Source organism: Bos indicus, chromosome 9, assembly GCF_029378745.1.
Source record: "Bos indicus isolate NIAB-ARS_2022 breed Sahiwal x Tharparkar chromosome 9, NIAB-ARS_B.indTharparkar_mat_pri_1.0, whole genome shotgun sequence".
In the NCBI taxonomy this organism is placed as follows: domain Eukaryota; kingdom Metazoa; phylum Chordata; class Mammalia; order Artiodactyla; family Bovidae; genus Bos; species Bos indicus.
The window spans coordinates 75,228,106-75,372,284 of NC_091768.1; the positions used below are offsets into that span (position 1 = coordinate 75,228,106).

Consider the following 144,179-nt stretch of genomic DNA (forward strand, 5'->3'; position numbering starts at 1 on the left):
CTGTGCTGTGAGGTAGATATTGTTATCCCTGTTTTAGCGATAAGGAAACTGAGGCAGAGAGAGATTAAATAACTGTTTAATGCTGTTGACTTGTAAGTGTCTGAGTCATGACTCACACCTAGCATTTTGGATTCCAGACTATGCCTTGTTTTCACTGCACCAAAGCTGACTCTCAATTAATTTTGTATAATCCGTAGGGATCAGTTTACTATAGTCAACCTCAGTATCCATGAAGGGATTGGTCAGGACCCTCCTGGATATCAAAATCATGATGTTTAAGTGACTCCCCTGGAAGTCCAGTGGTTAAGAATCTGGGCTTCCACTGCAGTGGCTCAAGTTTGATCTTTGGTCAGGGAACTAAGATCCTGGATGCCTCAAGGTGTGGCCAAAAATAAACAAACAGATCATGATGCTCAATTCCCTTATATAAAATGGCATGGTATTTACATGTAAGCTATGCACACCTTCTGAATACTTTAAATCATTTCTAGATTACTATGATACCTAATACAATATGCATGCTATGCAAAGTGTTGCCAGTGTGGCAAATTCAAGTATTGCTTTTAGGAATTTCTGGAATTTTTTCCCAAATATTTTTCATCAGCGGTTGGTTGAATTCTGTGGATTTGGAAACTGTGGATAATGAAGGGTCAGTCGTATTGTGAATTTTCCCATTTACTCCCCATCCTATCTCTTTCCTAGTCATCTCTGGTAGTGTGCCCTAGCATCTCAGGGAGGCACGTGTGCTTAAATGCTCTGTCTGACTCTTTGCGACCCTTTGGACTATAGCCTGCCAGGCTCCTCTGTCCATGGGATTTTTCAGGCAAGAATACTGGAGTGGGTTGACATTTTCCCCCTCCAGGGGATCTTCCCAACCCGGGGATGGAACCTTCATCTCCTGTGTTTCATCAGCTGCAGGCAGATACTTTACCGGCTGAGTCATTGGGGAAGCCCCCTTAAGGAGGCAATGGATTATAATCAGAACTTCTTGGTTTGGGCAGTTCAGTTTACCTAATTTCCCATGTTTGCTTTAGATTAAGAAATCTGAACATCATGAAAATACATGCTATCATGGCAACTTACAAATGTTACACAAATCTAAACATCGTAAAAATGCATGCTATCACAGCAACTTATGCATAGTTTTATATATCTAATGTCAGTCCTTAAAAGGAAGAAACTGCTCTGAGGATGCATCTCACAGGTCAGTTCCAGAAGGTCAGGAGGTGCAAATGAGCTGAGCTGTTGATTCAGTTGAGGCAGTTTTGATGAGCACATGCTTGCATGTGGGTCTATAATGTGGTTCATCTCCATAAAATTCCAAGCTTTATGGGTTTGAAAGCATTAACTCATGTCTTAGGAACATCCCACATAGATTATTATAATTCTTGGTGTGTTGCCTGACCATCTGCTTACCTACAGGAATTACAATCAGATGGAATGGCCCCGTTCAAATCTAGCTCAGAAAAGAAATATGAGAAACCTGAGTCCTTTTCTGTTTTGTTGAAGCAGCACTATTTTTTTATACTCTGCCCGGCATAATAATAAAAGTATGTTAATTTGTGATTTTTCTTCCTTCAAATTGATCAGAGCAGGAAAACAGTTGTAGTTTCCCTGCTCTGTGGTTCTGTGAGAATAAACCAGTGATCTCACCCAGCAAGCCTGTAAGTTAATGATACTTTAATGCTTGCTGCCTTGTATCCTGTCAGGATGTCTCCTTAATTTCAGTTTGTAGATTTAGCTAAATCACAGGAAAAATACATTGTATTTCTGCTGGGTCACCTAGTTATGGTTTGAATGAAAGAGGGAAAGTGACCAGATTCCCTTTATTTTTCCTTCTCTCCTGATAATCAAATATTAATTTTTAAATCACCTTGTTAGCTGAATGCTAACTGACAGGAAACACCCAGTGCAGTCCAGTAAAGAGCTTGTATGACCTTAAGAATGTCATGATTATTAAGACCATAATGAGGTTTCTGTAAAAATCATCATGTCAAATATTAATTTCTTAGTTGCCTATGAACAACACAAAAATACCAAATTTCAACATTGCTCATCTCATTTCTCTCTTCATATAACCTCATATGACCAGGTATAAAATCCAGAAGGAGTCCATTGCATATAAGAACTGTATATTTTTCCTTCTCTGAAAATATGAGTGTACAGTTATAAAGACTGATTAGAATACAGTACACACAGAAATAGTGTCACTATATAATGCCTATGTGGGTTTATGATCTCCTAATTATCTTCTGTTTCATGACCACACATTACATCCTAAACCTATGGGGCCACTAGAAGACAAGGCATCCATAGTCACTCTGGGAAAATAGCTGAACCTCAGAAAGATCCCTCCTTCCTTTCTCTCTTTCTTCCTCCCTCTTCTTCTCCCCTCCCTCCCTCCTTGCTTCCTCTCCCAACTTCCACACGTATTTTATTGCTTCATTCTAAGTGCTGGCACTGCCCTGGTCTGAGGACACACAGATGAGCAATAGCCATTGCACTTTCCCTTAGGAAGAGCCCATTCTAGTGAATGAGATAAACATTAAACATAATTTCACCATGAACTTGGGGATTGCTCTCTTGGTAAGTGCTATGTCTAAAAATTCCTGGATACTGTGGGGGAAAATATGGAAGTACAACATTTTATTAGTATTTTTCTTTCTTTTTTTCAATTGAAATACAACTGACATGGAACACTGTAGTTTCAGGTGTGTAATGTAATGATTCGATATGTGTATATATTGCAAAAGGACCACAATAAGTCTAGATAAGAGTCATACCACGCACAGTGTTTTCTGAAATGAGATTATCTCCATTGCTGTTTTGCTGTCAGCAAGAAGCATTTGGCAACTCAACAGGTGAAATCTTTTCTACTCTCCTTTCTGCTTCTTGACCAGTTTCAACAATGGCCTTTTGGTATCTTGAGCAAGTGCAGTTTTACAGGAAAATAGTTATAGTTCTAATGCTTTTGCTTAGTCAAAAACCGTTATATTCCCTGCCACCCAAAATGACATTAAAAAAATTACTTTTTAGGTTTTTATTCTAGTTATCTTAGACATATTCTTATAGTGTCCTGCTTGCTGCTGCTGCTAAGTTGCTTCAGTCGTGTCCGACTCTGTGCGACTCCATAGATGGCAGCCCACCAGGCTCCCCCATCCCTGGGATTCTCCAGGCAAGAACACTGGAGTGGGTTGCCATTTCCCTCTCCAATGCATGAAAGTGAAAAGTGAAAGTGAAGTCGCTCAGTCGTGTCCGACTCTTCACGACCCCATGGACTGCAGCCTACCAGGCTCCTCCATCCATGGGATTTTCCAGGCAAGAGTACTGGAGTGGGGTGCCATTGCCTTCTCCTGTTTAGGTGCATGTAATTTTTCAAGTGCGGCTAACTTCCAACTAAAGACAGAGGACTGATTTTTATGGAAGCCCAAAGAACTTGGAAGAGTTTTGTCCTTAAAACAATGGTGACAGGCGACCAGGGTGGGCTGCAGGGAGAACTGGAGAAGAGAATCATGGTGCTCAGAAAGGGTCTGAAAAAGTGGGGAATGAGTTGAACAAACCTCAGGGCCCAGAGTTGTGTGTGAATCTGTTACTCTATAAAGTTTGGCTTTGAAGTGTAGCTATAGAATTTATTATCAGTTAGTTTATCTTCCGCTTGTTTTATTTATAGAAGTTTTCCCAAAATGTGTCTGTGAATACTTATTCCATGGACTGTTAACAAATGTTACATGGAAAAAAGCCACAAAATACACAAAATTATCCATGGTCAAAAAAGGTTCTTTACTGTCAGACTTCTCAGAAATTTTAAAATCTAAGTCACATTATGAATCACCAAGAGAGGAATCATAAGCAACATATATTCAACATATATTCATATATTGATAATGAACCTCTTTTTTTTTATAGAACATCTTGTAACTATTGCTTGGAATGAAGTTTGGGAAACACAGGCTTAGAAATACTTTCTAAATTAATTTATTCTCTTAAGGATAACAATGGTGAGAAAAATGTTTCATCACATATAAAAAATTAGAGAATAAAATGACTCTGGGATTAAAGTATTCCTATGACAATTCACAAAATGGCTAATTCACATGTGCAAAATAATTGAGAATTGATATTTACTACAATATTATTTAATTTCACAACAGAATAGTGAAAATGAACACCAGTGTAGTTTACATATATATGTGAAATTTGGCAAGAGCAATCTGTTCCTAGGTACTTTGGAGTCAATTATGTAGAGCTTCCCAGGTGGTTCAGTGTGTAAAGAATCTGCCTGCAATGCAGGAGATGCAGGTTTGATCCCTGGGTTGGGAAGATCCCCTGGAAGAGAGCATGGAGAATCTCTTGGACAGCGAAGTCTGGAGGGCTACAGTCCATGGGGTCACAAAGAGTTGGAAATGACTGAAGCAGCTGAGCACACACCCATGTAGAGTCAGAATAATTTTTATTTCATTTCTTTCAGTCTACCAGAGTCCATTTTTCAAGTTTCACCCATCTGATGTAAACATGAATAGTTTGTAGCATTTCCATCCTTCTTTTGCTAGAAATGAATTTTCTGGTTTAGGAAATGACTTCACTGGAGATGAATAAAAGTGAAATCTAACTGAATGCTGCATGATTTCATAACTCTGTAAAAACATATCGACCGCTTTGAATTGGTCTATGAGGATCTCTTCCTGTTTGTTTCAATATCAGTTTTCTCAATTACTCTAGCTCCTGTGTTCAGTGGGACTTTGTGGTGTCTCTTTGGGATTTTAACACATGCTATAGAACTCAACACCCAATTCCATTTCCTGATTTCTTGATAGAAGCAAAAAGTACAGTTGTGCTTTTTGTTCCTGTGGCATCTGAAAAAGAAATTTTCTCTTTTCTGGAGTTAGATTGTTTAATCTATCTTTTTTATTGAAAATCATCCTTTAAGTTATTGGCCATATAGTAAAACACTTTACTTAACAGATAAAGTAGAAACACATTTCAGATGGGTGGAACTGTGTTTATTTGAAATTTAAAAAGGTGGGTGGGAGGTCGAGAACAAGATGGCAGAGGAGTAGGTGGACATGCAGTACATCTCTCTCCATGGATACATCAGGAATACACCTTCAGACACAGAAGTGCATGCAGAACACCAGCTGAGAGTGGACAGGAGTACCTGACCAGAGGAAAAGAAAATGTAGAACCACGCAAAACTTGGTGTGATGAAGGAAGTAGGGGGAAAAACAGGAGTGTTAGTAGCACTGGATCTGCCCTTGGTGGGTGGGGGAACTGAAGCAGGGGTCCGATCCCCACATCAGGACACCTGTCTGAATCAGAGTTGAAACATTTAAGGTTGAAAGTGAAACAGCTGATCTGTGGCAGCCTAAATGGAATGAGACAGTCCTTGCCACAGCCATACATACCCGGGACAGGAACGCTGGTCCCCTGGAAGGCACAATGGTTGGGAGCTGGAGTTTAGGGAGCAATCCCGGGGTGAGGGCTGCTGTTGACTGTGGAGAGACAGATTGAGGGGGTGTGAGGGAGGAGATCATGCTGGGAAATGCCGGTGGAGGAAAGCCAGGCAGCAATGGAAGCAAGGCAATACTGCTGAGTCACATGTAGGGGATGGAGCCATCACCATAGTCTCTCTCCCCACACGCCAGCATCAGCAGCTGAACAATAGAGAGGCTGGCCCATCAAACACATGATGCACTGAACTACAGAGTAGAACCCCACCCGGGGTGTTCCTTCAAGTGACTGATGTGCCAAACTAAGAGTAGGACCCCAACCAGGGGGGCCCCTCTATGTGCCTGCTGCACTGAACAACAGAGAAGGACCCCGGGCCAGGGAGCCTCTAAGTGCCTGAATGTGCAGAGCTACAGAGAAAGACTGGCCAAAGAGGCCTTCTGATTGCCAGCTATAAGAGGCCTGAGAAAAGACTCTGATGGGGCCATAACTCCTGCGGGAGGGAGTCTGTGTCCTGGCACACTTGGCATCACCATGGTCCCTGCAAGCCAAGCAGCTGTGCCACCTTTTGGTTTCCTTTGTCTTCCAGGTCAGTCTCCTGTACTTTATTTTTGTTGGGCTCTTTTGACTTTGCTCATGGGTGTACATATATATGTGTGTGTGTGTGTGTGCGTGTGTGTGTATGTATGCCATTATTTTAATTATTATTTGCCTGATTTTGTAACTGCCATTTGTTTGGGGTTCATCTTTGGTTTCTTGTTTTTGGATATTTGTTTTAGTCTCAATTAATGCCATAACAAATCACTTTTGTGGAATCTTCATTCCTGACCAGAGATCAAGCCCTGAGCCTTTGGAGTGGGAGTTCCGACTCCAAGACCCTAGACTACCACAGAACTAACCCTAGGGAGTATCAAATAGTGAGAATTCACACAAAGGAAGCCGCTTGAATACAAGACCTGGCATCATCCAACCATCAGTAGCACCCTGTGCAAACAAACAAAACAAAAACTCAGCACAAATTTCACCCTATATGAAGCTTACACAAACCACTGGACCAACCTTAGGAGGGCAGAAACCAAAAGGAAGAAAGAATTCAACCTTATTCAAGGAAAGAATTCAACTTTCCTTGAAGCCTGGGAAAAGGAGACCTCAAACACAATACATTAAAAAAATAATGAAAAGGCAGAGAAATACTACACAAATGAAGGAACAAACTCAAAACACAGAAATTCAAATAACTGAAGAGGAAATAGGCAAACTACCTGAAAAATAATTTAGAATAATGATAGTAAAGATGATCAAAAACCTTGAAAACAAAATGGAGAAAATGCAGGAATCAATCAACAAAGACCTAGAAGAATTAAAGAATAAACATAGAGAGACAAACAACACAATTACTGAAATTAAAAATACTCTAGAAGGAATTAATATCAGATTATATGAAGCAGAAGAATGAATCAGTGAGCTGAAAGATAAAATGGTGGAAATAATTTCTGAAGAGCAGAATAAAGTAAAAAGAATGAAAAGAACTGAGGACAGTCTCAGAGACCTCTGGGACAATATCAAATGCACCAACATTTGAATTATAGGGGTCCCAGAAGAAGAGAAAAAGAAAGGGTATGAGAAAAATTTTGAAGAGATTATAGTTGAAAATTTCCCCAACATGGAAAAGGAAATAGTCAATCAAGTTAAAGAGGCGCAAAGAGTCCCATCCAGGATAAACACAAGAAGAAACATGCCAAGACACATACTAATCAAACTAACAAAGACTAAACACAAAGAAAGAATGTTAAAAGCAGCCAAGAGAGGATCAACAAGTAACATTCAAGGGAAACCCCAAACACTTAACAGCTGATTTTCAGCAGAAACTCTGCAGGCCAGAAGGGAATGACAGGATATATTTAAAGTACTGAAAGGGAAAAATCTACAACCAAGATTACTATACCTGGCAAGAATCTCATTCAAAATTGATGGATAAATGAAAACTTTTCAGACAAGCAAAAGTTAAGTGAATTCAGTACCACCAAGCCAGCTTTACAACAAATGTTAAGGGGGCTTATATAGTCAAGAAATACAAGAGCAGAAAAAGGATCTAAAAATTCAACCCCAAACAATTAAGAAAATGGCAATAGAAACATATATATCGATAATTAATGGACTAAATGCTCTAACCAAAGACACAGACTGGTTGAATGAATACAAAAACAAGACACATATATACGCTGTCTACAACAAACCCACTTCAGACCTAAAGACACATGTAGACTGAAAGTGAAAGGATGAAAAAATATATTCCATGCAAATGGGAAGCAAAAGAAAGCTGAAGTAGTGATCCTTATGTCGTTTCTGACTCTGTGCGACCCCATAGACGGCAGCCCACCAGGCACCCCTGTCCCTGAGATTCTCCAGGCAAGAACACTGGAGTGGGTTGCCATTTCCTTCTCCAATGCATGAAAGTGAAAAGTGAAAGGGAAGTCGCTCAGTCATGTCTGACTCTTAGGGACCCCATGGACTGCAGCCCACCAGGCTCCTCCGTCCATGGGATTTTCCAGGCAAGAGTACTGGAGTGGGGTGCCATTGCCTTCTCCGTCAGACAAAATAGACCTTAAAATAAAGAAGATTACAAGAGATAAGGAAGGACACTACATAATGATCAAGGGATCAATCCAAGAGGAAGACATAACAATTGTAACTATCTATGCACCCAACATAAGAGCACCTCAATACATAAGACAAACACTAATAGACATAAAAGGAGAAATTAACAATAACACAAAAATGGTAGGAGACTTCAACACCCCACTCACACCAATGGACAGATCACCAAAACAGAAAATTAATAAGGAAACACAAGTCTTACATGATACATTAGATGAGATGAATCTCATTGATATCTTCAGGACATTCCATCCAAATGCAGAAGAATACACCTTCTTCTGAAGTGGACATGGAATATTCTCCAGGATAGACCACATCTTGGGTCACAAATCAAACCTCAGTAAATTTAAGAAAATTGAAATCATATCAAGCATCTTATCCGACCACAACTCTATGAGACTAGATATCAGGTACAAGAAAAAAACTGTAAAAAACACAAGTACATGGAGATTAAACACCATGTTTCTAAATAACCAACAGGTTACTAAAGAAATCAAAAGGGAAATTAAAAAATTTCTAGAAATAAATGACAATGAAAACATGACAACTCAAAACCTGTGGGATGCAGCAAAAGCAGTAATACTACTTCAAGAAACAAGAAAACATCGAATAGACAGCCTAAGTTTACACCTAAAACAACTGGAAAAAAAAGAAGAAAAAACCCCCAAAATTAGTAGAAGGAAAGAAATCATAAAGATCCAAGCAGAAATAAATGAAAAAGAAATGAAAGAAACAATAGTAAAGATTAATAAAACTAAAAGCTGTTTCTTTGAGAACGCAAACAAAATTGACAAGCCATTAGCCAGATTCATCAAGAAAAAAAGAGAGATAAATCAACTCAACAAAATTAGGAATGAAAAAGGAGCTTTTACAACAGACAATGCAGAAATACAAAGGATTATAAGAGACTATTACAACTACATGGCAATAAAATGGATAACCTGGAAGAAATGGACAGATTCTTAGAAAAGTTCAATCTTCCAAGACTGAACGAGGAAGAAATAGAAATTATGAACAACCCAATTACAAGCACTGAAATTGAAGCTGTGATCAAAAATCTCCACAAAAAATGAAATCTCAGGACCAGATGGCTTCACAGGAGAATTCTATCAAATATTTGGAGAAGAACTAATGCCTGTCTTTCTAAAACTCTTTCAAAAAATTGTAGAGGAAAGAACACTTTAAACTCATTCTACGAGGCCACCATCACCACATTACAAAAACCAGACAAAGACAACACAAAAAAAGAAAGCTACAGGCCAATATCACTGATGAACATAGGTGCAAAAAATCCTCAACGAAATTTTAGCAAACAGAATTCAGCAACACATCAAAAAGCTCATACACCATCATCAAGTTGGGTTTATTCCAGTGATGCAAGGATTCTTCAATATGAGCAAATCAATCAATGTAATATACCATATTAACAAATTAAAAGATAAAAACCATATAATAATCTCAATAGATACAGAAAAATCCTTTGGGAAAATTCAGCACCTATTTATGATTAGAACTCTTCAAAAAATAGGCATAGAAGGAAACTACCTCAATATAGTAAAGGCCATATATGATCAGCCTACAGCAAACATTATTCTCAGTGGTGAAAAACTGAAAGCACTCCTCCTAATATCAGGAACAAGACAAGGTGTCCACTTTCACCACTATTATTCAACATAGTTCTGGAAAGAAGAAAAAGAAATAAAAGCAATCCAGACTAGAAAAGAAGTAAAGCTCTCACTGCTTGTGGATGACTGATATTGTACATGGAAAACCCTAAAGATAGTATCAGAAAATTACTAGAGCTAATCAATGAATTTAGCAAAGTTGCAGGATACAAAATCAATACACAGAAATCACTTGCATGTCTATCTACTAGCAATGAAAAATCAGAGAAATTAAGGAGTCAATCCCATTTACCACTGCAACAAAAAGAATTAAATATCTGGGAATAAACTTACCTAAGGAGACAAAAGAACTGTATACCGAAAATTATGACACTGTTGAAAGAAATCAAAGATGACATAAACAGATGGAGAGATATTCCATGTTCCTGGGTAGGAAGAATCAGTATTGTGAAAATGGCTATACTATCAAACTCAATCTACAGATTCAGTGTGATCCCTATCAAACCACCAATGTCATTTTTCACAGAACTAGAACAAAAAATTTCACAATTCATATGGAAACACAAAAGACCCCAAATAGCCAAAGCAGTCTTGAGAAAGAAGAATGGAACTGGAGGAATCAACCTTCCTGACTTCAGATTATACTACAAAGCTCCAGTCATCAAGACAGTATGGTGCTGGCACAAAAACAGAAATATAAACCAATGGAACAAGATAGAAAGCCCAGAAATAAACCCATGCACCTATGGGTACCTTATTTTTGACAAAGGAGGCAAGAAAATACACTGGGGTAAGGACAGCCTCTTCAATAAATGGTGCTGGGAAAATTGGACAGCAACATGTAAAAGAATGAAATTAGAACACTTCCTAATACCAAACACAAAGATAAACTTAAAATGGATTAAAGGCCTAAATGTAAGACCAGAAACTATAAAACCCTTAGAGGAAAACAGAGGCAGAACACTTGATGACATAAATCAAAGCAAGATCCTCTATGACCCACCTCCTAGAGTAATGGAGATAAAAACAAAAGTAAACAAGTGGAACCTGGTTAAATTTAAAAGCTTTTGCACAGCAAAGGAAACTATAAGCAAGATGAAAAGACAACCCTCAGAAAGGGAGAAAATGATAGCAAATGAAATAACTGACAAAGGATTCATTTCCAAAATAATACAAGCAGCTCATACAACTCAAGACTAGAAAAACAAACAACCCAATCAAAAAGTGGTAAATAGACCTAAACAGACATTTCTCCAAAGAAGACATACAGATGGCTAACAAACACATGAAAAGATGCTCAACATCGCTCATTATTAGAGAAATGCAAATCAGAACTACAGTGGGATATCACCTCACACTAGTCAGAATGGCCGTCATCACAAAATCTACAAACAATAAATGCTGGAGAGGGTGTGGAGAAAAGGGAATGCTCTTGCACTGTTGGTGGGAATCTAAATTGACACAGCCACTATGGAAGACGGTATGGAGATTCCTTAAAAAACTAGGAATGAGATCACCATATGACCCAGCGATCCCATTCCTAGACATATACCCTGAGGAAACCAATATTAAAAGAGACAAATGTAATCCCATTGTTCATTGCAGCACTATTTACAATAGCTAGAACATGGAAGCAACCTGGATGTCCATCAACAGATGAATTGATAAAGAAGTTGTGGTATATATACACAGTGGAATATTACCCAGCCACAAAAAGGAATGCATTTGAGTCTGTTCCAATGAGGTGGATGAACCTACAACCGATTATACACAGAGTGAAGTAAATCATAAAGAGAAAGATAAATATAGTATTCTAATGTATATATCGGAGAAGGCAATGGCAACCCTCTCCAGTACTCTTGCCTGGAAAATCCCATGGACAAAGGAGTCTGGTAGGCTGCAGTCCATGGGGTCCCTAAGAGTCAGACACGACTGAGCGACTTCCCTTTCACTTTTCACTTTCATGCATTGGAGAAGGAAATGGCAACCCACTCCAGTGTTCTTGCCTGGAGAATCCCAGGGACAGGGGAATTTGGTGGGCTGCCGTCTATGGGGTCTCACAGAGTCAGACACGACTGAAGCGACTTAGCAGCAGCAGCAGCAATGCATATATACAGAATCTAGAAAAATGGTACTGAAGAATTCATTTACAGAGCAACAATGGGAAAACGGAGATAGAGAATAGACTTATGGACATGGGGAGAGGGGAGGAAAGGATGAGATGTATGGAAAGAGTAACATGGAAACTTACACTACCATATGTAAAATATGGGAATTTTCTGTATGGCTCAGGAAACTCAAACAGGGGTCTGTATCAACCTAGAGGAGTGGGATGGGGAGGGAGATGGGTGGGAGGTTCAAAAGAGAGGGAATATATGTATACCTATGACTGATTTGTTGAGGTTTGACAGAAAACAGCAAAATTCTGTAAAGCAAGTATCCTTCAATAAAAAATAAGTAAATTAAAAAAAGGCGGGGAGTGTTCCCAGCTCATACTCTAGAGTGAAGGTTGGATATTTCTGAGGTGGTAAAATTGAGGGTAATGGGTTTTGATTTAGATATCTCAATTTAAAATTATACCACATGTGTTCAAATAGAAATCTTTTTTAAAAAATTAAAATGCCCTCCATTGCTGCCCTGCAAATAAATTCATCAGCACCATCTTTCTAGATTCCATATATATGTGTTTGTATACAATATTTATCTTCTTTCTGACTTGCTTCACCCTGTATAATAGGCTCTATATTCATCCAGTTCATTAGAACTGACTCAAACGCACTCTTTTTTATGGCTGAGTAATATTCTATTGTATATATGTGCCACAGCTTCTGTAAAGCTATTATCCTTCAGATAAAAAAAAAATAATTAAAATGCCCTAAAATCCTGGTCATAAAGTGCTCCAGAATAGTAAGTTGTTAAAAAGCATTTGCAACTAATGCAGCATTGTCTCAACATTAAATAACAATGGAAACCAAGTGGATTTTATGACTTTGTTCTAGGATGTCCTTAGATATGATAATCTGATTGTTAATCCACGTTTTCTCCCTGTCCAATTGGATTTCACAGTCAGTTCGAAAGTGGGATTTCATCTTTTAATTTATTTATTTAAAAAATTGTCTATTATTTGTTAACTGAGCTATCCTGATAGCTCAGTTGGTAAAGAATCCACCTGCAATGCAGGAGACCCTGGTTCAATTCCTGGGTTGGGAAGATCCCCTGGAGAAGGGATAGGCTACCCACTCTAGTATTCTTGGGCTTCACTTGTGGCCCAGCTAGTAAAGAATCTGCCTGCAATGCAAGAGACCTGGGTTCAATCCCTGGGTTGGGAAGATCATTTGGAGAAGGGAAAGGTACCCACTCCAATATTCTGGCCTGGAGAATTCCATGGACTGTATAGTCCATGGGGTTGCAAAAAGTCGGACACAACTGAGTGACTTTCACATACACATTATTAGAGTATAATTATGATTATAATATACTGAATTTTAAGATGTAAAGAAAGTCAGGCATTTATTCAACAATGATTGATCATTATACATCTTACATACCATAGTCTATGCATGGATCTTCATGCTGTCCAGAGACTTAGTATAATTCACTGCAAAAAAAAATTTGGAAAAATCAACAATAATCCAAAAACTTGTCAAAATTCTTGTATCAAATTCTTAAAAACAAAACAGTTTGGACTTACTCAAGAGGATAAAGAATCCAAACTTAAAACTGGGCCATACATGGCCTTGGACCTGTAAAGTGTGAGGACCAGCTTGCAAGAGTTGATTGTCCTCATCTCTTTCCAGCTCCTAGTTTAGTAATGTCAACTTGAAATGGGCCATGACAGAAATAATTACACCATACAAACTGGCAAGTTGTACAAATTGGGGCTGTTTGTCCCCAGAAAACTGGTTTTGAGACATTTACATGTACACCACTGAATGTATGTTACTTGCTGTCTGAAGTTATTTATAACCAGATTGTGCTTATTCTAGTAAAAAAAAAAAAAAAAAAAAGAGGATAAAGTCAGAAATCAATAGGAGAAGTAAAAGTGGTAAATTCCAAAAATTGTGGAAATTAAAAAACATGCTCTTAAGCAATGGATTAAAGAAGTAATCACAAAGGAAATTATAAAATACTTCAGTTCAGTCGCTCAGTCATGTCCGACTCTTTGCGACCCCATGAATCGCAGCACGCCAGGCCTCGCTCTCCATCACCATCTCCCGGAGTTCACTTGAACTCACGTCCATTGAGTCAGTGATGCCATCCAGCCATCTCACCCTCTGTCGTCCCCTTCTCCTCCTGCCCCCAATCCCTCCCAGCATCAGAGTCTTTTCCAATGAGTCAACTCTTCGCATGAGGTGGCCAAAGCACTGGAGTTTCAGCTTTAGCATCATTCCTTCCAAAGAACACCCAGGGCTGATCTCCTTTAGAATGGACTGGTTGGAGATGAATAAAAATGAAAATAAAGCATACCAAAACTTATGAAACACAGCAAAAGCAATGAGTGCTAAGGAGAAATCTTATAGCTATAATCTCTGACATTAAAACACAAGAAAGATCTCAATTCAACAACGTAATTTTACAGCTTAAAGAGCTAGAAAAAGAAGGGCAAACTAGAACACACCCCAGTACAATGACAATCACTTTCCCAATGATGACACAGAAGCACAGGATATATGCTACTCAGGCACCTCTCCTGCAGTTGCTGTTTGAGACCTGAAAAGAAATTGGGTTTAACTTGAAGGTGGCACTTTGAAGTATGGCCACAGGAGGTCAGCAGTGTGCTGTGGGTCCACCAAGAAGCAAAAAAAAAAAAAAAAAAAGAAATTGAGCCTTCTCTACTCTCTTTAATCCATAAATTCCTTATTCTAAACTAGGAGTATCTATCCTTTTCATACTTTCAGATAGATTGATTGATTAGCTTTAAGAAATAATGTTTGCAGCTTATAAAATAGCATAGGCACTAATTTCTTCTTAAAGATTCATGTACTGTGATACCAGTGTGTTTGAAGAAATGGTGTTTCATTAAACCTGTGTTTGATTAAGAGTGTTACCACCTATGTCACATTTAGATCACCACTTTTCAAGGAAAATACACGCTGTATTTGTATAACTGAATCACTTTCCTGTACACCTGACACTAACACAACATTGTAAATCAACTATAGCCCAATAAAAAAATACACTCAAACACATGTATTGTTAGAATTAGAGTATGCATAATTTCAGATTTCTCTGATATTTGGGACAGCAGAGACTGAATGAAAATACCTCTGAAATCCATTAATAAGAGGGCAGCAGAAACACTGTGCATACTTGTGCGTAGCAGACGTGCCTCAGTATTAAACCACAGATTCCTGGGCATAAATCACATAAGGATATAGAAAGGCCACTAGCCATTGTACTGGAAGATGTTTGCCCTTCAAATGAAGCTGAGGATCATTTGTTCAGTTTTTGAAGTTAGACATCATGTAGTTTTGAAATTGTCATTGTGATTTGAAGCCAGTAACTAAAAACAAGCCAACAAAACAAAATAAACCCCAAACTACTGCTCTTTATCTCCCCAAACAGTTCTTATTCTCTCACATTACACTCACCAGGACAGTTTTCTTGACAGGAACTTCTGTTTCCTTCCTTCCTTCCTCTCTGTCTTTCTTTCTGTTTTTCTTTCTTGTGACGAATATATGATGTTTACTTTTAAAGCACACTTTAAAGGAGAGAGGTGAAATTTTCTCTCTCTGTCCTTGGCTGCCCACCCTCTCCATGCTTGTCTTGGGAATAAAGAGGTCAGAGAGGATGATCTCATAAATGTCTGATGATTTTAAAATAGGTTTGCTCTCCCTTAAAAGGGGAAGACATTTGTATCACCTGTATTCTAGGTTGATGATAAAACTATCTTGTAAAATTGGTTAATTATGCTGGGTTTCAACTGTTTACTACGCTGGTAACAAGGGTTTGCAGGGAGGTCCAAGGGGAAGAAATTGGTGATGAAGGAGGCCTCGACTTACAGCTTTTACTAGCAGTAAAATCTGAAGCCTGGAAAAACCTCAATAGTGCCCAATTACGTAAAACCAAGTTAATATTTCTTGCACTGTCAATATTTAAAAGCCACTTGGTGGACCATGTTGGCACACCTATATTTTGTAGTTTGTAAGGAAACAACTGTGGTCACATTTACAGTATTCCATTGGATAATGTGCTTCCAAGTCAAGATGTGCTGTTTCTCACTGATCATATTTACAGACGTGTTTGCATCCAGTTCAGTTCAGTTCAGTTCAGTTGCTCAGTTGTGCCTGACTCTCTGCAACCCCATGGACTGCAGTATGCTAGGCTTCCCTGTACATCATCAATTCCTGGAGCTTGCTCAAACTCATGTCCATCGAGATGGTACATCCAGATCAGATCAGATCAGTTGCTCAGTCGTGTCCGACTCTTTGCAACTCCATGAATCGCAGCACGCCAGGCCTCCCTGTCCATCACCAACTCCCGGAGTTCACTGAGACTCACGTCCATCGAGTCAGTGATGCCATCCAGCCATCTCATCCTCTGTCATCCCCTTCTCCTCCTGCCCCCAATCCCTCCCAGCATCAGAGTCTTTTCCAATGAGTCAACTCTTCACATGAGGTGGCCAGGGTACTGGAGTTTCAGCTTTAGCGTCATTCCTTCCAAAGAAATCCCAGGGCTGATCTCCTTCAGAATGGACTGGTTGGATCTCCTTGCAGTCCAAGGGACTCTCAAGAGTTTTCTCCAACACCACAGTTCAAAAGCATCAATTCTTCGGCACTCAGCCTTCTTCACAGTCCAACTCTCACATCCATCCATGACCACAGGAAAAACCATAGCCTTGACTAGATGAACCTTTGTTGGCAAAGTAATGTCTCTGCTTTTCAATATGCTATCTAGGTTGGTCTAACTTTCCTTCCAAGGAGTAAGCGTCTTTTAATTTCATGGCTGCAGTCACCATCTGCAGTGATTTTGAAGCCCCCAAAAATAAAGTCTGACACTGTTTCCACTGTTTCCCCATCTATTTCCCATGAAGTGATGGGACCAGATGCCATGATCCTTGTTTTCTGAATGTTGAGCTTTAAGCCAACTTTTTCACTCTCCACTTTCACTTTCATCAAGAGGCTTTTTAGTTCCTCTTCATTTTCTGCCATAAGGGTGGTGTCATCTGCATATCTGAGGTTGTTGATATTTCTCCCGGCAATCTTGATTCCAGCTTGTGTTTCTTCCAGTCCAGCGTTTCTCATGATGTACTCTGCATATAAGTTAAATAAGCAGGGTGACAATATACAGCCTTGACGTACTCCTTTTCCTATTTGGAACCAGTCTTTTGTTCCATGTCCAGTTCTAACTGTTGCTTCCTGACCTGCATACAAATTTCTCAAGAGGCAGATCAGGTGTTCTGATATTCCCATCTCTTTCAGAATTTTCCACAGAGTGCCCCCTAAAAGTTAAAATGAAATCTTGGAAGAAAGGAGGCAACTCATTTTCCTCACCTCCTTCTCTTTTTAAAAACCTTCTCTTTGAATTTAATGTTTTTACATGATGATTATTTCCCTCTAATACTTAAATATTTTTCAAAATTACTCTGAAGTCTTCAGTGACTCCTTTCTGTATCAGAGACATACTTTGCAGCAGCCCCTTCTCTTATTCATTGTAACGATCCGACCTCCATACTGACATACATCTCAACTATGATCAGAGGGATGCTATCTTTCAAAAATAAACCAAAGAGAAATGCAGTTAGCCAAATCTAATTAAGAGAATCCATTTAACATTGTGATGTAGTAGAAACAAACAAATTTCTTTTCTTGCCTCACTGATATTTACAAGTTACTTGAAGCCATTTTCAGACACCTCTGTTTGCTGCAAGCATAGGTAACAGCTGGGTAACGTTGATAGCATTCCATTCAATAATATACTTCAGAGTCCAGGTTTAGGGTTTCAGATCTGTATTTTATAGGCATATGTGCCTCCAGATATCAGAAGACTTTGAAGTGAGATAAAATCATAAAAAAGAAAGCATATCATTCTACCACAAATTTTTTTTAACTTTTTTTCTTTTGCAAGTCAAGTATTACTATTAGTATGATAGCTCTTTTTTATATTGCTTCAATTTTGTATACTCTTAAGATGTTAAACCATTCTCCTTCCTACGAAAGTCATTCTTAGCAGTTTCTTTCCATACCTACCCCATAGTACAAAAATGCAACCCTGAAAACAATGGAAAACAAATTTTTTTTTGAAAACAACTTTTAATATGAAATACTGTTGAATTTTATGATGAGCCTTATTGAATTCTCCAGTTTTTGAGCAGAATGTGTTGGGAAAAGCATGGTCTGTGGATTCTGACCCACCTTTGTTCAAGCATATTTCAGTTAGATACCCCTGCACTTGACCTCAGTGAGCCTTGCTTTACTCTTTCATAACATGGATAAAACAATCCCAATTTACAGGGTTGTTTCAAGGATTAAATGAGAATGACTGTAATAGCTAATATTCATAAAGGAATTTCTACATGCTAAAAACAGTCAGGGAGGAAAACCTTTTCCTCTGTCCTCTTAGGTTCTGTGTCTTGGTACCTGTGAATGTAACCGAGAAAGACAGATTAACAGGAGAAAAGGAATACACATTTATTAATATTTTACATGCACAGGAATTCACAGGAAAGAAGTGAAACTCAAAGGAGGGGTTAGACTTGGGAGCTTATGTAACATTTTGACACACAAAAGAGGGTTTGGATTTCAAGGGACTGTAAATTGTGGGGAAGTGACTAGGAAATATATGGGGGAACTAGTGGAAGACACAGGTTATTTTAGTAAAGTTTGTTTATGCAGAGTCATCTTGGTTGGTTTTGACTCTCTCTGATAATAAAGGTCACTTTCCTCATTTTGGAATAGGAGTGTGGGGAGAACTTAAGCTACCTTCACAAACGGAAATTTATGCCTGCATGCAGGCAAGTAAGGGGAAGGCAGAGAAGTCTTCCTTTTTCTGTTGAGTCTTAATTTCCTTTAGCTTAAAATAATCTTTATGCCAAATTGGCGTATTTGTGGATGAAACATCCTGATTCCTTTCAGTACTGTGCAGACAGCTTTATGCAGATCAAGTGTCCTTGGAAAAGGTGCAGCATTAATTAGGGCAGAGAAATATGAATGTCCCTTCCTATGTCATTACAGATTTTCCTAAGAGTGACTTTTGATTAGAACATAATAGTCTAAAGGACACGTCCTAGTGTACTTTGGCATTTCCCTATTGTTGAAGAGCATTCAGATGGTTTCCGCTCTTTGTTTTGCTATTAAACACTGCAGTGAATATCACTGTGCCTGAATTTGTATCTGCATTTTGGAATTTTCACCCTTAGTATGAGGCCCCCAAATAAAATTAATGTGTCAAAGGATTCGAACGCTTTGAAGCCAATTTGCTTTCCAGATTGATTGCCCTATTTATTGATCTCATTCCATCCTTGCTATTGTAATTTAGTCTTTTTCTAGTTGATAGGTGCGGAATGTTCTTTGTTTCAACTGAAGTTTTTAACATTACTAATGAATTGAGCAATAAAAATTTACTGAAAACTGTGTTTTCTCTGTTGAGAACTGTTTATTTATGTCTTTTTCCTATGTATCTGTTGCTTTGGTGTTTTCCTCATTAATCCCAGGACTTCTTCATATGTTAAGATTATTAACTCTTTTTTTCATTATCTGTTAACAAAAACAAAAAAATCACACCATGCTGTTTGACTTTTAATTCAGTTTGTGTTAAATTTGATGATTGAGAAAATTTAAAGTTTAATGGAGTAAAATCTATCAATCTGTTTCTATTGTAACTTATTCCCTTGTTTTTATGATCTAAAAGTCTTTACCTTCCAGAGATCAGAAAAAAATTGTTGAAGTGTATTCTTCTAAGTTTATTTTTGGTTTAAGTTTTTCCCATTTAGTTCTTTGGTAATCTAGAATTTGTTTTGATGTATGATGTAAGGGGAAGATCAGAGTATTCTTTGGTCTGTACCATAAGACAGGGCCCACAGAACTTGGGTCCCATTAAAAATAAATGAACAAGACATCTAAAACAAGACGCGCAAAGCCAAGTAATCAATTAATGGATTTTTTTCTTGGAAAAAAATCTGTCTTTACAAAAGAAAGAAACTTAGAAAAATTTTTTTTGTAACCTTAGGTTTAACTTAAGATTTAAAAACACAAGAAAGTCTCTTTTTTTATCTTAATTATTGAAGGCATACAAAACATTGTGTTATGTTGCTTCAGTCGTGTCCGAGTCTTTGCGACCCTATGGACTATAGCCCACCAGGCTCCTCTGTCCATCGGATTCTCCAGGCAAGAATACTGGGGTGGGTTGCTATTTCCTTCTGCAGCAAAACATTACTTTTACCTTATTCTAGAAAATCCACTTGAATAAACTCAGGGAGATAGTGAAGGACAGGGGAGCCTGGCATGCGGCCGCCCATGGGGTCACAAAGAGTCAGCTATGACTTAGCGAATGAACAACAACAAAGAAAATTTGTATCTTGGTATGTAAAAACTCTGAAACTTACATACCTGTATCTATATCTCTTATATCTATATCTAGTCTTTATTATCTACAGACATACATACATTCCTCGTTTGGCCTTCTCAACTTCTAAGGACTTGCTGGGTTAATTCTCTCCTGCCACACTGTAAGTTAAGACCTCAGGAGGGTATCCTGATTGAGATTGAAGCATATACATAAATAAATCCCCAGCCAATGCTTGATTTGAATAGATATATGGGAGTTGGGGATGGAATTGACCAGATGCTGGACCATATGATAAACACAGAGGGTCATGGTGTGGTATAAAAACTGGGCATTTATATGGTACAGCTGGCTGTGCATAATCTTCTACTAATTTATAAGGCAGGAGCATCTGGTCTCTAGCTGCTGCTCTTTCCAATTTTCTAACGGCCTTCTCCTTGAGTCTCTTGTTTAATCGAGCAGCTCCCCCCGCCCAACAAACAAGCTGCGGGAAAGAAGGGGGGTGGTCACACCAGGGAAAAACAACACGGTCCTGAATCTGCCTTTCAGAGAAGAGGGCCATAAATAACTCCAGGAAGATTCTTGGTCTCATTCTGAATAAGACTTCTTTCTTGGCTGGTAGCATTTTGAACACGGTCTTTTACATGGAGCATCTTGGTTGCTATCATTGGGCAGGGTCTTCCTCTATAAGAAGAAGTTTCTCTTTGTCCCTTATCCTATTAGAGGAGAATTTAGGTCAAATGAAAGCCTCATATTGCTTTCAACCAGTATTAGTATTAGTTTCTGTTTAATTTGAATTGACTAGCATTACTGGGGACTCTGCAGGCAAAATTGGGAAGCAGGATCTATGACTCACTCCTCACCTTACCCCTCCCCTCAAAACATACCTTTGAGGGAATCTGCCTCCCTACTCACTGTTCTTTCCTTTGTTATATTTTTTTCTTCCTACCTCCTGCCAGAACGAGGTGGGGTAATGGAGGTGGCATATGCTTTATTACCTACTAGACTAAGATCAGCATTCTACTCCTTATCTACCTAAACCCACTCATGTATTAGGCGATGAAGGTTTAGAATATTTTTATTTTAAAAGAGACTTCTATCATTGATTTCAAAACATTCAAAGAAATGAGCATCTTCATGATGAAATTGTGTTTCCTGAGATGCATGGATCATATAGTTTAAAGAAAAGAAGCTCTTTAACTTCAAATAATGCTATTTGGGAAGAAACCCACTGGTCTAGGCTTTAGAAGAACTTTAGTCCTGATTTTGCCACGCATAGCTTTGTGATGTTGGTCATGTCACTTAGCTTCTCTGAGTCTCTGTTTCCAGAATATTATGGTGGGGGTAATAAGACCACAACTCATTTTACAAGAATATCTTTTAAGATGTAAGACATTAGGCAAATATAAGTGACTATGATTAGATCCATGGACATGTAGAGTATTAGAGCTATACATAATTTATTTAACCGTGTCCCTGACAATTCCTTCTCACCCCCTCCTTCAGCTTTAGCCATTTCTTCTGGGGCTGTGTGCTGTCCTTGATGTCCTTGATGTCCTGTGATCTTCCCACCATGCCCTACTCCAACCTAACACTACCTTCACTGATGGCACCCTGAGTTTTTATGTAGTGAATATTTTTAACTCCTCTGATCTTAAGAATCACTTGGGGTGCTCTCCTGGTGATTCTGAGTCAGAAGGTTTGCAGAGGAGTCTGCTGATCTGTATATTTAACCAAAGTCCCAGGTGATTTTTATGATCACTTGAGTCTGAGATACATGAATTCAATAAACATGAAAGTAGAAAGATGTCCTCAAGATCATTTAAGCCAGCGGTACTCAAAGAATGTCTTTCCAACCAGGAGCATCAGTATCATCAGGGACTTGTTGGAAGTGTCAATTATTGACCCTCTGTTGAGTAGAAACCCTGGAGGGGAACCCACTGACTTGCATTGTAACAAGCCCTCCAGAGATTCTCACATAGGCTAAAGTTCCAGACCACTGGCTTAGACCAGCCCTTTCCTGTTGTCCTCGATTTTACAGATGAGAAATGTTGATACTCTCTTCTCTCATGTTGGGACCTTGAGTGCTGATGGAAGGACAGTACCGCAATCCCTAGATGATTGTGAACAGGGTGAGATGACAGAAGGTAGGGAGCCACTGGGGATGGCGCATCAGTGAGTGTGGTCCTTAACTCTACCTCCAGAGTGAGGTCTTGCCTGTGCAAATAAGGAATCATGTTTACCAAGGAGATTGCTGAAAGACATCTTCTGGAGAGCCACGTCCCTGTGGTAAACCAGAGCCTGGTGTTACCAGTGACTCCCCACCTAAGAAATCCCCTGAGAACCCAGAAACCAAGGAGCCCCAGTTCCCTCCAGAGAAAGACATGCTTCACCCTTGGAGAAGTTTCAGCTCTGCTTTCGGTGGTTAGTCTCTGCTCATTCTCAGGGTGGTTGATGAACGAATTCTAATTAGTGCTGCCTAAGAGTCATCTGAAATTGTAACCTACTGGTGGACACTAATGCGGTTAGATCACACATCTTCTTACATCACAGTGGTGAGGATGAGTGAGTGTTCAGCAGCTAGTTCACACATTCTTGGTAAGTGCAAAACCAGTGTTCTGAACTTTAGTCATTGACTACAATTTTCACAGTGTTTTCAATATTCAAGTACAATATGTTCTATTATTTAATACTTTTTATCTACTGAACTTTAGAAACTCTTTAAAAATAGTTTTGAACTTATAAAAAAATTATGAAGATAGTACAGAGGTTTCCCATATACCTACACCTAATTTCCCTTATTATTATCTGATGTTGGTAATATATACTTGTCATAATGAATGACCCAATCATGATACCTTATTATTAATTAAAGTCCATGCTTTATTCAGAAATCCTTAATTTTAACTTAATGTCCTTTTTTTTTTCTGTTTCTTGATCCCATTTAGGATATCACATTCAATTTAGTTGTCATATTATATCTGGGTTCTAACCCAGACCTATTGAACAGTGAACTGATGCAAAATGATGATACTCTGTGTCATGTTATTGCCAGGAGTGTTAAAGCTCTTTGTCTCTGACCCAGGAGTCTCATATCTGCTGTCAGCATTGAAAAAATATTGACAAGCTAATTTGGTGCTTCTAATTGGAGTAAACTATCAGATCTCTTACAGTTTTTGAAAACTTTGTGTTATACAATTGAGATAGTCAAAAGAATATGGAATATATTAAATTTATAAATATAGAGAATAATTCACTTAAATTGTAAAAGCCCTCTTAAAAGTGATTATTTAAAGATTGCCAGATTTATAAACAGAGTAATAAGGTTTATAAGTTGAACTGAGAAACAAAGAATAATAAGGGATTTGAATTTGTCATTCTCATAAATCAAGTATTAATTGAAAACAATCCAAATATCCTCTGAATAGTTTTTTTTTTCTGGCAAAAAAGCCATTGCTAAGAATGTCATAAAACTCATGTTTTATATCATAAAACTCATGTGTGTGCTTAGTCACTTAGTCATGTCCGACTCTGAGGCCCCATGGACTGTAGCCTGCCAGGCTTCCCTGTCCATGAAATTTTCCAGGCAAGAATACTGGGGTGGATTGCCGTTTTCTACTCTAGGGAATCTTCTGGACCCAGGGATAGAACCAGTGTCTTCTGCATCTCCTGCATTGACAGGCAGATTCTTTACCACTAATGCCACCTGGGAAGCTCCATAGAACTCATACAAATAATCCCAAGCTTGATCTTGGGTTGCTGTCCTATGAGAACCCATCCTAGAAATGAATTTATGCCATGAACTCTTACCTCAACCCTATTTTGAGAACACTCTCTAAAATTCCTCCTCATCAAAGTGGGCATGCCCTTTTCACATTCCCAATGTCTCTCCCTCCATCCTTTTAAAGAAAATCTGGGATGGGACTTCTGGGCTTGACCACTATCCAAGGAGAACAAACAATGCCTACGAAATGACAGTTGAGTTGGAAGAAGAAACAATTACTCTAGGAGAGCTCTCTGCTCAGAGCTGCCCTCAAGCTGTTCTCTGCTTATCTCCATTATTACAACTTTGTCAAGAGTGGCTTGCTCTCTCACACTAACTTATGGAGAAGAATAGGCAGCAGCTTGTACAAAATGATAAGAAAAGCTCCCCCTCCTGTCCTCCTCACCACTTCTCCCATGATCTTAGTGGTTCTACTCTTGTTTCATTAAATTATCTGACAAATATGAATTGAACATCTGCCGTGCATTGGTTCTGTTCTAGAGAATGAAGAGACAGCTGTGGGAACAAAACCAAACCAAACAAAATGAGAGCCCTAGTGGAGGAGGGAAAGATAAACAATTAACAAGACAAATAAGTAAACTACAGTGCATCAAATGGTTTAAGTGCTGTGGGGGAAAATGAGGAGCAGAGAGAATTGTAATGGGTAGTTTGCAACTTTAGACTGAATGATGAGGGAAACCTGAGTGGTAAGGCAACGTTCCAGTAAATACTTGCTAGAGGTGATGGCATGAGCCTATGGCTTTCTAGCACTGCTCTCCATGAAGCAGCTGGTATAGAGGCCTCGGGGCAAGAGCATTTTCATTCTAGGGCCAAGCAGCAGAGTCAGTGTACTGGAGCAGAGTGAGAATAGCTGAAATCAGGAAATGAGGTCTGAGAGATTATGAGCTAAGAAATTAGATCATCCAGGGTCTTGGGGACCATGAGAAGAACTTTGGTTGTTTTTTTAACCTTTATGAGATGGGGAGACACTGGAGGATTAGGAGCAGAAGAGTGACATGATCTAATTTACATTTAGAAGATCACCCGGCTATCCTGCTGAGACCAGACGAGAGTGAGGCAGGAGCAAAGAGGAAGACTAGCCAGGTGGCTCTAGAAATCATCCAGATGAGAAAGGCTGTTGGCCTGGAATAAGGTAGTTGTGAGAAATGTTGTATTTTGGAGTTTAGATCCAAGAGAATTTACTGACAGATTGAATATGGAATGTGACTGAAACAGGGGAAAAAAAGATGGCTCGTTTTTGGCCTGAGAACCTGTAAGTGTGGAATTGCCATTTAATCGTAGGGCCAGATCAGTGATAAACTTCCCTAGTGGCTCAGATGATAAGGAATCTGCCTCCAATTCAGGAGACTGGGATTCAATCCTGGGTTGGAAATATCCCCTGGAGAAGGAAATGGCAACCCACTCCTGGAGAATTCCATGGACAGGGGAGTCTGGTGGGCTACAGTGCATGGGTTCGCAAAGAGTCGGACATGACTGAGCAACTAAGACTTTCACTTTTCTTTTTCAAGATCAATGAATGCCTCAAGTCCTGCTCAACTCTGCTCCGTTCTGGCTGGAACTTAGTGTGGGTCTAGCAAGTCTAATTAAGATTTCGTCTGACAGGCTTCACAAGTCTATCCTTCAAAAACCCAAATAATAGATACTTCAAAATGCAAAGCAAAAAAATTAGAAGATTTATTGAAAGGGATATATATATAGTTGACTCATTTTGCTATAAGTAGAAACTAACACAACTTGGTAAAGTAACTATATTCCAATAAAAATTCATTTAAAAAATAGATTTATTGAGCCCTGAAGTCTACAGGCTCTATAATGGAATTGTTGGCAATCTCTGGGAGGGCTCGTGCCCAGGGGCACCTCCCAGCATTGCTGCTGCTGGTGCTGCTGTCCCCGAGGTGAGTTGCTGCTGACTCATGTCTCCACAGGAGACCCTCCAACATAACAGGGACTGGTTAAGTATGCTGAGCCCACTGATTGCTCCTCCCAGTCAACAGCCAGCAGAGCAGCATCAGGATTCTTCTAGAACCTTGCGTGCTCAATGTAAAGAAGACGTGAGTGTGGAAGAGGACAAGGGAGTGCTGACTCTGTTGTATGACGCGTGTCTGAACTGTTACTTTGATCCCCAGACTGGGAAATGCTATGAGTTAGTGTAATGCCTCCTTCCAGGGCAAAGAATGGCCACTCCAGGTGGAGGAGGATAGCAGTTCTGACTCTGCTAAGTTGGCATCACAATGAGTGTCTTGGGCAGGCCCATGGAATTAAAAGGAGGCTGGCTCAGTGGAAAAGAATCCACCTGCCAGTGCAGAAGACACAAGAGGTGTGGGTTCAGTCCCTGGGTCAGGAAGATCCCCCTGGAGCAGGAAATGGCAACTCACTCCAGTATTCTTGCCTGGAAAATTCCATGGACAGAGGAGCCTGGAGGGCTACAGTCCAGGGGGTCACAAAGAGTCAGACACGATTGAGCAACTGAGCACTGAGCAAAAGAAATGAAGTTAGTTTGTACATAATGTTCAATGTTAAGACTACCTACATTCTTTTTGTGTATGGAGGTGTTTTTTATAACTGTGAAGGAATTAATACAGAGACAAGATTATAAAAAAGTTTATTGATTGAAATAGTGTAACAATATATTCCGAATACAATGAAGAATATGACATATCTTTGTTACAACGTATTTTATAGTTGCTTAAGAATGCCCAAGCCATATGGCTAAGTATGAAAGCAAAAACAAAGTATAGCAAACATGAAACAAAACTTGATTCTAGCTAATAACGTTCATGAGGCAACCATAACTTTTTTAAGCCAGACGTTAGGACTATTGAACTTCAGAAACTTAAATGCTGTTGGCCATGTATAATCCTTACTCCCAACCCATCCCATTGCTGTTAATTGCCCCTGAAAAGGACAGTAAGCCCCCCAGAAAAGCATAATTCAAAAACACAGATTAAAGTAACTTTAGTTTTGAGACGTATGCTCAAATTCGCTTTTTATAACTTTATAGAAAAGCAGTAAGGCTAATTCTCTAGCTCTTTCTCTCTTACTATCTCCCTCCTTGCATTTCTGAATACTTTTTAATGTTTATTATTGTCTAGGTGGCTCAGTGGTAAAGACTCTGCCTGCCAATGTAGGAGACTCAGGAGACATGGGTTCAATCTCTGGGTCAGGAAGATCCCCCGGAGTAGGAAATGGCAACCCAATCCGGTATTCTTGCCTGGAAAATTCCATGGAGGGAGGAGCCTGGTGGGCTACAGTCCAGCAGGGTTGCAAAGAGTCAGACACAACTGAGCAACTGAGCATGCATGCATACATGTAACTGTGTAAAACCAGAAACTCTATGCTTTTGTCACAGTTTGAACAATGTTTATGAGAAATTGTATAAAGGTTCTCCAATTCATATTGTTTCACAAGAAAGACAACCTTAAACACATATGCAAGGCTGAGCCCCAAGTGAGGAAGGCCACTTGAGCCCAAGGTCATAGATCTTTACTCACTGGGGACATGGAGCTGTTAGAAGGTTGTTGGGGGTCTTTAATGGCCCTACAATCTCTATCAGCACCAGCTCCTTTTCCCAATAAACCCACCACCCATGCTATGCTTTCAGCTGCAAGCCAGCCTCTCTACCTGGTCCCCAGCCATCTCCCATGTCCCCAGTCAAACTGTCATTCAAAAGATCCTTGTATGTAGAGATAATGAAGATCCCACTGGCAGGAGACCCTTCACTGGAAGGGCTGGGTAATGAGTGTGGTGTAGTTTAGAGTTAGGCATTAGTTTTTAACTTGTTGCTGAAAATTATTATACCTGATTTTGAGAATAAGGATATAGTCTTCTCAGGCAGTATTAAAAATCAAAACAAAAACAGAAAAAAAATATTAATGTGCTGCTGCTGCTGCTGCTAAGTCACTTCAGTTGTGTCCGACTCCTAGCAACCCCATGGACTGCAGCCTACCAGGCCACTCCATCCATGGGATTTTCCAGGCAAGAGTACTGGATTGGGTTGCCATTGCCTTCTCCGAATATTAATGTGAGTATGTGCTAAATGAGGGAAGTTGTATTGAGTAGGCGTTCTTTGGTGTTTAGATGTTATTGTTGATAAACTATTCAGATACTAATCCAGAGACTGTGAGAAGCTTTTTTAAAATACCATTCTTATTTACATAGGGTAGAACTTAAAATAAAATATTGGTTCATTAAGTAGGAATATTATATAATGGAAAATGAATGTCTTTGGAGTATATTTGTATAAAATAAAAACATATGGGAAAATACTTCTTCACATAAAAATTCCACTTTTGTTAAAGTTGAATTACCTATGTCACATTAACTGTCAATAGAGACTGAAAAAGAATTATATCTGGATCACTTGTTTGTAAAACTATTTTTAAAGATTTATTCAAGAATATTTTTTTAAAAATGCCTACACCTCTTTGGTTCTTTAGTTTTTATTTAGCAGACTTGGAAGAATGGAGATTGTGTTAGAGATGTTAGAAATGTAAACAAAATTCTGTATTTCAGAGAGTCCTTTTTTTCTAACTTTTTAAATTCTGATGATTTTGGGGGTGGGGGAGAGAGGTACTTCTTATTTTTAATTTACAAATAAAATATAAAAGAAGAAAGAACTATTAAATAAAGTCCCTGAAGTATAATGGTGAACACTGTGTTAAGAAAATATAAAAACTAACATTGTAACATTGTAAATCACCTATACTTCAATTTAAAAAAAAAGAAAATATAAGAATGGCTTTCAATAAGATTCTTCAAAACAAATCGTCTCATTCTCAGAGAGCTTTGAATTGCACTCTGCAGAGTACTTCAAGGAGTTTCCATGCATCTCTCTCGGCTTCTCTGACTTTTTCTGTCTAACATGGGCTGGTATAGCTCAGCCACTACACAGTAACCAGTGTGAGGTGAGGTAACTTTAATTTCAACAACTCTGTGAGCTCCTTCATACACCTTTTGCTCCTGCACACAAGGGGGAAAAATGAGATGATAAACAGTTTTCAGTAAGTCATTGGCTTGCTCTATTTTTGATAAAACTAAGTTGTTCATGACCACAGTAGTAGTGGGCTGTAGAGCTACCTCCCAGACACATCCTCCATCTCCCGAGTCCTAGTTCTCAGACTGAGAAAGGGACAGGTCACGTGGCTGTGGAGGAACCACATGACTCCTTCGTGAGTGATGTCCATTGATTGCCCCAGTGGTCAGAGTCTCTTTTTTAAGAATTTGAACTGTGCAGTGAGGAGAATGGAGTAGACTTGGAGACAGCTGTAGATATGTGACTTACTTCTCCAGTTCTCCTTCCCAGTCATTATAAAGCCTGGCCACACTTTATTTCTTGCTTCCAGCTGCCTTAAGATTGATCTTTGCTGCTGCTGCTGCTGCTAAGTCGCTTCAGTTGTGTCTGACTCTGTGCGACCCCATAGATGGCAGCCCACCAGGCTCCCGCATCCCTGGGACTCTCCAAGCAAGAACACTGGAGTGGGTTGCCATTTCCTTCTCCAGTGCATGAAAGTGAAGAGTGAAAGTGAAGTTGCTCAGTTGTGTCTGACTCTTAGCGACCCCATGGACTGCAGACCACCAGGCTCTTCTGTCCATGGGATTTTCCAGGCAAGAGTACTGGAGTGGGGTGCCATTGCCTTCTCCGAAAAATCCTCTCCTTTCCACTTTCCTATTTGAACCAGTTTGAATGGGTTTCTGTTGTTTTTATAGCCAAAAGAACCCTGTCTTAGATGGATATCAAAAAGGGGAACATTTAGTTGACCACCAGACCTAAATAAAGGCACCAATGGGAAATTATAATATCATAGCAAAATTGGCACAAATATGTAATGCTCTGATCCAAAAGCCACTTAAAAGTGTGTAAAGATTCCATAAAAATGAATATTTGTGACCATCAAATGGAACTGAATATTGTTAATATCAATCTTTAGATATACAGGGACGATCAAATGGAAACCAACTGAGAGATTAAAAAGGTGCAAGTGTGCACGCAATTCTGATGGTGATGGTAACCATCAATTGCTTATCAATGAGGGTGAAAGGGAGAAGGAACTAGAAAAAGATAAGGAAAAATGAGAAGGGGTAGAGTAGCAAAAGACAGGACTTGTTTCACGGCTAGAATGTTACTTAAACAGAAGAAAAAATACCAAATTTATCTATCTGAACTTACCTTTTCCAGTGAATTGTTAAATATGAAGACTCGATATACTAGCTCATAGTATTCCATTGACACATTTTCCCCTTCTTGGTCTCTGTATGGTAAGTTGGGAGCATGGAGATTTACTAACAAAGATCCATTAACGTGGGTTATATTCATGACTGGAGGATCTATTTTTGCTGAAAGAATAGGAAATTTTGACAAATCACTCAAAATGTAATATTTCCCATGAACACATAATAACAGATCATTATTAAATTCAGGGATCAGGCAAAAGTCATCAGGGAGGGATACTGGTGACACTCAAAATATAAATATCTGAGAAGTTTCTTTGAAGATGATTTTTTATTTGCAAAGACTGATGTATTCTGAATCAGCTTTAAGAGGACATTTATCAATCACTTCCACAGCCTGCAGTGATTGTTTCAGAAAATGAACTATAAAAAGTTATTTGGGTGAATATTCTTAGCATAAGGCAAATATTTTGTAGGTCCTTAAAGAGGTAGAATTTCAAAGCAGCATTAAAATCATTCGAAGACTTGTTTGCATAACAATATTTCAATGGAACTATGTTATATAGTATGGAGTAGCTGGAGAAGGACTGAGAGAGAATTTTTGTTTCTTGAATTTTGGTGTCAATAATCAGATGATCATTAACTAGGAAAGAAAACCAAATAAACTGTCACTTTAATTTCCCCCAGATTAACTATTTGGGGGCAGGGTTTAAGGTCAGTTTAATTTAATTTAGCAAGTTAAATTCATTTAGTAATTATAAATGAATTAATTCATTAATTGATTTTGTTGTTGTTTTCTTATTTGGCATTCATTATGTGTTTTTAGTTTGTAGATTTCTATCTTTTATAATTCTTGAAAATAAGCCATGATCAATAGATTTATAGATAGATAAATTGATATAGAGATCGGGATACATATGTTTTTATTCTAGAATTTCAGTTCAGTATCTGTCACTATTTCTTATTTGATTTTTCCATGTCTTAATTTCTTTTTTATTTTTCCATCTCTTTTTCTCAGTATTTTGAATGGTTTCTTCAGAGCTGTCTTCTAGTCCATTGATTTAAGAGTTGGAGACTAGTTGGCAACTGAACAACAACAGCATTTCTAAACTGATCTTTGCGTGTGTGCGTGCTAAGTCGCTTCAGTCGTGTCCAACTCTCTGTGACCCCATAGACTGTAGCCCACAAGGCTCCTCTGTCCATGGGATTCTCCAGGCAAGAATACTGGAGTGGGTTGCCATTTCCTTCTCCAAAACTGATCTTTAACTCCTCTTAAAATCGAAGTTTTAATTTAATTGATTATATTTTTTTATTTCTATGAGTTCTATTTGAGTACTTTCCAGTCTATTTGGTCTTAGTAATATTTTGTCCTTTGATTATGTTTTTATTCTCCTCTATTATTTCTTTAAACTTATTTATTTTATTATCTGCTTTCAATAATACAAATCCTTAAAGCGCTGGTCCAGCCAAGTGCTTGTTTCTTACAAACTTGCTCATGTTGATCTGCTTCCTTGTGTTTTTATTGTGAACACATGTTGAAAGTTGGTACTCATTTTTGTTGCTTTGGTTTGAAGTTTTAAACTTTAAATAAACTTTTTAAAAAATCAACCTATAAGATAGATGCAGACAAATAAATCATGACAATATGGCTAAACAAATCTTTACAGATAAACACCCATGTACAGATACCACCCAGACAAGAACAAGGACATTACCAGCACCCCAGAAAACTCCATGTTTTCTCCAATGACTTAACCCCAGAGAATAACCACAATTGTCCTAGCTTTTATTGCCATGTGCATTTGTTTTTGGAATCATGCAATGTACACTTTTTTGTCTGGCTTGTTTCACTCTTTCACTTTTATTTGTATGTATATAATTATGGGCTGAATTATGCCCCACCTCAGACTCATAGGTTGAAGTCCTAACCCTAGCACCTTGGGATATGACTGTATTTGGAGACAGGATCTTAAAAAAAAAACACAGTTAAGATAAAATGAAGTCATATGGGTGATCCCTGATCCAATGACTGGAATCCTTATAAGACTGAATACAGAGGGATGACCATGCAAGGCCACAGTGAGTGAGGTGGTCAAGGAGAATGGCTTCAGAAGAAACCAAACCTCTGGATACCTGATCTTGGATGTCTAGCCTCCACAACTATAGGAAAATAAACTTGTTCGAGCCACCTAGCCTGTAGTACTTGGCTACGGAGGCCCTGGCAGTCGAACGCGTACATATCCATCCATGATGCATGTGTCAAGAATTTGTTTTTTTGATTGCTGTGTGGTATTTAACTGTATGAATAACACAGTTCATCCATTGTGTTATTCACAGACTCTTAGTTTGTTTTTAGTTTTTGGATATTCTGAGTAAAGTTTAATGAACATTCTTTTGTATGTAGTTTGGGAAACAAGCATTTCATTGGGACTATAACTAAGGCTGAAATTTCTGGGTGATAGAGTTTATATATGTTTAACTTTTATAAATACTTACATTTTCCCCACAGTAAATACACCATTTTTACTCCCACCAGCAGTATATGAAAGATTCTGTTTTTCACTTGACATTATTATATTTTAAAAAGTTTAATTTTGGTCATTCTAGTAAGTGTGTAGTACCAGTTAATTGTGTTTTTAAGTTGCATTTCCTGCTGACTAGTGGAATTTCATGTTTATTGGCCATTTGAATGTTCCCTTTTGTGAAAAGACTGTTCAAGTCTTTTGCCCCTTGTTATTGATGTGTAAGAATTCTTTGTACATTCTGGACATAGTCCTTTTTCAAAAACAGGCATTGTGAATATTATATCTCTGTGGCTTGCATTTTCATTATTTTAATGTTATATTTTAATAATCAGAAGTTCATAATTTTAGTGTAGTCCAATTTATCAGTCATTTCCTTCTTCATTAGTACTTTTGGGGGTCTACCTATCTCCAAATCATAAAAATATTCTTCCATGTTATTTTACAGTGTTGGTTTAGTTGCTGAAGTTGTGTCCAACTCTTGCAACCCCATGGACTGTAGCCCACCAGGCTCCTCTGTCCTTGGGATTTCCCTGAGCCATCAGGGATTCCCATGTTATTTTATAGAAATCAGCAAAAGTTCTCTGTAAAGGGCCAGATAATACATATTTAGGCTTTGTGGGCTGTATATGGGGCTTCCCAGCTGTCTCAGTAAGTAAAGAACCTGCCTGCCAGTGCAGTAGACATAAGAGATGTGGGGTCAACCTCTGGATTGGGAAGATCCCCTGGAAGAGGGCTTGGCAACCCACTCCAGTATTCTTGCCTCAAGAAACCTATAGACAGAGGAGTCTGGCAGGCTACATAATCCATAAGGTCCCCAAGAGTCAGACATGACTGAAGTGACTGGGCATGCACACACATACATGAGCCATATATGTCTCGTTGTAACTGCTTGACTTTACCATTGATGACTGAAAGCAGTCACAAACAAAGTGTAAATGAATGGGGGTGACTTTGCTCCAACAAAATGAGATTTTAGAAACAGAAGTAGGTCAAGTTTGGCCCACAGTCTGTAGTTGCCAAGTTTTACTGTTTTCATTTCGCCATACTTGATTTTGAAAATGAGGGATGTAGGGGACCAAGATTTCTTATTTTTCCAATTGATCCAGTCTCCTTCATTAAAAAGACAGTGGGTGCTCTACTGAACGGCACCACGGACACAGATCACATGACCTCATCTCGGTAGTGCTGCTTCTGAACTTGGGTCTGAGCATTTGCTTCTGCAAGGTATCCCATGGCACCATCAGCGTGGTACAGCCTCAAAGTGGTATTTTCTGGAACATGAAGGTTGTATGTATTTGAATCTCAAAATGTTCTGAATTTAGGAAACATTTGATTCCTAACAGTCAAGACTGAAACTGTACACCTTTCTTTGTTTCTCTAAAGGGCTTTTTCCTGCACTTTTATTGAGAGTGTAGCCCTATGTGGGGGCAAGATATTTTGGAAGTACACTCCCCACGCTGTGCTGGCTATGACATTGTCTTCTGTTCAGGGAAGGGCTGTTTCCCCTCCCAGGGTCCAGTTACTGCTAGTTACTAAATTGGGCAAATGTCCTCAGGGCAGTGGAACTTCACTTTGTTTCTTCTCTGGTTTCTAGCTTCTTTGTTTTGGCACCTGGGGATTTCCTTCCTTTTCTTTCCCTTTCGTCTGCAGAGTTAAGAGAATGTGGTATAATATATTCAGAATTTCTAAGCCTCTTAGAAAAGGGGGATTCATTTTAATTTGTAACCAAAAAAAATGTTAATTCACTTTTCAACTATGTTGGAAACTTTGCCCGATTGCTTGAAGAAGGAATTCTTGTTTGTTTACATTTTAATCATGCAAAGTGGTTGATATTTAATTTTGTTTATGGTTTTCATGCTCCGAATTCTGGTGACCATAGACCTCCTGCCTATCACTTGAAAGATGAGAAGCATGAGTCAGTTTTGTAGGCCAGTATGATATGTATAGGGCTTCCTGGTAGCTCAGCTGGTAAGGAATCCGCCTGCAATGCAGGAGACCCCGGTTCAATTCCTAGGTTGGGAAGATCCCCTGGAGAAGGGATAGACTACCCACTCCAGTATTTATGGGCTTCCCTGGTGTTTCAGACTGTAAAGAATCTGCCTGCAGTGTGGGAGATCTGGACTTGATCCCTAGTTTGGGAAGATCCCCTGGAGGAGGGCATGGCAACCCACTCCAGTATTCTTGCCTAGAGAATCCCCATGGCAGAGGAGCCGGGTGGGCTACAGTACATGTGGTCACAAAGAGTCGGACATGACTGAGTGACTAAGCATAGCACAGCACGATATGCATAACTGATTTTCTCCTAGTAATTTTGTTATTTCTGGCCCAAGTTATGACTGTTGAAGAATTTCCCTTTAATCATATGCATACAGACCTCGTCCTTTGAATGTAGTGACTCATTATTTTAGAGTCTGGATGTTTAATGTGTTATTTGATCCTAAATACAGATGAAGCACATAATTTCAAGCATTGGCCTAGGAACACCAGTGAACCTGACTACAGACTTCATAAGGGCTCCTGATCTGTGATCTATGACGGAGGACTTTGTGACTCAGAGACCATTATCAGCCGTTTCACTGGACTGTGATTGTGTTGCAATGGCCAATTTAAGATTACTTGACCTCATAGCACTGTTTTATTCATTGACTTCTCTCTCCTCGAGATATTCACAAATAAAGCAGTCCCCTGATTTCCTCCTACATCTTTGGCTATTTCTTTTCAGTCTCCTTTTAAGATTTATCCTCCCTACTCAGGCATCTTTTGTTGGGGTTCTCTCAACACCTGGTCTTACTCAACACTCAACACTCTGTCTCAGTCCTATCAGGCTTCCCCGATGGCTCAGCAGGTAAAGAATGTGCCTGAGGTGCAGGAGATGCCAGTTCTTTACCTGGGTCAGGAAGGTCCCCTGGAGGAGGAAATGGCAACCCATTCCAGTATTCCTGCCTGGAGAATCCCATGGACAGAGGAGCCTGGCAGGCAATAGTCCAAAGGGTCACAAAGAATCTGACACGATTAAGCGTGCATGTGAGCAAATTGTATCAATACCCTTTGTACCGTAGGCAAATGACTCACAAATGTGTGTCTCTAACAGAGTCCTGGATCTGTACAGATATTATCCTTGGGTGTCTGAAAAGTATCTTAAACTCAATACAATAAAAATTGAACTCAACAATCATAGCTACTTTGAACCCCCATTAAACTGGTCTTTTCCCATCAAATCCCATGAAAAACATCTCAGTGATTCATCTAATTATGCCAACCAGAAACTTAGAAGTCCTCTTTCACATATCCTTCTCCCTTAACATTATATCCAGTCTATCACCAAGCCCTGACAATTTTTCCTACCAAATGTCCCTCCAACAATAAATTTTCTGTAGCCCTTTTCATTACCCTAATTCAAGCCAAATTCTATCTTATATTTCAGGAGTCTACCTCACTTACCCGTATCCTATTTGTTTTTTGTTTTCTGATATGTAACTTTCCAATATACCGAACGTGATCTTTTTAATACCCAAGTCTGATCATGTGACCCCTTGATTTAAATTATATTTTTCTGGAGAAAATGATTACTCCAAAGCAATATCTCATTGATGGCCTACTGCTCCAGCCCTGCCTTATTTTCTGCTCCCTTCTGCCTACTCTTCTTAACCATACGGTTGTCTTTCAGTCTCTTGTATTTGCCATGCTTCTTCCTGCAAAAAGGGCATTTGCCAACCCCTGGGATGCACTACCTTCTTTGCAGTTGGTGTTGTTCAGTAGCTAAGTTGTGTCTGACGCTTTGCGACCCCATGGACTGCAGCACAAGAGGCTCCTCTGTCCTCCACTACCCTTGGAGTTTACTCAAATTCATATGCATCTTCAGCTATCAGCTCAAGTGTCATTTCCTCAGAGATGTTTTTCCTGACATCCCTGATCAGGTCCCTCCTTAACCAGGCTCTCACAGCACTGGGCACCTCTTTGGTAGTTGCTGTTGTTCAGTCGCTCAGTTGTGTCTGAATCTTTGCAACCCCATGGACTGCAGCACACCAGGTTTCCCTGTGCTTCATGATCTCCCAGAGTTTGCTCTAACTCATGTCCACTGAGTCAGTGATGCCATCCAACCATCCCATCTTCTGTTGCTCCATTCTCCTCCCACCCTCAATCTTTCCCAGCCTCAGTTCTTTCCCAATGAGTTGGTTCTTTGCAACAGGTGGCCAAAGTATTGGAGCTTCAGCCTCAGCATTAGTCCTTCCAATGAATATTCAAGACATTTCTTTAGGATTGACTGGTTTGATCTCCTTGCAGTCCGAGGGACTCTCAAGTGTCTTCTTCAACACCACAGTTCAAAAGCATCAATTCTTCAGCACTCAACCTTCTCTATGATCCAACGCTCACATTCATAATGACTACTGTAAAAACCATAGCTTTGACTATATGGATCTTTGTAAGCAAAGTAATGTCTCTGCTTTTTAATATGCTATCTCAGTTGGTCATAGCTTTTCTTCCAAGGAGCTAGTGTCTTTTCATTTCATGGCTGCAAATTGCTATCTGCAGTGATTTTGGAGCCCAAGAAAATAAAGTCTGTCACTATTTCCATTGTTTTCCCATCTATTTGCCATGAAGTGATGGGACTGGGTGCCATGATCTTAGTTTTTCAAATGTTTAAGTTTTAAGCCAGCTTTTTCACTCTCCTCTTTCACCTCCATCAAGGGGCTCTTTAGTTATTCTTTGATTTCTGCCATAGGGTGGTGTCATCTGCATATCTGAGGTTATTGATATTTCTCCAGGCAATCTTGATTCCAGCTTGTGCTTCATCTGGCCCAGCATTTCTCATGATGTACTCTGCATATAAGTTAAATAAGCAGGGTGACAATATACAGCCTTGATGTACTCCTTTCCCAATTTTGAACAAGTCCATTGTTCCATGTCCAGTTCTAGCTGTTGCTTCTCAACCTGCATATATGTTTCACCGGAGGCATGTTAGGTGGTCTGATATTCCCATTTCTTTAAGAATTTTCCACAGTTTGTTTTGATCCACACAGTCAAAGGCTTTAGCATAGTCAATGAAGCAGAAAGAGATGTTTTTCTGGAACTCTTTTGCTTTTTCTGTGATCCAACAGATCATAGAAATACTGGTCCATGATTCTGAGTTGATGGTAATCCTTGGGGACTCAGAATACTACTGTGTGAATACAGAATGGATCAAAGATTTAAATGTAGAGCTAAACAATAAAATTCTTAGAAGAAAACTTAGGATAAATCTTCATAGCCTTAGATTTGGCAAAGGATTCTGAGATATAATGCCAAAATCATGAGCAACCAGAGTAAAAATAAGTAGACTGGACTTTATCAGAGTTAAATACTTGGGGCTTCAAATGACACCATCTAGAAAGCTCAAAGACAAAACACATAATGGGAGAACATACTTGAAAATCACATATCTGATAAGATATTGTTGTCCATAGTACATAAAAAAACTTCAAACTCAGTGATTAAAAACAAAGCATTCAATTTCAAAATGGGCAAAGGGTCTGAATAGACAGTTCTCCAAGGGACATATGCCGAAGTCCAATAAACACATGAAAAGATGCTCTGTATCACTAATCGTCAGGGAAATGCAAATCAAAATCACATGAGAGACCACTTCATATCCACTAGGACTGCTATAATCAAAGAGCAGATAGTGGTGCTGAGGATGTGGAGAAATAGGAACCCTCATACTCTGCTGATTGGAGTGGAAAATGGTGCATCTGCTCTGGAAAACAATGCAGCATTTCCTCAAATGATTAAACAGAGTTATAAGGTGACCAAGTGATTCCACTTCCAGGTATGTACCCAAGAGAATTAAAACATATCAACCCAAAAACTTGTATATGAGTGTTCACAGGTACTCTATTCATAGTAGTGTAAAGGTGGAAATAAACAAACATGCAGCAACTGAGGAAAGTATAAACAAATGCAGTGCATTCAGGTACTGCAATGCTTTTCGGCAGCAAGAAGGAATGAAATACTGATACACATTACAACATTAATGAATCTCGAAAACATTAAATGCTAAATGAAAAAAGCCAATCACAAAAGATCACATATTATGTGATTCTATTCATATGAAATATGACCAATAAATGGTGCTATTTCTTCCATGGACAGAATTCACTGGTCTAAGATACAGGAAGTAAAAGATGGAGGGGCAATTCTCACTTTTAAACACAGCGGATGATTCATCAAATGGTTTGTTTCCCATACACTTGATCCTTTCCTTCTTCTGGGTTATAACAATAGTTTCCAAGAATGGGAAGTTAAGGCTTCTTCATTATGGTTGGGAGATTTTTACGCCATTTAACCAACAAGGAGGAAGAGAGGTCCTTGTGTTGTCTAGGATGACTGGTTCCAATTATCAAAGTGAAATAGAGCTGTTATAAATACATTGGGGTCAAATATGCTAGGCATCCTCAGAGGTGCTTCTTAGAACTCCTGTTTTCAGAGATAAAAATTAATGTAGGCTATGTTAAACTAATAGAGGAAAGATCAAAAGGACACAAACTCCTGAAAAATGAAAGGCTGAGGTGCTGGCTGAAAAGAAAGCAAATGTTGAGTTAATCATGAGAGGAGACGTTATAAATATTAACTATAGATTCATGATTAGTTGCATTGTGAGGACTATAATATCTATATTTTTGTTCTTGTTCTGTTATGCATATCTTTGTACATATACTTTAGACACATTTTTCTCATACATTTTGTCTACTATTTTATATGAAGTCTGTTAGTTTTTTAAATAACTTTCATCATAAGTTATAATACATTATTCTGAGATTATGACTAAATTAGAAGGAGAACAAACATTATTGAGAATTGGATACTAGAGAGTATTTTGGATCTCCTGTTTTGGAGAGGTAACTAAAAACCTTACTTTTCTCAATAGAAAAATTGTCTAAAGTGTATTTTTAAGAACGTAACCCTCATGCTTAGGAAGGGCAATATGAACCCTTTCTGCTATATAAAAATACTTTTTTTTCTAGATGGCAACATCCTGGCAGCAGGATGGAGTGTCAGCTTCGTAATCAGAGGCAGCCCATTTTGAATCCTGACTTGGCTTATACAGGCTGTGAGACCTGGGCTACTTCCAAAGAGTCTGTCCCTTGATTTTCTGGACGGTTAAATGAGAACAGTAAAACCCATCTGCTAGAGTTGTTCTGAGAATGAGATCAAATGAGATGATGGTGTGCACCTCAGCAAAGCCCAGGGCCTGGTAGCTAGCTAGCCAGGCTCTGTGAGGGCTACTGAAGGTCAGGGAAAGCAAATGCAAAGAAATGCCATGGAACTCACTTTCCCACCATGGAATGAACCGCTGTGTCATGGTCCAGCCTGAGTGGATCCCAGCCAGAGCTGTCTTCACTCTCCCATAATAAGGTTCCCATATATCTGATGTTTCATTGGTAAGGTCACAGAAGAACTCTCGAATCCCCCAGCAGGTCTCTTTATTTTTCCACTGTCTCTCTCCATACCTAGAGACAGAAAAAGACAAAATCTGAGTTCCTTTATTCCACTGGAGGAGTCTTCAGTTTTTTTTCAGTCTATTCAGTTTTCAGACTGGTTGGCATTTGTCCTCCAATATCATCAGCACCCCTGTGAAAGTTGACAGTTGTTCTTAAGTCTCTTTAAATGTTTCTTTCTTTTTGTTAATAAAAATGCTATCTTGTTGAAAGGTAAATTCAAGCCTGATAATCTTCTGTATCCCTAGCATAAGGGTTTTTGGATCTTTAGTACTTAGGCAAGTTTTTCTTCTGGTGTCTGAACCAACTTCCATTTTTGACTACGTCCTTCAGGCTCCTGGGGTTTCAGGGCTTTGTGGTTTTCCTCACTTCTCATCAGCCTGCTGTTGAGTAATGCGGCTGGTTCTGAGAAGTTGCTACCACTTTTCATCTCAGGTGATGTTTACCCAACACCTAAGGTCAATCTCTTTTTTTGACAACTGATCAGGGGTGGTAGTGAGGGTTAGCTAAGGAGTTTTGCAATTAGAGGCTGGGAGAGAGGGAGGAGAACCCAAGAAGAGAACATAATGAGTCAAAGAGCCAGATACAGTGATTCAGCCTAACACTCTGGGATGGTGTAACAGCAAAAGGGAAGATTACCAGTCACAGATAAGAGAAAACGCAATAAGGTGATGGTGGAAACAGAGGAGGGATTAGATGCTGGGGAGAAAAGCCCCCAAAGTATTTGCTGAAGGACTTGAAATATAATTCTATAGTCATATAAGGAGGAACATTCATGGTATTTGTTCTCTGCAAACTATATGTTGATAATAGTTTCATTATATCAAAAGATACCATATGGGCAGAACCAATAACATATATTGAACACAATTTAATGTTTTCTAACTGCAGATGGTGATTGCAGCCATGAAATTAAAAGACGGTTACTCCTTGGAAGGAAAGTTATGACCAACCTAGACAGCGTATTAAAAAGCAGAGACATTCCTTTGCCAACAGAGGTCTGTCTAGTCAAGGCTATGGTTTTTCCAGTGGTCATGTATGGATGTGAGAGTTGGACTGTGAAGAAAGCTGAGCACTGAAGAATTGATGCTTTTGAACTGTGGTGTTGGAGAAGACTCTTGAGAGTCCCTTGGACTGCAAGGAGATCCAACCAGTCCATCCTAAAGGAGATCAGTCCCGGGTATTCATTGGAAGGACTGATGCTAAATCTGAAACTCCAATACTTTGGCCACCTCATGTGAAGAGTTGACTCATTGGAAAAGACTCTGATGCTGGGAGGGATTGAGGGCAGGAGGAGAAGGGGATGACAGAGGATGAGATGGCTGGATAGCATCACCGACTCGATGGACATGAGTTTGGGTGAATTCCAGGAGTTGGTGACGGACAGAGAGGCCTGGCGTGCTGCAATTCATGGGGTCACAAAGAGTCGGACACGACTGAGCAACTGAACTGAACTGAACTCTTATTTATTGATGAGACATTGTCTTTGCTAGCTAAATTTAGCTGTAATGACTGGCTTCTTTTTTTGGTGTAATATATCATCTTTTGTCCTATTCCAAAGGGAATATATATCTATGAGTATGAGAGGGTAACAGGCAGGAAGGCCAGGGGTCTCCAAATGGAGGAAATAGCCTGCAAGTGTCAAACATTTTTATCTCTCTTAAGCGGCAGGAGGAAACAAACTAGCAATATTTTTTCCTTCTCTATACAAATTTAAAGGGAGGTTTCTCTTAAAATACTGTGTTGCCATAATGACACCCGGTTTGCCTGAAGTTAGCTATTCTTGAGCCTAGAGATAACCAATGCCTTTTTCTTATGGAAATGTTCGTCTTAAGCTATGCTAATGTACTATGCCTTTACCCCAAACTCTGTCTCCAAGTCGGTTCTGCCTCTTGGCCCAGAACCTACATGACAAACCAGTATGGATATTGTTCCCCTTATCTATGTAAATGAAACTATTTGTATGGTGGTCTGCCCTTCTTAAAGATTCAAGTTAATCATTTTATGGCCCAGGATAAACCATTTGGTGCCAAGATTATCCCAAAATGCATCTTATGGGTGAGGGGCCTGGTGCCATTCTGAATTTTAAGACATTCCTTTCTTTCATTAACAGACTGCTAGTGACTATATAACATCCAGCTGAAGACTACCAGGGGGGTACTCTTTCTGCCCCCTTCTGATGCCTATGTCAGAAGCTTTCTCTATCTCCTTTATACTTTAATAAAACTTCATTACACAAAAGCTCTGAGCGATCAAGCCTCGTCTCTGGCCCCGGATTGAATTCTCCTCCGGGGGCCAAGAATCCCGGTGTATTTGCGTGATTCAACAACAACCTTTCAAGTATATCTATGAGATATCTAACAGTATATCCACGAGAATTGGATAGACCCAAAGCAAAAAATTTCAAAAATATAAATCTGCATCGTGCTACTGAAAATACCACATAGGTAGGAAGGGATCCAGATAGTCTGAACTTTATACAAGTCTGGGAGCTCTATTTAAGAAAAAGAATTAGAACTATGAAATTCTTCCATGGGGCCCTAAAGTCTAATCTTCATTAATTTCATGGTAAAACAACTTCTAATCCACTGTTTATATTGAACCACAAATAGGCTCATTTTGGACATGTTTATACTGCCTAAAGGGGAAGCATAAAAAGATCATCGATCCCCACTTCCTATATGCAAGGAGCATTTCCAAAATAGATGCACAAGTCTATTTTAGAAGTGGAGAAATTTTTATCATAAAGATTCATAAAGTTTATAATTGCTCCACAAAACATGTTGAAAAAACCCACCAAGACTGAGAAACTTTTGGAGATAGTCCTTCTGAAGTTAGAGAGATTGATTAATGGAAAAATTTGACCTTGAATCTATCCCATGCTAGAGAGACAGGAATGAATTTATGGCATAAAAACTGCCATTTTAGTCCATAGCTGCATCTGATCTTCTGAATTTCTAATAGAAAACCATAAAAGCTAAACAGTAATATTGCCTGCCTCATGTTCAACTAGCATCTCAATCTATGAAAGAGAAGAGCCTTAACTCCCACCTTGTACTCCACCGCCCCACCGTGTCCTCCGCCGCCCCACCGTGTCCAGAACAAGATGTGTGAAGGGGAAAATCTGCCATCTGCAAATCTGAAACTTCTGTTCCCAGGCCTTGATCCAGGAAAGGAGTAGATTATATCTGAGTTTTTGCATTGATCCATTAGAATTAGCCTGAAGATCATGAAAGAGGAACATGCCGTGGTGTGTTCCAATTTGCATTCATGCTTTCAAGAGGCATTCAGTTTTAAAAGGACTTTTCTAAATAGCAAACTCACTCTAAACTTAAAAAGACTTTTAATTGAAAATATACTTTACACACTCACTTCCCTGTGTCCCACAACTTCTTTTTCAACTATCAATAGCAGCAGTTTAATTGAGATTGAGTACTTATTATATGCTAAACAAGTCGCTTCTAGCACTCAGTGGACAAATGAATAGTAAGAGTCTATTGTGAAGCTGAAGGCTGAGCCTGTAAGGCCTCAGTGGGGTCTCCTAGGTATGAAGTACCTCCCTCCACAGACTTCACGTCATCATGCATTTTGTGTCACCTTCAGGGGAGACACTCTTCTGCCCCAATCTCTGCTTCTTCTCAACCCTTCTGAAACTGCCAAAGCTCAGATCCTGACACGCCATCGCATTCTAGGACATGGAATCTCAGCAGCCATCTACTAGCTGGAGGACACTCAGATGACTTACATTTTATACTGCACAAAATAGATACTGTTGTTCCCAAGACAAGCTTGTCCAGGCTGCCAGCGCAAAATGTTGTGAAAATTTCGGGATTGAAAATGGACTCGTTGAGGTTTCAGAGACTCGTTGGCTGGCTGAGTTTCTAAAATAATAAGAAGAGAGACAAAACTGAACATTGATACAAGCACCATTGTCATTAGCCATAAGTTTCAGTGTAGTAATATCTCCATTGGGATTCTTTGAAATTGTTCTAAGAGCAGGTGGTAGACATGGAGCCCAGAAATCAACATTTTGGATCTTTGATGTGATGGATTTTGATGCATGCTAAAGTCTCAAAAGAGTTGTGATCCAGACTGTAAAAACATATGTGATAATCTCCCACATCACTTCTAAACTGGAGAGGAAGTAAGAGAGTGAGAAGATACTGTCTTGATCTGTCCCTGGTGGTGATGAAATATAATGACTGAGATGCTCATCTTCCTAGGAGGTCTTGTATTACCACTCCTCAAGGTTTCGCCTGGGATCAGTTCAGCCTCTAGGACCTCACCCTAGCACTCATTCCTCCTTTCTCTGGTTTTTCCTCCATCTCCAGGTCCTGCCTCATTGTCCTCTGCCTGTCTAGTTGACCTGACTTTATTCCATGTACTCAGGAGTAGATCCTCTTACCTGCCTGCATCCTGGCTCCAAGTGCCCGAGCATAATTGTTTAGGTGACTGGTCTAAGCTATGGAGGGAGACTGCCCGTGCCAGGAACTTCCCTGAGAGGAGTCTCATCAGGGGTCATGACAGGAATGGGCATAATTTCACACTGGCACAGTTTGTGATTTCTTGCTCAATTAATGGAATGTGAAAGCTCAGTCTCACCAGCCTTTAGCCCGCTGGAGGTAAAAGATCTTTGACAATTTTTTTTCTGGAGTCTGAAGGAAACCAGTATATATCACCCCCAGAAATGTCTCTTTGACATAAAAATTATTTTGAGCTGAAGGCAATTGAGAAGCAGCAAATGCAGTAAAAACTTTCCTGATCCCCTCCTTTTCTGCCTAAATGCTATGATATGCTGTCGCTCAGTCATGTCCAACTCTTTGTGACCCCTGACTGTAGCCTACCAGGCTCCTTTGTCCATGGAATTCTCCAGGCGAGAATACTGGAGTGGGTTGCCATGCCCTCCTCCAGGGGATCTTCCCAACCCAGGGATTGAACCCAGGTCTCCTGCATTACAGGTGGATTCTTTACCCTCTGAGCCACCAGGGAAGCCGACATATAAATTCTTCTTTTACTGGGGACAGACTCTTACCAGCCCAAAGAAAACACTAGATGAATCTGCAAATGAAACTGACTCCATTAGTTTCCTCATATTTACTTTCCCACAGATTGCCACCTTTGGAAGCCTAGAACTGTTCTCCTTTGTCCTGTCATATTTCCACAGGTATATCATTCTTTGTTGAAGATGCTACAGAAGCTGAGATTTTAAGACGCCATTTTGAGTTCATCTTCATTTAAGTTCCTCACTAGTGATGTGCTATGTATGCATTAATAAACTGTTTTTCTTTTGCTAGAGTCCTAGTTGACTTTTTTACTGGATAAATTTGTCATGTAACATTGTGTAAGCAAATTAAATAAAAAAGAAGAGAGTACCAGATGAAAACGTAAAAGAGGCAGAATTAAAGGTTTGCCTTCCTGACAGGCCCAACGTTTCTGCTGAAGGATAGGAGATAGGCAGAAGCAGGAGTCAGGAAGCATGTCTCCCCTCCCTGTCTCTTCCTCATCTTCTATCACTTGCCCCCTGGCTTCTCCAGAGTGTCCTCCTTTCTCCTGCTCTACCATGCCGGGGGTGGCCCCATCTGAGGTCTCTGTATTGGCCCTTTCCTTTTCCTTAAATACTCTTCTCTGGATTTCCACAAGCCTCATTTCTTCACCCCCTTCAAGTCTTTGCTCAAATATCATTCAAAGGGAAGCGAATATTCTGATGCCTATGATCTCTTCCCTGAACTTTCGAAACTTGTTATTCTCGGGGCTTCCCTGGTGGTCCAGTGGTTAAGAATCCCCCAGCCAATGCACGGGACACAGGTTTGATCCCTGACCTGGGAAGATGCCACATGCTGTGAGGCAGTGCACAACTACTGAACCCGCGTACCCTAGAGCCCGTGCCCCACAACAAAAGAAGCCATCACAGTGAGAAGCCCACGAACTGCAACTAGACTGCGGCCCCTGCTCACCGCAACTAGAGAAAGCCTGCAGGCAGCGAGGCAGACCCAGCACAGCCAAAAGTAAGTAAATAAATAAAACGTGTTATTCTCCAATGAATAAGGCTGTTTCCTTAGGTATTTATTTTTACCAACCAGATTGCTGTTATTTGGTTTCTGTTTATTTTTTACTTTTTTGGACTTCCTTTCGTCCAAAGTACAAGAACATATCACTCGGAAAGAGTCAAATGCCATGATTGGTTTCGCTCAGGCAAGTCACTATCGGATCAATCATATTTAGCACATAAAAACTTTGAAAGTTTTCAGGAGTTGATAGGAAGTGATAGGCACAGTTTCCTAAAGATCCTGCCTACAGTTGATCTGCTATCCTGAAGACAAATGGTCCAGTGTCCTTTATCTCGTCTGTCTTCAGGCTTCTTCTCTCATTTCTGTAACACCGTTGGTAGGCACCATCAAAGAAAACAACAAGCCCTCTGCAAAACACCGCAGGTCTTTTACCTGCAAGAATCCGCCCAGCTCACCTATGAAAAGGATAATATTATGGTCTTTCTCTTACAGACCAAAATCCAAGCCTTGGGGAGGTAAAAGAGCTGGCAAAGTGGCAGACAGTGAGGCTGATTTTATACCAATGCTGTCTGGCTCCAGAGCCTGCCTCTCAGCGGCCACAGCAAACCGAGAGCAAAGCCTGGGGGGACAGGAGCCAATGGAGGAAGCAGAACAGTGAGAAGTCAAAGATATTCCTCCTTTTTGCCCTCTTCCTCCTCTTCCTGGCTGGTGTTCATAAAACATATTTTGAACATTAAACATCTATCAGGCACTGTGCTCAAAACTTCATCTCTTTTTTCATTCTTACAACCACCTAATAAGGTAGGTACTTTCATTAGGACGTTTTACAGATGGGAAAACCAAGGTCTAAAGAAGTTGTGTGATTTGCCTAGGGTTGGTAAGATGTAGCACCAAGGTCATTTTGGTGGCACTTGAATTCCTGTCATATTCTTTTAATTGAATCCTTGGTATGACCAAAGACCAAAGGCATAGTCTTCCCAAATCCACACATTTCTGGGAAATGGAGGCTTGTTGTGTTTAAATTATCAGTCACTGGGCAAGTGTAGAATGCTGGGAAAGTTACTTGAGCCACTTACACTGGAAGGTACACATCTGTTAACTGGGGGCCCTCATGGTTTTGCTCAGAGGTAAGCTGGGGTGACAAGATGCTCTCTGCTCTTGAAGAATTCTCCATGAATGCCAACAGCAAATTCTCACATGTTGTTTATGATCTATTCTATGCTAGGCATGGTGCTAAACACTTGGCATATATTATTAACTCATTTAATCCTTACAGTGACCTACAATCCCCATTCTACAGATGGAGTAATCGGGGCAGAGGAGGTTTAAGCCAATCAGCCCAGTTTTTCTAGATAATAAAGAGACAGAGTTGAAATCCAGATTCAGGCAGTCTGGTTTAGGAGCTCTGCTTGTCCCTTGAAGTTGAAAGAAATGCTAAGGAGACCCAGAAGGGTGTGTATTTGTCCTGTGGAGTTTTTTGGACCCTAGAGTGCCTCCTCTTTAGTAGCTACTCATGAAGTCTGCATGTATTTATCCAGGCTATAGAGGGAAACTGGGCTTCCCAGGAGGTGCCAGTGGCAAAGAACCTGCCTGCCAACGCAGGAGACGCAAGAGACATGGGTTTGCTCCCTGGGTCAGGAAGATCCCCTGGAGGAGGGCATGGCAACCCACTCCAATATTCTTGCTTGGAGAATCCCCATGGACAGAGGAGCCTGGGGGGCTACAGTCCATAGGGTCACAAAGAGTCAGACACGACTGGAGCAACAACACACTGAGAAACTGACCCCATGTCTGTTCTGACCAATATGTGACAGGAGAGAGCTGAAATTTTTCCAAAGCCCAGAAAAGTGCCACTGCTATGTCTAATGGTCCCCTGGAGCAGACTCTGATGACAACACTGTGAGAAATTAAGAAGAAAGGAAGCACTTACCTACCACACCAGGCAGGAGGACACTGAGGAGGAAGCCTAGAAAGCAACATTTCGGCGTCATGGTTGCGAGTGTGACTGGTCGGGTGGCCAGAGTTCACCTTTATGAGACGACAGCGCTGGACAAGAGAGGAAACCAGAATCCTCTCGCTCGAAGATCCCCTTTTGGTTTTAACCATGCTTCTTGAAGTAAATACAATTTCATCCTGTTCGTGTATTATCACTTGAGAGGACTAAGTATTAAGAATCATTTCAAAAATATTGTCAGTTAAGTCACTTTAATGTGGAAGCTTGTTTTTCTTGGGAGCTTTGCTAGCTGAGAAAAGGCAGAACACTGAGGGTTGGTGGGCCGGGGGGCAGGCAGGGTGAGGAATTATGCCAGGTTCTGGCAGGTGAGCGGAGGAGGCCTAAATGGCATCTGGCAGAGGGGGCAGAGGGGCTGCCAGTGACTCTGAGTAACGGGCTTGGCAGTTGCAGTAATCAGGGTCCCTGGCAGTGGTTCAAGCAGGTGGGGTCTCTGGCTAATTTTTCCTCTTCCTCCCTTCATGGGAGCTCCTCGAGTAACCTCCTCGGTGTAGACCTCATCCCCTCCACCTGCCTGGCCTCTCTGCAGGGCTCTCTCCCACCCTCTGCGGCCGTCCCAGTCCATAGCGCCCTGGGCCCCATGCAGCTCTTGCCTCTTCCTTTTCCATCTGCACTCTCCATTTCCAGCAATCTAGCTGATAAAGATTTTGAGCCCAACAAACCAAGTAAATCCTTAAAAGGAGGAAGACCAAGGACAATCATTTTGAACTACGTTAAATCTTCATCATATCTTCTTGGAAATCTAATCAAACTAGGTCATCTGTTCTTTGCCCATGATTCACTACATCAGTTTTCTTACCAAACTTTTTTTTTTATTACATGTTTTTAGCAACACTAAGATTATACATTAAAGCACAAGAAACTCAAAGATTTTCTTTTAAAGAGGCTTTTGGGGTAAAAGAAGAAATACATGCTGGTTTCTTTTTCCTTTGGGGTAGTTGAACTTTCAAGCTCTTGGTGGAATAACCCCTTTAGTCGGCAATAGTGATGGCTGCTGAGCAGTATCCATTAATTAATAATTATTTAAGTAATAAGTAAGTAAATACTTGACTCAATAACATAGTTTCTGCCCTACCATGAGATAGGCATTGTTCTCAGCATCAAGGATGAAGCAGCAAATAACATAGACATTGTCCCTACTTACCTTAAGATGAGTTTTAATGGGGGAAGTAGGCACAGTTCCTAAGCAGGATGGGGGGCTTTGTGGAGACAATGCTGGGTTTTCCAGCACTTTCTGGCAGGGTCAGACTTCTGAATCCAAACTCCTTACCTCCTCCAGGTGAAGTTTCCACTGCTTCTAAGTTGACTTAGGCTTTCAAAGAAGAAACAGCAGCCTATCTCAGGTACCCTTTGTATGAATACTTTCTGAGGGATCTTTGTCCCTTAGCGTTTTCAGCATCATCCTTCATTTCCTTGCTCATAATTCACCACTGAACGCTAGACTTTTTATTCACCTTGGTTTCAAGTGGGGAATAGTGATTTAGGTTTGAACCATTGATGTTCAATATCTTTAATGCCAATAATTCATGTTTTAGAGCAACCAAATTGCTCCAACTTCCAGTTAAGAAAAAAAAAGAAATGAATTCAAGGTTTAATAAGTAGAGAAGCAGAGAAGGAAATTGGGTTTTCCACTGTAATGACTTTTTGTAGGAACAAATAAGGGGAAAATGGGGTGGGGGGAGAAGGTTGGAGGAGAGCAGAGAATATACTAAGAACCAAATTTGCTCAAATATGTGTGAATGTCTGTGCTTTGTTAAATTTCAGAAACGGAACTCATCTTGTCACCCTTAGATGAGCTGTCTGATTGTCTCAGATCACAGTCTGCATAAGAGCCGACACTGCCAACCATGCCTCAAGTTAATGAAAAGATACAATTAAAATACCACCAATTGGAAAGCAGAGGAATTTGTATAGAATTATTTCAAATCAAATGAGATCTGCTTTGGGAAGTAAGAAACTTACAGACAATGGGAGACCCCTGCTTTATTCGGCTTCAGGCATGAAATGCTGGCTGCAAACTTGTTCCTTCCCCTCCCAAATCCCCCACTCCCAGCCACCAGCCCCTTAGCAGGAAGAGACCACCTCGACAGTGACCATGGATGCCTCTACTGTGTTGGATCTGGAGAGAACTTGCCTAAAGCCCTGCCTTGGACAGACCTGATTCTCTTTTCTCCTGTGGCTTCCAGCTGACCAAAAATTCATCAAATTAAGGAATCTTTATTCATTATTTTTAGGAATGATATGGGATTTTAGTTATTATTTTAGAAATACACATTGAAGTATCACAGATGACATGACATAATGTCTGGGATTTGCTTCAAAATAATCCAAGCGGTTGGGGAAGGGGGGTGACCAGCAATGAACTGATAACTATTGAAACTGGGTTCTGGGTACAAGGCAGTTCATTATACTCTGTACTTTTGTGTATGTTTGAAATAATTTGTAACAAAAGAAAAAAATTTTACGTTTATCTACAAGATGTCATCTCTGTGAAATTTCTTATAGTGATTTTAATGCCATTTTAGTGATGATAATAGTATCTAATAACTATGAGGCAGTATGTTGTATCCTTTTTGAACATTACTTTAGTTAATCCTCACAACAAGCCCAGGAGTTTGGTATTATTATCCTGATTTTGCAGATGAGGAAACAGTTGCTGAGAGGCAAGAGAAGCTGACCAGGCTTGGATAGCATGCAGTAACACAGTGGGCAGTGAAGCCAGGTCTGCCTGCCCTCAGGGTCTGAGGGTTATAAAAATTGGAAGTTGCTTTTTTCTTGTAATGTTGATTCCATAAAGGGATTGAATGATGTCAAAGAAGATTCAGCTATTTATTCCTTTGTTTATTCACTCAAACAAATCTTTACTGAGCATGTGCTGTGTGCCAGGCACCCGACTAGGCATGTGGTACTGAGCATACCAGCAGAGTCAGTCCACAGGGAGCCCGTGTCATTGTCTTCAGTGCGTCTTGGTAATGAAGGGCTATATGTTTCTTATTATCTTCAGAAAGGTGTTTAAAAACTGATGTTCTGCACTATTTCAGTGGGTTTATCCAAGGGGGTCGGATGGATTGGGTTTCTGCTTCATGCCCTTTCCCTCATTCTATGACTTGGTAAGCAGCAGGACATCTTTCAAACTTCAATCATGAATTATATCTCGAACACCACTCTTCTCAGCCTACAGAGAACCACATGCCTCTAATACCCTTAACTGGGAAACTATTTGTTCTTTCTTACCCGCTGGACCCTCAATAACTCTGCTGAGTAATAACCATGACCTTTAAGTACTTCTGCATTCTGGAAATAGCTGGCATGAGTTTTAAAATAGTTTATGGGCTTAAATTCAGAAAAAAAGGAGCTGCATTGTTCAAATACAGGCAATAAGCACAATGACCAATTTGATCAAGTTTAATTTTATTTTTGGACTTTGTACACTAATAGATTATTCTCAATCTCCATTCATTGGATTTAGGGCTTTATTAAGATAACTTTTTCTGCTCTTCTCTCATATTGTTTGGATAAAAGATGCTACTGATTTTGCTTCGATTGTTCTTGACTGAGGTCTTCCACTGACCTCAAAAACTCTATTGGGTGTCATCAGTCATGATACTTAAGCACTAGCATATGCCTGTACCTTGTTGCAACTCTGAAAGGATTTTTGGCATAGCCAGGTCACCCCCGTGATTGCAACCACGTAGGTCTCTGCCGCCATCATCTCCTTCCCGGGTTGAGGCTGACTGTCTCCTTGCCATTCTCTCTGCCTCTGTCTCTGTCCTCTGCATCAGGCAGATTGTTTCTCTCAAATGTCAGATCAGAGCCATTGCTCAGAATCCTCCCATGTCTTCCCATGCCTCTCAGAATAAAAATAAAAATTTTGATGGTCACCTCTGAAGCTCTGTATAATCTGGCCTTGCTAGATTCTAAATTCATCTGCTGTAACTCTCCTCCTAACCCCAAGCCCTCCGGCCCTGGTGGCCTTTTCTGCTGTTTGTCAAATACGTCAGGCACATCCTCTACTAGGACTTATTTTTATTAGCTGTCCCTTCTGCCTGAATGCTCTTTCTGAGATGTCCAGGCTCACTCACTCACCTCCCTCATATTTTAACTTGGATATTATCTTATCAGTGAATCCCTCTGTGACCACCCACCATGGCAGCACTTCATCTGCTTCATTTTTCTCCATCACACTTTCATTTAATGCACCGTGTTATGTTATTCTTGCTGTCTGTCTCCTCCACTAGAATACAGACTCCATGAGGTCAGGAACATTGTATGTTTTAATTGCTGCTTCCATTGGGAAGGATGCCTGACATAGAGTAAACACAGAATATATATCTAGTGAATCAGTGAAAGGAAGTGATATAGCAGTTTTCATGAATTTGCAAGATTGAAGTTAAAGGAATAAGATGCTTCTCTGTTTGGGGGGCTTCCCTGGTGGCTCAGACAATAAAGAATCTGCCTGCAATGCAGGAGACCTGGATTCGATCCCTGGGTGGGGAAGTTCCCCTGGAGAAGGGAATGGCAACCTACTCCAGTAATCTTGCCTGAAAAAATCCCGTGGACAGAGAAGCCTGGTGGACTACAGTCCATGGGGTTGCAAAGAGTCAGACACGACTGAGTAATTAACACTTTGCTTTTGCGGTCTGAGTTTTGGAGTCCTGGTGGGAGAGGGCTGAGATTCTCTGCCTGGGGTCACTGTAGTTCAGTCAGACACACAGAAGAAACAATGACCTTCACCGTGTTATGTGGCCATGAAGCTGGACAGATTAATCTATGTGACCTGAGAACTATTTGCTTCTTGAAGGTTGGAGAGATTTCCCTGAGAAATCATCTGGGTGCTTTCCTGGGTGGGACGTCGGGGAACTTGGGGGTAGCATTTCTTTGCCAATTTTATTATAATTCTCGCATAATCATTAGTCTGTTTAGATTTTCTATGTCTCCTAGGTTTAGTTTCTACAAATTGTATTTCTTTAGAACAGTCAGTCTCTACTTCATTCATGCTTTTAAATGTATTTGCAGAGAGTTGAGCCAATTATTCCCTTATGGTGCATGCAATTTTGCCTGTTTCTGCAGCTTCCCTTTTATAATTTCCTATTCTGAGTAGTGATATTTTCTCCCTTGTTTTGTTATTTTTAGTTAGGTAAGCTAGTTATTTATCTTTTCCACTTTTCAAGGAAGCAGACTTTGTGATATATATATTCTGCTTTTTGAAAATTTCATGTCTCATTCATTTCTCCTCTTTTACCTTTTAAAGTTCTTTTCTTCTATATAATTTATTCTTTTAAAGAAAAATTCTCTGTGTCATATGTTTATTGCATTTGCTTTGTTCTTTATTTGATATCAATACAAATATTTACACTAGGAATTTGTTCTGGACTGTATCTCGCAGGCTCTCCCTTTGTTTCTGAAATGTGATTTTTTTCCCCTCTATTATTAACAATTCTGTAACTTGGATTACTTGTTCTGATCCAAGCGTTTTTAAAGAGAATTAAAAACAAACTTTCCAAGTGGGAAAAGTTTTTGATTTCAATTCTCATTGCTGCTTTTTCGTGATTCCCAGGGAAGAAAAAGATGCTGATTTTGGCAACCACTTGCAACTTGGAAACCCCCTTTATTATTGCTTTGCTTTCTGGGAGGAGTTGAAGAGCAGAGAAACAGATCAGTATTAATTTATTATTCACGAACAAAGATAAAACATGGCCAGACAATCCAACAAGGACACTGAGCTTCTTAACAAAATTTAAAAATCCTCACGAACCTCAGAGTAAGCAAAGGAACTTTCCCATTTTAAAATAATGACTTCATGTACTATTTTATGATAGCATTGTGAGTAACTGCCATAAGTAACTTATGCCAGTATATTCCCAGCTTCATCGAAGGCTGTTTCTGGGGGTAGGTGCCAGTTGTCAAAGAATAACACATATTCAAAGACAAGTGGAAGGTTTAGGGTCCCCCCTAGCCCTTTGGTTTTGAATAATAGGAAGCTAGAGATATCAGACCACAACAGAAAAATCCTGGACTTTGGAGACAAGTGACAGTTGAGTTTGAGTCTCTCAACGTGAGTATCTCTGAGCTTCATTCACCAGCGTAGTCCCCAGTCAGGTGCTCAAAGGCCTGGAGGATGCCATTTTTTATCCCCCTCCACCAAATGCCCAGAAAACCCAGAGCACTAATTTTTGATTTCTGGAGTCTCTAGACTTTTAGGCTTCGTAAACTCTCCAAAGTCAGGGTCCCACATCATACTGCAGAGGTGACCTGCCTTCCCCCATCCTGTCCTTTCCTCAGCCTAAGAGGCTCCCGCAGAGGTTCCTGCCCAGGGTCATGCTGGGCTGCTGGCTTCCACATTCCAGGACTTGGCTGACCCCTTCACCTCTGACCTGCAACCCACCCCACTCCCAGCTGCACTGGTCCCAGGCCTGCTGTCCTCCAGGTTTTATTGGCTTCTGAGTGCCTACTGTGCTGTGTTCCCAAGATACACCTTTGTGATTTCTAGTTTACCTAACAACTTTTAGCAACTTCCCTGTGCCCCAGTTTCTTTACTTGGAAGAAACATAGAATACTTTCCACATTAGGTCACTTGGGATCAATAAGAAATTTGCCAGACATCTGCTTAGAGCAGACTTGATAAATATCAGTCCTTCCTGCAGGCTGGGGGAGTCCAGAGAACTGTTGCAGTTTTCCAAACATTCAGGCAGGAGTCAAGGGGGATTCCTGCTGTGTGAAACAAAGGATCCCTACAGATCTAGAGAGTGAGTCATATCTTGTTCCATGTAACCCTGCAAGACACTGGGAATGATGGAAAAGAACAGTTCTATAGACACAACACAGGTGTAATTGTTGAGGTAAAATCAGTTCACTGAGTTTGATTCCCTGTTACAAAACATGGAAATTGGTACTCTTAAAAAATATAAAAGAGGCTTCCCTGGTGGTGCAGTGGATAAGAATCCGACTGCTAATGCAGGGTACATGGGTTCGATCCCTGGTCTGGGAAGATCCCACTTGCTATGGAGTAACAAAGCTGATGCACCACAACTATCGAGCCCAAGCTCTAGAGCTCGAGTGCTGCAACTACTGTGCCTCTATGCCACAAATACTGAGGCCTGCATGCCTAGAGCCCAAGCTCCACAAGAGAAGCCACAGCAATGAGAAGCACTGCAATAGAGTAGCCCCTGCTCGCCTCAACCAGATAAACCCGAGTACAGCAGAAAAGATGCAGCACAGCCAAAAATAAATAAAATTATAAAAAAATTAGAAGTTTTTTTGTAACATGTCTAGCTTATCATCTGACTTTACTCCCACACCTTTATTCCAGATTTTACTTCAGTTCTTGCTTGCAAGAATTTGTGGTTTTTTCAGATTTTTCTGGAAGCACAAAAACAGGACACTTCTCTCTACACACACACACTTCGCTGCAAAAGGAGTAAAACTGACATGGACATAATCGTAAGCCAAATAGAAGTGACTGTATAGACAATTCATTTCCTCAACAAGTATTTACTGAACACTTGCTGTGTTCAGTAACATTTGCCAGGCACTGTCCTAAAGTCTGGAAATATTACAAGGGATTAGAAAAGTTCTTCCTCTCAGAGAGCTGACATACTAGCATCTACATGTTGAGGCAGACACATGACTGCTTTCTCAGGCAAGGATCGGTGCCCTCAAGAAAGACGAAGCAGGGGGCAGGGGGAGAGCTTTTCAGCAAGGTGCTGTTGCCAGTGGAGGTGAACAGAGGCCTGAGTTGGGTGAGGCAGGGAGCCCTCCACGATCTAATCTGTCCTTTTAGGTGAGAAGAAATACGTTTTTTCCATGGCTTGTTAATGTACTCACTTAATTTGCATTTAACATTCTTGAGGGTCAGTTAATTAATTTGAGTCTTAAAATTCCTAGCCTCTTAGTAATTCCCCAAACTTCTGTGTAATATAAACTTTTGGTTTTCCTTGTGTGTGTTCTGCACACTGATTGCTAAATATTAAGACATAGATACAAAAAGACCATTTTTAAAGATTAGGCTATTTTTAGGATGGTTTTAAAGATATGAATAATTAGAAAATGATTCTATAATATTAATGGATAGAAACAAGTGAATGAATAAAAAACATCCCAGTTAACTGAATGGAAACAAAAATGAATTTTAAAGTTACTTTATTAAAAAATATCCCTCATGGTAATTTCTCATAAAAAATACATACATGCTTTCACTTACACGTTCTATTTAATACTACTGATTTCAAGGCAATTTTAAGTGCAGTTTTGAAAAGCATTCAGGATTTCTCCTTAAAGTATATGAAAAAATTATATACATTGCTTGCAGCATTGCGAAGTCGTTTCAATCATGTCCGACTCTGTGCGACCCCAGATGACAGCCCACCAGGCTCCCCCGTCCCTGGGATTCTCCAGACAAGAACACTGGAGTGGGTTGCCATTTCCTTCTCCAATGCATGAAAGTGAAAGGTGAAAGTGAAGTCGCTCAGTTGTGTCCGACTCTTAGCGACCCCATGGACTGCAGCCTACCAGGTTCCTCCGTCCATGGGATTTTCCAGGCAAGAGTATATCATGCTGAGGCACAAAAAGGAAAACAGTCCTTATTAAGCCAAATAGAAATGACTGTATAGACAATTCATTTCCTCAACAAGCATTTACTGAACACTTGCTGTGTTCAGTAACACTCTTAAAGTGGTTAGAAAGGACCCTGGAGTTAACACCTACAGGAAGCAGGGTTATGTTCACCATTAACACGTAGATGCAAAGGTTCACATGTGACAATGGCTTTTTTTTTTTAAAAGAGACTGCAGTTTTCAGACCAAAAGTGACATGGCCAGACAGGCTCTTTACACTTTTATCTAAACCATGACACTCCATCTGATTTCTATCAAGTGACGCCATTTCTGAAATCCTGGATCTGTTCATGGAATAAAAGTGGAAAAGCTCTTCAGGAAAAACAGATCCTTCCCAGTTTGTCACCTTGGTTGATCTCATGAAAACTCTCTGGAGTCTGCTGTAAGTCTGTAACCAATTAAGGACTCTTTACCACCTTCATCCACAAGCAGATCCACTAACACATGCGGTTTATCATAACCAAAGGAGGTGGTGGTGTTTCTCAGCGTTATGAAGTCTTGTCCTTCAGTCTTTACTTCAGTTTTATTACTTGGGGGAAATTCTGAGCTGGAGCAGTTGTCTGACACCGCCAGGCCACTATCAGAGCCATTTCTGGAGTGATACGCATTCAAAGTGATGCTGCAGGATTCAGACTGGTTGCTGCTTGCGTGGATAGAATCCTCTCTCTCTGGGGTCAGAGGACTACATGGGGCCAAGTCAGAAATATTTTCTTCAATGGTCACCACTTCCATTTCACTAGAAAGATCTCCGTGTTCCACTTTTCCTGGATTGTCCTCAGTGTGCAGGCTTGAAATGGTCCCTGGGGACAGCTGCTCATTTTCTACGGCAATTGGCTGGTAGGTGATGGGTGATATAATTTTTGAATCAAATTTTGCCTCTGAAGAGGCATTTTTTACCACAGACAGCTAAGGGAAGAGAAATCAGTGATTAAACAATAAATTATTAAACTTAAGTGCTTATTCTCAAAAAAAAAAAGTTTAAAAGGGTAGAGGGTAACTAAATGTATCACTCATTGGCATATTTAGGATAACAGTGGAATAGAGTCTGATAATTGCCTTTTCTTTCTTTTTAATGGAAACACCATTAAGATTAAAATCAAGTTTTTAGAAAGTCACTATCTCACCAACATATGTTGCTTTTTGTGTTACCTTCAACAAGCATGCACATTATGTTTGTAATAGGAGTATAGTTACTTATTCTAGGTAATGTTTCACCATTTGTCTTTATAGTCTAATTTTCATAGGCTCAATAATTTTATATTGATGATGAAATCATTTATCTAATACTAAGTGTTAAGGTGTTCGAATTTTTACCATTTATAGAACATGCTAAAGTTAATACTTTTATACATCTTTTTATTTATGAAACTATCTTTTTAAGGATTAATTTTTTAGAGTGTGGCATGCTTAGGATGCTGCTACTTTGTACACCCATTGCATACTTATCAACTCCTCAGGGTTAAAATTTCTTTTTTTGCCAGCATACACTACTTTTATTACAAGGTACTAGTGGATATTCAGGTTTATTTTTCCTTCTCGAGTAGGTGTAAAATAGCATACTGCGAGCTTCGTTTGTGCTTAACCACTGCTGCTAAGTCGCTTCAGTTGTGTCCAACTCTGTGCGACCCCATAGACTGCAGCCCACCAGGCTCCCCCGTCCTTGGGATTCTCCAGGCATGAACACTGGAGTGGGCGGCCATTTCCTTCTTTTAACCACTGCTGCTGCTGCTGCTAAGTTGCTTCAGTCGTGTCCGACTCTGTGCGACCCCATAGACGGCGGCAGCCCGCTAGGCTGCCCCATCCCTGGGATTCTCCAGGCACTAGTAGTTAATAATTCATATATGAATTGTCTGCTAACTTTTGACAGTTCTTATCCCCTCGACTTAAAGACAGTGTTTCCATAACAAATTTACATGTGCCCTTTACATATCACAGGTATGATTCCTGTCATATTTGACTTAAATAGTTATCATTCTGACACTTTTAAATGTTCTTTTCATTATACTTTAAAATGTTAGGCACTAAAATGTCAACCTTCTAGTTTAGACTCACTGTTGGTCATCTTTCCTTCTACACTTCAACTACCATGAAGCATTTCTGTATTCGCAGGTTTTCAAAAGCCACACCTTATTGACAGTGGGCCTTAGCACACACTGTCCCTCGGTACCTGGACAAACTCCTCTGCCTCTCAGGACTGTTTAGCTGTCACTGCTCCTGGAGAAGCCATGACTAACCCAACTCTGCAAAGATGGACCAAGTCCTCACCGGCATGTATATAAACCTCGATCTTCAAACCTCAGATTGCACTGGACAACCACTGAGTCCTTATCATTTTTCCACTTGACTTTAAGCTCCTGAGCACTTAGGCCTAACTATGCCTCTGCCCCTCAGATAAAAAGGCACCCGGTGCATAGTAATAAAAAAAAAAAGTGGTTTTGGGTATGTGGCAGATTGAGTGATTTATGATAGGTGACATGCAGCTGAGTATCATTCTACTTTAAAAAAATTTTTGAAGAATTATCAAAAAGGTTTAAATTAACATTTAGTGTCCAGTTCACCCTTGAACAATACAAGGGTTAGGCACACTGGGCCTCTCTTGCAGTCAAAAAATCTACGTATGACTTTTGACTCTCTAAAAACTTAACTACTAAGAGTCTGCTGTTGGCCAGAACTACCAATAACATAAACAGTTGATTGACCTGTATGTACCCTGTGTATTATATTTATACGCATTTTATACATTTACGACATACCTAACTTCACTTAATTTTTTCAATACTTCTAGGCTATATGGTGAGTTTTTTTTCAAACTGTCACAAATCTCCAAAAAAATTTCCAATATATTCACTAAAAAAATACTGAAGTGGCCCTGTGCAGTACAAATCCATGTTGTTCAAGAGCCAACTATAAATAAATAAAGAAAAAAATATCTAAATATATTACCAAGGATTTGGGTAACTTGGTGCCTTCTCGCTTAATTGGATAAAACTTCTTAATGATACAACATACAACTACCAGAGCAAATACAAGAAAGAGAAGTAAAGCAGCAACAATAGGAATCCAAACAGGATCTACGAAAAGGGAAAAAAAACCACAAATTAGAATTGCAGTCAAACAGTGCTAGATCCATCAAACAGTTTTATACAGTCTCAGTGCTATTCTTTAATGGATTTACATATCCAGTAATTAATATGGTCAGAGTTTTAAAGAACACTGACACAGAAGTCAGAAGACATGAGTAAAAAATTAGGTACCTGTCCAAGATATCAACATGCGATTCTTCCCAGCTTTCAGATTCTAAACTTTATGCAACTATACTGTCATATAGTGTGGCTAAAATGACTTTTTCATAATAATTTCCTTACAGCCCCCAATACAGGCTGTTTCTCTCAGTTGAAAAGGCAAAAAAAAAATAATTAAATATATCTCTTTGGAAATAAACTCTGGTAATGTCTGTAACTCTTTTTTTTTTTTTTTTTGTCTGTAACTCTTAAAACAATCTGTATGTCTTTTAGTCCCACTCTTCTGAATTGTTACATTTTGTTATTTAAAGATTACAAAAACTTTATAAAATACACAGATGTACACAAATACACACATACAGGCAAGCTGCACAGGAATAAAGTCCCTTTGAATGTAAATCAGATATAAAGAATACATAAAATAGGGAAGGGAAGGTTTGTTTCAGGGCACAAACATCTATAATCACGACTGTATATTTTTCTCTAATGCTGCTTTTTATTTTCACAGCACAATCTTCAATTTTTTTTTCCAGTCCTCTCTTCAAATTAACAGTGCTCTACATGCTGTGGTGGTGTTTGCCATCCTTCACAGCATTTTATTACCTTTAATTTCTATTCCAAAGTTACTTCTTTGAAATAATAACTCTGACAGCAAGATCTTTTTTGACCCATCTCCTAGAGTAATGAAAATAGAAACAAAAATAAACACATGGGACCTAATGAAACTGAAAAGCTTTTGTATGGCAAAGGAGACCATAAACAAGGCAAAAAGATAGAAAGGGACAAAATATTTGCAAAGCAAAGGAAAGAGGATTAATCTCTAAAATATATAAACAGCTCCTGGAACTCAAAATCTAAAAAAAAAAAAAAAACAACCCCAAAAAACAGCCCAGTTGAAAAATGGGTGGAAGACCTAAACGGACATTTCTCCAAAGAAGACATACAGATGGTCAAGAGCACAAGAAAAGATGCTCAGCATCATAATTATAAGAGAAATGTAAATCAAAACTACAATGAGGTTATCACCTCACACCAGTGAGAATGGCCATCATCAAAAATTTTCAAACAATAAATGCTGGGAGGGTGTGGAGAAAAGGAAATCCTCTTGCACTGTTGGTGGGAATGTAAACTGATACAGTTACTGTGGCAAACAGTCTGCAGGTTCCTTAAAAACAGAACTACCATACAACCCAGCAATTCCGCTACTGGGCAAATACCCTGAAGAACCGTAATTCAGAAGTGAGATGTATGGAGAGAGTAACATGGAAACTTATATTGCCATATGTAAAATAGACAGCCAATGGGTATTTGCTTATGTCTCAGGGAACTCAAACAGGGGCTCTGTATCAACCTAGAGGGGTGGGATGGGAAGGGAGATTGGAGGAAGGTTCAAGAGGGAGGGGACTTGTATATACCTATGGCTGATTCATGTTGAGGTTTGACAGAAAACAACAAAATTCTATAAAGCAATTATCCTTCAATTAAAAAATAAATAAATTTAAAAAAAGGACATGTGTACCCCAATGTTGACTGCAGCACTATTTACAATAGTCAGGACACAGAAACAATCTAAATGTCCATCCACAGAGGAATGGATAAAGAAGATGTGGTAAGCAGTTACAATGGAATATTACTCAGCCATAAAAAGGAATGAAATTGGGTAATTTGTATAGATGTGGATGGACCTAGAATGTGTCATATAGAGCACAGTCAGAAAAACAAGGATTGTACGTTAATACATATATGTGGAATCTAGAAAATGGTACAGATGAAACTATTTCCATAGTAGGAATAGAGATGAAGACATAGAGAACAGACATGTAGACATGGAAGGGAAAGGGTGGGACAGACTTGGAGATTAGCCTGACATACTTAGACCACCATGTGTAAAACAGATAGCCAGTGGGAACCTGCTATAAGGTGCAGGAAGCTCAGCTTGGTGCTTGATGATAACCTAACTGGGTGGGATGGGGGGTTGGTGGGGGTATATACACACACACAGTTGATTCACCATGTTGTACAGCAGAAACTAACATAGCAATCGTACGCCAACAAAAAAACAGAATAACTCTGGAAGTTACTAAAATAAATGCCTGTATCACACCTGTTAGAGGACATGAAAAAAATTTTTACAAAAGGAAAAGATAAAATAACCCCATAAGCAACACAGCACCCTGCTCAAAAGCACTGGAGTGGACAGGCAGAGAATGCTGCCTGCATATGAGCCACAGAAGTACCACTGTGCAGCCACCTGTCAGTCTGGTTTGTAACTCAGGATTTCTCTTTTTTTTTTTTAATAAATCTGGGGTATTTGCATTATTTCAAATTTTATGCATTTTCTTACTCAAAACAGCATAACACAAACGGATATTAAATGCACTGCATCATTTTAAGTTATCTATTTGAAATCCTCATGTAACGGCCTAAAAGTTTTCAGTATTCATTTTAAGTGTTTGGTCTGATTCTTCAGGCTAGATTTTCATTCTTCGAAAAGAAATTAGCAAAATTTTTTGTACATTTTTAACCTAGGAAATATATTCTAAAAACACTTGAACACCGTAACATACACACACACACACACACACACACACACACACACACACACGCACACGCCCAAAGACAGTCAGCAAAGTATGATTTATAAAGACAAATCGACAAGTTAATCCAAAAATTGAGAAACATTAAATATGATCTTTGGGCTTCCCTTGTGGCTCAGCTGGTAAAGAATCCGCCTGCAATGCAGGAGACCTGGGTTCGATTCCTGGGTTGGGAAGATCCCCTGGAGAAGGGAAAGGCTACCCACTCCAGTATTCTGGCCTGGAGAATTCCAGAGACACTATAGTCCATGGGGTCGCAAAGAGTCAGACACAACTAAGCGACTTTCACTTCACTTCAATTCAAATATGATCTTCATAATAAAATATTTTAGAGACATTAAAAATACTATTAATAAAGTATGTAAAATAAAATGAAAAAATATTTATAGCATATACTTAGCATGTGTGCATGTGTTCAGTTATGTCCAACTCTTTGTGACCCCACGGACTATATTATATATAGTCTGCCAAGCTCCTCTGTCCATGGGATTTTCCAGGCAAGAATACTGGAGTGGGTTGCCATTTCCTACTCTAGGAGATCTTCCTGACCCAGGACCAAACCCACATCTCCTGTGTCTTCTGCACTAGCAGACTCTTTACCACTGAGTCACCTGGGAAGCCCCATATACTAAGTTCTATTTGTACTACAGCATGATCATGGCTACAAAGCAAAGAAAAAGTAGGATGGAAAAAACCCCACCAAACTGTGAATAATTGAATATTCATTTGGATGGCAGAACTACAGCTTTTGTTTCCTTCTGGCTTTTTATATTTTAAAAATTATCTATAATGAACTTTTAAATTTCATAACATCAAAAATAAGCCCGAAGTTTTGTTAAGGTACCTGCCAAATGAGAATGCCTGTTTAAGAAAATAATAATAAAATGAAAACATTTAAGAATGTGTTATAAAAATGACCTATAATCTATGATTTAAACCCATCTTTTTTTGTTTTTGGATGTTAATTTCCAGTGCTTGTCTAGTTCTCAGGTAACACAATTTTAGTCAGTGCACTACTGTTTAGTTTATAAACTTACTGTCCCCAGGAAGAATATTTTAATGGATATATAACATTTTGCTATATTAGAGTAAGTAACAAACTGATGTTATGTCCTTACCCATAATCCTGAAATGCAGAAGTTTATGCACACAGCTTTATGTGTTACATTTTTCTTTCCTGGGTCAAAGGTCATCACATGGCTCTCTAAACTGGTTGTTTTGTATCTTTTAAGACTGAAAAATGGCCTTATTTTTAATTTTAAACTTCTCAGGAATGGAACTACTAAATATTTTTTGTAAAGAGCAGAGATGTACTGAAATTAAAAATCAACTCTTTTCACATTACCATTTTAGTGATCACTCCTTATACTGGGTTTCCCTGGAGACTGAATGGTAAAGAATGCACGTGCCAATGCAGGGCATGTGTGTTAGATGCCAGGGTCGGGAACGTCCCCTGGAGAATATCCACTTCAGTGTTCTTGCCTGGGAAATCCCATGGACAGAGGAGCCTGCTGGGCTAGTCCACAGGGCCCCAAAGGAATCAAACACTACTTAGGGACTAAACCACAACCCTACATTTAGGAAAAAATTGTAACAACTTACCTTCTGTGTTGTTATCATCAGAAAAGGTAATACAAAGTTCATCAGACTTTTCAGTTGTAACAGCCCATAATTCTGAGACTCCTTCTGCTGAAACACAGTACTGAGAATTCAGTGAGGACACAGGAATATTTAAGAAGCACTGAGTCTCGTTACAATCCTCTTCCTTCGTGTACATTTTATCCGTAGTCTGGACAGAAGAAGAAAACAAAGAAAATGCATGGCACCTTTTACTTTGGGAAAAAAAAAAATCACCATACTTACCCTGGTCGAACATTTGAAGAAAAACATAGACATGATGAGTGCTGAACATGTCTGAACATAGTGTTGATATTCATACAGTAAGTCAACCTGTTACTTCAACAAAGCATGATGCATGATGCTATAAATCCATTAAAATGTTCTTTATAGAGATTATAAATTTAAAAATTAAAATATAGATTATGAATATAAAAACTCAAATAGCAGGAATGTTCAGTGTTGGCTGTCAAAGCAACAAATGCTCACTGGTCCTATTTCTATAGTGCCTGAAACTGTGCTGATGTGAGAGACGAGCATGTCATAGGAAGAATAACCCAGGCATCCTGCCGGAGCATCTCTTACCAGTAATACGTGGAAGGGACTGAAGCAATCTCTGGGAGCTTATTATTCATTCAACCAGCCACAGTGCACTGATCACTGTGCTAGGGCCTAAGGACACAAAGGTAAGAAGTGGTGCCTGACCTCCAGTAACTTACGATAGAGTGTACAGGAGACACAAGAAGGAAATGCGAGTGAGTGATGAGGACTGTAAGAGAAAGCCCCACTCTATGAAATGAGGAATAACCAGACCACAGAAGAGGAAACAGTCCATGGGGCCAGAAAAGACTTCAAAGGAGAGCTGATTTGCCAGCTGAATACTGAAGAATAAATAGAAATTCTCCAAAGCAGACAAGGTGGAGAAGGGCATTCTGCAAAAGAGCAGGGTACCTGCAGGAAACTAAGAACAGTAAGCAGTTCACCAGAGCACAAACGAAAATGAAGCTGGAAGGCTGGAGACATGTAGCTGGAAAGGATGCAAGAGGCCAAATCATGAAGGCCAAGGGGGCCATGTCACCAAAGATAATTTAGAAATGATTTTGTACTTAATGGGGACTTGTTAAAGGGTTTTAAGCAGTGAAGTAATGTGGTCAGGTACACACTTCAGAAAGACAACTCAGCTGGCAACCAAAGTGATGTTTCACAACCTAAATCAGATGTCCTTCTTCTCGTAACATCTTTCCATGACGCAAAATGACTCAGTGAGAAGAGTCAGATCTCTCCAATGTCTCAAGAGAAGTGGTCCCCAGTGAACTTTCCCATGTCAGCTGCCCCAGTGCTCTGCCCCGCTGTGGTGCTCCCTTCGCGTGCCTGGGTGCCTCTGCCAGGCTCTGCCTGAAACACTCTCCCCACGTACATCCAGGAGCTCACCTCCTAACCTCCCCCAGCCCTGGCTCCAGTAACACTTCCCAGCAAGGCCTGGCCACCCTGCTGGAAATCACTACTGCCCCACCCAGCTGCCCGGCCCTCCTCCCTGCTCTGTGGTTCTCCCACAATACTTATCACTGGAGCTTTGTCTGCACTGCTCACGGCTACTCCTAGGGCCTAAAAGGCACCAGGCATGTGCTTGACAAATGCTGTTAAGTAAAGGAATGGCAGTGCTGTGGACAGTGGATGCAACAGAAAAATTTTAGGCAAAGTGTGGGCTGCACGTCACTGCCAGGGTGCAGTCATGTCCTACAGAAGTATGGGTAGCTGCTTCTTTCAAAGACAGTGATTCCAATTAGAGCTTTGTATTACTTCACGTCACTACCAATGAGAAGAAAGGATTAAAGCTATCCTCATCTTACCAGTGGAGAAATGGAGATACACAGGTTAACAAATGGAGAGACACAGGTTAACAGTCTAGATTAGAACCACACTGTTAAAAGAGGCAAAGAAAAAACTTAAAATGTATTCACGTGGCAAGTATTAAAGATTAACTCCAGTACTGAGTCCCTTCAATATATATTTCTTTTTTCTTACTAAAACTGATGAGCCATGAGTCTTGACTGAATATTCATAAACATTCTTTCATTTTACCACATACAAAACAATTTATGCAAACAGGAAAATTTCAGTGTAGAAAAAGATGAGATAGAACGCATACCTCGCTTCTATTGATGCTCAAAAACACACTGTATGTGAATGTATAACAAGTATTTTCATCATCATACATAGCTTCTGGCTCTTTTCCATTTACAGTAATTAAAGGGTGAAATATATCAACAATGATTTGGTTTTCCTTCTTTCTGATACCCAGTTTAGGTGGTCCAACTTTCCCTGGGGGGTAGGGAACAAAAAAGAATTTGCATCAGCCTTGGAACTGTGATCCACAGCATATTACATAACATTACCAAACTCAATCCATCAACCTACTCTTTTCGTTGCTGTTGTTCTAAAGCAGGACTGCATTTAAATCGTTCCACAAACATCTAGAATATATTTTAACTGTCTTTAATGAATCTTGGTAAAAAGCCTTGACATAAAAGAAGCTCAATGAATTTATCTTTCCTTTATCTTTGATTCTGTAGATTAAAAATCATTAAACAGAACATGGTTTTTAAAATACATTTCAGAAAAGGCATTGTAATTATCTTTGAGTCCTCATCAAAACCCTTCGTATTTCCAGTGCCTATGGACACGGGGCATGAAGACTTCATAAAAGTTTGCAAAATACATTCAATTTTTACTACGAAAATCAGAACTAGCTATTCACTGATTCCATAATATTATTATTATGTCTTTGATGTCTGGAATTTGTAGGTGAACCATTTATCTATTCTTCCCATATTTACTGCACACCTACTATGTGCCTGACAGATCTGTTTTTACTCACCAATATACCCTAGGGCCTAGCATACTTTCTGGCACATAGTATGACCTTGATAAATCTGTGTGGGAAAAATCTGACATAACAGATAGTATAATTATCAGGGGACAGAAGCGTGGGATCTGGGGAATGAAACTACTTCAAGGGCGGGTAGAGGCAGGGCTTTTAGAAGAGACGAAGTAGGCACAAACCAGAAGGAAGGAGCAGACCCGGCCAGTGGCTGAAGTCACGAAGCATGGAAGCTGAACGAGGATTAAAGAGAAGCTATAAGGCAAGGCATTAAGAGCTACAAGACTGGGAAGGAACCATGTGACTACAGACTTCTCTTACCCATGAGTGACGATATGAAAGCTACAAGGTAGGGTGTTAGCCAAAAAAGAAGAATGGGCCCTGAAGAGTCTGGAGCTTGAGGTGACAACGAAGATCAGGCAGATCATGGGAATGGGATGTCGGAAGCGTGAAGAACTGAAAAATCACTGTGATTGAAGAAATTATAGAGCTGTAAAATTTTTAATGTGTTAAATTAAAAATGTTAAATTTAATGTGTTAAATTGCCAGAGGCCTTGAGGGGAAGACTGAGGGCAGTTCTCAGGTCCTGAGAGCAGTTCTCAGGTTTAGAAGGGCAAAGTGACGGGTACCTCTTATCTTGTGGGGCTTGGGCGAAGAGAAGACAGGAACTCCCTATATTTCTCCAAATGTTCCTGAGGACATTGTGATAATTTTTAGCAACTGCTTATATAAGCAAATATATACAGAAGACACGAATGAAATTAAAATTCAGACATGTATACATTCTACTCACCTTCTTTGCATAAAATAAATTCTTTGGACTGTGCATAGACAGATTCTTCTTGTCCAACCCTGACTTTAACTCTACCCCAGACAGAACTTGATGGATCATTAATTACAGAAAAGATATTACAAGAATGATCAGAGGTATTGCAGGCATCAATCCATTTCCCGTCCCTAAAATAAAGAACACAAAGGTAACTTTTACTGTTAATACATGAACCGTCTCTGTCCGTGCTTTGCTGCTCATTCACAGCATGGAGCTGATAGAAAGAGATGAATAAGAACAGGATCAAGAAGCTAGATAAAGTGGGAAACTTTTACTCTTTGGTTAGAAAATCTGTAAAATCATTTACAATGAAGAGGCTCAATTCAGAATAAGACCTATATAAACCACATTCCACATGCAATTTAAAAAAATCTGTTCTTTAAACAAATCCAGAGTCCATTAACAGTCATAACTTATAGAATCCAACATATAACCCCTGACACTTGTCAAAAATTCTGTTGAAATTTTTCTTTCTACTTCATACATATACTATAGGAAGTAAGATGACTTGGCTGTTTTTAACACAGAACTGTAAGCTTTATTCGTCATGCCTTAACATGTCAGAAGTTGGTCATACTCCTCTACCCTAAATCTGACACGAAGAAGAACTAAGAGGCAGGAAATATTCTGAAAAGAACTAATTTGCATCCTTATTACATCTGGATGTTGTTAAGCAGTTCAGGCAGTTCTGCCACATGGGAAGGAATGATGACGGAAGAATCAGTTATGAGATGTGCAAAGGCCTTGGCATAAACAGGATAAAAAGATAAAAGTGACACTCACTCATAGTTCATCACTTGTACGGTAAACATAGGACTCTGTAGTATAACAGGATAGTCCCAAAATATAACCGTGTTCAAGTTGTAGGCTTGTATTGTAACATTGGTTGGTGGTGGCACTACAAGAAATGCAAAAAGTAAGGATCATAGTGAGCAACAAACATTAACATTACAAAACCTTAACGGAAGAAGCCAAATATACACTTGAAGGATTCACCAGGATAGAAAATTTATTTAAATTAAGCGTTTCTAAAAATTAATTTTATTAAAGAATGTACAGAAGCATTCTAATTCATTTCAAATTACTGAAACAACATTGTGATATAAGGGACACATAAATACAGTATGAACAATGGTGGTTCCCAGGGGTGGAGGGAGGGGGAAACGTGGAATTGTGTCCAATGGGTACAAATTAGGCATGCAAGTTAGTAAGTTCTCGGTATCTGCTGTATACCCTTGTGCCTATAATTAACGAAACTGTATTGTTTACTTATAGGAAGACTCTTGACAGTCCTTGGACAGCAGGAAGATCAAACCAGTCCATCCTAAAGGAAATCAGTTCTGAATATTCACTGGAAGGACTGATACTGAAGCTGAAGCTCCAATACTTTGGCCATCTTATGTGAAGAGCTGACTCACTGGAAAAAAGTCTGATGCTGGGAAAGATTGAAGGCAGGAGAAGGGAGTGGCAGAGGATGAGATGGTTGGATGGCATCACCGAGTCGATGGACATGAGTTTGCGCAAACTCCAGAAGATAGTGAAAGACAGCTAAGCCTGGCGCGCTGCATGCAGTCCAGGGGTTGAAAAGTTGTACAGACTTAGTGACTGAACAACAACAACTGCCGTATTTAAAATGTTTTTTATGAGTGTAGATCTCAAGTGTTTGTACCACAATAAAAAATGTGGCATATACATATAATGGAATGTTACACAGCCTTAAAAACGAATACAATGATTCTGACACCTGTTGCAACGTGGATTATCCTTGAAGACATTATGCTAATTGGAATAAGTCAGATACAAAAGGACAAATACTGTATGATTCCACTAATATGAAGCATACAAAATAATCAAATACATTGAGACAGAGACTAGTACGGTGGTTATCAGGGGCGGGTGAGGGGGTAGGAGACAATGGGGAGTTAATGTTTAATGGGTACAGAGTTTCACATGTGATCACGAAAAGTTCCAAAGATGGAGTGCTGGCTGCACAACAATGTTAATATACTCAATGCTACTGGACAGCACATTTATAAGAAGAACAATGGTAAATTTTACATTATATATATTCTACCACAGTAAAACACAATTGACTTAAAAAATACTAATATAGTATAAGCAACACACTGCTAGAATATTTTAGGAGTTTTTATCAATAATCGCACTGCAATTACAATTGCACTGCAATAATAATCTTCAATTCGTTTAATCACTAGAATTTTCTCTATCTGGTACCAAAGATTGTATTCAATGGCTAGAGAAGAACTGGCCATAAGTGGGATGGTCAATTTCAGTCTAAAGTGCTACCTGGGCTCTCAAACCTCCACTCAGCACTGTTACACACCTTTACTGCCTTTTCTCCAGCACAGCAATAGATACTGAACGACTGCCTGACGGAGCCATCAAGCAGTCCAGTTTCGTCAGCAGCTTTTTTCAAAACATACCCTATATTTCCTTCTGCCTTTGCTCTTTTAAACCATTTTAGAAAATGTCTGTTGATAAGATGTACAAGTGTCACACAAGAAAATAGGCAGAAGTCATTTTAACATCTTATATTCAAACTCTACCACAACCATTATCTAGTTACTAAAAGCTGCCATTTCTTCCCCTGCTGGGTGTAAATGGTTATCGTCTACCACCCCACAGAAAACTGAACACACACCTCCCTTCCTCCTTCTCTTTCTCTCCCCCTCTCCTTTCTTGCCCTTCTCTGTGAACAAACATGAAGGTATAGAGTTAGCAATATGACCTGAAATGTAAGACCATTCAATCCTACCTATCTAGAAAACTCCATCAAACATGATCTGCTTGTACAGCTAAAATAAATAAATGAATAGCAATGTGGTTAGGTGCAGTGGCTTCCAAACATAACTTGTCACCCTAAAAACCTCAAAGAGAGCCAAAAGTTTATACTTTTAAAAAATGTATTCCAGATAATAATGATAATCACTTAGATTTATACTGAATTGTTTGTTGTTTATTCACTAAGTTGCGTCTGACTCTTTGTGACCCCACAGACTGCAGTCCGCCAGGCTCTTCTGTCTATGGGATTTTTCAGGCAATACTGGAGTGGGTTGCCATTTCCTCTCCAAGGGGACTGTCCTGACCCAGGGATCAAACCTGCATCTTCTGCACTGCCGGAGGATTCGTTACCACTGAGCCACTAGGGAAGCCCTATACCCAGTAGCCTTATACCTAGTAGACTGTTCTAATAAGAAATATATTCCCTAGGTTAGACCTTAAGAAATCTGGATTCTTTCCTTGCTATATTACTAAAGAGTTGTTTCAGAATCCCTCACCTGTCAAGTGAGGTGTTAATTTCACATACACAGGATATTTGCTTACTGCTGAAGAAAACACCTACTATATTTTTTCCCAAAACAAAAATTCCAATATTTGAAGCCAAACTGGTACACTGTCTTAATTTACAATTATTTAGCAATTGCATTATTGTTTCAAAGCAGAACACAGATCAAGAGTTATTTAGGTAAAAAACACAGTGTGTGCCTGCATGCTTAGTCACGAAGTCATGTCTGGCTTTTTGCAACCACCTGGACTGTAGCCCATCAGGCTGCTCTGTCTATGGGATTTTCCAGGCAAGAATACTGGAGTCGGTTGTCATTTCCTCCTCCAGAGGATCTTCCCGATCCAGGAATCAAACCTATGTCTCCTGTACTGGCAGGCAGATTCTTTACTGCTGAGCCACCTAAGGAAGCCCTCAAGGACAGTGTGATTCTATTGTCATACCCCGACCCCTTTTTTATTTTTCCCTTTATATCAGTGGTTTTCCACAAGAGGTGCTATGTCCCCTAGGGATATACGGCACTGTCTAGAGACAGTACGGTTCTCCTAAGGGTGTGGTGCTGGTGGGGTTCTACTCGCATCTAAGGGACAAAGGCTGGGGATGCTGCTGATATCCTGCAACACACAAGACAGCCCTCCACATTTTGGCAGTCAAAAATGTCATCAGTGCCGAACACTGAGAAACCCTGCCTTATCATAATTTTAGGAATCGTTTTTATTTAAGAAGAAAATTAATTTAAAGAGAGAATGGAATTCAAAATTACCCCACACCTGTCAGAATGGCTATCATCGAAGTCTATAAACAACAAATGTTGGTAAGCATGTGGAGAAAAGGAAACCCTAGTATACACTGTTGGTGGGAATGCCAATCAGTGCAGCCTCTATGGAGAACCGTATGAAGGTTTCTTAAGAAACTAAAAATAGAACTACCATATGATCCAACAATTGCACTCCTGGATATATACATATATCTGAGGAAAATAAAAACACTAACTTGAAAAGATATATGTACTCCAATGTTCACAGCATCATTATTTACAAAAGCCAATATATGGAAGCAACTCAAGTGCCCCAAAATGGAAGATATGGTGTTTGTATGTGTATATATAATATACATATATGCATATATACACACATACACAATGGAATACTACTCAGTCACAAAAAATGATGGCATTTTGCCATTCACAGCAACATGTTTGGACCCAGACTGTATTATGTTTAGTGAAAAAAGTTAAAACACTGTATATCATCACTTACACGTGCAACCTAAAATCAAATGGATGACTGTATCAAAAAGAAACAGGCTCACAAATATAGAGAACAAACCAGTGGTTACCAATGGTGTGGTAGGAGTAAGAGAGGAGTAGGGGATTAAGAGGCACAAACTACTATGTCTAAAATAAATAAGCTACAAGAATACACTGTACAGCACAAGGAATATAGTTGATTAATAAGTTTAAATGGAATACAATTTAAAAATATTGAATCACTGTTATATACCTGAAAGTAATACTGAAAATTAACTACACTTCAATAAAAAATAAAAGACAAACAGAATTTTTTGATAAACTAATACGTTTTACACTTCCTGCTCAGCAAATAGCCTTGGTGTCTCTTGAAATCTCTAATTTCCATATTATTCACCAAAGTAGTAGAACACTTTGTACCTAAAGATCGAAATTATGAAGTTGGAATGATGTCTCATGTTCAAATATTCAATATGCCCTTTAACCTGTAGCCAGTGATCAGACAGCATTTTCCTACTTTTCCTTTCTGGAATAATGTTGATGGCTTTTGGTATCTATCATCGCTGGTTCTCTAAGCAATTTTCTTGCAGGTAGTCAGGAAGCACTGGACTTGCCAGATTTCGCCCTGGTGTTAGTCGAGTTCCCGTGGCCATACACAGCAGGGTGGACTGAGCCCTCCTTAACAGGGCTCCTTCCTCTATGGTGTGTTCACACCTCAGCTTCATGAAGCAACCTGTCTCAAACAGTTTACTTTCTATGGTTGAGAAGGAAATTAAAGGCATCCCCCTCTAGGGTCAATTCAACATTAATATCAAATATCAATCACACATATAAATGTAATTTTGCAATTACATAAGAAACCTAATGTTAAGAAAATTCGTAATAAATCAGAACGTCCCTCAGATGCCATTTCTTAATTTTAGCATCTTTTGCTGCTCTTGTTGTTCAGTCTCAAAGTTGTGTCCAACTTTTTGCGACTCCATGGACTGCAACACTCCAGGCTTTCCTGTCCTTCACTATCTTCCTGAGTTAGCTCAAACTCAGGTCCATTGAGTTGGTGATGCCATCCAACCATCTCATCCTGTCACCTCCTTCTCCTCTGCCTTCAGTCTTTCCCATCATCAGGGTCTTTTCCAATGAGTAAGCTCCTTGCATCGGGTGGCCAAAATATTGGAGCTTCAGCATCAGTCCTTCCAATAAAAATTCAGGGTTGATTTCCTTTAGGATTGACTAGTTTGATCTCCTTTCAGTCCAAGGGACTCTCAAGAGTCTTCTCCAACATCACACTTCAAAAGCATCAATCTTTGGCGCTCAGCCTTCTTTATGGTCCAACTCTCAAATCCATATATGACTGCTAGAAAAACCATAGCTTTAACTATATTGACCTTCGTTGGCAAAGTGATGTCTCTGCTTTTTAATACACTGTTTAGGTTTGTCATAGCTTTTCTTCAAAGGAGCAAATGTCTTTTAATTTCGTGACTGCAGTTAGTAGCTGAGAATTTACAAACCATCAGGTCCTGGTTTCTTTTAACAGTCCTTCCCTTGATTACTCTCTCTAACCTTGTATTTTACAGTAAGAAATAAAAAGACACCACATGGCACCTTCAATCTGCTTGGAAACCTCCTTTGCTAGGTCACTGGGCTCACCAGGCACATATCCTACTTTCCCTGCTATTAAAGGTGATGGTGGTGTTAAGTTTCCTGCCACTATGTAACAAGGATCCTTTCACAGTTTCCAGTAAAGACAAGTCCTTCACTTCCTTTTAAGTACCTTTTAAAAAATTATTCCCAGTAGGAATATGTATGTACCCAATCTGAAATTAGTTTCTGCATTTGAGGGAAAGGCATATAGAAATAAACCTATGTACTAGAATATAAAATAAAGTGCAATTTATATTTAAGAGGTTACTGAATGATACATTATGAAATACAAACAGCAGCAGACTTATGTTGCATTCATCTTTAGAGTGAATCAAATATTTCCCAAAATTTAAGTAAAAGCTTGGCATGATTAGACTAGGACAAGGACTTAAATCACAGCTTTCAAAGCAATCAAGGCAGGTAGTAGGAAAAGAGGTTTCAATGGATTCTAAAACACAGAAATTACTTACTAGATTATAGGAGAGACTTTTGAATATTTACATCAAAGGATGTAACCTGTGGTTTTAATGCTACAGAAGAGAAACCATGTGGTGATCAGACATCTGCTTTTGTCATCCTTGCCAAAATCACATGATAAAGTAGACATGAGCAGTGTTCTCCTTAAGTTTCAGAATTTTGTAACCTAAAGTTTAAATGGTTACATAATCAGCTTAAAATAATTGAGGCTTACAGCTAACTTCTATTCATAATGAATGTACTCTATGTCAATAAAAATATGTGTAGAAATAGCAAGAGAATGGAGTTAAAGGAGTATCTCATGAAGTAGCATCATCTTACAGATGTCCCCATCTCTTAGAAATGCCCAGAAGTTTTCTGTAACACATGTTGTTTTCAGAAATGGGTTTAGAGTCCTTGTAGCATTATATCTGGCATTATACAACCCAGAGTCAAGTTCAGCTCTGTTTTAAGATCTGCTTCCCCAAACTCCTCTAGAGCTAGCAGCTGAAGGTTAAACAAAATCAAACAAAGGAGGGAGGAATCACTTTTCATAACATTCTAATTACAACACAGATAAAAAGGAGAGATCTGGTTACAGCGGATTGTTTCCTGGTGATAAGATATGCAAAAAAGAGCAAGGATATGAAAAAACAGCAAGGGAAAGGACAGAAAAGACAAATGAAGTTCAGCACGTGGTGAAGCCCTGCCGCTAGATGGGGCAACGGAGGTGTCACCGAAGCCCCTAAACCAGTAGCTAGGACAGCTCTATGATCCTCACTGGGAAAGGCAGCAGGGGGGAAGCACATCATTACAGACACCTCCAGATTTCCTTTGCAGGGACGGTGATAGGGGTGCAGGCAGCCTCCTATGCACCATCCCGTAGCCTCTGAAAGCATCTGTGCTTCGACCGAAAGACGGACAGTCACAGTAGTTCGACGATTTTTACATAATAGCATTCAAAGACAAAAAAATTATGTGAGTGCGTGTGAGCATGGTCAATCATATTTGACTCTGCGACCCCATGGACTGTGGCTCACCAGGCTCCTCTGTCCATAGGATTTTCCAGGCAAGAATACTGGAGTGGTTGCCATTTCCTCCTTCAGGGGATCTTTCCAACCCAGGGATCAAACCAGCATCTCCTGCACTGCAGGCAGATTCTTTACCACTGGGTCATCTGGAAAGCCCCAAAAGTTGTGTATATCTAAATGCAAAACAGAACTCTGCACTCCATGGACACCATTCGACTATCTGCTCACAATCTCTCCAGGGGAAGGACAAACAGAAGCATAAAGAGGTTAAGGAGACAGTGGCCAGTAAGTAAGTTGTTTTGGAGGATTCAAAGTCATCTGACACTACAACTCAAAAACAAACTAACTTAAAGCATCTAGACTTTTTTTTTGAGTGAGCAACTCTCAAAATATCTAACAACTTCCTCATGTTAAAGATGTGGGGTTATGGACATTTTCACAAAGGTTTCTTCTTACACAGCAAAATAAGAAATGACATGAGAAATCCAGGCAGAAAAAGGGAAAAACATCAAGACTTCTGCATTCTTTTCAGAATATATTTATGATTATGATCTATCTACTGGTTTTACGATGCTGATAAAATAACTTTTTCTTACGGCTTTCCAACTTCTTCTCTTAGCAAATATTGATAGCACCATCCTCTAAATTTAAGCTGAATAAAGACATTTAAGAATTCTTGCACATGGTGTTTCAAGCATTCATAAAAGTTTAAAAACTGAAACATTTAAATATTGGGGGGCTTTGAAAGGAATCCTATCTATCACTTTGTGAAACAAAAGGAAAAAATGATCCTATTTAAAATTCCTTCTATTATTTCCTTGTACCTTCGTAAAAAGGGTGTTAGAACTAAGGGTTCAAGTGAGTTCATTAAAATATTTCAGGTCTGTTTCACCTTCCAGAGTTCCTTAGCTCTAGTGTCCTTGAAGTTTTCTCTTCCTCCTGTCTGCAGGTTTTATCACTCACTCTCTCTTCCTTAAAATATAAGACCCAGAAGTAATGTAACTGATGTGAATGAAATACTTTTCTGAAGGATGGTTCTATCAAATCGTGGCTTACACTTAATTTGTAATGAACTAAAACTCCCCAGGTCTTTCACAGAAACCACAACCAAATTAGGGCTTATCCAATAAACTTCTTCCCAGACACTTTTCTGATCTGAAATGCAGCACTGTAATATTGTTCCTGTTTATTCAATTTCATCTAGTTGGGTTTGCTTGGCATGCCAATAAAATTCTAATTGAACCAGGTCCACCTAGTCCATGAGAGAACTCATTTCTCAAGACTAATTCTCATTTGGACTGATAAACTCTAAGTTGAGAAATAGTTTAGGAACAGAAAAAATTAAACAGGACTTTTCAATCTTAGGAAGAATGGGAAAACGTTGGAACAAGGAGTTAGTCACGGAGCTTATTTTAAATTTTTCATATTGATCTGGATGAGTTTGTTTTTAAAGCTGACACAATTTCTCATTCATAACGAAAACAATGCAATATTTAAAATATATATTTGTGAAAATGATGCACATAATTGAATGACAGTCACCAACATATATGAAATATTTACTGGACAAGCTGTGAGCTCAACTTTGTTATGCATTATCTCAGTTAAACACCACAACCGTCCTAGAAGGGAGGTAGTATTTACATCTTTTTACCGAAAAGAGAGGGGAAAAAAAAAAAGCTTAGAGAAGTTACTCAAAGACTTGACAGTGTGCAAAGTTTTGTTGGTTTTAATTAATAAAAGCTGTGTAAGCATCATCTTTGTGATAGTTTACTAAAAGTGGGGAAAAAATATAAATAGAAACTGGAGATAATTGTTTTCTGATGACTTCATAAGCATTTGCTTCAAGTAATTTTGCCTAATTTATTACACTATCACAATTACAAGACAGTCACTGAAAATCTGAACAATATACTAAATTATTTATTTAGAATGGACATGATTGAAATGGATATCTAGTATTGGGATAATCTAAAACAAAGACACTCCCTTAATAAGAAAATTACAAGTAACTGATTCCTTTTTGTCAGGAACTCATTTAATTCTGGCTCATCTTTCATTTTGATTCTTTGTCCAATTAAAATGGAGCCATTAATTATCCATTTAGCTCAGTCTTTAAAGGGGTTATTTCTCTCTTGAGTTCTTTAGGTTTTCTTTTATATAGAACCAAAATGTGGATCTTTCAAAAACCCATATAAATCATGGATCACAATAAAATGAAAACAAATTATTAATACCCTCTTCAATAAATATAATTGAAATGCACTGATTTAAGCATTCTGAATCTCTGAAATACATATAGAATCTAAAGTAATGAAAACTCTCAGCACACCCAGAGCATTACCTAAAGTCAGAGAATGAACAGCTAATAATCAAGTGGAGAAGGTGTTAAGAGCCTCACTCCTGTTTTAAAGCAGTCTGCTCTTCAGATAATACCCAGAGTGGAAGAACAAACTGGAAAAAGGTAGCTGACATCTGTGGTTATACAATGCTCAAGTACAGAAGGCCACAGATCTTCCTATGGAGAAAGGCAGGCAATCCTCCTCCCAGGGCTGGTATCAAGAACACAGGAACTGTGTAGTCCCAAGGGGCCCATGGTCAGGAGGCCTCCGGTCTCAGAAGGAAGGGCCTTGTACTTGGTTTACTGCTCTGCCCTAGCCAGGAACCTCAGTCACTCTCTTCCTCTCTTCCCACATCCAGTCATCCCCAAGTTATGCTCTCTATTCTGATTTTTTCTTTTCCATTTAAACTTACCACTGTCTTCTCCCAGACTTAAGTAGCAGCCTCCTATGTGGCATCCCTCCTTTGAATCTATCTCAAAACTATCCTCTAAGATGAATGGTCTTTCTAAATGGCGTATCTGATCCTGCCTAAAATCACTGATCTCCTGAAAATAATCCCATGGCTACCCACTGATTTGAGCAAGAGTGAGCCTGTTATCTTGTTGGCTCAGCACCTGTACTTCTTTCAGGAACATTATGGCTCTCCCTCCCAGGATTCTCCTACTGTTACCACCTGCAACAGTATCCTTCCCATAGCTGGCACCTGATCCAAGCTGGGCAAATCGGAGCCTTCTTCTGGGATTTTTCCAGGGTGGAGGAAGCTGCAAGATGTCAAAATCCAAAAGCCTATCAACATCCATGATTCCTGCCAAGTAGAGAAGGCTGCCAATAGCCAAAGTCAGTAATAAAAAATGGAGGGTCTTGGCACTTTGAGTTTCTGGTTCAGCCGACATCTCTACGTTTCTGTTTTAACTCTGGTTTGGATTCTCTGAGCCAATAAACTCCTCTTTTTGTTGAAGTGAGCTGAAGCTGTGTTTCTGTCCTTTGCTGTTACACATGACAAGGCACTTCATTAACTGGTTCCTACCAACCAACTGGTTCCTAAACAACAATTTTGCTGTTGTTGTTAGTCGCTCAGTTGTGTCTTTTGAGACCCCATGGACTGTAGCCTGCCAGGCAGCCTCTGGCCATGGAATTCTTCAGGCAAGAATACTGGAGTGGGTTGCCAGTCCCTTCTCCAAGGGATCTTCATGACCCAGGGATCGAACCCAAAATGCTTAAATTATTCCACAAATTCAACTTGCTGTTTCAGAGCCCTTCCTCTGCACACATAAGTCTCTTTGCACCTTCAGCTCCAACTCTGGAGTCACCTTCTCAGTGAAATCTTCCCTGATTCCCCTGCTGAGTCAGGCATCCATGTCTTGCTTTCCAGTAAACTATGTGTAAGTTCTGGCTCTTATCACCATGGACTGAAACTGCTCTTATGGGTGACCAACTTGCCCTAGTAATGGCAGAGGACAGAGTTAAGTACTTCGGACTCTGGAACCCAACTGCCAAGCTTCCCAGTGAATAGCAGCAATTTAGTAGATTCCATGCCTCAATTTCTCATCCATAAATAAGAGCTAGAACAGCGTCTACTTTACAGGACGTTTGGGAAATGATGTGATAAGAACTTACAACAGAGCCCAATAACTGTTAGCTATACCATCAGGATCCTTGAAGGCAAAAACTGAAGTTATTTTTGTCTTTCCAACACAAATGGCGCAATGTCTCTTCCAAGGAATGACTTAACTATTTGTTTGCTTGACTTCTAAAGAGCAAGCCAAAGGAGAGCGGGATACGAAGGGATCGCACCTAACAAGTGTCACAGAGGAAGTTATAACACAGGTGCAGACCCGGAGTTCGCCAAGGGTAAAGGAGGCGGGGTCGCCCTGACCCCTTCCAGGCAGCTGCTAATCGCATACACAGAGGAAACGCTCAAGAATGCCCCGCTTTCCGATAATCTAGGTTTGCCCCTTTTGCAGAGTTTACTGATTTCACCGGAGCTCCTAATTATCACTACACTGAGCTTTAGAAAAATATGTTTCCCGGGAAATCTCTTTAAGCAGGCGGAGATAAAGGAGGAACTGAGGTCTGCCAAGAGACCTACTGCCGGACAAACGGACTCGAGAGTACATGCCCTGAACCACTTCCAGACTCGCATGTAAGACGGCCACTTAACTGCCTTTTAATAATTCTCAGCTGGCGAAAGAACGTCTAAGGATTTGGGGCCGACCTTACGAATATTTAAATCATGAGCTGTGGCCACAGTGTGCAACTGCTCACCAGGTAACTCACTTATTTAAAAACGAATGAAGAAAACGCGTTTTGTTTCGGCAACCGCGGAAGAGGGCAGAAAAAGGGAACTCCGCTGCAAACCGCGGAGACTCGGCGTCACCTTCCCAGCGGCCGCCCCCTTAGGACCCGAAGCCGCCGCCGGGCGTCGAGAACCGCCGCGGGCGCGGCCCCGACCCCGGGCGGGGCTTCCTGGCCGGTGGGGCTCCCTCCTTTCCCGTCCCCACCCGCCTGCGGCCCTGCCGCGAGCGACAGTACCCGAAGAAAGTCCTGGATTCGCGGCGCTCATCTCAACCCAGCTTCCGGTCAGCAAGACAGGGACGAGGAAAAAGAGGAGAGCCATGTTGCTCCAGACTAACGCGGGTGCTGCCCAGCACCACGGCGGGTATACACCCGCGCGGACCTCGGGCTTAGGTCTTGCGTCACTTCCTCCGCCGAAAACCATCCCTCCAGCGGAGGCGGGGCGTGGACGGGAAAGTGGGGCGCGGACAGGGAGGCCGAGACCAGGACTGGGCGGCCAGCCTGGCCAGGAGGCGGGGCCAGGGCCGGGAGGCGGGGCCTGGGCGGGGAGGGCGGCCTGCGTGGGGGTAATTAGGGTTCCTCAGGGGAGGCTGAGGTGGCCTAGGAGGTTGAATCCGGTAGGCGAGCTGGAATACAGCGGGAAGTCAAAGAGAGGTCGCCTCTGTGGAAGCTCGGCGTTAAGGGCACGGCAGTCTGTGGTGGAGATCTTGGCTCACCCGTTTGTGAGCACCTTGGGTCCAAAGGTTATGTTCTTTAAGCTTGGCACTACTTGCCGTAATTCATCTTCCTCTTTTTTTGCAGTGTTCTAGGATTGCTGCTGCTGCTGCTTTTAAGTCGCTAGGTAGTGTCCGGACTCTATGCGACCCCAGGGATGGCAGCCCACCAGGCTCCGCCGTCCCTGGTAATCTACAGGCAAGAACACTGGAGTGGGTTGCCAGAAACTCCAATACTTTGGCCACCTGATGCGAAGAACTGACTCATTTGAAAAAACCCTCATGCTGGGAAAGATTGAAGGCGGGAAGAGAAGGGGAAGACAGAGGATAAGACGGTTGGATGGCATCACCGACTCAATGAACATGAGTTTGAGTAAACTCCGAGAGTTGGTGATGGACAGGGAGGCTTGGTGTGCTGCAGTCCATGGGGTCGCAAAGAGTAGGACACGACTGAGCAACTGAACTGAACTGAGGATTGCAGAACTTTGTTCTACGCCACAGATCAGATCAGATCAGTCCCTCAGTCATGTCTGACTCTTTGCGACACCATGAATCGCAGCATGCCTGGCCTCCCTCTCCATCACCAACTCCCAGAGTTCACTCAGACTCACGTCCATCGAGTCAGTGATGCCATCCAGCCATCTCATCCTCTGTTGTCCCCTTCTCCTCTTGCCCCCAATACCTCCCAGCATCAGAGTCTTTTCCAATGAGTCAACTCTTCGCATGAGGTGGCCAAAGTACTGGAGTTTCAGCTTTAGCATCATTCCTTCCAAAGAAAACCCAGGGCTGATCTTCAGAATGGACTGGTTGGATCTCCTTGCAGTTCAAGGGACTCTCAAGAGTCTTCTCCGACACCACAGTTCAAAAGAATCAATTCTTTGGCGCTCAGCCTTCTTCACAGTCCAACTCTCACATCCATACATGACCACAGGAAAGACCATAGCCTTGACTAGACGAACCTTTGTTGGCAAAGTAATGTCTCTGCTTTTGAATATGCTATCTAGGTTGGTCATAACTTTCCTTCCAAGGAGTAAGCGTCTTTTAATTTCATGGCTGCAGTCACCATCTGTAGTGATTCTGGAGCCCAGAAAAATAAAGTCTGACACTGTTTCCGCTGTTTCCCCATCTATTTCCCATGAAGTGATGGGACCGGATGCCACAATCTTATTTTTCTTAATGTTGAGCTTTAAGCCAACTTTTTCACTCTCCTCTTTCACTTTCATCAAGAGGCTCCTTAGTTCCTCTTCACTTTCTGCTATAAGGGTCGTGTCATCTGCATATCTGAGGTTATTGATATTTCTCCCGGCAATCTTGATTCCAGTTTGTGTTTCTTCCAGTCCAGTGTTTCTCATGGTTTACTCTGCATATAAGTTAAATAAACAGGGTGACAATATACAGCCTTGACAAACTCCTTTTCCTATTTGGAACCAGTCTGTTGTTCCATGTCCAGTTCTAACTGTTGCTTCCTGACCTGCATACAAATTTCTCAAGAGGCAGATCAGGTGGTCTGGTATTCCCATCCCTTTCAGAATTTTCCACAGTTTATTGTGATCCACACAGTCAAAGGGTTTGGCATAGTCAATAAAGCAGAAATAGATGTTTTTCTGGAACTCTCTTGCTTTTTCCATGATCCAGCGGATGTTGGCAATTTGATCTCTGGTTCCTCTGCCTTTTCTAAAACCAACTTGAACATCAGGAAGTTCATGGTTCACATATTGCTGAAGCCTGGCTTGGAGAATTTTGAGCATTAGTTTACTAGTGTGTGAGATGAGTGCAATTGTACGATAGTTTGAGCATTCTTTGGCATTGTCTTTCTTTGGGATTAGAATGAAAACTGACCTTTTCCCGTCCTGTGGCCACTGCTGAGTTTTCCAAATTTGCTGGCATATTGAGTGCAGCACTTTCACAGCATCATCTTTCAGGATTTGGAATAGCTCAACTGGAATTCCATCACCTCCATTAGCTTTGTTGGTAGTGATGCTTTCTAAGGCCCATTTGACTTCACATTCCAGGATGTCTGGCTCTAGGTCAGTGATCACACCATCGTGATTATCTGGGTCATGAAGATCTTTTTTGTACAGTTCTTCTGTGTATTCTTACCATCTCTTCTTAATATCTTCTGCTTCTGTTAGGTCCATACCATTTCTGTCCTTTATCCAGCCCATCTTTGCATGAAATATTCCTTTGGTATCTCTGATTTTCTTGAAGAGATCTCTAGTCTTTCCCATTCTGTTGTTTTCCTCTATTTCTTTGCATTGATCGCTGAAGAAGGCTTTCTTATCTCTTCTTGCTATTTTTGGAACTCTGCATTCAGATGTTTATATCTTTCCTTTTCTCCTTTGCTTTTGGCTTCTCTTCTTTTCACAGCTATTTGTAAGGCCTCCCCAGACAGCCATTTTGCTTTTTTGCATTTCTTTTCCATGGGGATGGTCTTGATCCCTGTCTCCTGTACAGTGTCACGAACCTCATTCCATAGTTCATCAAGCACTCTATCTATCAGATCTAGTCCCTTAAATCTATTTCTCACTTCCACTGTATAATCATAAGGGATTTGATTTAGGTCATACCTGAATGGTCTAGTGGTTTTCCCTACTTTCTTCAATTTAAGTCTAAATTTGGCAATAAGGAGTTCATGGTCTGAGCCACAGTCAGCTCCTGGTCTTGTTTTTGCTGACTGTATAGAGCTTCTCCATCTTTGGCTGCAAAGAATATAATCAATCTGATTTCGGTGTTGACCATCTGGTGATGTCCACGTATAGAGTCTTCTCTTGTGTTGTTGGAAGAGGGTGTTTGTTATGACCAGTGCATTTTCTTGGCAAAACTCTATTAGTCTTTGCCCTGCTTCATTCAGTATTCCAAGGCCAAATTTGCCTGTTACTCCAGGTGTTTCTTGACTTCCTACTTTTGCTTTCCAGTCCCCTATGATGAAAAGGACATCTTTTTTGGGTGTTAGTTCTAGAACGTCTTGTAGGTCTTCATAGAACTGTTCAACTTCAGCTTCTTCAGCGTTACTGGTTGGGACATAGACTTGGATTACTGTGATACTGAATGGTTTGCCTTGGAAACGAATAGAGATCATTCTGTCGTTTTTGAGATTGCATCCAAGTACTGCATTTCAGACTCTTTTGTTGACCATGATGGCTACTCCATTTCTTCTGAGGGATTCCTGCCCACAGTAGTAGATATAATGGTCATCTGAGTTAAATTCACCCATTCCAGTCCATTTCAGTTCACTGATTCCTACAAGGTCAACATTCACTCTTGCCATCTCTAGTTTGACCACTTCCAATTTGCCTTGATTCATGGACCTGACATTCCAGGTTCCTATGCAATATTGCTCTTTACAGCATCGGACCTTGCTTCTATAACCAGTCACATCCACAGCTGGGTATTGTTTTTGCTTTGGCTCCATCCCTTCATTCTTTCTGGAGTTATTTCTCCACTGATCTCCAGTAGCATATTGGGCACCTACTGACCTCGGGAGTTTCTCTTTCAGTATCCTATCATTTTGCCTTTTCATACTGTTCATGGGGTTCTCAAGGCAAGAATACTGAAGTGGTTTGCCATTCCCTTCTCCAGTGGACCACATTCTGTCAGATCTCTCCACCATGACCTGCCCATCTTTGGTTGCCCCATGGGCATGGCTTAGTTTCACTGAGTTAGACCAGGCTGTGGTCCTAGTGTGATTAGATTGACTAGTTTTCTGTGAGTATGGTTTCAGTGTATCTGCCCTCTGATGCCCTCTTACAACACCTACCGTCTTACTTGGGTTTCTCTTACCTTGGGCGTGGGGTATCTCTTCACGGCTGCTCCAGCAAAGCACAGCCATTGCTCCTTACCTTGGACGAGGGGTATCTATGCCACAACCTGGCCATAATTCTTCCTTTACCACGTATTAGCTTTTGGCATCAATGCCTCTGGGAATTTGAGAGTTTCAGGCAGAAAGAGCCCTTACATGGCTTCTGTAATCCCTGCATTTGTAGTTGAGGAACCAGAAGGTTTGCCGGGAAATGGTTTGTGCAAACTGTCACAGCCCAAATCTAATTGGCTCGGGCAAGAACTACTTTATTTCTTGGAGGAAAAAGAACTTGCATTACCTTTTCAGCTATTAAATAGCAGCCTCTGATCATAAGATCTGCCCTCTTATCTCTATGACCACATCTCCTATTACTCTGCATCGCCTCACCTATTCTCTTTCAGCCACATTGGCCTCTACCCTTCTTCGAACATTCCAGGATCATGCTTAGATATGCATATGGCTAACTACCTAGCTTGCCTCAAGTGTTTGCTTATGGCTTTCTGCAAAATTTTGGGATTGCAACCCATCTTCCCATCCTCTTTACCTTGCCCTACTGTTTTTTTGGTGTGTGTGTGTGTGTGTGTGCGTGTGTGTGTGTGTGAGGGGCATTTATCACCTTCCCTCATGCTCTACAATATGTATATTGATGTTTATTTTCTCATCTTTGTAGAATGTAAGTGCTGTAGGGTTGAAATCTTTGGGACTCATTTAGTATTTGTTGGATGAAAGAAGGCATGATCACATTAAAATTAAAAAATTTTTTAGAAAAACATTATGAAGACGTACAACATAGAGAGGAAATATTAGCAAGATCACTTTATTTATAATAATAAATCCCTTAGCTCAGTATTTCTGAAAATCAGTATGAACAACCTGGGATCTTGTTAAAATGCAGATTTGGATTCAGTTGGTCAGATTCAGGTTGGGCCTTGAGAGTCTGCATTTGTAACAAAATACACAAAGAATGCCAATGGCCATAGTTCTAAGATCATACTTTGAATAGGAAGGGTTTAACACAAGTAAACTGTTTGGGGTAATATTTTATTTTTTGAGTTTATTGTGTTCAATGTCTGCTTGGGTGGTTATAACAGGATACCACAAACTCAGTAGTTTATAAACCACAAGATTATATTTCTCCTAGTCTTGAGGCTTGGAGAAGGCAGTGGCACCCCACTCCAGTACTCTTGCCTGGAAAATCCCATGGATGGAGGAGCCTGGTAGGCTGCAGTCCATGGGGTCGCTAAGAGTCGGACACGACTGAGCAACTTCGCTTTCACTTTTCACTTTCATGCACTGGAGAAGGAAATGGCAACCCACTCCAGTGTTCTTGCCTGGAGAATCCCAGGGATGGGGGAACCTGATGGGCTGCCGTTTCGGGTCGCACAGAGTCGGACACAACTGAAGCGACTTAGCAGCAGCAGCAGTAGCAGTCTTGAGGCTACAAGTCCAAGATAAGAATGCCAACATGGGCAGATTAGGGCTGCAGTACTCTTCTAAGTTGGGCTTCCTTGGCAGCTCAGATGGTAAAGTGTCTGCCTACAATGCGGGAGACCTGGGTTTGATCCCTGGGTCGGGAATTTCCCCTGGAGAAGGAAATGGCAACCCACTCCAGTACTCTTACCTGGAAAATCCCATGGATGGAGGAGCCTGGTAGGCTACAGTCCACGGGGTCACAAAGAGTTGGACACGACTGAGCCACTTCACTTCACTTCACTCTTCTAGGTGGCAGGCTTCTAACTGTTTACTCACTTGACAGAAGAGGGAGGGATCTCTCTTTTATAAGGTGTTAATTCCATTCCTGAGGGCTCCACCCTCATGACTCCAGCACCTCCCAAAGGTCACACCACCTAATATCATCACCTTTGAGGGTTAGAATTTCAACATGTGAATTTTGGTGGTATATATACAATCAGACCATAGCACTCCCTTTATAAAAGTCACCTTCTAATCAGTGCAAGGATACAAGGATAAATAAGTTCCCTGGTGGCTCAGACAGTAAAGCGTCTGCCCACAATGCGGGAGACCCGGGTTAGATCCCTGAGCTAGGAGATCCTCTGGAGAAGGAAATGGCAACCCACACTAATACTTTTGCCTGGAAAATTCCACGGACAGAGGAGCCTTGTAGGCTACAGTTCATGGGGTCGCAAAGAGTCAGACACAACTGAGCGACTTCACTTCATTTTGCTGTATAGGAGTTTATGGAGCATAATGTTCAATTCAATTGAACATAATATTCAATTCAGTTCAGTAAATATTTTTGTAGTAGCCATCAAAGGTTGAGTTACCCATGGAGTAGACTCTTAGGGGAGATTAGCGTACAGACATGCTCTTGTATGCTCTTGGGATTGACTCCTGTGAAAGGGAGGTGGAGGAAACAGGATTGAGCAGAGGGAGGTGAGCTATGATGCCTTCCTAATAAAGACTTCAGCTGATCCCTTCCAGGCCTTTTAGAGGTATCTTTGAGTTGGCATGAGTGGCTGGGTCTTCAACTCCCAAGACTGATTAGTCATTGAGTATCAACCACCCAGAAAAGGGACATGTTTGGGGTTGCCTGTTTCTTTCAGTGGGGGCATTCTCTTCAAAAAGATACATATACCCCCAGTGTTTATTGCAGCACTATTTACAATAACGAGAACATGGAAGCAAACTCAGTTCAGTTCATTCACTCAGTTGTGTCTGACTCTTTGCGACCCCATGAACTGCAGCATGTCAGGCCTCCCTGTCCATTACCAACTCCCAGAGTTGACCCAAACTCATGTCCATTGATTCAGTGATGCCATCCAACCATCTCATCCTCTGTCATCCCCTTCTCCTCTCGCCTTCAATCTTTCCCAGCATCAGGGTCTTTTCAAATGAGTCAGCTCTTCACATCAGGTGTTTGAAGTATTGGAGTTTCAGCTTCAACCTCAGTCCTTCAAATGAACATTCAGGGCTGATTTCCTTTAGGATGGACTGATTGGATCTCCTTGCAGTCCAAGGGACTCTCAACAGTCTTCTCCAACACCACAGCTCAAAAGCATCAATTTTTCGGCACTCAGCTTTCTTTATAGTCCAACTCTCACATCCATACATGACTACTGGAAAAACTATAGCCTTAACTAGATGGACCTTTTTTGGCAAAGGAATGTCTCTGCTTTTTAATATGCTGTCTAGGTTGGTCATAACTTTTCTTCCAAGGAGTAAGTGTCTTTTTATTTCATGGCTGAAGTCACCATCTGCAGTGATTTTGGAGCCCAGAAAAATAAAGTCTGACATTGTTTCCACTGTTTCCCCATCTATTTCCCATGAAGTGATGGGACCAGATGCCATGATCTTCGTTTTCTGAATGTTGAGCTTTAAGCCAACTTCTTTACTCTCCTCTTTCACTTTCATCACAAGGCTCTTTAGTTCTTCTTCACTTTCTGCCATAAGGGTGGTGTCATCTGCATATCTGAGGTTATTGATATTTCTCTCAGCAATCTTGATTCCAGCTTGTGCTTCATCCAGCCTAGCATTTCTCATGATGTACTCTGCATATAAGTTAAATAAGCAGGGTGACAATATACAGCCTTGACGTACTCCTTTTCCTACTTGGAGCCAGTCTGTTGTTCCATGTCCAGTTCTAACTGTTGCTTCCTGACCTGCATACAGATTTTTCAAGAGGCAGGTCAGGGGGTCTGGTGTTCCCATCTCTTTCAGAATTTTCCACAGTTTATTGTGATCCACACAATCAAAGGCTTTGTCATAGTCAATAAAGCAGAAGTAGATGTTTTTCTGGAACTCTCTTGCTTTTTCAATGATGCCCATCAACACATGAATGGATAAAGAAATTATGGTACATATATAGAATGGAATGTTAATTATAAAATAAAATGAATTTGAGTCAGTTATAGTGAGGTGGATAAACCTAGAGGGTATTATACAAAGTGAAGTAAGTCAGAAAGAGAAAAACAAATGTTATATATTAACACGTATATATGGAATCTAGAAAAATGGTACAGATGAACCTATTTGCAGGGCAAAAATAGAGAGGCAGACATAGAAAATGGACTTGTGGAGACAGCGGGAGAAAAATAGTTTGAGTTGAATTGAGAGACTAGCATTGACATATATACACTACCATGTGTAAAATAGAAAGCTAGTGGGAAGCTGCTGCATAACCCAGGGAGCTCAGCTTGGTGCTTAGTCATGACCTAGAGGGGTGAGATGCAGGTGGGATGGCAGTGAGGTTCAAGAGGGTGGGAATATATGTGTACACATTCACTTTATTGCACAACAGAAACCAAGGTGACATTGTAAAGTGATTATCCTCCAGTTAAAAATAAATTTAAAAGTGAGGCATTCTCCAAAGGCAGCTGGCAGCTGAGGGTGTCTGCCAGTAGCACTCCCAGTAGCAGGGAGAGAATGGTACGAAATTTTCTATTCCTGGGCAGAGCTCCGCAGTCAACATCTGCTGCAGTATCTATTTTTTGGCAGCATTATGCTAGTCACTTGGAGACTAAAGTTACTTATTAATTCATTAAATGTTATTGAGCGCCACTGTGTATATCCAACACTGCTACACACTGAGGTGTAGACTTAAACAAGAGAGAGATGGCCTCTGTGTTCATGGAGCTTACAGTCTAGTGAGAGATTGAGCAGGTATTAATCAAGCTATTGTTGTTGTCATTTAGTCACTTAATGAGTCTTGACTCTTTTGTGACCCCACGGACTGTAGGCCACCAGGCTCTTCTGTCCATGGGATTTCCCAGACAAGAATACTGGAGAGGGCTGCCAGTTCCTCCTCCAGGGGATCTTTCTGACCCGGGGACCAAACCCATATCTCATGCATTGCCAGGTGGATTCTTTACCACTGAGACACCTGGGAAGCCCAATAAAGCTATTACAAGTATTGAAATTGTAAGTTTTATCAGGAGAGTGATGGGTTTACAGGAGCATGAACAGGAACTTAATCTAAGTTTTAAGGACTCTTTTTTTAGGTGGTTACAACTTTGTTAGAACCTGAAGGATGGAAGGGTATTAGCCTGAATAAAGCTGGGTGATGGGGGAATCACAGGCTAATAAGAGGGGTAAGAGGAAGATCAGTAGAATAAGTTAAAAATTCAATATATAAATCTTATATAGTCACACGGAAGTCACATGAGCAGTGCCAGTTTCCTTGGTAAACATCTAATGCCTAAGGCCAGAGAATATCCAAGTATATGTTGGTCTGCATAATATCCTCTGGTGAGTTTTTAAAACCAAGACCACTAATGCATAGAGTGCATAGAGCACAAGTGCATAGAGAAGTGCTGCTCAGGAGTACAGCTACATTTTATAGGCCACATTCAACATATCCTGCTGCTGCTTCTGCCAAGTCTCTTCAGTCGTGTCTGACTCTGTGCAACCCCATAGAGGAAGTTAAATAAAGGCCAAATAAAGTAATTTTAGAAGTCAAAACTATGTTCTAATGAGAATGGGGACAGGGTGTACAGCAAAAACTATGCTTTTGGCTCCTGGCAGTGTGCATTTCCTTCCTTGTTTCTCTAGCACAAAAATGTCTGTCAGTTTCTCTGTAAAGGGGACAGACTGAAAAGTCTGTGGCTAAAACATTTAGTTCTGAATTCTGATTGTTCTATAAATTAAACCCAGTATGCCCTCCACACTGCTCCTTACTTAACTGTGTGGAGGGCATACTGGGTTTAATTTATAGAACAATCAGAATTACTTAACTGTGTTTTTGTCATTATATGTCCGCAGACACGTAAGCACTGAAATTATGGTGATCATTACAAAGAGAAGAACAGGATTATTGGAGCCTAAGTTTTCTCTGTCTTCCGCTAGAAAATAAACTCAGTGTTTTCCTCACTGTAGTAGTCCCTGCACCTAGGCAAGTGCCTAATCGCAGAGTTATGTTGCACAATGGTCTTCCTAAAATCAAGTGGCATAATTTGATACCATGGGCATGTTTCCCCCATGATCCTCCCAGTCATAAGTAATGCTGTACAGTTCAGTTCAGTTCAGTCGCTCGGTCATGTCTGACTCTTTGCGATCCCATGAATCGCAGCACGCCAGGCCTCCCTGTCCATCACCAACTCCCGGAGTTCACTGAGACTCACGTCCATCGAGTCAGTGATGTCATCCAGCCATCTCATCCTCTGTCGTCCCCTTCTCCTCCTGCCCCCAATCCCTCCCAGCATCAGGGTCTTTTCCAATGAGTCAACTCTTTGCATGAGGTGGCCAAAGTACTGGAGTTTCAGCTTTAGCATCATTCCTTCCAAAGAAATCCCAGGGCTGATCTCCTTTAGAATGGATTGGTTGGATCTCCTTGCAGTCCAAGGGACTCTCAAGAGTCTTCTCCAACACCACAGTTCAAAAGCATCAATTCTTTGGCGCTCAGCCTTCTTCACAGTCCAACTCTCACATCCATACATGACCACAGGAAAAACCATAGCCTTGACTAGACGAACCTTTGTTGGCAAAGTAATGTCTCTGCTTTTGAATATGCTATCTAGGTTGGTCATAACTTTCCTTCCAAGGAGTAAGCATCTTTTAATTTCATGGCTGCAGTCACCATCTGCAGTGATTCTGGAGCCCAGAAAAATAAAGTCTGACACTGTTTCCACTGTTTCCCCATCTATTTCCCATGAAGTGATGGGACCGGATGCCATGATCTTAGTTTTCCAGCGTTTCTCATGATATACTCTGCATGTAAGTTAAATAAACAGGATGACAATATACAGCCTTAACGTACTCCTTTTCCTATTTGGAACCAGTCTGTTGTTCCATGTCCAGTTCTAACTGTTGCTTCCTGACCTGCATACAGATTTCTCAAGAGGCAGATCAGGGGGTCTGATATTCCCATCCCTTTCAGAATTTTCCACGGTTTATTGTGATCCACACAGTCAAAGGCTTTGGCATAGTCAATAAAGCAGAAATAGATGTTTTTCTGGAACTCTCTTGCTTTTTCCATGATCCAGCGGATGTTGGCAATTTGATCTCTGGTTCCTCTGCCTTTTCTAAAACCAGCTTGAACATCAGGAAGTTCACAGTTCACATATTGCTAAAGCCTGGCTTGGAGAATTTTGAGCATTTGTTTACTAGCGTGTGAGATGAGTGCAATTGTGCAGTACTTTGAGCATTCTTTGGCATTGCCTTTGTTTGGGATTGGAATGAAAACGGGCCTTTTCCAATCCTGTGGCCACTGCTGAGTTTTCCAAATTTGCTGGCATATTGAGTGCAGCACTTTCACAGCATCATCTTTCAGGATTTGGAATAGCTCAACTGGAATTCTATCACCTCCATTAGCTTTGTTGGTAGTGATGCTTTCTAAGGCCCACTTCACTTCATATTCCAGGATGTCTGGCTCTAGGTCAGTGATCACACCATCGTGATTATCTGGGTCGTGAAGATCTTTTTTGTACAGTTCTTCTGTATATTCTTGCCACCTCTTCTTAATATCTTCTGCTTCTGTTAGGTCCATACCATTTCTGTCCTTTATCGAGCCCATCTTTGCATGAAATGTTCCTTTGGTATCTCTGATTTTCTTGAAGAGATCTCTAGTCTTTCCCATTCTGTTGTTTTCCTCTATTTCTTTGCATTGATCGCTGAAGAAGGCTTTCTTATCTCTTCTTGCTATTCTTTGGAACTCTGCATTCAGATGTTTATATCTTTCCTTTTCTCCTTTGCTTTTCGATTCTCTTCTTAATTAATCCTAAACCCTAAACTATTAATTAATCCTTAATTAATCCTAAACCCTAAACTCAGCAAACTTATTTTGCCATAAACATTCCCCTCACAAACAGTTCTCAGATAATAATCCTTCCCATGGCCTCATTATGCGGCCTACATGCTCATCCTGGGACATTCTTTGTAAAGATCCTTGAACAAATGTCAATGGTTATTTTATAGATTATTTTCTGGGCACAACTGCAGAAGGCTTTGTGCTTTCTCATGCTTCTCTCAAGCACCTTAACATTCTTTCCAGCCAACTCAACTGAAGAAAGGAAAGAACAAGTCAGAATCACAAGGCCTAAATCCTTCATCCCGGGACTGTGCCTGTGAGATGAGGAGAGGGAGTTGGGGCCGTGCCTCCATTTTGTCAGTAATGCCTAACACGGCTCCCGACAGTTAATAACCTTTCTTCTTGTTTCCTTCCCACTACAGAGGCTATACAATCTCAGTAGTCACTTTCAGAACCTTCGTGGCAGCAGCATAGTCATATGACATAGTTCTGGTTCATGAGACATAAGCAGAAGTCTGCGAGCATGTGTATGCACGTGCTTGTGTGTGTGTGTGTGTGTGTGAGGCAGATTCAACAAGAGAGCTTGCTGGCTTTGACCCTTCTCTAATCTTTTTGGCTTAAATGTTGGCACATGGTGCCTGGATCTGCAGCAGCTATCATAAGGCTGGTTTTTCACAATTAAGGATGAAAAACCAACAGCTAAAAATGGAAGGCCAGAAAAAATAGAAAGACTGAGATTTGGGTGTTAGCATTGAGCAGGTGAACCAGTATCTGGTACCACCTACCTCTGGGTTCTTGTTATAGGAGGTAAAATAAAATCCTATGGATTGAAGTCATTGCCAGTTGGATTTTTTGTTAATTAAGCTTTAATCAAGTTAATTAAGTTTTCTATTAATTTTTCTCACTCAGTGTCAGACCAAGTTAAATAAATGCTCTTTCAGAGAGCTGAGATGTAAACCACAGTGGAAGGAAAGATGGCTGGACAGAGGGGGTGCGAAAGAGGGAAAAGGAAAAAAAGAAGCACCGAGAAACTCAGGGACAGAAAATAGAGCACTAGAACAGTAAGCAAAGAAGAACCTTTGTTGAAGGGAAACAAGAGGCCCAAGCCTTGGAGATGCAGCAGTAACCCAAGGCTTTGTAGCACTGCTGTGTACCTGAACAGTATTCCCTCACTGTGGTCTCTAAGGACCCCCTCACCGGTGACTGTTTCCTCTTTTGACTTTCCCATACATTTGCACCACAATTCTTTGTCACTTAAGGTAATCAGAGTCTCTGTCTCTTGCAACTAAAATAGCCCACCTGTCATAATTTCTAGCCAGTGTGTGGTCAGTTCCATAAAGAAGAGCTACCATGTTTTTAGAAAACATTTCTCAGTATCCCACAAAACACTGGGCTGGGTAAACTGTTGCTGAGCAAGAATCAAGCAATGTAAAGAAGCATGCAGTTTGTCTTGGGTGCCTTGAACTTCCTCTTTCAGAGTTTCTTCCTCTTGAAGTGCTTTCCTGTGTCTCACCAATGCCCGGTACCCTCTCACTGCTTTTCAGACAAGATTCTTCTGCTTTGAGAATAACTAGAACTGCCTTGGTTAACAAGGTTTCAGCTTAAGGTTTCTCTCCACCTCAATCTTTGATCAACATTTAGGTTGTTCCTAAAGAACCACAGTAAGTGGTTCTTTAATCTGCAAGCATATGTTCTTTGCTGGCTGTGAGTAAAGATGGGTAAACAGATTAGTTTATAGATATCAGCATTCTGATAGCCATTTTTGGAGATATTTTAGCATTATAGACAGTTTCTAAGTAGCAAAACAATGGATTTACAGTGACGGTGTAACAACAGTGACATTGGAAATCTTGACAAGAAGAGTAAGATACTTTGCTCTGAAACAGGGATCTTTTACGTGTCTTTAAAATTATGCTATGACAACCCACTTTCCAAAAGACAGGACACACCTAATACTAGTTACTGCAAACTCACAGCTCATGAACTAAAGTCAGCCAATAGACATGTTTTGTTTGGTCACCAGGGCTGGTAGAGTATGTATGCATGTGTGCTAAGTCACTTTAGTTGTGTCTGACTCTTTGTCACCCCATGCACTGTAGCCTACCAGGCTCCTCTGTCCATGGGAGTCTCTAGGCAAGAATACTGGAGATGGTTGCCATACCCTCCTAGAGGGGATCTTCCCAACCCAGGAATCAAACCCACATCTCCTCTGTCTCCTGCATTGCACGTGGATTCTTTACCTGCTATTGGGGAAGCCCAGGTAGAGTATAGATTCCTTTTAAGTTTTTAATATCTACATTTATTAATATTATCCTGTACACCAATACTCGGCTTCTGGAGCAAAGCAGAATATTATTTACTTACAGCAAATGATCATTCCATCTTCTCTCTGTCCCAATTCTTATCCCTGGGCCATGCAGTGAGAACCAGATGTCATCCTACTCAAAACAGTGTCTACTGTAGGTGAGCAACTCACTCCCCAGAATCAACCTGCACATTTATTTATCTCTCCTATTCTGAGAGGCAAAGTAAAATCTTTTGCTTCATATTATAAACAAATTCTCCTTGAGGAACAAAGGAGCAGGATCCTGGATTTTTACTCTTTGGGATGTAAATAAATTTATTGACATGAAGATAAGACTAGAGTTTCCAGCTTCACATCACAGATATCCTGAATTGGGTGGGTGGGGGGGAGATGATGGGGATAGGGGGAGGGGATTGCATTGCTCTATGACATTAAAAAAACCCCACAGCTCTAAGTAAATCTCTCTGGAATTCACAATAAGTAATCACTCATAAATTCATGTCGAGTCTTGTTCTTTTAGCTCAGATTACAAAGGCCCTTAAAATTTGCTCAGAAAATCATGACATAAAAATATAAAACATGAAAACTTTCTCTACTGTTTACTGTCCCAGTTGAACCACAGTCTCACTGTCTCAATCACTTCACACAGTGCTTAATTTAGTCTGCCTTCTGAGTTCTTGCAGCAATTTGAGTTTGGGACCCCCTATTTCATATCATCCTTTACTTTAGTTCAGTTCAGTTGCTCAGTCGTGTCCGACTCTTTGCGACCCCATGAATCGCAGCACGCCAGGCCTCCCTGTCCATCACCAACTCCCAGAGTTCACTGAGACTCACGTCCATCGAGTCAGTGATGCCATCCAGCCATCTCATCCTCTGTTGTCCCTTTCTCCTCCTGCCCCCAATCCCCCCCAGCATCAGGGTCTTTTCCAATGAGTCAACTCTTCGCATGAGGTGGCCAAAGTACTGGAGTTTCAGCTTTAGCATCATTCCTTCCAAAGAAATCCCAGGGCTGATCTCCTTCAGAATGGACTGGTTGGATCTCCTTGCAGTCCAAGGGACTCTCAAGAGTCTTCTCCAACACCACAGTTCAAAAGCATCAATTCTTCAGTGCTCAGCCTTCTTCACAGTCCAACTCTCACATCCATACATGACCACAGGAAAAACCATAGCCTTGACTAAAGGGACCTTTGTTGGCAAAGTAATGTCTCTGCTTTTGAATATGCTATCTAGGTTGGACATAACTTTCCTTCCAAGGAGTAAGCGTCTTTTAATTTCATGGCTGCAGTCACCATCTTCAGTGATTTTGGAGCCCCCCAAAATAATACTTAGTTGGCTGTGCTGGGATCTTTAGTTGCAGCATACAAACTCTTAGTTGCAGCATGTGAGATCTAGTTCCCTGACCAGGAATCTAACCCAGGCCGCCTGCATTGGGAGTGCAGGGTCTTAGCCCCTACACCACCAGGGAAATCCCTCATTCTTTGGTTTAAATTAACCTTTAATGTAAGTTTTCCACCAAGCTATCACAGTCAGTACTTTGATCAAAGAATGTATATGTGCTACCATCTAGACCTCTAAAAGGAGAATTGAAATACATTATGTGAAAGAAGAATTTATAATTTTTTGGACTAGAAATAAAACCAAAATGAGAAGAAAATTTCTTACTACTTGCTAAAGATGGAATGTCTGTGTCTCTCCCACCCCTCAATTCATATGTTAAATGCTAACTCCTAGTGTGATGTATTAGGAGGTGGGCCTTTTGTGGGGATGAATAGGTCACAAGGTAGAGCCCTCATGAGTGGCATTACTGCCCTTATAAGAGAATAGTATTGAAACATGTATATTACCATATGTGAAATAGATCGCCAGTCCAGGTTCGATGCATGAGAGGGTGCTCAGGGCCGGTGCACTGGGATGACCCTGAGGGATGGGATGGGGAGTGAGGTGGGAGTGGGATTCAGGATGCGGGGACACATGTACACCCATGGCTGATTCATGTCAATATATGGCAAAAACCACTACAATATTGTAAAGTAATTAGCCTCCAATTAAAATAAATAAATTAATTTACAAAAAAAAAAGAAAGAAACCCCAGAGAACTTGCCCCTTCCCTCATGTGAGAACCCAGCAAGAAGATGACTGGCTGTGAGCCAGGAAGAGGGTCTTTACCAATTCTGCTTTGGTGAATTGGTCTTGGACTTTGGTCTTGGGCTTCCCAGCCTCCAAAACTGTGAGAAATAAATTTCTGTTGCTTATAAGCCACTCAGTCTAAGATATTGTTCTATAGAAGCCTGAACAGGCTAAGATATTACTCCAAAGTATGTAGCAAACAATTTTATCTGCATGGAAATTTGTCATATGGAAGTGTGTTAATTTTGTTAGAGAATCCTGGCTGCTGCTTGGGAGTGAGCAAGACAGTCTTTTCTTCAGTCAGTCTACCATCAGACATTTCATCAGTGCAGTGCACTGATTAAGCATGAAGCCTCTGAAGTTGGTCTGCCTGGGTTTATCACCACTGAATAACTTCTCTGTTCCTCAGTTTCATTACCTGTAAGTGGAGATAGAATCATGTGTACCACATAGGGTCATTGTGAAGGTTAAACGAGATAGTTGTGCCTGTGGCTTAGCCCCAGGCCTGACAAGAAAGTAGATAAATATTAGCTGTTTGTTATTATTTGCTCAATATGCCCACCACAGTTATATAAATAAGAATAAGCTGTCATTCCTTTTCTGAAGAACTTGTTTTATGAGAGAGAAACAGAGAAGGAAGAGTTGTAAACTAAAAATGACATTACAGCTTTATTTGTCTTTCAATAAAAGTTTGTGCCAACTCTAGTGAGAACACAGCAGGGAGTGGCCAGTTCTACTCAAAGTGGTGGAAAAAACAATCAGGAAGTTCTTTACAAGATGCAGGGATCTTTGAACTAAATCTTGAAACCAGTTTTTTTCTCACCATCTTGATCTCCTAGCAACCACCAAATACTGGTGGAGAAAATAAAACAGAAATTTTTAATAGTACGTATTTTCCTATAGACTACTAAGAAATGACTATCTTTGACAAAAAAAAAAAAAAAAAAAAAATGCTTACTGCTGTAGATTTCAATGATGCAAGTACTCTCTGCTTGCATTTCCCCTGTTTTTGTTTTTCATGGCTCCTGAACTTATAGACCCACAGACTCTACACTTCTACCACACCCACTTCTTTAGTCATTCATGTCAGATTCAAGAACATTGGCAGTCTGGTAGAAGACTATAAGAACTTGGTCTTTTTGTCTTATTGAGGTATAATTGACATATAAAATTTTATTAGTTTCAAATGTACAACATGATTCGATATTTTATACATTGTGAAATGATCACCACGATAAGTCTAGTTACATCTATCACCATATATAATTACAACATTTTTCTTGTGATCAGAACTTTTAAGAGCTACTACCAAAGAAAGGCAATGCTAAAGAATGCTCAAACTATCACACAATTGCAGTCATCTCACATGCTAGCAAAGTAATAACTCAAAATTCTCCAAGACAAGCTTCAACAGTATGTGAACTGTGAACTTCCAGATGTTCAAGCTGGATTTAGAAAAGGCAGAGGAACCAGAGATCTAATTGCCAACATCTGTTGGATCATCAAAAAAGCAAGAGAGTTCCATCTATTTCTGTTTTATTGACTATGCCAAAGCCTTTGACTGTGTGGATCACAATAAACTGTGGAAAATTCTGAAAGAGATGGGAATACCAGACCAGCTGAACTGCCTCTTGAAAAATCTGTATGCAGGACAAGAAGCAACAGTTAGAACTGGACATGGAACAACAGACTGGTTCCAGATAGGAAAAGGAGTACGTCAAGGCTGTATATTGTCATCCTGCTTATTTAACTTATATGCAGAGTACATCATGAGAAACGGTGGGCTGGATGAAGCACAAGCTGGAATCAAAATTGCTGGGAGAAATATGAATAACCTCAGATATGCAGATGACACCACCCTTATGGCAAAAAGCGAAGAACTAAAGAACCTCTTGATGAAAGTGAAAGAGGAGAGTGAAAAAGTTGGCTTAAGACTCAACATTCAGAAAACTAAGATCATGGCATCTGGTCCCATCACTTCATGGCAAATAGATAGGGAAACAGTGTCAGACTTTATTTTCTTGGGCTCCAAAATCACTGCAGGTGGTGACTGCAACCATGAAATTCAAGGATGCTTACTCCTTGGAAGGAAAGTTATAACCAACCTAGACAGCATATTAAAAAGCAGAGATATTACTTTGCCAGTAAAGGTCCATATAGTCAAAGCTATATATGATTTTTCCAGTAGTCATGTATGGATGTTGAGAGTTGGACTATAAAGAAAGCTGAGTGCCAAAGAATTGATGCTTTTGAACTGTGGTGTTGGAGAAGGCTCTTGAGAGTCCCCTGGACTGCGAGGAGATCCAATCAGTCCATCCTAAGGGAAACCAGTTCTGAATATTCATTGCAAGGACTGATGTTGAAACTGAAACTCTGATACTTAGGCCACCTGATGCGAAGAGCTGACTTATTTGAAAAGACCCTGATGCTGGGAAAGATTGAGGTGGGAGAAGAAGGGAATGACAGAGGATGAGATGGGGGGATGGCATGCCAACTCAATGGACATGAGTTTGAGTAAACTTTGGGAGCTGGTGATGGACAGGGAGGCCTGGTGTGCTGCATTCCATGGGGTTGCAAAGAGGCCGACACAACTGAGCAACTGAACTGAACTGAACTCTTAGCAGCTTGCAAATATGCAATACTGTATTATAAGCTAGAGTCACCATGCTGTATGTTACATTTTCATGACTTATTTATTTTATAACCGGAAATTTATCTCTTTTGACACCCTTTAGCTATTTCCCCCACCTCCACCTCCCATTTCTGGCAACCCTTCAATTTGTTCTCTGTCTATGAAGGAACTTGCTTATGAAAACCACGATATAATGAAGTTATCACTATCTCTTAGGCCAAAAGAGGGACGAACAATTTAATCCTGACCTAAGTGAAGATATTTAGCATAATTTTTCAAAACCACATCAAAAAAGGAGAAATGATTTTGATGGAAACACAGAAAAAATGAAGAATTCACGTAGGTAAAATCATGGAGTATGTCACCAGCAGTGTCGGAAAAAAGAGATGTCATTTCCGGATTATACATGCATGTAGTCCCTTTGCCAGAGAATACTATGGTTAATTAAGAGTGTAGTAAGCCAGACTGTCTGGGCTCAGATCCCAGCTGCATTACTTAATAACTCTGTAACTTGAGTACGTTATTATACGCTGCATGCCTCTCCTTTCTTGTCTCTGAAATGTTGAAGAAGAGTCATACTCACCTCAGTAGGGCAGATCTAAGACTTCAGTGAATGGGGGTAGGAGTGTTAGCGCAATGCCTGACACACAGAAAGTGCTTGAGAAATCATAGCCAGTATTTCTCTTTTCTCAGCATTACCTCATCAGTTTCATCATCTTTCCTCCAGCCCCAAATGCCAGCACACTCTGTAACACAAGTCCGGTCCATTTTGACATTTCTGATATTAACTTTAGTTATTTAGTGGGACTGAAGCTGAACCTGGCTAGTGGTGTTAGGTGTGATGGAAGAAATTGTCAAATATTTAATGTATGTGGAAGTCCTTCTGACTTATACATTATTTAGCTTGAGTGGAGCTGGGTGGTCATTGTGGCTGTGGTTTCAGTCACCTTTCTACATCCCTGAGAACTTGAGTTTTTTGAACTGTATCAGATTCAAGGACATCACCAGTCATCCTCAAAACAGTATCTGCTAGCAGTTGCCAGCTGTAGCCTTATGGTCTGAAGGGAACTAGGAAACCAGTTCGAATCCCTGTTAATCCTTGCATAACAAGCACCCTTATTTCTTGCCAGCTCCAGTGGTGATTGGTGACAAACAACTTACGTAATTTTACAGGTTTTGCCTTTAGAAGAGTCTCCCAGTGCTTCCTGAATCCGTGTCTCCCAGGCTATATAGTCCTCAGTTTGATTAAAATAAAACTCTTTTCTATTCCTATTATAGATTGTTTATTATTTCTATCAACAGGTGAAACCCTGCTACAACTCCTCAGATTGCAGGAACAAACAAGTTGAGGTTTATCACAGATTGTTGAGGACTTGTTGACTATCGTGAAATGTTCATGAGCTAAACAGCTACTAGGCCACATCCAGACTTCCCAGGTGGCCCAGTGGTAAAGAATCCACCTGCCAAACAGGAGACCTGGGTTAGATCCTTGGGTCGGGAAGATCCTCTGGAGAAGGAAATAGCAACCAACTCCGGTACAGTCAATTGGGTCTCGAAAGAGTTGAACACGACTGAGCGAGTAAACAATAACAGCAACAGGCCTTATCCTCTGATTTAAATGGAACTGGGACTCTCTTGAGATGACCTTGTTTTGCTGTTTAGTTTCTCAGTCATGTCCAACTCTCTGTGATCCCATGGACTGCAGCATGTCAGGCATCCCTGTCCTTTACCATCTCCTGAAGCTTGCTCAAACTCATGTCCATTGAGTTGGTGATATTATCCAACCATCTCATCCTCTGTCATCCCCTTCTCCTCCTGCCTTCAATCTTTCCCAGTATCAGGGTCTTTTCTATTGAGCTGGCTCTTCACATCAGGTGGCCAAAGTATTGGAGCTTTAGCTTCAGAGTCAGTCCTTCCAGTGAATATTCAGGACTGATTTCCTTTAGGATTGGCTGGTTGGATCTCCTTGCTGTCCAAGGGACTCTCAGGAGTATTCTCCAGTATTACAGTTTGAAATCATCAATTCTTTGGCACTCAACCTTCTTTATGGTCCAACTCTCAACATCCATACATGACTACTGGAAAAACCATAGCTTTGACTATATGGACCTTTGTTGGTAAAGTAATGTCTCTGCTTTTTAATATGCTGTCTAGGTTGGTCATAGCTTTCCTTCCAATGACCCTGGACTCTGCCTAAAATTGGGACTCAGGGACATAGACCCTGATACAAAGGACTGAGGTGGAGAGCAGGGCTCTGAGAGAAAATCATGAGACAGAAGGCTGGCGGGGGGACCCATAATAGGCCACAGGGCCCTACATTAGTGAGGGCTTCATTTAGTCAGATGAACATCTTAATAGATCAGTGACTAACCTCCTCCTCTAAGAAGGAATTCTGCTAGCAGACAGCCTTCAGACTTGAACTGCAACCTCGGCTCCTGGGTCTCCAGCTTTCCAGTCCCACCTTGCAGATTGCGGATTTGCCAGCCTCCATAATAATACAAGCCAAGTCCTTAAAATAAATCTTGACTTAGGCAATTGGTGCTTAGCATTTCACAAGTTGACTTGGTTATTTATAGACTATGCTGCTAGCTCTTTCTGCCCAAGTCTCAGAAACTGTGGGGCTCTGCTCTGAAAGTTACAGTTGTCCTTGCAACCCCCAGCCCAACAGCCCCTGCTGCATAGCAATCATGGGTTGTGGGTTGAGTTGCTCTCACCCTGCATTCTAAGCCCACATCTGTTAGGTAAGGGCCATTTGCCTTCTCAAAGTCCACCAACTTAAATGTAAATCTCATCCAGAAGCACTCTCTCAGAAATATCCAAAATAATGTTTGATTAACTGTCTCAGCGCCATGGCCCAGCAAAGTTGACACATAAAATTAACCATAGAGATTCAAAGTAGAGTTAGGCACTGAGCGCTCTCAGGATCACTGCCTTCTAGGTTTTCCCACTTGCTCAGGTATTGGTTTGTGATATGGACAGAGCTTGGTCTTCCTGTTTCAGATTGTGGGGTACTTGTCTCTGAGAGGGCTGAGGGAGGGAATAGGGACTGGCAGAACACCAAATTCCCAGAAGCAGGCCTGGGAGAGTAAGAAAAGGCTTACCTTCCTAGTTACACAGTTGAACTTGGACCTAATTACCCCAGAGAAGTAAAACATCCAGAAAAAGGCAAATTAGTAGAATCTGCTTCAGAAAGAATACAATTAGTGTCCAGTACAGCTTTCACATATGTGCTGGGCATAGTGAAAGTGAAGTCGCTCAGTCGTGTCTGACTCTTTGCAACCCCATGGACTGTAGCCTACCAGGCTTCTCTGTCCATGGGATTTTCCAGGCAAGAGTACTGGAGTGGATTGCCATTTCCTTCTCCAGGGGATCTTCCTGACCCAGGGATCGAACCCAGGTTTCCCACATTGTAGACAGACGCTTTACCGTCTGAGCCACCAAGGAAGTCCTGGGCATAGTACCTCAGGAAAATCGGAAATCTGAGATGAAGGCAAAATTAGGGAGGTGAATGGTATCCTGATGCTGCCTTGTAGGACCTGGGCCCATTTCTGACTAGGTGGGGATGAAGATAAAACCCTCCGTTCTTAAAAATTTTAGTACTGTAGTAGTTTCTTTATAAAATGATTATTGCAATGATGCCTGCATTACATTTTTTTAGCAAAAAAATGAAACTAGAGACATAATCATATTTGATGGCAAAAGCTTGTCATTTTCTCTGTTTAAAAAAAAAAAAAAGAGCCTAGAAGTTTATGTAGCTCTAGTGAAGTTTCCTTTTTAGAAGGTGTTAAATTCTAATCATTATTTCATTATCACTTCAAAAGATTTGTGTTTTTCATCTCTGTGGTTGAAAATGTATGTGTTAATGTGTCAGCAATAAAGAGCTGGGGACTTGGTTGAGTTCCACAACGGTAGTTTTTAACTAGACCACTCAATGTCACTTTGCTTTAGTCCAAATTTCTGTGAATGAAGACTTCTCTTTTACATGGAAGATTCTGGAACAAAAAGTAGACTGGGCATACAGTGTAAAAGGGGAAGGTTTGGATTTGAAAATCTGTAAACCCAGTGTGGTTTGGAGGTTAGGAAATGAGAAAAACATCTAAAGCTGTTTAAAGAGCCTAGACTTGCCACTAGTTACTGTGGCTGCAGAGCTTCTTTAATGTGGCTCCTCCAAAAGAGACGTACAGAATACTTACTGGATTTGGGAGACTTAAAACAAAGTAAGGCATATTATTAATATTCTTTTAATATTGATTATATGTTTAAGAACCATATTTTAAATGTGATATCACATATCATAATGTGATATGCTATGCTCAGTCAATCAGTTGTGGCTGACTCTTTTCGACCCTTTGGACTATAGCCCACCAGGCCTCTCTGTCTACAGGGTTTTTCAGGTAAGAATACTGGAGTGGGTTGCCATTTCCTCCTCCAGGGGATTTTCCCAACCCAGGGACCAAACCTGCATCTGCTGTATCTCCTGCATTGCAGGTAGATTCTTTATCTGCTGAGCCATTGGAGAAGCATTGGGTTAAATAAATTTATTATCAAGACTAATTTCAGCTCTATCTTCATACTTCTTTATGCCTATTTAATGTGGCTACTGGGGCTCAGTGGTAAAGAATCTGCCAGCAATGCAGGAGACCAGGGTTTGATCCCTGGGTTGGTAAGATCCCCTGGAGAAAGAAATATTAACCCACTCCAGTATTCTTGCCTGGGAAATTCCATGGGCAGAGGAGCCTGGCGGGCTATACAGTCCATGGATTTGCAAAAGAGGCAGACACATCTTAGCCACTAAATAACAACGATGTGGCTATTAGAGAATTTTAAATCACAAAAATGGCTTGCATGAACATCAGCTGAACTGAAAATTATGTGCTTTGTTTCTGCCATTTTCTCTACCTATCTCTGGTTACCATTTTGGTCCTAGGCTCTCTTGCTTGGTTAGTACAACAGCCTGGTGTCTGCCACCATGTCACTTCCTCCTCTCCACCTTTCCTTCTTGCTGGTAAAATCTTCCTCAATCAGTGTGTCATCCTTGTGCTTAAGACTGACAGTCTTCTTTCTGCCTGAACTTCCTTGGCATCACTCTGAGGCTTTTGAGGAAATTGTACATCGTTTTAGTTCCCTAGATAGAATTTGTGGAAAAGATACTGGAGCATCTTGGAGTGGAGGACAAATATTGTTTTAGTTCCCCAAGTAAAATTTTTGGGGAGGATAATGGGGCATCTTGGTGGAGGTGGGGAGAGGACTCCAAAGACTGAGCCTTGGGAAAAGAAGCAGGGATGAGAGCCGGGTGGGCTACTTGGGAGAGTCGTTTCCATGTTTTTTTTGTTCCTCTGCATGTGGTTAGAGAAGCTGGTTAATGGCTTCTGATGTTTACCCATGAGTCTGGTTCAGCTACAGGTAGAAAATGGCACTGTCACCGGTCAGCTGACACCTGTCTGATTCTAAAGTGGAGATGTCTAGCTTGGAGCCATGGTCTGGTAACTCTAGCTGAAACTTCTTTAAATCTTCCTCACTGTAGTTGGCCTGAATATATGGCCCATCTCTCAATACTGACTGACTCACATAACAATAGTAACAAGAACTTACCACTGTTTGCTTTGCAGTGTAAGAAACATACATTGTATTCTTTTAAAGAGTCATTATGTCGTCAGATTCCCACAACTGTAGGTAGCACCAATACTGACTATGGTTATTTTGTAGACGTGGTCACCAAGATGCAGACCAACCAACTGACTTGGCAAGGTCCCAAGGCAGACACCTCTGTTGTTTCATCTCACAGATTGGGCTCTTGATCACCAATCAAGACTCTTTTCACTCTTGCACACTTCCTGCTGCTGAATTTCTTCAAGAAACCCCTTTGGCCCTGACCTCTGAAAGAAAGCTTGTCTTTAAAGTTCGTCAAGTAGCTTGGTCTGCTTTCTATTATTTGGATTATAAGAAGAAGAAAGCATGTGCCATGCTGAATAGATGAGTCATGGTCCAAGGCTGAGGAAGTAAAGATTTGTATCGTGGGGATTTTCAGGAGGCTGATGAGAGTTTCTTGATGTTAAAAACAAATAAGCAGAGAGCAGAGAAAAATAGCCTCTGAGATTTTATTTTCCCTTCCCTCTTTTCATGAGCACTCTCCCTATTACATTTCTTTTCTTTTAAGCTTTAAAAAATTTTTTAATTGAAGATTAACTGCTTTAAAATGTTGTAAATGTTGCTTTCTGTTGTACAACAACACAAATCGGTCATAATTTTATATATACATACCCTTTCTCTTTAGCCTCCCTCCCCCTCCCATCCCACCCCTCTGGTTTGTCACAGAGTGACAAGCTGGGCTCCCTGTGTTATATAGCAGCTGCCCACTAGCTATCTGTTTTACACATGATAGTGTATATGTCAGTTCTTCTTTCTTAATTCGTCCTACCCTCTCCTAGTACATTTCTTACTTGACACCTCACTGTTCATAGGGTTCTTGTCGCAAGAGTACTGGAGCGGTTTACCATTCCCTCCTCCAGTAGACTGTGTTTTATCAGAACACTTCACTATTACCTGTCCATTTTAGATGACCCTCCAAGGCATGGCTCATAGCTTCACTGAGTTATGCAAGCCCCTTTGCCACAAGAGAAACATGTATGCAGGTCAAGAAGCAACAGTTAGACCTGGACATGGAACAACTGACTGGTTGAAAATTGGGAAAGCAGTATAACAAGGCTGTGTATTGTCACTCTGCTTATTTAACTCAGTTGAGGACTACATCATGTGAAATGCTGAGCTGGATGAATCACAAGCGGGAATCAAGATTGCCAGGAGAAATATCAACAATGTCAGATATGCAGATGATACCACTCTAATGGCAGAAGAGAGGAGGAACTAAAGAGTCTCTTGATGAGGGTGAAAGAGGAGAGTTAAAAAGCTGGCTTAAAACTCAACATTAAAAAAAAAAAAAAAGATCATGGCAACTGATCCTATCACTTCATGGCAAATAGTAGGGGAAAAAGTGGAAGCAGTGACAAGTTTTATTTTCTTGGGCTTCCAAATCACTGTAGACAGTGACTACAGCCATGAAATCAAAAGATGCTTGCTCCTTGGAAGAAAAATTAAGACAAAACTAAACAGCCTACTAAAAAGCAGAGACTTTACTGACAAAGGTCCATCTAGTCAAAGCTATGATTTTTCCAATAGTCATGTATGGATGTGAAAGTTGGACCATAAAGAAGACTGAGTGCCAGAGAATTGATGCTTTTCAATTGTGGTGCTGGAGAAGACACTTGAGAGTCCCTTGGGCAGCAAGGAGAGGAGATCAAACCAGTCAGTCCTAAAGGAAATCAGTCCTGAATATTCTTTGGAAGGATTGATGCTAAAGCTGAAGCTCCAATACTTTGGCCATTTATGTGAAGAATGGACTTCTTGGAAAAAACCATGATGCTGGGAAAGATTGAGGGCAGGAGGGGAAGGGGGTGACAGAGGATGAGATGGCTAGATAGCATCACAGACTCAATGAACATGAATCTGAGCAAACTCCAGGAGACAGTGAAGGACAGGGGAGCCTGGCGTGCTGTGGTCCATGGGGTCACAAAGAGCCAGACAGGACTTAGTGACTGAGCCACAGCAACTTGCCCCATATCTAATCTTAACAACTTTTTTGTTAAAGAAAAATGCTTATTGGTTAAAAATGAATTTTATTTCCCAGCATTGTAGTTTTCTTTCTCTACCATGTTCTTAACTGTTTCCCTCTGTATAGGTGCTGAAACATATACTTCACAAGCTAGTTTTTCAAGAATCCTTTCCTGTTAGTGTTAGGGTGTGGCCTTCAGTGAATAAACCCATGGTTCAAGACTCTTTTCTTCCATTTCTGCTGTGCTGTTTTCATTCTCCTCCAGCATTTTACCCATTTGCAAGAAAGTGTTATGAAAGGTGACCTACTCCTTGCCAGGAAGGAAGAGCAATGTGTTTTCTCGCTAATAGAAACACACAGATGAGTCATGTTAACAGTGTAATTCTTTTTTGCCTATATATGTTCCCTAAACATTTTCTTATCAGTCTTTAAATGCTCTTTTGTGTATTTAGTATTATCTGTGAGAATCTGCAGGACTAGTTAGCATTAAGTTCTGAACAGTTATTTTCTTGGTTACTTGCTGTACTGAGATGAATGAAGTCTCTGCTGAGAAAACAGATGAATTGGACAGTGTTATGTTGGGTATAGTTTTATGAAGACTTGGCTACTGTTACTCTTTAAGCTTGCTACTAATTGAAGCATCCTCCATACACAATACCTTGGGACCACAGGAACTTTTCTTTTGCACTAAATATAGCAGAAGTTTGACACATAGCACACTGATTAATTAAAAGATTTAAGAATTTTAATCTTTTAAATCTAAGATATTTTCATCTCTTTAAGATTTCACTTCTAGCTCCTCAGTTCAGTTCAGTAGCTCAGTACTGTCTGACTCTTTGCGACCTTATAGACTGCAGCACACCAGGCCTCCCTGTCCATTACCAACACCCAGAGTTTACTGAAACTCATGTCCATTGAGTTGGTGATACCATCCAACCATCTCATCCTCTGTCATCCCCTTCTCCTTCCACCTTCAATCTTTCCCAGCATCATAGTCTTTTCAAATGAGTCAGCTCTTCCCATCAGGTAGTCAAAGTATTGGAATTTCAGCTTCAACATCAGTCCTTCAAATGAACATTCAGGACTGATTTCCATTAGAATGGACTGACTGGATCTCCTTGCAGTCCAAGGGACTCTCAAGAGTCTTCTCCAACACCACAGTTCAAAAGTATCTATTCTTTGGTGCTCAGCTTTCTTTATAGTCGAACTCTCACATCCATACATGACTACTGGAAAAACCTTGACTATATGGACCTTTGTTGACAAAGTAATGTCTCTGCTTTTTAATATGCTGTCTAGGTTGGTTATAACTTTCATTCCAAGGAGTAAGTGTCTTTTTATTTCATGGCTGCAATCACCATCTGTAGTAATTTTGGAGCCCCCCAAAATAGAGTCTGACACTGTTTCCACTGTTTCCCCATCTATTTCCCACAAAGTGATGGGACCAGATGCCATGATCTTCGTTTTCTGAATGTTGAGCTTTAAGCCAACTTTTTCACTCTCCTCTTTCATCAAGAGGCTCTTTAGTTCTTCTGCACTTTCTGCCATAAGGGTGGTGTCATCTGCATATCTGAGGTTATTGAGATTTCTCCTGGCAATCTTGATTCCAGTGTGTGCTTCTTCCAGCCCAGCATTTCTCATGATGTCCTCTGCATATAAGTTAATGAGCAGGGTGACATTATACAGCCTTGACGTACTCCTTTTCCTATTTGGAACCAGTCTGTTGTTCCATGTCCAGATCTAACTGTTGCTTCCTGGTCAGCTGGTCTGGTATTCCCATCTCTTTCAGAATTTTCCACAGTTTATTGTGATCCACACAGTCAAAGGCTTTGGCATAGTCAATAAAGCAGAAGTAGATGTTTTTCTGGAACTCTCTTGCTTTTTCGATGATTCAGTGGATGTTGGCAATTAGATCTCTGGTTCCTCTGCCTTTTCTAAAACCAGCTTGAACATCTGGAAGTGCACAGTTCATGTATTGAAGCCTGGCTTGGAGAATTTTGAGCGTTACTTTGCCCATGTGTGAGATGAGTGCAATTTGCAGTAGTTTGAGCATTCTTTGGCATTGCTTTTCTTTGGGATTGGAATGAAAACGGACATTTTCCAGTCCTGTGGCCACTGCTGAGTTTTCCAAATTGGCTGGCATATTGAGTGTAACACTTTCACAGCATCATCTTTTAGGATTTAAAATAGCGCAACTGGAATTCCATTACCTCTACTAGCTTTGTTTGTAGTGATGCTTCCTAAGGCCCACTTGACTTCACATTCCAGGATGTCTGGCTCTAGGTGAGTGATCATACCATCATGATTATCTGGGTTGTGAAGATCTTTTTTGTACAGTTCTTCTGTGTATTCTTGCCGCCTCTTGTTAATACCTTCTGCCTCTGTTAGGTCTATACTGTTTCTGTCCTTTATTGAGCCCATCTTTGCATGAAATGTTCCCTTGGTATCTCTAATTTTCTTGAAGAGATCTCTAGTCTTTCCCATTCTGTTGTTTTCCTCTATTTCTTTGCACTGATCACTGAGGAAGGCTTTATCTCTCCTTGTTATTCTTTGGAGCTCTGCTTCAAATGGGTATATCTTTCTTTTCTCCTTTGCTTTTGGCTTTTCGTTTCACAGCTATTTGTAAGGCCTCCCCAGACAGCCATTTTGCTTTTGTGCATTTCTTTTTCTTGGGGATGGTCTTGCTCCCTGTCTCCTGTACAATGTCATGAACCTCCGTCCATAGTTCATCAGCCTTCTGTCTATCAGATCTAGTCCCTTAAATCTATTTCTCACTTTCACTCTATAATCATTAGGGATTTGATTTAGGACTCAGTAATGTTTACCTTGATGAGACTGTGTAGAGAAATTTAACTTTGAATAACTAATTTTGACTCCTAATTTAGGTAATTTGAATAGAAAATTCTACAGTTATATGCAAAGGTAGCTTTGTTGTATGTTCTTTTAGACTCCAATGGCACCCCACTCCAGTATTCTTGCCTGGAGAATCCCATGGACGGAGGAGCCTGGTGGGCTGCAGTCCATGGGGTCGCTAAGAGTAGGATACGACTGAGCGACTTTACTTTCACTTTTCACTTTCATGCATTGGAGAAAGAAATGGCAACCCACTCCAGTGTTCTTGCCTGGAGAACCCCAGGGACCGGGGAGTGTGGTGGGCTGCCGTCTATGGGGTCACACAGAGTCGGACATGACTGAAGTGACTTAGCAGCAGCAGCAGCAGCAACCAATTGAAAAAATGTACTATATTGTAAGTTTTCTTTTTTGTTTTATATCTGTATTATCTCAACCAGAAATATATATAATTTCTTAATCATTATATTGACCTTTTCTCTGCTCTAGACTATAAATTGGAAATGAAATGTTCAGTAAATCAGGGCTGTAGGATGGGCTACTTACTGTTTCCAGAATTTTGTACTAGAAAACCTAAAGAATATTCAGCCTAAAATCTAGAATTAGATCTTCTCCCTCATATCTCTTACTGTTCTTTCTTTCTTTCTCTTTTTTCCTCCCTTTCTTCTCTCCCTCTGTCTTTCCTTCCTTCTTCCTCTCATTCCTATATTCTTTCCTTTCTATAAACACTTACTAAGAGCCAGTTTCTGTTCTAGGTGCTAGGGATAAAGAAATGAAAATAACAAAGTACTTGCCCTCATGGAGCTTCCTTTCAAATATCAGGCTTATGGGGGTATTGATTACAGGTAGTAAAATTATCCACTCTAAGGTATATAGTTTTATGATTTTTGACAAACCTATACTCTCAGGTGACCAGCACCACAGTCAAGTCACGGTGACTTTTCCTGTCCTGAAGGAAGTTCCATACAGGGACTCCTTTGTAGTCAGACCTCCAACCACCACCAGCCCCTGGTAAACACGGGTCTGGTTTCTACCTCTTTAGTTAAATCTTTCCCTGAATGTCATATAAATGGAATCTTTCAGTGTGTTCCCCTTTGCGTCTGGCTTTTTCTACTTAGCAAAATGCCTCTGGCATTCATTCATGTTGTTGCAGGCATTAGGATTTTGTTCTTTTTACTCCTGAGTTGGATTCTATTTTATGAATGTAAAACAATTTATCTGTTCAACATTTAAGGTCATTTGGGTTGTTACCCGTTTGGGGTGATTACGAATAAAATTGCTATAAATATTCACTTATGGATTTGTGTCTGTGTGTGTGTGAATATGTGTTTTAGTTTCTTTTGGGTAAATACCTGGGAGTGGGACTGATGAGTCCTGTTTTAACTTTATAAGCAGCTGCCAAAATATTTTCCAAAGCGGCCATATGGTTTTGGACTCCCACAGGAAATGAATGAGAATCCCAACTACTTTTTGTCCCTGCCAATATTTGGTGCTGTAAATTTGGCTTTGTTTTTGCTTTAATTTTGCTTTAACCATTCTACTAGGTATGTGAGCCTTTTATTATTATTGTTGTTGGAAAGCATTAGTCCTTTGCCCAGTTTATTCGGTGTTGGTATTTTTCAATTTCTCACACTTCCTGGTAGATTAAGAGAGTTTATCAAATTGTGGCAAACAGAGGGGCTCAATCATTATACTGCCAGTTTGAACTGTGGCTTCTTTTCCATGGGGTCAAGTCAGACCTTTGCCTTTCACAGGTTCATCGGGCTTTGCTGAAATCTGGATGACGTGTTCATGCACCAGTGTGGGGAAGTGGGTGAGCAAAGCCCCTTGTTTCTGATGATAGCCTAAGAGCCTGGGGAATCCCTGAGAAAAGCTTTGTTTCTGGATGACTAATCAAGACGGAATGCTCGGGACGCACTGTGGAAATGGACTCAGGAACCCAGTCTTGCCCTGAGCTCACAGGGGCTTAGATTAGATTGTACTGTTAGTAAAGAAAGGCTGGATAGGATTTTAGAAAAAAAGAAGATGGATAGGATAATCTATATTCGTATAATCTATATTAGTGCTGCTATGCTATGAAGCTGAGGGCTTCCCTGGTAGCTCAGATGGTAAAGAACAGGACTGTAATTCAGGAGACCCAGGTTCAATCCCAGGGTTGGGAACATTCCCTGGGAAAGGGAATAGCTACCCACTTGAGTATTCTTTCCTGGAGAATCCCGTGGACAGAGGAGCCTGGTGGGCTAAGTCCATGCGGTTTCAAAGAGTAGCTAAATAATAAGGTGTTGATTTGCATGAAGTTTCACATTTAGAGAATAAGGAGAAGGATTCCACTGTTAAAGAGAAAGAGCATTTTTACAAAGTCCCCATCTTGCTAAATCCAGTGGTCAGGCAATCCTCCAGTGGTGTTTTACTTAACTTATCAGCACTTGACGTAGGTTAACTGACACATCAGACACTTCTTTTTTCTCCTAACTTTAATATATCACTTTTGGGTCCCCTTTGGCAATACTGCCTGCTCTTTCTCATTCTCCTTGTTCTCTTTCCTCCCTCTCTCCTCCTCCTCTGAATCTTTATATCTTTAGCCTGAACATTTCTCTTGAACTCAATTTGCATATCTAACTACTGACCCAGCACCACTGCTATGGTGTCTAATAGGCATCTCAAATGTAACACCTCCATGGCCCAACTCCTGGTCTCCATAATCCCAAACCTCTGTCCCTGGCAGGCTTCCTCTCTTCTAAGCACTCAGGCCCCAAACCTAGAGATCAGCCTTGACTTCTCTTTCTCTCACACCTCCATCATTTCTATCAGCATTTGCTTTTGGCTTTACTTTCAAGTTTGTGGGTGAGACTCAGCCCATGATACAAAGAATTAAAAAGGAAAACTATGAACACCTTCCGAATGAGGTCGCCAGTGCTAAACCCAGTGATGTAGAGCTAGAAGCTGAACTGAAGGCTAAAGATTTGATAGTGGATGTTATCAACATGGATTATGGGATGAAAGACAAGAATTCTATTCATCATGTTTGCTTCTATTGTAAGAGTGACCTCAGCAAGGCAGTCATGATTACTAGAAACCAGGTTTCTCAGTTTTTGCCAGAGAGATTTGCTGAGCAGCTGATTCGAGTTTACTGTAAGAAGACAGATGAAAAGACTCTGTTTGCTGCACGACAGCATTTCGTCCATTGGTGCTTAATCAATGACTTCACCAAGCCACAGGATGGTGACATTGTAGCCCCGCTTATAACACCTTGGAAATTGGAGTGGAATTCAGCTGGCACCCAGGAAGCGGCCAAAGTCAAAGCCCAGTTTTTCCCAAGTGACTCAATGTGAATGTCTACACTTGCTTGTTTACAAAAAGCCCCTCCGCATCCCCTTTCTCTCCTCCCCCAGCACAATTAATTTAGGGAATTTGATCACAGAGGTCTACAAATGGAATGACAGCTAGTGCTTTATATTTTATATCTTGAATGTACGCACATACTAAGTCATTTTTATCCAGAGGAACAGGTATTAGGCAGACCTTATTAACGTGAGCTATGGAAAGCGCTGCCTTGCCTCTCTTTAATATTAGTCAAAGTCTTTCTTCTTTAGCAGTCTATTTTCTTAGAATTAACAGCTTTTTTAAGTTCTTTGAACTCCTATGACATAAGATTGTTTTTTAAAAAATTTGGAAATAAGACAAAGGCGCACACTGGAATTTGCAGTTGGGGTTGTCATGAACAGCCGTGGTTAAAAACAGTACGTGAAACTCCGGCCCCCTGAGGAGGTGCCCATCACCCTGAATTTTAGGCTAGCTTTCCTTGAGTGATCAGAGGTTAAAGCGTCTGCCTGCAATGCAGGAGACCTGGGTTCGATCCCTGGGTGGGAAGATCCCCTGGAGAAGGAAATGGCAACCCACTCCAGTATTTTTGCCTGGAGAATCCCATGGACGGAGGAGCCTGGCGGGCTACAGTCCACGGGGTCGCAAAGAGTCAGACACGACTGAGCGACTTTACTTACTTACTTACTTTACTTTCAAAACATGCCTAGCATCTGACCTTTTCTGTCAGCCTCTACTTATGACCACCCTAGACCAAATCACCTACTCTTTGAGCCTGTTTCTCACCTGTATAATAATAATAATGTCTTCTTTATAGAACTGTGCAAAGAATAAATGAGGTAACTCATGGAAAGTAAGACAGCATCTTGCACAGTAAGCACTAAATAATTGCTATTTATTATTTGTATAGGGGTTTCCCAGGTGGTGCTAGTGGTAAAGAACTTGCATTGACATGTAAAAGATGCAGTTTTGATCCCTGGGTTGGGAAGATCCTCTGGAGGAGGGCATGGTAACCCACTCCAGTATTCTTGCCTGGAGAATCTCTTGGACGGATGAGCCTGGCGGGCTATGGTCCATAGGGTCACAAAGAGTTGGACATGACTGAAATGGCTTAGCATGCACATTATTTCTATAACTTACAGAAAGAGGTATTCCATATCAGAAAACAGATAAAGTTATATGAAAAAAAAATTGGTCCTTTTCCCTGGTCCCCACTTTGCATCAACAATTTTCAGTTGCTCTCTTTTAAGGATATGACTATTTACACTGTGACAGTTTGTGGTTTGGTTGAGGGAAGTTGCACAATGCACTTATTTATGCTGACCACTTAGAAAGTTTCTGTGTCATTACAAGGAATTGCATTGCTCTGAATAACATAAAGCATGGCTTAAAAATGGGAATTGGAGGGTTATTGAGAAGAGCCCTCATGTTTGTGAATTGTTGCTCAGCTGTTCTTTCTGTTTAGAGAAGAATGCTTTCAGTGGGCAGCCTGTTCTCCTGATTGTAGAGAAAAGAACAGGTGATATTTCTAGTCTCCTTTATTTTGCCCCTAGTCAGATTTCTAGCCCTTGCACTAGATGTTCCTCCATTAAAAACTGGCAGATGGTTTTATTATCTATTACTCAATAAAGAAACTTATTTAGGGAAGACTTTGGTAGCTCAGTTGGTAAACAATCTGCCTGCAATGCAGGAAACATGGGTTCAGTCCCTGAGTTGGGAAGATCCCCTGGAGAAGAGAATGGCTACCCATTCCAGTATTCTTGCCTGGAGAATCCCGTGGATAGGGGAGCCTGGTGGGCTACAGTCTATGGAGTCACAGAGAATCGTGTGTGACTGAGTGACAAACTTTTTTTTTTTTTTTAATTAACCATAGTTACTGAGAAAGAGAAGCTATGCATGCTCTTATTCAAACTCCCTTAATCTTTTCATTCCAGAAGATGAGAGGTTTAGATTTTGGAAAGATATCCCATATAAATTTTCTGTTGGCCACTAATAAAGTCTTCATTTCTGACTCCTTATCCCTTGGGTATAGGTTGTTTTTCTGGTTATGATTTAAAACACACACACACACACACACACACACATACAAGAATGTTCTCTAACCCAAACTTTCTCTCAGTTCTTCTTATGAAAACTGACCATCTATTAGAAGAGGGTGACCAGGATGTGAGACACACACACCAGCCCCTGAAAGGGAAGCTAACTGGTGGTGAAAGAGATGTGTATCTAGCTGGAAACAACATGCCATTGTGTTCACTCTTACAGCATCTAATTCATGGTAGCCAAATGTTTGAGGGAACACACCATAGAGCTGTGCTGTCTTGTGGATGCTGTGCTGTGCTTGTGGATTGTCTTGACTGGTTGTGACAATTGCTATTACTGTGTGTTTGCAAGAATTGCACCATTTGGAATCAGTGCTGGGAATACACATATATTAAAATGAGGATGTGCCAGAATCAATGGAGCCTTGGTTCATGGTCCAAATGAGGGGTCATCATGTTTAGAGCTAAAATTCAGATATGAACTTTATTTTTTCCTATTATGTAATTATAAAGCTTAAAGCTTGAACATCATTGTTTTCCTTTCCTTCTTATTATTTATTTTTATTTGTTAACTTTTATGAAGGGATTGAACCTGGGCCCTCAAGAGTGGACCCACTAATCACTGGACCACAAGGGAATTCCCACATAATTATTTTTCTGATTTTTTTTGAAAAATATAATTGGAACAAGGAACAAAGAAATATAGATGCTTAAATATAATTAACATTCTCTTTTCTGTTTCATAAATGCTGGTTCTTCATTCATTGTTCATTGAAAAAAAAAATTCTTTAGTTTCTCTCCAGACCTCAGGCTTCATAACACAAACTCTCTCATGTTATGCAAATTTCAGAGCTTTGAGGAGCCTGGTGGGCTGCCGTCTATGGGGTCACACAGAGTCGGACACGACTGACGCAACTTAGCAGCAGCAGCAGCAGTGGGTCAAAATACCTAACATTCTCCTTTCAACTTTCTGACTGCTGAGTACTAAAATTCTTGCCAATTTTTCCAACCTCTCCTCAAGGTAATACTCAGAGGTTTTCATTTTCTTTCATTGAATTTCTTTTTTTTCTTCCTTCCATAGGGAAGAAAGATGAGAGCATTTCCCTATGATGGGCTTTACAGTTACCTGGATGACCCGATAGTTATTGTTTAATCAGGAAATACTTCCTCTCTTCTCTCAACCTCAGTTCCGGCTCTATTGTTTTTCTGCTGCTGCTGCTAAGTTGCTTCAGTAGTGTCCGACTCTGTGCGACCCCATAGTCTCTTCACATCCATTCCTCTCAGAAGCTGGAGCTACAAAAAAATAGTTCTAACAAGTCCTAACTTTAAAAAGTATATTTAAATGGTTCTTTTTAAACAGCAAAGTTTGAAAACATATAAGTTATATCCCTACACTGGCTTATTTTATCATGGCACATACCCATATGTATTTATTGTTTTTTCTCTTCCCCCCTTCCCCCTCTCAGTTTTGTCTCTTTTAATTAACTTCTGAACTCTCAGCATCTAGAATAGTGCCTGGCACATAAAAAAATAATAAAATATTTGTTGAGTATATAAGCTAATATCTTTTCATTCCTTTGTGGTTTCTATAGATATTAAGGGTCTTACTATGTTGTATTATATTGAAAAGAGGGGTTTGAATGAGAGGTGAAAAGTTTCAAACAAGAGACCATATATTTTGGTTATTAGTCACAAAAATATATAGTTATTTGATAGACACATCTTCTGAGAATTCTGCATAGGAAAATTGAACCAGGAATATTTATTTTATATCTCATACAAATGTAACATTTTGACACATAAAAGAAATTGGTGCAAGGGTTACAAGTGCTATATTCTGGTCTCAATTCTCTCCTTAATTATGTCTGGGACCATGAGCAAATTTACTTTTCTGGACTTCCTTCTGCTGTGTCTGCCATATTGGATTAACTATCTCCATTATCTCATGTGACCATGTTCTCATTGATCTGTGGTCATCAAGCATACATGTTTCTCTACACTTCTGACATTACACTGAGCATATCTACTTCTTTGTGTTTCCTCCCTAGATTTAAGATTTGGACTCTATCTCATAAAAATGATTGCTACTAATTTTTAGTACTTTCAAGTGTCATAATCTACCTAACTGAATTTTTTAAAGACCACTAAATATCTTGAGAAATTTGTATGCAGATCAGGAAGAAACAGTTAGAACTGGACATGGAATAACAGACTGGTTCCAAATAGGAAAAGGAGTACGTCAAAGCTGTATATTGTCACCCTGCTTATTTAACTTATATAAAGAGTACATCATGAGAAACACTGGACTGGAGGAAACACAAGCTGGAATCAAGATTTCCAGGAGAAATATCAATAACCTCAGATATGCAGATGACACCACCCTTATGGCAGAAAGTGAAGAGGAACTAAAAAGCCTCTTGATGAAAGTGAAAGAGGAGAGTGAAAAAGTTGGCTTAAAACTCAACATTCAGAAAATGAAGATCATGGCATCCGGTCCCATCACTTCATGGGAAATAGATGGGGAAACAGTGGAAACAGTGTCAGACTTTATTTTTGGGGGCTCCAAAATCACTAAGATGGTGACTGCAGCCATGAAATTAAAAGACGCTTACTCCTTGGAAGGCAAGTTATGACCAACCTAGATAGCATATTCAAAAGCAGAGACATTACTTTGCCAACAAAGGTCCGTCTAGTCAAGGCTATGGTTTTCCCTGTGGTCATGTATGGATGTGAGACTTGGACTGTGAAGAAGGCTGAGTGCCGAAGAATTGATGCTTTTGAACTGTGGTGTTGGAGAAGACTCTTGAGAGTCCCTTGGACTGCAAGGAGATCCAACCAGTCCATTCTAAAGGAGATCAGTCCTGGGTATTCTTTGGAAAGACTGATGCTAAAGCTGAAACTCCAGTACTTTGGCCACCTTCATGTGAAGAGTTGACTCATTGGAAAAGACCCTGATCGTGGGAGGGATTGAGGGCAGGAGGAGAAGGGGATGACAGAGGATGAGATGGCTGGATGGCATCACCGACTCGATGAACATGAGTTTGGGTAGACTCCGGGAGTTGGTGATGGACAGGGAGGCCTGGCGTGCTGCGATTCATGGGGTTGCAAAGAGTCGGACATGACTGAGCGACTGAACTGAACTGAACTGAAATAATATATCTAGACTCTTGTGAGTCCCTTGGACTGCAAGGAGATCCAACCAGTCCATCCTAAAGGAGACCAGTCCTGGGTGTTTATTGGAAGAACTGATGCTGAGGCTGAAACTCCAATACTTTGGCCACCTCATGTGAAGAGTTGACTCATTGGAAAAGACCCTGATGCTGGGAGGGATTGGGGGCAGGAAGAGAAGGGGACAACAGAGGATGAGATGGCTGGATGGCATCACTGACTCGATGCACATGAGTTTGAGTGAACTCCGGGAGTTGGTGATGGACAGGGAGGCCTTGCGTGCTGCTATTCATTGGGTTGCAAAGAGTCGGATGTGACTGAGCGAATGAACTGAACTGAACTCCATTTTGCAGAAGAGGAAATTTATGATTTTGAGAACTTAATCATTATGCCCCAGGTCTATAAACATTTGGGATACCAACCTCTACTTTGATCCCCAAATTTCTGCTTTTATCTACCTTACACTTGATCTATTGACTCTCTAAAAGGTGGACATCATGTCCTAAACACATACTAAGTGTCAAATACTTAGATAATGATTATAATCTTGAAATTCTTAAGGAGATGGAAATACCAGACCACCTGACCGGCCTCCTGAGAATTCTGTATGCAGGTCAAGAAGCAACAGTTAGAACTGGACATTGAACAACAGACTGGTTCCAAATTGGGAAAGGAGTACATCAAGGCTGTATATTGTCACCCTGCTTAATAACTTATATGCAGAGTACATCATGAGAAATGCTGGGCTGGAGGAAGCACAAGCTGGAATCAAGATTGCCAGGAGAAATATCAATAACCTCAGATATGCAGATGACACCACCCTTATGGTAGAAAGTGAAGAAGAACTAAAGAGCCTCTTGATGATGATAAAAGAGGAGAGTGAAAAAGTTGGCTTAAAACTCAACATTCAGAAAACTAAGGTCACGGCATCTAGTCCCATCACTTCATGGCAAATAGATGGGGAAACAATGGAAATAGTGACAGACTTTATTTTCTTGGGCTCCAAAATCACTGCAGAAGGTCACTGCAACCATAAAATTAAAAGACGATTGCTCCTTGGAAGAAAAGCTATGATCAAACTCAGTTCAGTTCAGTTCAGTTGCTTAGTCGTGTCCAACTCTTTGCTATCCCATGGACTGAAGCACACTAGGCCTCCCTGTCCATCACCAACTCCCGGAGTTTACTCAGACTCATGCCCATTGAGCCGGTGACGCCATACAACAATCTCATGCTCTGTCATCCCTTCTCCTTCTGCTTTCAATCTTTCCCAGCATCAGGGTCTTTTCAAATGAGTCAGCTCTTTCCATCAGGTAGCCAAAGTATTGGAGTTTCACCTTCAACATCAGTCCTTCCAAGGAATATTCAGGACTGATTTCCTTTAGGATTGACTGGTTGGATCTCCTTGCAGTCCAAGGGACTCTCAAGCGTCTTCTCCAACACCACAGTTCAAAAGCATCAACTCTTCGGCACTCAGCTTTCTTTATAGTCCAACTCTCACATCCATACATGACTACTGGAAAAATGATAACCTTGACTAGACAGAACTTTGTTGGCAAAGGAATGTCTCTGCTTTTTAATATGCTGTCTATGTTGGTCATAACTTTTCTTCTAAGAAGTAAGCATCTTTTAATTTCATGGTTGCAGTCACCATCTGCAGTGATTTTGGAGCCCCCAAAAATAAAGTCTGCCACTGTTTCCACTGTTTCTCCATCTATTTGCCAAGAAGTGATGGGATCAGATGCCATGATCTTAGTTTTCTGAATGTTGAGCTTTAACCCAACTTTTTCACTCTCCTCTTTCACTTTCATCAAGAGGTTCTTTAGTTCACCGCTTTTTGCCATAAGGGTGGTGTCATCTACATATCTAAGGTTATTGATATTACTCCCAGAAATCTTGATTCCAGCTTGTGCTTCTTCCAGCCCAGCGTTTCTCATGATGTACTCTGCTTATAAGTTAAATGAGCAGGGTGACATTATACAGTCTTGATGTACTCCTTTTCCTATTTGGAGCCACTGTTGTTCCATGTCCGGATCTAACTGTTGCTTCCTGATGTGCATTTCTCAAGAGGCAGTTCAGCTGGTCTGGTATTCCCATCTCTTTCAGAATTTTCCACAGTTTATTGTGATCCACACAGTCAAAGGCTTTGGCATAGTCAATAAAGCAGAAGCAGATGTTTTTCTGGAATGCTCTTGCTTTTTCGATGATCCAGCATTTTGTTGGCAATTAGATCTCTGGTTCCTCTGCCTTTTCTAAAACCAGCTTGAACATCTGGAAGTGCACAGTTCATGTATTGTTGAAGCCTGGCTTGGAGAATTTTGAGCATTACTTTGCCCATATGTGAGGTGAGTGCAATTTGCAGTAGTTTGAGCATTCTTTGGCATTGCTTTTCTTTGGGATTGGAATGAAAACTGACCTTTTCCAGTCTCATGGCCACTACTGCATTTTCCAAATTTACTGTCATATTGAGTGCAACACTTTCACAGCATCATCTTTTAGGATTTAAAATAGCTCAATTGGAATTCCATCACCTCCACCAGCTTTGTTCATAGTGATGCTTTCTAAGGCCCACTTGACTTCACATTCCAGGATGTCTGGCTCTAGGTGAGTGATCACACCATCATGATTATCTGGGTTGTGAAGATCTTTTCAGGATAGACCAATAGATCAGAAAATTGATGCTCAGAGATGACACGTGAGTAGTACAACCATGTAACTAGTACATGCTGATTAGTCTAGAACTTCTTTCTGCAAATTATCATATTTATGCTTCACTTTATCTTTTACCTATTCATGTTCTCTTTCCCCTTATTGAGCAGCTTGCACGGGTGTGTGCAAAGTAGCTTCAGTTATGTCTGACTCTTTGTGACCCGCCAAGCTTCTCTTCCTTTAAATCCCATAGGATTCTCCAGGCAAGAATACTGGAGTGGGTTGCCATGCTCTTCTCCAGGGGATCTTCCCAACCCAGGGATGGAAACCACGTCTCCTGCAGCTCCTGCATTGCAAGTGGATTCTTTACCCTTGAGCCACTGGGGAAGCCCCTAGCCAACAGCTTAGCTAGTTGGAATCATTTACAATGCTGGATGTTTTTTCACTTGGTTAAGTTTTTGAAATCTTCATTCCTGAAAGGTCTGAGCCCTTAGTGGTCCTATCCCTATTGAGTTATTCCGATCTTTCAGGAAATTGATCACTTAATATGAAAATCCTGACAGACAGTCCCTTCCCCCAATGACTTGCTGAGACCGAGTTGGGTTGATTTGCTTTAGGAAAGACTGGACTTGTAAAAACAAAACAAAACAAAAAGCAATACTTATTGAACTTGTCCCATTTACAATTACATTTATGATAATTAACAGTCATTCCCAAGACATGTGTCTCCTTCACAAGCCAGAAAAGTGAATTAAGTGGGGATGTAACAGGATTCACCCTCCAACCCCACGTTTTCCACATCTTTGATAGGGGGTGGTATTGATTTCTGTGATTCCCTTAGAGATGTGTTATTGTTTTGATTGATATTTTAGGAGGAAGACAGAGTCAGATGGGCTCCTACTTTGTGTTTTCTACCCTAATATCCCTTACTCTGTGGTAGAAAGATTTTTATTACAACTCTTTGAACTATATACCCAGGGACTGGAGAAACAATCACAAATCGCGTTTACAGATTATTTGAGACCAATTCAGGCCAAGACTTTGCTTTACTCTGCCCTCTTCTGCTGCTGCTTCTGCTGCTAAGTCACTTCAGTCGTGTCTGCCTCTGTGCGACCCCATAGATGGCAGCCCACCAGGCTCCCCCGTCTCTGGGATTCTCCAGGCAACAACAACACTGGAGTGGGTTGCCATTTCCTTCTCCAACGCATGAAAGGAAAAGTGAAAGTGAAGTCACTCAGCCATGTCTGACTCCTTAGAGACCCCATGGGCTGCAGCCTACCAGGCTCCTCCGTCCATGGGATTTTCCAGGTGAGAGTACTCTGCCCTCTTGGCCTCCACCATTAGGTTCTACTCTGACAAATGGACCCAAGCAGAATTCTGGTTCCACTGTGATTAGGGTCAGCTCAAATCCAATGTCTAATTATATCTCCAAAGTCTGAGAGCATTCTTCTTCCTAGTGCTTAGTCACCTGGTAAAGGACCTCATGGCCTATGTGTTGGAGATTTAGGAAAATGTTTATGGTACACAATTATGGCAGTAATGAAGCGTTCTTGCTCAAGGGAACTCTATTGCCTCTTAATTTGAGTGACTCTACCTCCATAACTGGCCCATATCTGGGAGCTGAATGAGAGATCGTGATTCCTCATTATAATGGTTCAAGTTAGGTTCCTATTTGCTGGTCATAAACAAAATTTTTTTTGGTCAGGGGCTTTGGGGGAGGGGGTTCCCTGATGGCTTAGACAGTAAAGAATCTACCTGCAATACAGGAGACCTGGATTTGATCCCTAGGTCAGGAAGATCCTTTGGAGAAGGAAATGGCAACACTCTCTAGTATTCTTGCCTGGAGAATTCGATGGACAGAGGAGCCTGGTGGGCTACAGTCCATGGGCTTGCAAAGAGTCCCACACGACTGAGCAACTAACACAGAGCATTTTTAAAAACATACATGTACAGAACTATGTTACCTTGCTGATAGTGTGTAAATATATCTTTAATTTATGAAAATAGTATTGGGCTGTGATCTTTTCCCTTACTTAGGAATTGTATTCATATTCCTTCTGATTGCTAACAGTTCCGTACCAGATTTTACTCACCTGTTCCTCCAGTACTGGACACCTGTAATGCCATTAGCTTCCTGCTCTGTGAAGGATCTCCTGTGTGAAGATCCCAGACTGTGGACCTCCGGGGCGGGGCCACTCTAGGGATGTATCCAGGGGAAGGAATGCCTCTTCATGAGACCTGCTGAGGACTACCTATGTGCCCTCCTGAATTGCTAAAATACTACATTCCCATCTGCAGTACATAATCATTCCCATTTCCCTTTGTTTTTACTAAAACTTAACATTTTTTTGATTACTTAATTATTGTCTGTCTAATGTCTAGTTTATCCACTTACATTTACCTGAAGTTCAGGACTTTTCTGGTGGCCCAGTGGCTAAGACTCCAAGTTCCCTTTGCAGGGGGTCCAGGTCTGGTCCCTGATCAGGGAACTAGACCCCACGTGCTGCAACTAAGAGATCCCTCATGCCACAACTGGCACAGCTAAAATCTTTTTAAACATTGTTTTTTAATTACCTAAAGTTTAATCTTTTTAGTTTGCATCTCTCTAATAGCAGGCTGGGTTGAGCATCTATTTATATACTTGTTAGACTTTGTATTTCCTCTTCTGTAAATTGTATCATATCCTTTGTCCATTTTTCTATTGTTTCCTGTCTTTTGTTTACATATTTCTGTTCTAAAAGAAGCCCTTTTTGATTTTAGATATCAAGAATATTTTCTCTCAGTCTGTCACCAATGGGGTTAACTCGTCTGTGTATTTTTTTGTTGTTGTTGGAAAGAAAGCTTTAATTTCAATATGTTAATCTATCACTTTTTTAACCATGCTACATAGTATTTGCTGCTAAGTCGCTTCAGTTGTGTCCGACTCTGTGCGACCCCATAGACGACAGCCCACCAGGCTCCCCCGTCCCTGGGATTCTCCAGGCAAGAACACTGGAGTGGGTTGCCATTTCCTTCTCCAATGCATGAAAGTGAAAAAATAAAGTGAAGTCGCTCAGTCGCGTCCGACTTTTTGCGACCCCATGGACTGCAGCCCACCAGGCCCCTCTGTCCATGGGACTTTCCAGGCAAGAGTACTGGAGTGGGGTGCTATTGCCTTCTCCGACATAGTATTTGAGTCTTATTTAAAATACTCCTTCTCACATTAAATCTGCAAAAATATTCTTCTACATTTGGCTCTGTTACCTTTATAGTTTCCATATACAGTTCTTTAAAACATGTACGGCTGACCTTCATGTACAATGGGAAGTAGAAATCTATTTTTTCTTTATAATAAGCTACTGTTATAAAGAGAAAAACAATTACCTACTAAACAATTCTACTAAACAATCCATCATTTCCTTATTGATTACACGTGAATATACAAAGGACTGCTTTTAGCTCTTTGTTCTGATCCCATGCTATTTTTAAAAAGTTGTTACAGTGGCTTGTAGTATGCTTATTATCTATTAGCAGGAAGCCCTTTACTTGTTGTTCTTTTTTCAAAATTGTTTTATGTATGCATAATCTTTTATTCATTCATATACTTTTTGAAATTTGTTTATTCTTCAAAAGAAACCCAACTGGAGAAGGGGAGGAGCTAAGATGGCAGAGGAATAGGACAGGAAGACCACTTTCTCCCCGACAAATTCATCAAAAGAACATTTAAATGCTGAGTAAATTCCACAAAACAACTTCTGAATGCTGGCAGAGGACATCAGGCACCCAGAAAAGCAGCCCATTGTCTTCGAAAGGAGGTAGGAAAAAATATAAAAGACAAAAAAAGAGACAAAAGAGGGAGGGACGGAGCTCTGTCCCAGGAAGGGAGTCTTAAAAAGAGAGAAGTTTCTAAACACCAGGAAACACTCTCACTGCCGAGTCTGTGGAGAGCCTTGGAAGCACAGAGGGCAACATAACAGGGAGGAAAAATAAATAAATAATTAAAACCCACAGATTACGAGCCCAATGGTAACTCCTTCAGCGGAGAAGCAGCTCAGACGCCTGCACCCGCCACTAGCAAGCGGGGGCTGGGCAGGGAGGCACGGGCTGTATCGCTTAGAGTAAGGATCTGGCCTGAATGCCCTGAGCGCTATCTGAGCGAACTAACTTGGGCTAGCAAACCAGACAGTGGGATAACTACCATGCGAAAAGCCAGCCCTAACCTAAGACACCGCCAGGTCCGTGTATAGTACAAAGGACTGAACAGAGATAGCCGGCTGCAGACCATCCCCTCCCGTGACAGGCAGCCAGAGCTGGAAGGAGGCAATCGCAGCCCCAGAGAGACATTATCTACAAAACTGTAAGCAGGCTTCTTTGCTAACTAAGACTTCTTGGGGTTCTGGTCAGTCAACATCCACCTGAGAAGGTGCGCCAGTTGTACACCCAGAAAACCGAGCGGCAGGGAAGGGGGAGGCGATAAGTCGCAGCGACCACACTCACCAAACACCTCATCCCCTGAGCTGCCCGGACCTGGGAAGGGCACAAAACGCAGGCCCAAACGAGTCTGTGCCTCTGAGGACTACCCGAGTGGCTTAGACCTGGGAGGAGCATGCAGCCCAGGGCCAGCCCCGGATGGATTCCGGCAGAGCAACCTAGAGCCTGAGCAGTGTGGGCAGGGAGGCTACACGCGCTGTGAGCGGGGACAGGCCCAGTGTGGCTGAGGCACTGTGAGCACACGACAGTGTTATTTGTTTGCAGCGTCCCTCCCTCCCCACAGCGCGACTGAACAAGTGAGCCTAAAAAAAAAAAACAAAACAAAAAAGTGCCCACCACCGCCCCCTTTGTGTCAGGGTGGAAATCAGACACTGAAGAGACCAGCAAACAGAAAGAAGAAGCTAAAACAGAGGGAACCGCCTTGGAAGCGACAGGTGCAATAGATTAAAACCCTGTCGTTAGTACCGACTACATAGGAAGGGGCTTATAGATCTTGAGAAATATAAGCTGGACCAAGGAACTAGCCGAAAATGAACTAACCCCACAATACCCACAACAACACTAGAGAAAGTCCTATATATATTTTTACTATTTTTATGATCATTCTCTCTTTTTTTTTTAATTTTTAAAAAATTTTAAGTCCTCTATTACTCCATTAATTTTCACTTTTATAACCTACTATTACTTTGCAAAAAAAAAAGACCCTATTCTTTTAAAGGCAAACTTCATATATATATATTTTATAATTTTTGTGACTTTTTTTTCTCTTTCTTTTTTTTTCTTCTTCTTTTCTTTAACATTGTAATTTTGAAATTCCAAACTCTACCCTAGATTTTTAATTTTTGCTTTTTGGTATTTGTTATCAATTTTGTACCTATGTTTTTAAAAATAATTTTTGTGACTTTTTTTTTCTCTTTCTTTTTCTTCTTCTTTTCTTTAACATTGTATTTTTGAAATTCCAAACTCTACTCTAGATTTTTAATTTTTGCTTTTTGGTATTTGTTATCAATTTTGTACCTTTAAGAACCCAATCTTCAGTACCCATTTTTACTTGGGAGCGAGATTACTGGCTTGACTGCTCTCTCCCCCTTTGGACTCTCCTTTTTCTCCACCAGGTTGCCTGTGTCTCCTCCCTAATCCCTCTCTGCTCTACCCAACTCTGTGAATTTCTGTGTGTTCCAGACGGTGGAGAACACTTAGGGAACTGATTACTGGCTGGATCTGTCTCTCTCCTTTTCATTCCCCCCTTTTAACCTCCTGGCCATCTCTGTCTCCTTCCTCCCTCTTCTCTTCTCTGTATAACTCTGTGAACATCTCTGAGCAGTCCAGTTGTGGAGTGCACATAAGGAAGTGATTACTGGCTAGCCTGCTCTCTCCTCTATTGATTCCACCTCATCTCATTCGGGTCACCTCTAACTCCCTCCTCCCTCTTCTCTTCTCCATGTAACTCAGTGAACCTCTCTGGGTGTCCCTGACTGTGGAGAAACTTTTCATGTTTAACCTAGATGTTTTATCAATGGTGCTGTATAGAAGAAGTTTTGAGACTACTGTAAAAATAAGACTGAAAACCGGAAGCAGGAGGCTTAAGTCCAAACCCTGACTCCAGGGAACTCCTGACTCCAGGGAACATTAATTGACAGCAGCTCATTAAACGCCTCCATACCTACACTGAAACCAAACACCACACAAGGGCCAACAAGTTCCAGAGCAAGACATACCACGCAAATTCTCCAGCAACACAGGAACACAGCCCTGAGCTCCAATATACAGGCTGCCCAAAGTTACTAAAAAACCATAGACATCTCATAACTCATTACTGGACACTTCATTGCACTCCAGAGAGAAGAAATCCAGCTCCACCCACCAGAACACCGACACAAGCTTCCCTAAACAAGAAACCTTGACAAGCCACCTGTACAAACCCACCCACAGTGAGGAAACTCCACAATAAAGAGAACTCCACAAACTGCCAGAATCAGAAAGGACACCCCAAACTCAGCAATTTAAACAAGATGAAGAGACAGAGGAATACCCAGCAGGTAAAGGAACAGGATAAATGCCCACCAAACCAAACAAAAGAGGAAGAGATAGGGAATCTACCTGACAAAGAATTCTGAATAATGATAGTGAAAATGATCCAAATCTTGAAATCAAAATGGAATCACAGATAAATAGCCTGGAGACAAGGATTGAGAAGATGCAAGAAAGGGGTTTAACAAGGACCTAGAAGAAATAAAAAAGAGTCAATATATAATGAATAATGCAATAAATGAGATCAAAAACACTCTGGAAGCAACAAATAGTAGAATAACAGACGCAGAAGATAGGATTAGTGAATTAGAAGATAGAATGGTAGAAATAAATGAATCAGAGAGGAAGAAAGAAAAACGAATTAAAAGAAATGAGGACAATCTCAGAGACCTCCAAGACAATATTAAATGCTACAACATTCGAATCATAGGAGTCCCAGAAGAAGAAGACAAAAAGAAAGACCATGAGAAAATACTTGAGGAGATAATAGTTGAAAACTTCCCTAAAATGGAGAAGGAAATAATCACCCAAGTCGAAGAAACCCAGAAAGTCCCAAATAGGATAAACCCAAAGCAAAACACCCCCAAGACACATATTAATCAAATTAACAAAGATCAAACACAAGGAACAAATATTAAAAGCAGCAAGGGAAAAACAACAAATATCAACAAGGGAATTCCCATAAGGATAACAGCTGGTCTTTTAATAGAAACTTTTCAAGCCAGGAGGGAATGGCAAGATACACTTAAAGTGATGAAAGAAAATAACCTACAGCCCAGATTACTGTACCCAGCAAGGATCTTGTTCAAATATGAAGGAGAAATCAAAAGCTTTACAGACAAGCAAAAGCTGAGAGAATTCAGCACCACCAAACCAGCTCTCCAACAAATACTAAAGGATATTCTCTAGACAGGAAACACAAAAAGGATGTATAAACTCGAACCCCAAACAATAAAGTAAATGGCAATGGGATCATAACAAAAGAGTCCGAAATGCAGTACTTGGATGCAATCTCAAAAATGACAGAATGATCTCTGTTCGTTTCCAAGGCAAACCATTCAGTATCACAGTAATCCAAGTCTATGCCCCAACCAGTAATGCTGAAGAAGCTGAAGTTGAACGGTTCTATGAAGACCTACAGGACCTTTTAGAACTAACACCCAAAAAAGATGTCCTTTTCATTATAGGGGACTGGAATGCAAAAGTAGGAAGTCAAGAAACACCTGGAGTAACAGGCAAATTTGGCCTTGGAATATGGAATGAAGCAGGGCAAAGACTAATAGTTTTGCCAAGAAAATGCACTGGTCATAACAAACACCCTCTTCCAACAACACAAGAGAAGATGCTATACATGGACATCACCAGATGGTCAACACCGAAATCAGATTGATTATATTCTTTGCAGCCAAAGATGGAGAAGCTCTATACAGTCAGCAAAAACAAGACCAGGAGCTGACTGTGGCTCAGACCGTGAACTCCTTATTGCCAAATTCAGGCTTAACTTGAAGAAAGTAGGGAAAATGACTAGACCATTCAGGTATGACCTAAATCAAATCCCTTATGATTATACAGTGGAAGTGAGAAATAGATTTAAGGGCCTGGATCTGATAGATAGAGTGCCTGATGAACTATGGAATGAGGTTTGTGACATTGTACAGGAGACAGGGATCAAGACCATCCCCATGGAAAAGAAATGCACAAAAGCAAAATGGCTGTCTGGGGAGGCCTTACAAATAGCTGTGAAAAGAAGAGAAGCCAAAAGCAAAGGAGAAAAGGAAAGATATAAACATCTGAATGCAGAGTTCCAAAAATAGCAAGAAGAGATAAGAAAGCCTTCTTGAGCGACCAATGCAAAGAAATAGAGGAAAACAACAGAATGGGAAAGACTAGAGATCTCTTCAAGAAAATCAGAGATACCAAAGGAACATTTCATGCAAAGATGGGCTCAGTAAAGGACAGAAATGGTATGGACCTAACAGAAGCAGAAGATTTTAAGGAGAGATGGCAAGAATACACAGAAGAACTGTACAAAAAAGATCTTCACAACCCAGATAATCACGATGTTGTGATCACTGACCTACAGCCAGATATCCTGGAATGTGAAGTCAAGTGGGTCTTAGAAAGCATCACTACGAACAAAGCTAGTGGAGGTGATAGAATTCCAGTTGAGCTATTTCAAATCCTGAAAGATGATGCTGCACTCAATATGCCAGCAAATTTGGAAAACTCAGCAGTGGCCATAGGATTGGAAAAGGTCCATTTTCATTCCAATCCCAATGCCAAAGAATGCTCAAACTATCGCACAATTGCACTTATCTCATACGCTAGTAAAGTAATGCTCAAAATTCTCCAAGCCAGGCTTCAGCAATATGCGAACCATGAACTTCCTGATGTTCAAGCTGGTTTTAGAAAAGGCAGAGGAACCAGAGATCAAATTGCCAACATCCGCTGGATCATGGAAAAAGCAAGAGAGTTCCAGAAAAACATCTATTTCTGCTTTATTGACTATGCCAAAGCCTTTGACTGTGTGGATCATAATAAACTGTGGAAAATTCTGAAAGAGATGGGAATACCAGACCACCTGATCTGCCTCTTGAGAAATTTGTATGCAGGTCGGGAAGCAACAGTTAGAACCAGACATGGAACAACAGACTGATTCCAAATAGGAAAAGGAGTTTGTCAAGGTTGTATATTGTCACCCTGTTTATTTAACTTATATGCAGAGTACACCATGAGAAACGCTGGACTGGAAGAAACACAAGCTGGAATCAAGATTGCCGGGAGAGTTATATATACCTCAGATATGCAGATGACACCACCCTTATGGCAGAAAGTGAAGAGGAACTCAAAAGCCTCTTGATGAAAGTGAAAGTGGAGAGTGAAAAAGTTGGCTTAAAGCTCAACATTCAGAAAATGAAGATCATGGCATCCGGTGCCATCACTTCATGAGAAATAGATGGGGAAACAGTGTAAATAGTGTCAGACTTTATTTTTCTGGGCTCCAAAATCACTACAGATGGTGACTGCAGCCATGAAATTAAAAGACGCTTACTCCTTGGAAGGAAAGTTATGACCAACCTAGATAGCATATTCAAAAGCAGAGACATTACTTTGCCAACAAAGGTTTGTCTAGTCAAGGCTATGGTTTTCCCTGTGGTCATGTATGGATGTGAAAGTTGGACTGTGAAGAAAGCTAATGCCGAAGAATTGATGCCTTTGAACTGTGGTGTTGGAGAAGACTCTTGAGAGTCCCTTGGACTGCAAGGAGATCCAACCAGTCCATTCTGAAGGAGATCAGCCCTGGGATTTCTCTGGAAGGACTGTTACTAAAGCTGAAACTCCAGTACTTTGGCCACCTCATGTGAAGAGTTGACTCATTGGAAAAGACTCTGATGCTGGGAGGGATTGGGGGCAAGAGGAGAAGGGGATGACAGAGGATGAGATGGCTGGATGGCATCACTGACTCGATGGACGTGAGTCTGAGTGAACTGCAGGAATTCGTGATGAACAGGGAGGCCTGGCGTGCTGCAATACATGGGGTCGCAAAGAGTCGGACACGAGTGATGGACTGATCTGATCTGATCTATCAGTAATTACCTTAAATGTAAATGGGTTGAATGCCCAACCAAAAGACAAAAACTGGCTGAATGGATACAAAAACAAGACCCCTATATATGTTGTCTACAAGAGACCCACCTCAAAACACGGGACACTTACAGACTGAAAGTGAAGGGCTGGAAAAAGATTTTCCATGCAAATAGAGACCAAAAGAAAGAATGAGTAGCAATACTCATATCAGATAAAATAGACTTCAAAAAAAAGGCCGTGAAAAGAGACAAAGAAGGTCACTACATATGATCAAAGGATCAATCCAAGAAGATATAACAATTATAAATATATATGCACCCAACATAGGAGCACCGCAATATGTAAGACAAATGCTAACAAGTATGAAAGGGGAAATTAACAATAACACAATAATAGTGGGAGACTTTAAAACCCCACTCACACCTATGGATAGATCAACTAAACAGAAAATTAACAAGGAAACGTAAACTTTAAATGACACAATAGACCAGTTAGACCTAGTTGATATCTATAGGACATTTCACCCCAAAACAATGAATTTCACCTTTTTTCTCAAGCACACATGGAACCTTCTCCAGGATAGATCACATCCTGGGCCATAAAGCTAGCCTTGGTAAATCCAAAAAAATTGAAATCATTCCAAGCATCTTTTCTGACCACAATGCAGTAAGATTAGATCTCAATTACAGGAGAAAAACTACTAAAAATTCCAACATATGGAGGCTGAACAACACGCTGCTGAATAACAAACAAATCACAGAAGAAATCAAAAAAGAAATCAAAATTTGCATAGAAACAAATGAAAATGAAAACACAACAACCCAAAACCTGTGGGACACTGTAAAAGCAGTCCTAAGGGGAAAGTTCATAGCAATACAGGCATACCTCAAGAAACAAGAAAAAACTCAAATAAATAACCTAACTCTACACCAAAAGCAACTAGAAAAGGAAGAAATGAAGAACCTCGGGGTTAGTAGAAGGAAAGAAATCTTAAAAATTAGGGCAGAAATAAATGCAAAAGAAACAAAAGAGACCATAGGAAAAATCAACAAAGCCAAAAGCTGGTTCTTTGAAAGGATAAATAAAATTGACAAACCACTAGCCAGACTCATCAAGAAACAAAGGGAGAAAAATCAAATCAATAAAATTAGAAATGAAAATGGAGAGATCATGACAACACAGAAATACAAAGTATCATAAGAGACTACTATCAGCAATTATATGCCAATAAAATGGACAACGTGGAAGAAATGGACAAATTCTTAGAAAAGTACAACTTTCCAAAACTGGACCAGGAAGAAATAGAAAATCTTAACAGACCCATCACAAGCATGGAAATTGAAGCTGTAATCAGAAATCTTCCAGCAAACAAAAGCCCAGGTCCAGATGACTTCACAGCTGAATTCTACCAAAAATTTAGAGAAGAGCTAACACCTATCCTACTCAAACTCTTCCAGAAAATTGCAGAGGAAGGTAAACTTCCAAACTCATTCCATGAGGCCACCATCACCCTAAAACCAAAACCTGACAAAGATGCCACAAAAAAAGAAAACTACAGGCCAATATCACTGATTAACATAGATGCAAAAATCCTTAACAAAATTCTAGGAATCAGAATCCGACAACACATTAAAAAGATCATACACTGTGACCAAGTGGGCTTTATCCCAGGGATGCAAGGATTCTTCAATATCTGCAAATCAATCAATGTAATACACCATATTAACAAATTGAAAAATGAAAAGCATATGATTATCTCAACAGATGCAGAGAAAGCCTTTGACAAAATTCAACATCCATTTATGATAAAAACTCTCCAGAAAGCAGGAATAGAAGGAACATACCTCAACATAATAAAAGCTATATATGACAAACCCACAGCAAACATTATCCTCAATGGTGAAAAATTGAAAGCATTTCCTCTAAAGTCAGGAACAAGACAAGTGTGCCCACTTTCACCATTAGTCTTCAACATAGTTTTGGAAGTTTTGGCCACAGCAATCAGAGCAGAAAAAGAAATAAAAGGAATCCAAATTGGAAAAGAAGAAGTAAAACTCTCACTGTTTGCAGATGACATGATCCTCTACATAGAAAACCCTAAAGACTTCACCAGAAAATTACTAGAACTAAGCAATGAATATAGTAAAGTTGCAGGATATAAAATCAACACACAGAAATCCCTTGCATTCCTATACACTAATAATGAGAAAATAGAAAGAGAAATTAAGGAAACAATTCCATTCACTATTGCAACGAAAAGAATAAAATACTTAGGAATATATCTTCCTAAAGAAACGAAAGACCTATATATAGAAAACTATAAAACACTGGTGAAAGAAATTAAAGAGGACACTAATAAATGGAGAAATATACCATGTTCATGGATCGGAAGAATCAATATAGTGAAAATGAGTATACTACCCAAAGCAATCTATAGATTCAATGCAATCCCTATCAAGCTATCAATGGTATTCTTCACAGAGCTAGAACAAATAATTTCACAATTTGTATGGAAACACAAAAAACCTCGAATAGCCAAAGCAATCTTGAGAAAGAAGAATGGAACTGGAGGAATCAACCTGCCTGACTTCAGGTTCTACTACAAAGCCACAATCATCAAGACAGTATGGTACTGGCACAAAGACAGAACTATAGATCAATGGAAAAAAATAGAAAGCCCAGAGATAAATCCACACACCTATGGACACCTTATCTTTGACAAAGGAGGCAAGAATATACAATGGAGAAAAGACAATCTCTTTAACAAGTGGTGCTGGGAAAACTGGTCAACCACTTGTACAAGAATGAAACTAGAACACTTTCTAACACCATACACAAAAATAAACTCAAAATGGATTAAAGATCTAAACATAAGACCAGAAACTATAAAACTCCTAGAGGAGAACATAGGCAAAACACTCTCTGACATACACCACAGCAGGATCCCCTATGACCCACCTCCCAGAATATTGGAAATATAAGCAAAAATAAACAAATGGGACCTAATTAAACTTAAAAGCTTCTGCACAACAAAGGAAATTATAAGCAAGGTGAAAAGACAGCCTTCAGAATGGGAGAAAATAATAGCAAATGAAGCAACCGACAAACAACTAATCTCAAAAATATGTAAGCAACTCCTACAGCTCAATTCCAGAAAAATAAATGACCCAATCAAAAAATGGGCCAAAGAACTAAATAGACATTTCTCCAAAGAAGACATACAGATGGCTAACAAACACATGAAAAGGTGCTCAACATCACTCATTATCAGAGAAATGCAAATCAAAACCACTATGAGGTACCATTTCAGACCAGTCAGAATGGCTGCGATCCAAAAGTCTACAAGCAATAAATGCTGGAGAGGGTGTGGAGAAAAGGGAACCCTCTTACACTGTTGGTGGGAATGCAGACTAGTACAGCCACTATGGAGAACAGTGTGGAGATTCCTTAAAAAACTGGAAATAGAACTGCCTTATGATCCAGCAATCCCACTGCTGGGCATACACACCAAGGAAACCAGAAGTGAAAGAGACACATGTACCCCAATGTTCATCGCAGCACTGTTTATAATAGCCAGGACATGAAAGCAACCTAGATGTCCATCAGCAGATGAATGGATAAGAAAGCTGTGGTACTTATACACAATGGAGTATTACTCAGCCATTAAAAAGAAAACATTTGAATCGGTTCTAATGAGGTGGATGAAACTGGAGCCTATTATACAGAGTGAAGTAAGCCAGAAAGAAAAACACCAGTACAGTATACTAACGCATATATATGGAATTTAGAAAGATGGTAACAATAACCCTGTATATGAGACAGCAAAAGAGACACTGATGTATAGAACAGTCTTTTGGACTCTGTGGGAGAGGGAGAGGGTGGGATGATTTGGGAGAATGGCATTGAAACATGTATAATATCATACATGAAATGAGTTGCCAGTCCAGGTTCAATGCACGATACTGGATGCTTGGGGCTGGTGCACTGGGATGACCCAGAGGGATGGTACGGGGAGGGAGGAGGGAGGAGGGAGGAGGTTTCAGGATGGGGAACACGTGTATACCTGTGGCGGATTCATGTTGATATATAGCAAAACCAATACAATATTGTAAAGTTAAAAAAAAAAAAGAAAAGAAACCCAACTGGAACGTTTATTAGAATTGCATTAGGTCAGTTTGAGGAGAAATACATCTTAATAAAGTTAAATTGCTTTACTGCTTTTCTATGGTGTCCTTTAATAGACTTTTAAACTTTTCTCCTAGTACAACTTCTTTTGCTATTTTTATTGATCTATTATTTTCTATCACATTTTTCTTTAGGAATTGTTTATGTAGAGGAATGTAAATTGACCTTAATTTTGGCAATCTTACTAAATCTTATTATTATTTCCTGAAATTGTTTCATTGATTCTGTACCTGTTTGTTTTTGCTAGTTGATATTCCTTGTAAATAATGGCAGTTTTGCCTCTTCCCTTCTAATCATTAAACCTTTGTTTCTTATTTCTTGTATGTTGACCAAGGTCTTCAGTACTGTCAAGTAGAATCTGTATGGAGGGTTTTGCTCCTGATCATACAATGAAAGCATCCAAAGTTTCTCCATTAAGTAGGATATTTATTAAAAGTTTTGTTAGATAATCTTAAGCAAATTCTTTATATTCTAGTGTTCTAAGATTTTAAAAGATAATAAATAGGTGCTGAATCCTTAAGATTCATATAGTTGGTCTCTTATGTACAACAACCAGAGACAGCTGGTCTCTGGTGTAAAACACCAACTTTTATCCATCTCCTCCACCAGTAGTGAAACCTGGGCTGCCTCTAGCTCCATGATACGGAGACAGTGCTGCAAGGTAGCTTCTTGGCCAGATTTTCCAGGAGACTTTCCTATGTAATTTTTCTGAAAGTCTTTTTAGGATGCTATTTTACCTATGCACTTATTTTAAAAATTATTTTACTTTAATATTTTGTTTTTGCTCTATTTCATTAATTTCTAAATATATCTTTATTGTCTCTGTTATTGTTTTTTTTTTTTTTTTTTCTTTTCTTTATTCACTTGTACTCATGTTTTTCCTTTCTGGTTTCTTGAATTTCAGATATTCTATTTTTCAATAAAGGAGTTTAATCAGTTTTCACTTACTGTAATTCAGTTCAGTTCAGTTCAGTCGTTCAGTCATGTCCAACTCTTTGCGACCCCATGAACCACAGCACGCCAGGCCTCCCTGTCCATCACCAACTCCAGGAGTCCACTCAAACCCATGTCCATTGAGTCGGTGATTCCATCCAACCATCTCATCCTCTATAGTCCCCTTTTCCTTCTGCCCTCAATCTTTCCCAGCATCAGGGTCTTTTCAAATGAGTCAGCTTTTCACATCAGGTGGCCAAAGTATTGGAGTTTCAGCTTCAACATCAGTCCTACCAGTGAACAACCAGGACTGATCTCCTTTAGAATGGATTGGTTGGATCTCCTTGCAGTCCAAGGGACTCTCAAGAGTCTTCTCCAACACCACAGTTCAAAAGCATCAATTCTCCGGCGATCAGCTTTCTTCACAGTCCAACTCTCACATCCATGCATGACCACTGGAAAAACCAGTAGCCTTGACTAGATGGACCTTTGCTCACAAAGTAATGTCTCTGCTTTTTAATATGCTGTCTAGGTTGGTCATAACTTTTATTTCAAGGAGTAAGCGTCTTTTAATTTCATGGCTGCAATCAACATCTGCAGTGATTTTGGAGCCCAAGAAAATAAAGTCAGCCACTGTGGGGAACACTGTTTCCCCATCTATTTGCCATGAAGTGATGGGACTGGATACCATGATCTCAGTTTTCTGAATGTTGAGCTTTGAGCCAACTTTTTCACTCTCCTCTTTCATTTTCATCAAGAGGCTCTTTAGTTCTTCTTCACTTTCTGCCATAAGGGTGGTGTCATCTGCATATCTAAGGTTATTGATATTTCTCCCAGCAGTCTTGATTCCAGCTTGTGCTTCATCCAGCCCAGCGTTTCTCATGATGTACTCTGCATGTAAGTTAAATAAGCAGGGTGACAATATATAGCCTTGACGTACTCCTTTTCCTATTTGGAACCAGTCTGTTGTTCCATGTCCAGTTCTAACTGTTGCTTCCTGACCTGCATACAGGTGTCTCAAGAGACAGGTCAGGTGGTCTGGTATTCCCATCTCTTTCAGAATTTTCCACAGTTTATTGTGATTCACACATGTTACATTGAAATTTATTTTTGTGATGACTTGAAAAACAATATAGCTTTATCATGTAAAGTCAAACATTTGTACAGCTTATGCCCCAGCCATTTCTCTCTAGTTACATGCAAATGAGAAACTTCAGTACTTATGAATCAGGAAAGAAGCAGAAAAATATTGATGGAATCATGCTTTATAATAGCAAATAATTTGTGGACAACTCAAATTCTCGTTTACCGGACAATAGATAAATTAGTATGTTTTCATGACAGAATAGTATATTACACAGAAAATGAATCAAGTACAACTGCATACAACAATGTGAATTAATTTCAGGAATATAATTTTGAACAAACAGTTCAGAGTCAAAAAGGCAACACATAGTATAACATCCTTTTTATAAAGTTCAAAAGCACATAAAATCACATGGTATTTATAAAGGAATCCCTGGTGGTTCAGCAATAATGAATTTGCCTGGAATATGGTTCAATCTCTGGGTCTGGAAGATCCCTTGAAGAAAGAAATGGCCACCCACTCCAGCATTCTTGCCTGGGAAATCCCATGGCCAGTGGAGCCTGGGGGAGCCACAATCCATTGGATTGCAAGAGTCAGAAACCACTTAGCGACTAAACAGCACCACCAGAATATTTATGCATCTGTTTATTTTTACTTCACATATATTTATTGTAAAACATAAAAGGCAAGGGAAGCATGAACATAAAATTCAAGGTAGCTATTCCTCCTGAGGGAAGAGAGAGATATAAGGAGGGGAAGAACAAGCAGGAAGATTCAGATTATCTGTAATGTTCTAATTTGTGGGTGATGTGTTCATGAGTATTCACTGTATTATTTACAACTTTGTATGTATTAATAAATTAAAAAATTACAGAAGGTCATGTATAGAGTGATGAGAATGTGTAGGCTATGTACACATCTGGTACCTTAAATCTAGTCTCAGTTAACAACAGAGAATATTTGTATTCAAAGCATCTTGTGTATTTAGTGACTTCACCAGAAAACTGTTTTGAGTGAACCTAATTAAATTATGCAAAAAAAGTCCAATTGAGATAACAGATTTGACATTAGTTTAAGTAAAATATTAACATTTGTCCTTTGTAAGATTTGAGTTCTTACCCTTTGTCAAATTAGGTCACCCAAAATTATAGTATCCAGTCTGAATTAACATAGTTTCTTGTTATGTTGCCATCAATAATGTAACTTGAAATTGTTGTCTTTGGCATTCTTGCAAATTGATGTAATAAATGGTCCTTACTGTTCTGACCTTAGGATTAAGATTTCTGCAGCTTTTTAGAGGTCTCTGTTGCAAAGATTAATAATCTAGCAAAAGCTACCATTCAGAAAGCACTCCATCTGTTTTAGACATATGCTATTACTGAATATCATTTTCACTATAATCCTCCTAACTAGATGTTATAACCCCCCCTTTAAAGATGAGGAAACCAAGATAAATTTAAACAAGTTGCCCACAAATAAAAATTGCTTGACAATGATTCAAACCCAGATCTGTTTCATCTTAAAGTTTGTTCATTGTTACTGTACTATTCAGTTTCTATAAGATATGGTTTTTTTGTTGGACAAGCCACAACCAGGATGATGTCCAGTGTCGGAAAGAAAGAATTTTCTTCTACTTTTCAAAGGTTCTTTTAACTGGCTTAGTCATCAAATCAACGTGAGATGGATTGACAGGAGAAAAACAAATTTAACTTTATACATATAGGAACCCCACATACATGAGAGGTTTTAAGACGGAAAGACAAAATAAGGTATATATGTCATGCTGAGCTAAGGAACAGGACCCAAATCTGGGGTTTCAAAGAAGAAGAAGTAATTCACAAGATAATAGAAAGAGCAGATGTTTGATAATTAGATATTTGCCTTGTCATATAGCTGAGTCACTCAGATAAAGTTTATCTCTGGTGATAATCCTCATTCTAGGAAAAAACCAATTTAAATTCTCAGAGATAGTTAAAAGACACGTAGAAGTTTCTCTTGCACTCTACGAGTCTCCACTGCCTTTAGCTCCAAAATAATTCACATGACAAAGTGGCACATTTTAAGGAGGCTGGTTCTGAACTCCTTCAGTGGACTGTGTGTTTGCCCAGAAAATTTCTTTGGCCAAGAAGCTAGAAAAAGAACTGGACTTTGGTCACTCAGTCATACTGGAGACTCAGACTATTTATGACTTGGACATCAAACAGAAACTTGATTGCACAGACAACGATGTATGGGACATTGAGGTGACTCACATGCACAAGAGTTTACCTATGATTTCAGAGTCATTAAGAAACTGTGGGTTAAAAACTCACCATCTGTGCTCCCATATTTCCCAATTTTTCTTGGCCTCTAGGAAACCTAGTATTGGAGGTCAGGGCAAAGTGCCCCATAATATGGTATGAAAATATGTGTGTATCAGTCAGTCAGTTCAGTCACTCAGTTGTGTCCGACTCTTTGTGACTCCATGGATTGCAGCACACCAGGCTTCCCTGTTCATCACCAACTCCCAGAGTTTGCTCAAACTCATATCTATCGAGTCGATGAAGTCATCCAAGCATCTCATCCTCTGTCACCACCTTCTCTTCCTACCTTCAATCTTTCCCAGCATCAGGGTTTTTTCCAATGAGTCAGTTCTTCACATCAAGTGGCCAAAGTACTGGACCTTCAGCTTCAGCATCAGTCCTTCTAAAGAATATGTGGGATTGATTTCCTTTAGGATTGACTGGTTGGATCTCCTTGCTGTCCAAGGGACTCTTAGGGGTCTTCTCCAGCACCACAGTTCAAAAGCATTTTGGTGCTCAGCTTTCTTTATGGTCCAACTTTCACGTCCAAAATCATAGCTTCAACTAGACGGATCTTTGTTGGCAAAGGAATGTCTCTGCTTTTTAATATGCTGTCTAGGTTGGTCATAGCTTTTCTTTTAAGAAGCGTCTTTTAATTTCATGGCTGCAGTTCACCATCTGCAGTGATTTTGGAGCCCAAGAAAATAAAGTCTCTCACTGTTTCCATTGTTTATCCATCTATTTGCCATGAAGTGATGGGACCAGATGCCGTGATCTTTGTTTTTTGAATGTTTTGTTTTAAGTCAGCTTTTTCACTTTCCCCTTCGCTTTCTGCCATAAGGGTGGTGTCATCTGCATATCTGAGGTTATTGATATTTCTTCCTAAAATCTTGATTCCAGCTTGTGCTTCATCCAGTCTGGCATTTTGCATGATGTACTCTGCATATAAGTTAAATAAGCAGGGTGACAATATACAGCCTTGATATACTCCTATCCCAATTTGGAACCAATCTGTTGTTCCATGTCCAGTTCTAACTGTTGCTTCTTGATCTTAACACAGATTTTCTAGGAGGCAGGTAAGGTGGTCTGGTATTCCCATTTCTTTAAGAATTTTCCATGGTTTGTTATGATCCACACATTCAAAGGCTTTAGCATAGTCAATGAAGTGGAAGTAAATGTTCTTCTGGAATTCTCTTGCTTTTTCTATGATCCAACAGATGCTGGCAATTTGATCTCTGGCTTCCTCTGCCTTTACTAAATTCAGCTTGAACATCTGGAAGTTCTCAGTTCATGTACTGTTGAAGCCTAACTTGGAGAATTTTGAGCATTACTTTGCTAGCGTGTGAGATGAGTGCAATTGTTTGATAGTTTTAACATTCCTTGGCATTGCCTTTCTTTGGGGTTGGAATGAAAACACCTTTTCCAGTCCTGTGGCCACTGCTGAGTTTTCCAAATTTGCTGGCATACTGAGTGCAGCACTTTCACAACATCATCTTTTAGGATTTGAAATAGCTCAACTGGAATTCCATCACCTCCCCTAGCTTTGTTCATAGTGATGCTTCCTAAGGCCCACTTGACTTCACACTCCAGGATGTCTGGCTCTAGGTGAGTGATCACACCATCATGGTTATCTGAGTCATTAAGATCTTTTTTGCAAGGTTCTTCACTGTATTCTTGCCACCTCTTCTTCATATGTTCTGCTTATATTAAGTCCATGCCATTTCTGTCCTTTATTGTGCCCATCTTTGCACGAAATGTTCCCTTGGTATCTCTAATTCTCTTTATTTTCTCTTTTATGCATGCCACACACACGTATAGCTGTTGTTTATTTGCTAAGTTGTGTCCCACTCCTTTTGACTATGGATTGTGGCTCTCTGGGCTTTTCTGTCCATGGGATTTCCCAGGCAAGGATATTGGAGTGGATTGCCATTCCTACTCCAGGGAATCTTCTTTACCAAGGAATTAAATGCACATCTCTTGCATCTCCTGCATTGGCAGGTGATACCACTGAGTCACCACAAAGCTCAATATGTATATATTAGGTTGCACTAGGTCTTCGTTGCTGTGCACGGACTTTCTCTAGTTGCAATGTGAAGGGACTACTCTTCACTGTGGTGCACAGGATTTTCATTGTGGCAGCTTCTCTTGTTGTGCAGCACAGGCTCTAGGCTGTGGTGGCCTCAGTAGTTCCAGGACTCAGGCTGTAGAGCAGGGGCTCAGTAGTTATGGTGCATGGGCTTAGTTGCTCCTTGGTATGTGGAATCTCCTGGACCAGGGACTGAACCCATGCCCATTGCATTGGCAGGCAGATTGTTAACCACTGTACCATCAGGGAAGTCCCTGAATTTTGTGTTTTAACAGACTTCTTCTACTTAATTTTTATTTAGTTGTTATATCATTTTCATATCAAATGGGATCTGATTTATTCCCAGTCTACTGATTTTGAGCAGCAAATTGCTTTCCTTGAAAATAATGAGTTATCCCTGACTCTTCCCAGTGAGAAACTTGGAAATTACCTTTATTTTTTGGCTAGATGATCTGATAAATGAGATTGTGATTACTTTGAATATTTTTCTGTTCAATCTGCAAATGAAGAAAAATGAAAGCAATGCAAAAGAGTTGGCTAATAGAGAAAACCAATGCATGTTCCTAGGTATTTAAGGTTTCTTACTTTCCTTGCTCCTTGTTTCTGCATTTGAAACATCATTAAAGTAATAGTTCAATGAGGAAGGAAAGAGCTCACATTATTTTGTTGCATTTTTTCCCATTTTTGAGCTGTAAAATATATCATGCATATGTGTGTGCATGTTAAGTTGCTTCAGTCATACATCTTCATCATGCTTCAGAACCTGCATCTCATTATGTCACCTGCATTGCAGGTGGGTTCTTTCTACTAGCGCCACCTGTGTAGCCCAGCATGCATATAACTGGTATAAAAAAACATACATTTATTGATTGAAAAGGAGGATGAGTCGCATTGTGTATATACCTTCTGTTTCCCCTTTACCTTGACACCCTTGCTCCATGTACTCTGGGCTCTGGGGAGCTGAGCCTGACCCCAACAGTCTCCATCCGCAGCTTCCTTTGCCTTCTGACTTCTGTTGGCATAGGCCAATGGGGCAATGCATTGACTTATTTTCTACACACTGTCTCTACCTTTGTAAGTAGTCCCTTTGGTAAATTCCTCTCGAATTCATTTGAGTATATCATCTGTTTCTGAGAGGAAGTGGCTATGGAGGTATTTACCAGTCTAAACTTTGTGTTTCTCATTCTCTTGCTTTTTAAAAAATGTAATTTCACCATACATGTATTTTAAAACATATATTATTTAGTTCTGCAGTTTTTGACTTATGTAAATGTATTGATTTTTAAGGTATCCCTTTGCCACACTCCATTTTTTTTCTCTGCTAATTTGGAAGTGATACATTCTATTTCTAAATATTTAGTAGTAATTCTAGAAATGTTAATATTCACATTTAACTTAAGTGTCACTCACTCAGTCATGTCTGACCCTTTGAGATCCTATGAACTGTAGCCCACCAGGCTCCTCTGTCCTCTGTGGGATACTCCAGGCAAGAATACTGGAGTGGGTTGCCATTTCCTTCTCCAGGGAATCTTCCTGACCCAGGGATTGAACCCAGGGCCCCCACATTGCAGGCAGATTCTTTACCATATGAGTCACCAAAGAAGCCCTCATTTGACTTAAGTCTCAATCAAACACTTACCTTTCCTAACTTCAAAGCTTTTTTAATCCAGGATTTTGATTCTGTCTTATCTTTATACTTGCAAAAAGTGGGCACTGTTGGCATTAATATTCTGTGTAATCAGTGAGTCTCCAGATTTAGTCATGCATTTATTATTTTCTTCATTCACCATTCTATTTTGCATCTGAGACCTTCTTTCTGGGATCATTTTCCTTTTTCCAGAAAAGCATAGTCATCCTTCAGTATCTGTAGGAGATTGGTCCAAGACCACCATGGACACAAAAATCCCTGGATGCTGAAGTTCCTTGTATAAAACCATGTTGTATTTGCATATAACCTACACACATCCCTCCTCTATAATTTAAATCTTTAGATTACTTATAATACCTAGTATAATATAAATGCCACCTATATAGTTGTAAATGCAAAGTAAGTGCTGTGTAAAGAGTTTATGGCCAATAAACTATTTTTCAAGTTTTCTTTTTGAAGCTTTCTGGAACTTCTTTTTTTTTTTCCTGAATATTTTCAGTCTGCAGTTGGTTGAATCCACAGATGCAGAACCTGTGAATGCAAAGGGCTGACTATACTTCAGAAGTTCTTTAGTGAGTTTCTGTTGCTGGGAAACTTTGTCTTTATCTTCAAATGTCTTTATTTTACCTTTGTTCTTGAAAGAGAGTTTCACTGAAT

At 40.3% G+C, this 144,179-nt stretch overlaps 2 protein-coding genes across 3 annotated transcripts; both read right to left on the reverse strand.

The window, feature by feature from the left end:
* Nucleotides 1-26,602: 26,602 nt before the first annotated feature.
* Nucleotides 26,603-48,832, reverse strand: IL22RA2 (interleukin 22 receptor subunit alpha 2). 2 transcript variants are annotated; one of them, XM_019966934.2, is made up of 5 exons: nt 48,122-48,832; nt 43,929-44,064; nt 40,017-40,195; nt 30,182-30,348; nt 26,603-28,974 (listed from the first exon to the last, which is right to left on the reverse strand). In XM_019966934.2, the coding sequence occupies exons 1-5, from the start codon at nt 48,180-48,182 to the stop codon at nt 28,825-28,827; spliced, it is 693 nt and encodes a 230-aa protein (XP_019822493.1). In that variant the 5' UTR covers nt 48,183-48,832; the 3' UTR covers nt 26,603-28,824. The 2 variants fall into 2 exon arrangements, with proteins under 2 accessions (XP_019822493.1, XP_070652358.1); XM_070796257.1 differs by lacking the exons at nt 26,603-28,974; nt 30,182-30,348 and adding an exon at nt 30,496-39,161.
* A 7,492-nt stretch (nt 48,833-56,324) lies between these two features.
* IFNGR1 (interferon gamma receptor 1) lies at nt 56,325-80,737 on the reverse strand. The gene is made up of 7 exons (XM_019967495.2): nt 80,536-80,737; nt 68,764-68,878; nt 67,945-68,108; nt 66,420-66,592; nt 64,256-64,442; nt 59,758-59,885; nt 56,325-57,720 (listed from the first exon to the last, which is right to left on the reverse strand). The coding sequence occupies exons 1-7, from the start codon at nt 80,720-80,722 to the stop codon at nt 57,172-57,174; spliced, it is 1,503 nt and encodes a 500-aa protein (XP_019823054.2). The 5' UTR covers nt 80,723-80,737; the 3' UTR covers nt 56,325-57,171.
* Nucleotides 80,738-144,179: the final 63,442 nt, after the last annotated feature.

Bases quoted from the DNA above. Each gene is read 5' to 3' on its own strand.
- IL22RA2 (XM_019966934.2), bottom strand. From the start codon at position 48,182: ATGACGCCGAAATGTTGCTTTCTAGGCTTCCTCCTCAGTGTCCTCCTG. The intron at 44,065-48,121 runs GTAAGTGCTTCC...TTATTATTTTAG, and splicing joins CCTCCTGCCTGGTGTGGTAG to AAACTCAGCCAGCCAACGAG. The intron at 40,196-43,928 runs GTAAGTCATCTG...TTCTGTCTCTAG, and splicing joins TATTTTGTGCAGTATAAAAT to GTATGGAGAGAGACAGTGGA.
- IFNGR1 (XM_019967495.2), bottom strand. From the start codon at position 80,722: ATGGTTTTCGGCGGAGGAAGTGACGCAAGACCTAAGCCCGAGGTCCGC. The intron at 68,879-80,535 runs GTACTGTCGCTC...CATTTCTTGTAG, and splicing joins GAATCCAGGACTTTCTTCGG to TGCCACCACCAACCAATGTT. The intron at 59,886-64,255 runs GTAAGTTGTTAC...CCCTTTTCGTAG, and splicing joins TGATGATAACAACACAGAAG to ATCCTGTTTGGATTCCTATT.